Below are 144,179 nucleotides of genomic sequence, written 5' to 3'. Positions count from 1 at the left end.
GTTGCCACTGCAGAGACAGAGCTTCTGGCATGAAATCATCCCATGCATGCTTTGTTCTGCTTAGCTCTTGCAGGATGTGCTTCACTGGCAAGATCAGAGGGGATAAAATCCCAAGTGGGTCATATATAGTGCTTACCATCGAAAGCAGTCCTCTCCTTGTGAGTGGTTTGCTCTCAACCAGAACTCTGAATTTCAGCGTGTCAGACTCCACGCACCACTGAACCCCTAAAGCTCTTTCAATAGGGAGGCAGTCCCTTTCAAGATCAAGCTCCTTGACTTCTTTAGCCCTGTCATCCTCAGGTATAGACGCAAGCACCGCTCTGCTGTTGGAAATCCACTTAGTGAGCTTGAAACCTCCTGCAGCGCACAAAGCCCTGAGGTCCCGAATCAGTGAGATTGCCTGCTCTTCAGTGCTGACAGACTTCAGGCAATCATCCACATAAAAGTTCCTTAGAACAGTGTTCGTTACAACATGGTTGAACCTCGCCTGATTGTCCTCAGCACACCTTTGCAGCGCGTAGCATGCACAGCTTGGTGAAGAAGTTGCACCGAACAAGTGAACTACCTTTCTGTATTCCTTGAGGCCTTTACCAAGATCTCCCTGTGGCCACCACAAGAATCTCAACAGATCAGCATCTTCATCGGGAACCCTGACTTGATGAAACATGCCTTCAATATCAGACATGAAGGCAACTGGTTCCTGCCTGAACCTCATCAAAACACCTATGAGGGAATTGGTTAAGTCTGGCCCCTGCAACAGCTGTGAGTTCAGTGACATGCCTTGATACGTGGATGCACAGTCAAATACCACTCTCAACTTGTGCTTGGTTGGGTGGTAGACCCCATGATGCGGGAGATACCATATTCTGCTACCACTTTTACAAGTTTCTGCCACAGGAACTTCTTCGGCATAGCCCCTTTCCAGTGTCTCTGTCATAAACTTTGTGTACTCTTGATGAAACTCACTGTCTCTTAACAGCCTCCGTTTCAGGCCTTCTGCTCTTTGTACCGCCACAACACGGTTGTTTGGAAATGCAGCCCCCTTGTTCTTTAAAGGAAGGCCAATGGTGTAGTGACCATGAACCTGCTTCACTGACAGTGACACAGACTCCATAAATTGTCTGTCTCTGGCTGACATTTCCATTTTCTCAGATAACTCATGCTCAGGGAAGTCGTACTTCATTTGCTGCTGCGAGAGCTCCTCTAGCTTTGTCACCGATATCCTGTTCACCATCACCGGTGGCCACTCAACAGCTCCTTGAGCAATACCCTCTTCTCTTAGCAGAGGTCCATTAATCGTCCAGCCTAGTGCAGTTTTTACAGCATATGGGCCGTTGCCCTCACTGTTGATAACCTTCCAGGGCTCAAGCGCCTTTGGTACATTCGTGCCTATTAACATACCAATTTTTCCATCAATCTGCTTGAGCTGAACCTCCTTCAAATAAGGCCATCTGTCCACATCACTTTGTTGTGGAATGTTCTCCTTTGTTACTGGAATCTCTGCCTGTGTGAAAACCTGGGGAATCTTCAAAAAGTTGTCCTCATCCAAACCACTGACCTCGAGACCCTTAACGACATGAGTACTGATTGTCGCTTCGTTTCCCATAGTGCGGAGCAGAATGTTGGACTTTTTTCCTGTGACCTGTAAATCCTTCATCAGCTCATCTGTACAAAAGGTTCCAGTGCTTCCTGGGTCTAAGAACGCGTATGATTCAACTGTTGTGTTGCTCCTTGAACATCTGACCTTCACAGGCACAATTGAGAGTGCACAGACTGCTTTGCCAGCCCCGGTACAACCGCATGTTTCACTGCCTGCTGCTGGAGAAAAACTTGCTGCTGGTTCTCTGATACTTTTACTGTCACTATCAGGAGAAGAGTACTGCTCCTTATGCAGAATGGTGGGATGTTTCTGAGAACAAGTCTCACACGTGTGTCTTTGCTGGCAGCCTTTGCTCAGATGCCCCTGTGACAGGCAACCAAAACACAAGCTCTTTGATTTGAGGAAATCAAGCCTTTCTCTGTGAGGCTTTTGCTTGAGGAGTCTGCAGGTACTGAGGTTATGCCCTCCCTTATGACAGAAAAGACACTGTCTTCCACCTGTAGGGCCTATATTTTCCCTTTCCCTCTTTGTCTGCTCTGCACTGTTTAATACAGGTGCTGTATTAGTAGCAAAGATGCTTTCCCTCTCCTTGAATTTCAGAGCATTCTCTCTGCACACCTTTGCTTTGCCCTTGTCTCTAGACAAAGTGGTGTCCTGAATGTTACCAAATAATGGGTGAGAAGCGATCTTTGCCTGCTTCTCTACAAAACTGACCAGATCAGCGAATCTAGCTCTCATTGCTGTACGTTCTTGAATGTCACAGGCGAAACCCCTCCACCTTTCCCTTAATTTAAAAGGAAGCTTGGAGATGACTGTTCTCATATTAGTAGGGCTATCCATCTCCTCAATGTACTCCATGCTGTCTACTGTGTTACAGCAACTAGTGAGGAACATAGCAAACTCCGTCAGTGCATCACCATCCTCTGGCTTGATTACAGGCCATTTTAGAGCTCTTTCAATGTAGGCTGAGGCAATAGTATATTCATCCCCGAAATGCTTGCGCAGAAGCCTCTTAGCTTCAGCGTAGCCCCTGTCAGGATACATGTGCGAACAGCTACGAACAAGAACCTTGGGTCTCCCTTGGGTGAACTGCTCCAGGAAGCGCAACCTATCTCTATTGCTGTCTGTCCTTTCCTCAATCCCATGCTCGAACGCTTTCATAAAAAACCCAAACTCCAGTGGATCCCCACTGAATACTGGAACATCCAAAGGAGGGAGAGTGGATGCTTTCTGTTGTTTTACTAGGAGCTCTGTAATCTCATTTTGTCGCTTCATGACATCCAACAAGTCTTTAACATCAGCCATCCTGCCTTGACTAGTAATAGACTGGCTATTATCCTTCTTATTCAATGGATGAGGAAGCCTGCTACTCCTTTCTGAGCCCTGCATTACCTCCGACTCACATTCTCGACCGACATCTCCATGTTCTGGCTGAACCAAACCAAAACTGGCCCCAATACTTTGGCCCGGAGCTCTTTGGCAGGTAGCCATTTTGTTGACCAAGTCAGCAGAAGTGTTATGGGCTGGCTCCTTCACAGTCAGCACCTCAAGCTTTGCGTTAGCTGCAGCAATAGCTGTTTGCAACTCCCATTCCTCCCTTTTTGCCTTAAGAACAGCTTCTTGTCTGTCAATCTCCATCTTTTGCTTTAATGCCTCAGCACGTGCTACCAGAGCAGCCCTCTCTGCCTCAATCTTTAGCCTGGCAGAATATGTGGTCGAAGACACAACAGAAGAGGTTCGACTGCTTCGATGTGCTTTACTGCGTCTGGACGAAATTGCTGAAGCACTGTCTGCAGGCTCAACTTCAGCATCAACCATTCTTGCTTCATCTGCTTGCATTTCCACTCGTTTTAACCATCTCTCTACTTTCTCCACAAAACTTCTCAAATAGCTAGCCTTTGGCTCATACCACTGTGTCTGATCATGAAGAAGTTCCGACTCAGTCAAGTGATTTTTAACTGCATCGTTGTTTTCACAAAACTCAATATATATTTTTGAGAAGTCAGTGGCTAATTTAACAGCCACTTCCTCAAAATTGCCGTCATCTTCCATAAGCTCCTCAATCTCTTTTATCTTTCTAGTAAGGTAACCCAACTTGGTTTTCCTTGTCACTTTAAGATGCTGAAGCTTTTCCTCTTGTGCTTTAAAAGTTGGCTTGGAAACTCTTTTTTCCTGCTGCTCCATATTAATTGCGCTGGCATAAACCTTTCAATGCAATTAATCCTTTACACAGGCCATGTACCACTTAACCATACAGGAATTTTCACAAACCGTAAAGCAGGCACAGCCTCTTACTTTTCAGATGCGGGGTTTTCTTACTGCCGAAAGGATCCGGAAAACACGGGTAGACTTAAGCGCATCCTCTTTCACGTCCCGTTTTCCCTTGCCGCACCGCGGGCCGATTAACTCTGTGCGCCGGTGACGCGTGCGTAATCCTCTCACTTTCGGAGCAGTTTTCTGACTAATGTAGCGGCAGCCTTCGGTCCTTCTTTGCCGCTTCTGCAGAACGTAAAGTTTCTGACTCGTGCTCTTGTTCAGTCGCTTGGATGCCTTCCGGTAGCAAAAAAAACGAGGCGAAGGAGAAAAGGGGCAAAACATTTATTTTCCAAACAAATCGAAAGGTACAAAACAAATGCCTCTGGTGGGAGCTCCGTTTATATTTCCTTTATGTTACAACCAAAAAATAACATTAAAACGGCGACGGTCAGAACGGCGACGGTCAGAAAACTGTTGCTCCACGTCCTGCTTGCTTACCTAACCTTTTTTACCCACACCCCTCCGCATGCGGGCCAAATACACACCCCTTTACGACATCTACCAACACTTTACAACAACAACAGACTAATAAAGCAGGATTAATTTATGGAGCACAGCATATTACATTATAACATAAAATGATCAAGATTATAATGGAAACTTAAAGATCATGACAAATACTTAAATATGGCATGATGTAACTGAGTGAAATTATTGGCCTGGACTTGGCTCCAACACTAGTGTTAGATTTGTATTGTTGATTGTCATTCATGCTTAGAAATATTTACTCATATATGCTTAGAGTTTATAGTTGATGTCATATTGATAGGGGTCTGATCCTTAATAGTCTGCAAAGACTTTGTGTGCATTCCAGGGTGTTCTGGCATTCACACCCTCCTGGGAGCATGGCAGCGGTCGTACCTTCTCTTATTGTTTCATGGTAGGATAAACACATCTATATCTGTTCTAGTCTAAGTGCCTTTTGTTTAGATGAACTGCTGGACTCCCAGGCCAGCAGATTTAGGCAAGTCTTTTACGGGGTCACACTCCAGATCTATGAAGTTTGTCACGATTTGAGCATGCTGTTTAGGGTCCATGGCCACATGTTCCAGCGCTGTAACCATGAGTGAGCTCATGTCATGAATAAATGTATCATAATAAATATCTACTAATATCATAACAGCAGCAAATATTGAGTATATCAGTACAGACTTCAGTCTTTCATGGGTTCAATGCTGATAAGTGTTTTTAAACAAACTTTATTTTTTGCATTTGTTAACAAGTATTAACAAACTGTATTAACATTTATGGATTAACACATCTGTGCACCGCAGCAATTTCCTAATGTTGTAAACCTCAACATCTGGCAATAAACCCATTCTGATTTCTGATTTCTGATTTCTGTATGTGTGTAAAGCATGCCCCCCCCCCCCCCCCCCCCCCCCACCCACAGCCCCTTAGTGAGACAGAACAAACAAAAACCCTTTTCCCGTAAAGGCAAATCAATGAAGACAAATAGAATAACATGGGGTAATACTGCTGGGTCCAGAGGGTCAGAGATAATGACTCATTCTCAGCAATGTTACAGTTTAAAAACCAGACCAGAAATCCCTCCACACTCAGCAGTGTGACTGTCACTGCAGTTATTTCAGTGGGCTGAAGTTTGATCTGTGTTGTTTACTAAAGTGCAACAAAAGCTGTTTAACATGTTTCATTTTTAATTTGGACAGAAACATTGTGATTTTTGTCTTTTAAGCAAATATAGCAGTCTGTGACATCACTGATGAATCCATCCGTTGTGTTTGAGCCTGTTATCACTACACAAACGTTTGTTTAGTCTTTCCCGAGAAATAAAGTCAAAAACATGGCAGTCAGACATCCCAAGCTGGGTAAAGGGCACTGTTGGTGGCTACGCTTACTGTAACGCCCAGTGATTTTAGAGAATATCAGTAGTTACACACTACAGTGGGATATCCCAGCACTGGTGTTAAGACAAACATGGACACATACAGAATAGAAATAATATTTTGTAACAGCCGAATTAAACTCTGAGCTGATTTAGAAACATCACCTCGGAGCACTGTATGTTACTGTAATATTTTACACTGAATGACAAACTTTACTGTTGTCTATAGTTTAGTGTTCAGTGCTGAAAGCAGGATTGGGATTTTATAAATGTGTAAGTGATTGACTTTGTGGAGATCAGAGTACATGAGTGCGTTTTAAACACGTGGCTGTTACGTGGGTGGGGACGATCAGCCAATATTTAGCCGAAGCTGACACTGAGAACGATCACAACCAGTCATGGACCGTCTCTGGATCCTGAGCTGCACTCTGTGTGTCCTCCTGAGCTGGATACGTGTGGATCAAACGGTGGCTGAACCGTGAGTTTGTCTTCAGCGTGTTTTTGTCTGTGTGAGTTGTTCACTGCAGTAACTGCTGTATGTGTGATGCTGTATGCAGCCAGTACCTGGTGGCCATTCCTGCAGTTATTGAAGCTGGAGCTGAGGCCAAATTCTGTGCAACTCTCCGACAGCCCAGTGGGACTCTGGTCATGACTGTCACTTTGATGTCCCGAGAGAAGAACACAACCTTATTCACGCATACGTCAAATGAGGCCTTTCAAACCTGTGTTCAGTTTGAGGTTGGCAACCAGCACTTTCACACACAAAGTGTGTTTGTTAGTTGTTATCGTAAGCATTATTGGCTTTAATGACTATCTAAATATCCCACTGTCTCAGGCTCCTTTGGTACAAAAGGAGGTGCAACATTTTCAGGTGGAGGTACGAGGAGACACATTTTACTCCAAACAAGTCAGAAAAGTGATGATCCGAGCGTCTGATACCTTCACATTCATCCAAACAGACAAACCCATCTACCTCCCTGGACAAAAAGGTAACAATGTGATGTTACGTTATATAAGACATGTAGTTCATTCAAATTCCATCATCATGAGCCAGCTGCTCCACCATCTCCAATTTGTGTAACAAGTTTTATGGTCCAAAATTTGGACACACATGCAATGATTGATGTGAAAGTTGTGCTTCATTTAGCAAATGCTTTTCAAGATATTTAATACGGTCCATCGACCGAAATATTTGTTCGCACTTTGAAATCTGAGTCCATCTTTGAATATAACTATTTTAAAAATTCACAGTAATGCAAAATAAAACATGCAGAATACTCAGAGTGCATGACTCCCCCCAAAGGGCAAAGTCCATATTATATCACTCAGACATGATTTATTGTTTGTACCATCTGTCCCCGATTAGAGTCAAATTCATTTTATGTGAAAGTTTAATGGTTTTATCCTTAATAGTTTTATTGTTCACAATTAAATTATGTTCAAACATGGAATTTAAAGCACCAAAGTGGAGGGCCACGGGTGCCAAAATGTATGAAACACATAATTAGACAATAAATGAAATGTCTTGTCAATTAAAATATAAATTAGTGATACCAATTCAATTTAAATAAATTATATATATATATATATATATATATATATATATATATATATATATATATATATATATATATATATATATATATATTAGGGGTGCAACAATACCTGTATCGATATTGAACCGTTCGATACAGTGCTTTCGGTTCGGTACGCATATGTATCGAACAATACAAAATTTCAATTTATTTTATCAACTTTTCTTCTGAGGACGCTGTCTGTGTTGAGAGCTCAGTGGATCTGCGCTCGACAGTGCAGCCTAGGTGGAGTAGTCGAACGCGGTAGGTCGTTAACAGAGATTTGCCGTGTTGTGGCTTTAACGTCATTTCAGATTAATGCTGACAGCACTAGTGGGAACACAACGAATATGACTGCACATTTACGCCGACATCATCCTAGTGCAAAGACAAGTGGAAGCAGACAAAAACAACAAGCACGCATGCTACAAACTTTACCCGAGTCATTTAGACATCTTGGCATACAGCTTGATGTCATCCATGTACAGGAGGTGGCTGACAACTGCTCTGTTCCGTAGTCGGTATCCGTAGCCAGTCTTGTTAATGATCTCACTGAGGGGGTTCAGGCCTATGCAGAACAGCAGTGGGGACAGAGCATCTCCTTGGTAGATCCCGCACTTGATGGTGACTTGTGCTTTGGGCTTGGAGTTGGCCTCAAGTGTTGTACGCCATATCCCCATTGAGTTCCTGATGAAGGCTCTTAGGGTCCTGTTGATCTTGTACAATTCTAAGCATTCCAGTATCCAGCTGTGGGGCATTGAGTCATAGGCCTTCTTGTAATCAATCCAGGCAGTGCACAGGTTGGTCAGTCTGGTCTTGCAGTCTCGGCTGACTGTTCTGTCTACCAGTAGCTGGTGTTTTGCGCCTCTGGTATTCTTGCCAATCCCTTTCTGTGTCCCGCTCATGTATTGACCCATGTGCCTGTTCATCTTAGCCGATATGATGCCTGATAGGAGCTTCCATGTAGTACTGAGGCAGGTTATTGGTCGGTAGTTGGAGGGGACCGGTCCCTTCTTGGGGTCCTTGGGGATCAGGACCGTCCGGCCTTCAGTTAGCCATTCCGGGTGTCTCTCGTTAACTAGCAGCTGGTTCATTTGTGCTGCCAGACGCTCGTGGAGTGCAATCAGCTTCTTCAGCCAGTAGGCGTGAACCATGTCGGGCCCTGGTGCTGTCCAACTCTTCATACTGGAGACCCTTTCTTGGATATCTGCCACTGTGATGGTTACTGGACCCTGTTCAGGGAGGTCGCTGTGGTCTGCCCTCAGATCCTCTAGCCACTGAGCATTGCCGTTATGGGTTGCATCCTTCTCCCATATGCTCTTCCAGTATTGCTCCGTCTCCAGCCTTGGTGGTGCTGTTCTCTTATTGTTCCCTTGCCACTGAGAGTACACCTTTGCTGGTTCTGTGGAGAACAGCTGGTTTATTCTCCTGCCTTCTATCTCTCTGGTGTACCTCCTCAAGCGGCTGGCCAAGGCTGTGAGTCTTTGCTTGGCAGTTTCCAAGGCCTCAGGTATGGACAGCTTGCTGTATTTCTTATGCACCTTCTTTGTCACACCTTTCTGCAACTCCGTTAGTTGGCTAACCTCCCTCCGTGCTACTTTGATCTTGCCCTCTAGCCTCCTTCTCCATGGAGGGTACTGCCCCTTGTGGCTGTTCAACTTGTAGCCAAGCATCTCACTGATCGTATTGTAGATCAGCTTGTTAGTGTTGGTAATCATGGTTGTAGGTATCGTCCGTAGTGCTGCATTAACATCATCTAGCAGACCTTCTGGAGGTACTTCACGTAATCTTGGTAACCAAGGTTTCAAGCTTGGCCATGATCCTATTTTTTAGGTCAGTTCCTCTCGCACTCAACGATCCTTCTCCTATCGCACTTGGGGCTATGTACCCAATCTCGGGTGGGGGTGACCTGGCGTCCTGACTCCTCCTTGCCGTAGCATTTGTGTTGAGCTGTGAGAGCAGTCCCTTCTTTCGAATGTTGGAACACTGAGCTACTAGTTGTTTCGCCGTCATTGTGGATGTTGGGTATCGAAGAATCCATAGGTACCTCATTCTATTCGTGTAGCCCATTCCGCCAAGGTTACTTGCGTAGTAGCATTCCAACAACGCCCTGTTTTCGTCTCTTGCCCACCGATGCCTTCTTGTTCCAGTAGCCCACTTGTCATCAGGGTGCCCTGGTTCCTCAACACCTGACGTGGACCTTGTTGATCCGGGCGACGTCCGAGCCGGCATGCCTTCATATTTATCTGTCTCGCTCATGTCTGCAGTAGGCTCGCTTAGGATAGGGGGTCTAGCCTTAGGACCCTTACTGGATACAGACGCCCCAGGCAGGAATCGAACTTGCGATCCTCTGCTCCAAAGGCGTGTAGTCTAAAAAAAAATATATATATATATATATATACACATATATATACACACACACATATATATATATATATATATATATATATATATATATATATATGTATATACATTAATTAAATATCAGTGATTTCATTTAAATAATGTAATAAGTTATTTGAATGATCTCAAAAAGTTTCTTTTCATCTGGATGTTTTCAGTGGGGAAACCCTGAACCAGTGACTTTGTTTTGTTCCAGCCAGGGTGCGATACCAGAGCTCTGCTTTGCACTTCTTCCATGTAGCGAACGGCAGATTGTTCCTTCAGTGGGCTGGTTTCAGTCATTATGCAAATGTACTGTTTATAAGATTGGGGAAACTTGCAGTCAGCTGAGATTGAAGAAGTCACCTGGATCAATTTCTCCACTGAAAACGTCCAGATGAACAGAATCAACTTTTGGAGATTTACTTACCTGGATAATTGAGCGTACACCAACACACATTTAGGTTTTTATTTCTGATTTCCAGTTTCCAGCACATATTTAATGATCTTTTTATATATTCAATTCATTTTTTCTCATTTTGATTATTTACAAGGATAGTTAATTATTTCATTGTCCAATTATTGGTTTTCAATTTAATTAATTATTTTGTGTTCATTAATCAGTTTTATCTGTCACCCATCAAACTCAGGGACACAGACAATTTAATGCTTTGGCCGGGTGTCTGTTTATTTAGTGTGCCCTGCTTAATGCACACAGCCATTCGGACCTGATGGAGCTACACCACAAGAAATATTTTAAAATACTTGCCGTGTCACCAAATATGATTTTATTATTTTTATGTAGTGCAACCTTCAAGCATTTGGTCGGTCTGTCCACATAACCACCAATTCATATCAGTCCCTTATCTGAGATCTGTATTGACTTGCTGTGTAGGGTAAAAATCAGATGTTGTGTTTGTTGATAAGCTGCAGTGACAGATCACGATGCACTGCAGCACAGCAACCATGAAATATTTAATTGAAAATTGAAACTCAAAATACATAATTTAATTAATAATAAAATTGTTTAGATATTTAATTAATTATTTCCATTTTAATTAGTAATGTAATTAAGTGTTTATTTTGTTAATTTTAGCAGTCATGGCCCCAACCCTAATGGACCTTTGTTTTAAAGTATAAGGAGAGAAACAGAGACACAATCTCTTTAAAATTTTTCTCACAGTGAATTTCAGAGTCGTTGCGATGGATAATAAGATGCGACCGGCCAATCAGCTGGTGAGTTTTTGAACAGTGTTATTAATGATGCTGTTTAGAATTGAGATGCAGTGATTTACACAACAATTTCTTAACTCCACCTGTCTTTGGTTCTTTCTTTCAGTATGATGTCATTGAACTTCAGGTAAGAGAATATCTCCAGAAAAGGTTTTTTTACTTCTGCTGTAAATGCATCAACACAATGCTGAACACATGGAGTCAGACTTGATTGTTCCCTGCTCACTGCTTATGTACACACTGCTTCTGCAGTATTACTCCAGGTCACTGACAGTTTCAAAACTGGACAAATTGGGTTGCATATATACAGAGGTGGGTCGAGTATCCAAAAATGTTATTCAAGTAAGAGTAGCATTACTTTAAAATATTATTAAGTAAAAGTGAAAAGTAGTGTTCAAAAAAATACACCAGAGAGATTGCTGCCAGCGCTCGTAGGGTCAGGTGCAGCTGCCATTCCAGCCAGTCTTTAAGCCTGTATAATGATATTGACAACAAAGAGTTGTACTGGTCTTACAGCCAACAGGAAAATGTCCAGAATGCCAGATTACCAGTCAAGCCCTGCTGTCACCACAACTTTGCACTGCCAGTAAAGTTAGAAAGCTAGCTCCCTGTGACTCATAGCTGACAATGGCCTTACCAGCTTATTATTCCTTTCATTGGTATTATAGAAAATGAACAAATAAACAAATGTTCAAAATAATTATTGTGTTTTTACACCTGCCTTTTCATTGGCATTGTTGTCATTTTAGAGGCAAGGGAAACGATATATATATATATATATATATAAAAAAACACCCAGCACGCCCCTGCGGGCGGTTTATCCTTCAAGCTCGGGTCCTCTACCAGAGGCCTGGGAGCTTGAGGGTCCTGCGCAGTATCTTAACTGTTCCCAGGACTGCGCTCTTCTGGACAGAGATCTCCGATGTTATTCCCGGGATCTGCTGGAGCCACTTGCCTAGCTTGGGAGTCACCGCACCTAGTGCTCCGATTACCACGGGGACCACCATTACCTTCACCCTCCACATCCTCTCGAGCTCTTCTCTGAGCCCTTGGTATTTCTCCAGCTTCTCGTGTTCCTTCTTCCTGATATTGCTGTCATTCGGAACCGCTACATCGATCACTACGGCCGTCTTCTTCTGTTTGTCTACCACCACTATGTCCGGTTGGTTAGCCACCACCATTTTGTCCGTCTGTATCTGGAAGTCCCACAGGATCTTAGCTCGGTCATTCTCCACCACCCTTGGGGGCATCTCCCATTTTGACCACGGGACTTCCAGGTTATACTCGGCACAGATGTTCCTGTACACTATGCCGGCCACTTGGTTATGGCGTTCCATGTATGCCTTGCCTGCTAGCATCTTGCACCCTGCTGTTATGTGCTGGATTGTCTCTGGGGCATCTTTACACAGCCTGCACCTGGGGTCTTGCCTGGTGTGATAGACCCCAGCCTCTATGGATCTTGTACTCAGAGCTTGTTCTTGTGCTGCCATGATTAGTGCCTCTGTGCTGTCTTTCAGTCCAGCTTTGTCCAGCCACTGGTAGGATTTCTGGATATCAGCCACCTCCTCTATCTGCCGGTGGTACATACCGTGCAGGGGCCTGTCCTTCCATGATGGTTCCTCGTCTCCCTCCTCTTTCTTGGGTTTCTGCTGCCTGAGGTATTCACTGAGCACTCGGTCAGTTGGGGCCATCTTCCCAATGTATTCGTGGATGTTCGTTGTTTCATCCTGGACTGTGGTGCTGACACTCACCAGTCCCCGGCCCCCTTCCTTCTGCTTAGCGTACAGCCTCAGGGTGCTGGACTTGGGGTGAAACCCTCCATGCATGGTAAGGAGCTTTCTTGTCTTTATGTCAGTGGCTTCGATCTCCTCCTTTGGCCAGCCTATTACCCCAGCAGGGTACCTGATCACGGGCAGGGCGTACGTGTTGATGGCCCGGATCTTGTTCTTACCATTCAGCTGACTCCTCAGGACTTGCCTGACCCTCTGCAGGTACTTGGTGGTTGCAGCCTTTCTAGCGGCCTCTTCATGGTTCCCATTTGCCTGCGGGATCCCCAGGTACTTGTAACTGTCCTTTATGTCTGCAATGTTGCCTTCTGGTAGTTCAATCCCCTCAGTTCTGACTACCTTCCCTCTCTTTGTTACCATCCGACTACACTTCTCCAGTCCGAACGACATTCCAATGTCATTGCTGTATAGCCTGGTAGTGTGGATCAGTGAATCGATGTCTCGTTCACTCTTGGCATACAGCTTGATGTCATCCATGTACAGGAGGTGGCTGACAACTGCTCCATTCCGTAGTCGGTATCTGTAGCCAGTCTTGTTAATGATCTCACTGAGGGGGTTCAGGCCTATGCAGAACAGCAGTGGGGACAGAGCATCTCCTTGGTAGATCCCACACTTGATGGTGACTTGTGCTATGGGCTTGGAGTTGGCCTCTAGTGTTGTACGCCACATCCCCATTGAGTTCCTGATGAAGGCTCTTAGTGTCATGGTCCTGAGTCTGAGGACTCAGTGTTTTGTGTTTCCTTATGCTTTTGTTCATTCCGAGTGTGTATTCTGTTGTGATTTTGCCATTTGTTAGGTTTCTGTTCTTTGCCTGCCTGCTCCCACTTCTCTGTGTTCCCTCTGTCTGTCCATGGTGTTATTGTGTCTGCCCATTATGTCTAAGTTCTCCCCGTGCTCTCTCTTCCCCCTGTGTGCCCTCTATGTATTTATGAGCCCTCGTCCCCTTTCGTGTTTATTCCATGTCTCCCCTGCCTGTTACGTTGGTGTTCTACTCGTGCTCTCTCTCCTCCTGTACTTCCTGTTTCACCTCTCCCGTCAGTGCTCAGTTCACCCCGCCCTGTCTCGTTATGATTATCAGTGTCACCTGTGTTCCCCGTGTGTTCCCACTTCCCTCGTTAACCCTCTGTGTATTTCTGTCTGCGTCTCCCTCTGTTCAGTGTGACGTCGTCCCTCATGTTGTGTGGATCTCCCTGTGTCTCTGCGTATGTTAGTTTACTTTTCCCAGTTTAGTTTTGTATTTCCTATGTTCTGCCACTCCAGCATTAAAGCTGTGATTTTGAGTTCATCCCCGTGTCTGTGAGTTTTGCGTTTGGGTCCTCCTCCTGCCTGCCACACAGCCGAGCCTTGACACTTAGGGTCCCATTGATCTTGTACAATTCTAAGCATTCCAGTATCTAGCTTTGGGGCATTGAGTCATAGGCCTTCTTGTAATCAATCCAGGCAGTGCACAGGTTGGTCAGTCTGGTCTTGCAGTCTCGGCTGACTGTTCTGTCTACCAGTAGCTGGTGTTTTGCGCCTCTGGTATTCTTGCCAATTCCTTTCTGTGTCCCACTCATGTATTGACCCATGTGCCTGTTCATCTTAGCCGATATGATGCCTGACAGGAGCTTCCATGTAGTACTGAGGCAGGTTATTGGTCGGTAGTTGGAGGGGACCGGTCCCTTCTTGGGGTCCTTGGGGATCAGGACCGTCCGACCTTCGGTTAGCCATTCCGGGTGTCTCTCGTTAACTAGCAGCTGGTTCATTTGTGCTGCCAGACGCTCATGGAGTGCAGTCAGCTTCTTCAGCCAGTAGGCGTGAACCATGTCGGGCCCTGGTGCTGTCCAACTCTTCATACTGGAGACCCTTTCTTGGATATCTGCCACTGTGATGGTTACTGGACCCTGTTCAGGGAGGTCGCTGTGGTCTGCCCTCAGATCCACTAGCCACTGAGCATTGCCGTTATGGGTTGCGTCCTTCTCCCATATGCTCTTCCAGTATTGCTCCGTCTCCAGCCTTGGTGGTGCTGTTCTCTTATTGTTCCCTTGCCACTGAGAGTACACCTTTGCTGGTTCTGTGGAGAACAGCTGGTTTATTCTCCTGCCTTCTATCTCTCTAGTGTACCTCCTCAAGCGGGTGGCCAAGGCTGTGAGTCTTTGCTTGGCAGTTTCCAAGGCCTCAGGTATGGACAGTTTGCTGTATTTCTTATGCACCTTCTTTGTCGCACCTTTCTGCAACTCCGTTAGTTGGCTAACCTCCCTCCGTGCTACTTTGATCTTGCCCTCTAGCCTCCTTCTCCATGGAGGGTACTGCCCCTTGTGGCTGTTCAACTTGTAGCCAAGCATCTCACTGATCACTGCTGCCGTATTGTAGATCAGCTTGTTAGTGTTGGTAATCGTGGTTGTAGGTATTGTCCGTAATGCTGCATTAACATCATCCAGCAGACCTTCTGAGTGTACTTCATCTACACTACACTAATCTTGGTAACTGGCTACGGGGGATCCAGGTTTCAAGCTATACCTCGTCAATCTCTAGCTGTGAGAGCAGTCCTTTCTTTCGAATGTTGGAACACTGAGCTACTACTATGTGTAGTAGCTGTCACTGTCACTTGATTTAACAGGATCCTCACAGTAACAGGATTGGACAGTGGCTAAATGAAACATCCAATAGCAGAATACTGCAGCTTTCTTACTCCTTGGACGCTGAGGCCCCTGAGGGACCGTACCAGATCATTGTGTCAATGGGTGAGAGGAAAATATCTCACAACTTCAAAGTGGAGAAATATGGTAAGTCAGTCTTATTTATTCTTAAATTCTTTGTTGTAATGGAGTGCAAATGCTGACATTCATATTTCCCCCAGTTTTACCCAAATTTGATGTGACAGTAAATATATCTGAAGAAGTGAGTATTGGGCAAGAAGACGTTGAAGCTAAAGTGTGTGCAAAGTAAGGAAAAGTTCTTTCAGGACAAATTATGTGTTGTAAAATCTGGAGTTTGGAGAGCAAATGACTCATAATGTTTACTTATTTTTCTTAAAACAGGTACACGTATGGACAGCCTGTACCAGGACGTGTTACAGTCAATGTGTGCAGACCTATTAATTTGTATAGAGGTTTTGGTATATCGTCGCACGATTACGATCTTTTGGCCCTATTGCAGATGGGTGGCTCCTGCCACACAGAGACAAAGCAGGTACAGTTATGGCTTCATTTCTCTTTTATTCCCTGATACTTTGGGTACATTCAGGCCACTGCATTAGCATTACGGCACACGGGTTGCCTGCTGTACTCAGTTAAGCTGGCGCCGTGTGTCCTCTTTACTTTTTTTCACTACAGTTTCATTGTCTCATATGTCACATACTGGGTTATGTGCCTTCATTGAGCCGTGAGCTAAGGCAAGTGGTGTGTTTCATTATGTCTGACACACAAGAGAATACAATTTCAGACTGTTACACTGACACAAGCAGAATGAATAGCTACAGGGTTTACTGAAACATGCAAACACAAATAGAAATACAGCCTGAAGTCTCTCAGGCAAGCTTCCATGAGTTCAAACCCCATTGTTAGATTCAAAGAAGGACATGGGAATAAAGGATGTGCTTTTGCAACAGGCTGCTCAACAATGTGATACAAGTTCAAACTGGTTGTCTGCTAAGTTGTCTGTTATGTGTAGAAACAATAATCCCTTGAGGCAGGTGTCCTTGTTGTGCTTGGATGGTTCATAGGTCAACATAAAGTACCTGATGCAAATAAAGGAATGAAAGAAAAAAAGCTTTCTCTAGAAATGATCAGGTATGGGGACTGAACTGGAAATGAATGTAAAAGCAGCCAAAGTCTAAACAAAAACTGCTCAAGCAGGAAGAAATTAACAAAGTTTGGCTCTTTGGAATCCAACAAACAAAAAAAAGGGTGGTTGGGTGAAGATTTTTTTCACAGTACTGTATAACATATATATGGTAGTACTGAGATTTTGAGGATGTAAATGAGATGCTGCTGGGAAATTTAAACGATACAGTGGTTTTGTGAGGTGATACCATCATACTGCTATACAGGCCCAGCTCGACAGGATGTTTGGGATGTTGTGGAGGATACAGCGTCTGTTTTTTCCAAAAAGAATTTCAGATTTCGATTCATCTGAGCACAGAGCAGTGTTTGTCGTTTTAAATGAGCTTTTGCCCAGAATAGAATGCAGCGTTTCCAGTTCGCATTCACATTTGACTTTTGAACTTTGTGCGCAGATATTGATTTGTGGAAGTGCTCCTGAGGCCATGCAGTGATCTGAGTGGCAGAATGATGACAGTTTTTCATGCATTGCTGCCCAAGGACCTGGAGACTGCATCTGATAGTGGATTTCAGCCTTATCCTTTGCATGTTTTGATGACATTGTGCGCTGCAGATGATGAGATATTCCCCGTCTTGATAATTTTACATTAATGAAATTATTCTGTCATTGTTCTACAATTTGTAGACACAGTCTGTTGCAGATTTGTAAACCTCCGCCCGTCTGTATTTGTGAGAAACTCTGTCTCTCTATGATGATCTTTTTATACACGTTTATCTGAATGATCTGTTGCCAGGTAACATAATCAGTTGCAAAATGTTCCTTCAGCTGTTTATGTTTAGTACAACTGACCCCTCCAGACTTTTGTCCCCCCACCCTGCATTTTTAAACCATATTGCTTTCATCAAATTCTAAATGAGCTCAAGTCTTTCATGACTCCTCTCTAGTTTGAACATTTAATATATTTTATAGATTCGATTGTGAATGAGATTTGATTCTAATTTTGGTTTATTCTTGTATCAGTGATTTTCTTTCTTTATTGTTCTTTCCAGGCAGACAAGACTGGCTGTGCAACTTTTTCCTTCAACATGTCAATTTTTACTAAAATGGACCAAAAGGTGCTTCAAGATGTTCTGGATATCAGGGCCAAAGTGGAAGAAGAGGGAACAGGCAAGTTGTGTTATTCCTTTAAAATGACACATCAATGTATGTTTAACCAAAAAGGCATTCACAGGATTGTAACATGAAAGTTTTTACATTCAGGTGTTTCACTCCCTCAAGAGAAGAGAGTCACTATTTCTTACGTCCTTGGAAAAGTGTCTTTTATTAACGTGCCCAAGGTTTGGGAACGGGGATCTAATGTGGAAGGAAAAGTAAGCCTAACATGTTGTTTTCAGCTCAGTTTGTCGTACAAAGCACATTTAAATTGTTTGTATTTTCCATTGATAGAGCATTGTGTTCTTCAACAGGTCAGAGCAGTGTACCACAATAATACACCAGTTTGTGACGCACCGGTCTACCTGTTCACGGGACGAATGTGGCAAACACGCTCACTACAAAATCTGACAACTGACAGCAACGGTGTGGCCTCATTTTCTTTCAGCACTGATAACTTTGACCAGGATATCCAACTCCATGTGAGCTGACACACTGAAACAATGTGTAATTTAATGCAGCCATGACAGCAGCCTGAAGCCACAATTGGTTTGTGATAGGCTGCAAATGTCCAAATACCTCCCACAGTAGGAAGCTGCAATCCTGAAACAGTTTATGACTCATCTTCCTCCACCTTTGCCTTGCTTATAAAGTCTCGTTGTCCAATGTTATTTGTAGATCAAGTTTTTAAATTTTTGTTTCCTATCCCCAACTAGGCAAGCCTGACACCAACAGTGGGCAACCCAGGATATAGAACTGCATACTATGACAGGGGATTTCACACATTATCCATGTCCCAGCCGTCTTCTCCTGATATTAAAACAATCAGCTCTCTAGAGGTACAGAAGAAGGATAAAGCAGTGTCCTGTGACGCAGAAGAAGACGTATCAGTCAACTACACTATAGTGGGAGAGTCTCCGGGGTCTGTGGATGTCATTTATCTGGTGAGTTATCTCTGGGTTTACTACAAAGTTGAACATGACCAGACTTTTTGTGTGTTTGCTAAAAAACTACTGTTGTAATGCCCATCATGACTGAAGAAGAAACTTTCAGTCCATCATGAGAATCCAGCAGCTTCGATCTATTTCAGCATAAATACTGATCCAGCCCAAACTATATGCTTTAGCAAAAAGGAAAAAGCCTAAACTTAAAACTCGGAGGGCGTCTGTCTCCTGAATCCAAAGTGGAAGCTGGTTCCACAGACTTCAGGTCTGGTCCCTGTGCTTTGTCCCTCATCATTTTCTGTCAGCTTAGTAATTAGCCTCAGTGTTTGGTCCTTTGTTCATGATATCCTTAGTTTTCTCTCTCTGCTAAGTATTTATATTCTTAGGCCTTCGTAGATTTAGTCATTTCTGTTCTCAGTTAATCATGCTTTCCCTGTGTTTCCCCTGCACTTTTCAAGTCTCGTCTTTTAGTGACTCCACGTTTAGTTATTTTCTGTTTTATTTTTCTAATCCTTTGTTTTGTGCATCTTAGGATTCTCAGGATTTGTATGTGTAAAAAGAATTTATGTGTGCATAAAAAAGAATTTGTGTACGTGAGAAACTCTGCACTCAAGTTTCAAGTTACAAGTACAAATTTTGACCCTATTTTTCTTCCTTTCATCTGATTGGCCAATGTCCTGTCATATAGTTAGGGCTGGACCAGGTGACCCTGAATCCTCCCTTAGTTATGCTGCAATAGATGTAGGCTGCCGGGGGATTCCCATGATGCATTGAGTGTTTCCTTTCCAGTCACCTTTCTCACTCACTATGTGTTAACAGACCTCTCTGCATTTAATCATACCTGTTATTAATCTTATTGTAGGGTCTACCTTACAATAGAAAGCACCTTGATGTGACAGTTTTATTGATTTTGTACTGTATAAATAAATTGAATTGAATTATTCCGATTGATTCTCACTGAAGGCATCAAAACATCAAAATGAATGAATACATATTTAATCATTTGGTGAACAATGCTGAGCACTTGTTGGCCTATTTTGTGGTCCATCTCATCCCAAACCATCTCCTTTGAGTTTAAGTCAGGTGACTGTGGAGGCTAGGCCATCACTCTCCTTCTTGGTCAAACAGCACTCACACAGCCTGGAGGTGTGTTTGGGGTCGTTGTCCTGTTGGGAAATAGATGATGCAATGGCATGTGGCTGCAGGATGCTGTGGTAGCCATGCTGGTTCAGTGTGCCTTCAGTTTTGAATAAATCCCCAACAGTGTCACCAGCAAAGCCCCCCCCCCCCCCCCCCACACACACACACACACTATCACACCTCCTCCTCCATGCTTCACAGTGAGAACCATGCATGTAGAAACCATCCATTCACCTTTTCTCTGTCGCACAAAGACACGTCAGGTGGAACCAAAGATCTCAAATTTGGACTCATGAGACCAAAGCACAGATTTCCACTGGTCTAATGTCCGTTTCTTGTGTTTCTTGGCTGAATCGTAGCATAAATGAATCACTCACTCACTCACCCCCTCCCTCCTGGCTCACAGCTTCTTCTTCTGCTTGGTTGGCAACCAATGTTAAGGCGCATTACCGCCCCCTGGCTCACAGCTCAGTGGACATTTAGATGTGAAAATATATATTTAACACGTGAGGAAAATACTAATAAAATAAAATAAAAATAAATAAAATAAATGTTACCTTTAGAAATCTTTTTTTTTGCTCTTTTTTGCTCTATAAAAATGGTTGTTTTTCTTTTTCAATCACTTATCTTACCTGTAGGATTTACTAAAAAATGGAAACAAATTAAGTTTGAGTGAAAATGTAAATTTTTTGCACTCTCTGGTCAACTGACTCAGTGACTCAAATGACTCAAAACACCCGATTCACTTTGGTGAGTGACTCACTAAAACTCGATTCAGCAAAAAGAATCAAATTTACCATCACTACCTGCTACTGGAACTCTGCGTGGCATTTATCTGGACTCTAATCTGAGCTGCTGTTAACTTGTGATTTCTAAGGCTGGTGACTCTGATGAATTTATCCTCAGCAGAGGTGACCCTTGGCCTTCCTTTCCTGGGGCAGTCCGCATGTGAGCCAGTTTCATCGTAGCACTTGATGGTTTTTGTGACTGCACCTGGGGACACATTCAAATATGAATTCTAACAGTTGTGTCAGCTGTTCTGTCAGCCGTGTACCAACCTGACTTTTGCACAAAACAACTGATGGTCCCAACCCCATTAAGAAGGCAGGAGATTCCACCAATTGACACTGATAAGGCTCAGCTGTGAGGTGAAACATGTCAGGCGAGGGTTTGCAGCACTGTTGTGCAGCAAAGTTGTGTACAGGGCTTTGAGTGCTCAGAAAGAGTAGAAAAGCGCTATATAAGAACCAGTCCATTTACCATTACCATTCACTGCCAGTAAAGCAAAGGGCAGCTCTGAGGACTCTAAAACATAAAACATATTTAGAGATATTTATATACTTTTCTTTGCTTCAGTATGCATCTACATTGTAGAAAGTATTAAAATAAAAATTAAAAAAACACTGAATGAGAAGGTGTGTCAAAACTTTTAACTGGTAGTGTATATCCACCAGTGTTGGTCAAGTTACTTGAAAAAAGTAATCAGTAACTAATTACTGATTGCTTCCCCCAAAAAGTAATTAATTACTTAGTTACTTAGTTACTTTTTAAAAACACGATTTACAACCTGAATAGGTGATAAAGTGATAGATCTTTCAGCCCAATTCTACTTTTTCTACATAATCCATCATACAAAATGTAATCAAATGGAAAAGTCTCTCTTTTTAAAACTTGTTTTATTAGTTTTAATCTTTTAACTTCATGCATCAAGCAAAAATTTAATTATATGCAACATTCTCTGACTGGAAGAAATTAGTTTAACATTTAAACCTATTTTCTGCACATTCCAGCACATAAAATAAAATATTTTTTGTGTTTACACTCAGTCTTTCAAATAGATGCAAGTAAAACACAGCAGAAAATAAATAAAGTCAAAGACTCAGCGGTCCTGTTGCTCTATTTTCACCTGTAAAGCAGGACTGCGATAGGCGGAGGTTTACCCTGGTGCAGGTGTGCCGCGGTCAGTTAAAGAATCCGCGAGTTTCTCTGTGAGTTTCCCATTACGTCGTTGCGCACTCAGTGCTTGTTTGGAAGTTTAGGGGTTTTTTTTGCTGTAAAAAGAAGTTTTCTTCCCACGCACAACAGACGCTAATGTTTTTGTCACTTTTTATGGAATCAAACTCAAAGTAAGGTCAGTACTTCCACGCTTTAAACGTTGCACGCTCATACTCTCTCAATCAATATGTGATCCACTGTTGATCTGCACACAGCTGTTGTCACTAACGGCGCACTCGCTTACGTCACTGTCGTGAAACATTCTCGCAAAAAATCACGGTTTTAGTAACGCAGTAACGCAGCGTTCCTACGGGAAAGTAACGGTAATCTAATTACCGATTTTGCAATAGTAATCCCTTACTTTACTTGAAAAAAGTAATCAGATTACGCGTCACTGCCCATCTCTGATGTCCACAGATATCAGTGCTAGTTCATTCTTGTTTTTAAATGATTTCTGTCTTCCAGGTGTTGTCCAAAGGAGCAGTCACCATGCAAGGACAAACACAGGTTGAAGTGCAAGATAGATCGGGTAAAATTCCCATATTTCCACAAATGCCACAGCCAAGCATTGACGTTGGTCTGTTTTGTTGATCTGTGGATGTATGTTTGGACCTGTGTTTCAGTGAATGAGGGCCAGGTGTCCTTTAAAGTCAGAGTGTCTCCTGAGATGGCTCCAGAGTTCCAGGTTGTGGCTTATGCCGTCCTGCCAAGTGAGGATATAATTGCCCACAGTGCTGACTTCTCTACTGACAAATGCTTCAGCAACAAGGTGAGTGTAATTCTAGAGGTGTGCTGTGTGTTTGGTGTCTGCAGTCATGCCATGTCGTTCAAATCAAAGTCAAATTCAGTTGGCTAAATCACCTGAGGATTTCTAGCATCAGTAAATGGACTGGTTGTTGCACAGCTGTTTCTACTCTACCTGGGGACTCAAATTGCTTCTTTATATGACCTCATGACCCGCTCACTCCCATTTATACAAGCACTTTTTCAATGATGATGCAAGTCCTACCTATCTAACACTGACACAGTGTTCATACAGTGTCCAACGTGGGCTACAGCCATCACATGGGACTCATGATTTGTCACTCACCACAGTGAAGCAGCTCATTTAGCCAGCAGTGCGTGGGGAGTTATCACAGTCACTAAACTTCTACGGGTGTTTTGTGTGTGTCAGGTGTCAGTGGAGTTTTCACCGTCTTCAGCCGTCCCAGGTGAAGAGACCAACATGCAGGTGACGGCCCTGCCACGTTCTCTGTGTGGTGTGAGCGCCATCGACAAGAGCGTTCTCATCAAGGAGCCTGGGAAGACTCTGGATGCAGATAAGGTAACTGCTGATATTAACACCAGTGAGGTGGACACATCCCTTATTTCCAGAGCCCGTAGTGTCATGAGTTACCAGCAGCTCATGCCTTCGCTCCGGTACTTGTGTCCTGATAAGTATTCTTTGGGCAGTCGTACATTGAAGTGTTTTAAACAGTCAAATGCTGAGTTTGTCTTAAAGCAAACTGGTATAAAAAATACAAGGTTACAAATGCATGTGTCTGTGATGACAGTCTTTCTAGCGAGTAAGTAAGTACCATGCTTGTTGCTCATGTGGTTGCAGACAGCAATATTTTAATCTTATAAAATTAATTCCTTTTGAGCAAATTAATATTTCAGCATGGAGATAAATCCAGGATCATGACTTTTTTTTTTTTAGCAAATAATTCAACCATGCAAACAAGTGTATGACCTGCCAATCACTGTCTGCTTTACTTGAGAAGAATTTAACTTTGCACCAAAACTGCTCAAATACACGAGTATTTGTTGATGTTAAACATACAGCAAAACCTGGAAAAAGTGATACTTGGTGAGTTTAAGGAGCTACAGAGACAGCTTCAAATGGAGAACACTTACTGTAGCCATATAAGTCACTAAGAACGATGTGGTGTTTATAGTAAAATTGTAGAACTTCTGTAAGATTTGGTAAACAGATACTTCAACTACAACACCTCACATCTGCGAACACTTACTGCTGACTTGATCATTTTTATTTATTTATTTTTTCAGAATTCTTCTTAGATAATGTAGCAATTGATTTGAGCCTAATCTGTACTTGTATTTACACCAGTACTACAGGTAAGAGTTAAAAAACACATGTGGATCAAATGTGACCAGGCAGGCAATAAATGTTTGGAGGTTTTGCTGATCTGCACTTTTCTTTTCAGATATTTGACTTGCTCCCACTCAAGAAATCCTCAGGTATCCCGTATGAGGTTGATGATGCTACAGACTGCCTTAATGTGAGACCAAAAAGATATGTTTTGCCGCACCCCAGTCAAGAGCAAAATGACGCCTATGCAGTTTTCCAGGTAAAATACAAGTATACCTGTGAGTCCGTCAAACTTAATCTAAATACAATAGTTTTTGTTGTTGCACCAGTTTTTGCTGATCTTTGTGTGCTGCTGAAATATGTAGAAAGTCGGACTGAAGATGGCGACAAACTTGCTTTTTCGATTGCCTTCATGCCTCAAGTTCAAAGGAAAAGTCTACCATCAAGGCCCTGGTGTCTACTATGATGGCCCTCCTCATGTCTACTATGGTGAATCATTCACTTGTTTGTGTTGTGTCTGGCTATAAATTTTGCTTTGTATTTACCAAAAAGAAAACAGGAAATTAATTTTTCTTTTTTTATTTAGCTATGGCTCCCCGGTTTAGAGATGGTTCTATTCAACTAAGTAGTCCTGGTCTGGGATCTGCTGGGCAGCTTCCTCCACTAATAGAGACAGCTCGCTCTTTCTTCCCTGAGACATGGATCTGGGATCTGGTGGAAGTTGGGTAAGTATCTGTTGTGAAGAGATCTGGTGCATATTCCATTTTAAAAAGTTTATACGATCACATTTAGAAACCCATGTGAACTTTCTGCTGTGTCTTTGCACACATGAAAAAGATGAAAATAGAATAATTGTGAGTTTTTTCTTGAGCATGTTTTGATGCTTCAGGCTGATGTTTTGTCATATTTAAAGTTTTGTGGGATATATTATTTCACTGTCATCAGCACCGTGGAGCTCTTTTACTTTGTCAATGCAACATATACAAGTCATTCACACTGCAGGATGTAACTATGATATACAAGTAATTTACAGACATAAAAACATGTTTGATTATGTTACAGAATATGTTTGTGTGTATCTGCTGCTTCAGAGACGATGGAAAAAGGGGCGTGTCCCTGACTGTCCCAGACACCATCACCACCTGGGAGACGGAGGCTTTCTGTTTGTCCTCTCAGGGTTTTGGTTTGGCTCCTCGTAAAGAAATGAAAGTCTTCCAACCTTTCTTCCTTGAACTCACCATGCCCTACTCCATCATCCGGGGGGAGCACTTTGAACTGAGGGCGACTGTCTTTAACTACCTGACCAGCTGCATCATGGTAATGAATGATTAAAGTGTTTAGATACATGTCTGTTCATAGCCAAGGAAAGCCATACTGAAAACATGACTTTCTAAGCAAAATTTATATCATAGTTATTAAAATACAATAGAAAATATCTTTTCTTTGGCAATATAACCATGCAGGATGCAGGCCGTTCTTGAAGGGCCCCTGCTCACCAACACCTGCAAGCTCACCTGTAGGTGTGTTCACATTTGAACTCAGGTTTAAATGTAGCCATGTCTGTGTTCCTCGTACAGGTTACTGTCACTCCTGGGCCGTCCTCAGATTACACCCTCACGCCTCTCTCTGGTGATCTGTACACATCCTGTTTGTGTGCCAACGAGCGCAAGACCCTCAGGTGGACCATGATCCCAACAGCCTTAGGTGAGGATCAGGCTTTGGTCCTCCACACTGCCAGGAAACCGCTGTGTGGCAGGATGAGTACGACCCAAGTGCAGCACCCAGAAGCAGGAAGTGAACTCTCAGGAAGTGACTTAAAAAGAATCCACATAAGATGGCTAAATAGAATAAATGAGATTAAAACAATAAAGAGCAATTATAAAAACACTATGTGAGAAATACTGCTGAAATATAAGGTATCATAATGAAATGAGAGAATCTGAGACCCAATAAGCTATATTCATGGAATTTAGAAAGCTGTGTGTGCATTAGACGACAGTGAGTGTGCAGTGTAGAGCTAGGACATGTAGACAGTCAAATGCTGCTGCAAATCCAGAATATAACCCCTGTGTTTGGAAGGCTAAACGTGGGGGTTGTAGGGAGTGGGGCAGAACGTCTATACCTCCAGTCTGAGGGCAGCAGCTGCCTCCATCCTCATGCTTTACTTAATGCAGCTGTCTTAGCCAATTACAAGTCATTTTGAAACCTTCCTTTCAATTCATTATGCATGCTTCCCTTGCACAGTATCATTAGAACAGACTGTTTGCAGTTGCATTGCCATGCAAATGATTTCTTCTTAATCTTAAATGGATCTTATGATTTGCAGTACTTTGGCCTCCAGCAGGACTCAGCAGCAACCCTGACATCATTTTGGACTGTTTTTTTCAGCTCATGTTTTTCATGCCTGATGCAGTAAAATTTCCAGTTGTAATTGATCTTACCTTCGATTTAGAACCAACATTAAATCTAGATTTAGATCTAGTGTGATCACAGTTAACCGCCTCCTTTTGTCCCAACACATTTCCTTCTAGTTTCTACAAAATCTGTAAAATAACCTCGGTAACCTTTATTTTAATGGAGAGACGAAGAAGGTGACCTGTGCTGCTGCTTTTAGGGGCTGTGAATGTGACTGTGTCTGCTGAGGCCGTAGCGTCCCATGTGTCATGCGATAATGAGGTTGTGAGCGTACCAGACAGAGGTCGCATCGACGTGGTCACCAAATCTCTCATAGTGAAGGTCAGTGTCATAAATACGAGACGAGAAAAACATTTTTACTCATAAAATTTAAATTGTTACTCATTTTAAAGATACTTTTCTTCAGGCCGAGGGAACTGAGACGACAAAGACATACAACTGGCTTCTTTGTCCAAAAGGTCGGTATGATTTCCATCAGTTACAAAGTTTAAATAAAGAAATGACCTAAATGCTCAAAGTTAGCAGTGGAGTGCACTGTGTACATAAAATGTGCCAAATTTTCATCTTTTACTTTCACAAAATGTAACGATATGTGCTGAAGATCAGGCCACCTGGTGACTTTGGACAGTAACTGTTGTAGTCGTGACTTCCTGATTGGACGTTTGTTGTGTCTGTACACAGGAAGCCCGCTGACGGAGGAAGCAGAGATACATCTGCCTGAGAATGTGATAGAAGGATCTGCCCGCACTTCTGTATCAGTCCTGGGTAAACCTCATCATTTCATCTCAATTTTGATTCAGCCAAATAAAATATGGCAGGTTAAAGCTTTGTTAAAAAGGCAAATTACGAAAACAACAGAAAATAAAAGAGACGTCATGTTCAAGTAAAAGTAAAAACCATATTCAGCTTTTAAAAGATGATTTCATTTATAGATAGACCCACGTCTTCCTGGCCTTGTGTGAAAAAGAAATGGACCCCAAAAAGGCTGTTTGTGCCATTCTGTGCAGGAAGAACTGCAGTCTAGCTTTAGTCATAAGTGTGTTTGAAACGCTGAGTTTTGGCCCAGTCACACCAGAGGGTTTTCCAGCGCAATCGTTCTGGTCATGCAGAATCATGTCAGTAGGATTTAAGTCCAGATTTTGACTCGACCACTTTCTGGTGTCCTGGATCATTTTCCATCTTAACCCTCTGGGGTCGACGTATGCGCCGACACGTCAAAATCACATGACCAATTTAAGACGACACAGCTACAAGATAGTGAGGGGATTTCTTTCTCTTGTTGGAGAACCGGCTCTTTCGGCTCGGCGCATTAAAAAGAGCCGGCTCTTTCAGCTCCCAACCGACTCTTCAGGTTGTTTTGTTGGTCGAAAGTAACGGACTTCAGACTATATACCAGTTCTTGAATTGTGTCAATGGACCACATAAAACCAGAGCTATGATAAAAAATACACATAAAGTTTTTTTCTGAACAAAACAGCGGCGTTTACAGCAGGAAGAAGGTAAAAACGACGTTTTCTACAGACAGCGCTAGCAACCACTCTCTGCTTGTGCGTGAAAAAAGAAAAATAAAAAACACTCCTTCCCCATTGGTGTTAGAGTTTACCATGTCAGCCAATCAAAAAATGATATGGCAACATGTGACGCTTGGTTATTTAAGGAGAACGGCATTTTTAGTAGTGACGGAAAGCGAGCAAAAGAGAGAGAGAGCGAGTTTTCATATGTCACACATTAGTGACGTTTAGCGTGTTTGGAGGCTGTAGTTAGTGTGTTGTGTAGTTATTGTGTTGTATTGTGTGTCAGTTAGACTGCTGAATGTCACATTTGCTCCAAAAACGCCGTCAAAGGCAGATTCCAGTGTAAACGCTGTTCCCACATGGAAAACTGGACTGATGCTCCTCCTGCTGTCAGACCTGGTTTAGGCCTGTGCTGTTCTCCTCTGTCTTATACTGAACACAAATCATTTGTGTGCCTTCTTATTTGATGCAGAACTGATTGTTCTGTAAATAGATTTAAATGGTTATGTAAAAAACGCCTGAGGCCTGGGCTGCATTTTTAGGTAAATAGTACCATATAACTTTGTTGTTTGCAAAATTTGTGCATAATTTTATTCTTTCTATTTGCATTTCAAGTTATGAAAATGATTCATTAAACATGTTTGTGGGTTTTACAGTAAAAAATTTAACTTTTTCTACTCGGATTTTGACATTTTTGTCTGAATTTAGATCAATTGTGCTAATATAGTATACCAAAATGAAAAAATAACTCAAATTTCAGATATTTAAAGCTGTGCTGAAAGTAACGATACCAAACAAGGCAAGATAAACAGTTTTTAAAAGTGAGCTATAGAGGTAAAATCAAAAGTAGTCAAAAACGGTTTGGTTTTAGATTTAAGGCACAAACTGATAGCTGGACATTCTCCTGGTAGAGAGTTCTTCCCTCCAGGTCGTGGCGAGCTACTGAAACGGCAGAGGCATGATTTAACACTGGGCACCAGCTGCCTTAACCAGACTCCTCCATCGCTAACCGCCTGAACCCAATGCCCCACCCCTCCCCTGCAGCTGAGCCGCAGACAAAGCTACGCCACACAGCCCCAGAGCATCACACTGCTACCACCGCTGTTGGTATGATGTTCTTTCTATGAAATGATGCGTCACTTTTAAGCCAAATGCAACAAAAGTCAAAACTTTTTCTCTTCAGTCCACAAAATATTCTCCCAAATATCTTGTGGAGCATGGAGATGTATTTTTGACAAATGTGAGATAAGCTTTTGTGTTCTTCTTGGTCAGCAGTGGTTTTGTCCATGAATGCTGTTTTTGCCCCGTCTCCTTTGTATTGTTGAATCGTAAACTCTGACCTTTACAGAGGAAGGCAAGGCCTTCAGTTCTGGGTGTTGTTGGGATTCGCTTGACTTTTTCGGTGAGTCGTCGATGTGCTAATGGAGTAATTTCGGCCACATCTTTTCTAGTTTTCTCAGTTGGTGGATAATGGGTTCCAACATGGTGCACTGGCGCTCCAAAGCTGTAGAAATTGTTTTTTAACCCTGTCCAAACTGATAGATCTCAAGACTTCCCGCCTATTTTTGAATTTCTTTTGGTCATGGCAACGATGTGTTTCTTCTGGACGTCTTTTAGCCTGCTTCCCTTTGTCAAACAGATTGTACTTGAGTGATTTCTTGATCCAGCAGGTCTGGCCTTAATCAGGCCTGGGTCTGGTTGGTGAAATGAAACTCAGTCTTCCCAGAAATATTTGGTTAATCACAGTCAATCTTTGATTTTCAGTTTGGATGTTTTTTCGCTCAGCAAATGAAATCATCATTTAAAATTGCATATTGAAGTATTCAGGTTATCTCTGCCCAATAATACAAAGTTGTTTTACGCTAGTTTTGTTAGTTTTAGTGAATCAATGTTTTTGATCAGGTGACATCCTCGCCCGGGCTCTGAAGAACCTGGATGGATTGCTGCAGATGCCGTATGGATGTGGGGAGCAGAACATGGCTCTCCTGGCCCCCAACATCTACATCCTCCACTACCTGAAAGGCACACAGCAGCTCACCGCAGCCATCATGGAAAAAGCTACTAACTTCCTCACCAGTGGCAAGTTTTTATTGTTTCCTCTAAGAAGGAAATCATTTGAATCACTTCAACACACACGGTTCAAGAAACAAGCCGACAGGAGGCAGTTTCTGGTCAAATGTGTCATTTTCCTCATCTGTCAGCAAGAGTCATTGAATTTCCCAAATCTCGATGTACACATGCAGATCCATAAACAAATGGAGTCCAATCATCACCATAGCAACAATGTCTCGATCATGGTGTCCCTGTTGTTACAGGATACCAAAGACAGCTCAACTACAAAAGTGCTGACGGTGCTTACACCACATTTGGAACAGGACCAGGAAACACTTGGTGAGAACATCACTGATCAAACATGTCACAAACCAGAGAGGTTACACTGGTTTTTAAATATCCCACCAAACAGAAGACGTTTCTTGAAGTTTGACTACCCATTAATAACATAAACATGTCTACCTCTAATACTTAAAATAATTCTCCATTTAATCCTTTGACTAAGCCAACATTAACAATACCTTTTGGTTACTACTGTGTAATTTAGTAGGTAGGAAGGAGCATTAGAGCCACATAAAAATGTTATTGATCATTATTAGAATAAAGTCAAATTTTAAAGCTTAAAGTTATTTTACTTTAAGAAAAAGTCTAAATACTATTTCAATAATAAAGTCTTAATACTGTTTTGTGAAAAAAGTCAAATTCAAATCTAAGAAAACAGTTGAAATGATTACAGTTGTTGCTTCAAACGACTGCTATACCCTGTATAAAATGCCTTGAGTAGATGTAGTGAAATAAATCAGTGGTCTTGTGATACAGCATAGATCCTCTTTATTCCACGAGCGTGGAACCATCGGTATCCTTGCATCTGTACATTAGCAGCCATTTCCTTTTATACAAATCTAACCACATGCAGCTTTCTGCACCACTTTCTGCTTTTCAGTGTACTTATACTTACTGCCACGCTGTTTTTATTGCTACAAGTGACATCAGTTCCTTCCTTGTTACTAAAACTGAGTCTGAAGTACGATTTCACTAATTCAGAGGGTAAAGCAGTTTGTCCTGAAATAACTGTGATATCCACATTTCTGCTTTTGTCTCAAAATACATTTTCAAATTTAACCTTGAAATTTCAACTTTATTTTCAAAATGATCAGTATTTCTTTCTCTTAATGTGACCTCACAGCCAAACATTTCCATCATTGTAAGACGTGTAAGTGTTGTTTTCTTTCTGTCAGGCTGACTGCGTTTGTGGTAAGAAGTTTTGCCAAAGCTCAGTCTTTCATCTTTATTGATCCCAGAAAGATCGAAGAGTCTAAGACCTGGCTGCAACATAAACAACAAGAAAATGGCTGTTTTGAAAAGTCTGGGAAACTCTTCAACAACGGAATGAAGGTAACCTGCAGTTCTTCGCTGTTAGACTGTGGAAACAGCCTCCAGTGTGGATTTAACAAATTTTATTAATAATGTCATGCATACATGGAAAACACTGTACTACATACTGTAATAGCTCACACCAGTATATTCTATTATTTTATTCAAGAAATAATTTCCATTCATCTTGTTCCATTCACACCAGCACTGCTTTCTATGTAGCATTCACACATATTTATACTAAATACAAAGTATGCACTAGAGACCAACTTGGGATTAGTATCTTGCCCACAAATATTTGGCATGCAGGCTGGAGCAGCTGGGAATCAAACCACCAACCTTCTGATTAGTAGATGACTACACAAACTGTTTATAAGGCTGGGGAAACCCGAGGTGAAGAAACATCCATCTCACTGGAAATACAATGTCCAGATGAACAAAATCAACTTCCCGTTCATCTCTTTAGCTGGATGTTTGAACATGCATCAAGACATTGATGATACTAAAACCACATGCAGCTGAAAATCATTTTCATGACTTCATATCCCTGAATGTTGGTGCACTGATGATAAAGTGTCTATGATGTCTTCTGTTGACAGGGTGGTGTATCTGATGAAGTGACTCTCAGTGCGTACGTTACTGCTGCCTTCTTGGAAATGAATACATCCCAACATGTGAGTAGACTCAAAGAATATCAAGGTATTCAACAAAAAAAGGAGTAGAGTTTGAGCTGCTGAGCCATGGAGTTAGGTTTAACCAGCAGTCTTGCACCCTGCTGGTATGTGCTGGATTGTCTCATGGGCACCTGGGGTCTTGCACGGTGTGATAGACCCCAGCCTCTATGGATCTTGTACTCAGAGCTTGTTCCTGTGCTGCCATGATTAGTGCTTCCGTGCTGTCTTTCAGTCCAGCTTTTTCCAGCCACTGGTAGGATTTCTGGGTATCATCTACTTCCTCTATCTGCCGGTGGTAACATACTGTGCAGGGCCTGTCCTTCCATGATGGTTCCTCGCCTTCCTCCTCTTTCTTGAGTTTCTGCTGGCTGAGGTATTCACTGAGCACGCTGTCAGTTGGGGCCATCTTCCTCGTACTCGTGGATATTCGTTGTTTCATCTTGGAATGTGGTGCTGACACTCACCAGTCCCTGGCCTCCTTCCTTCCATTTAGCATGCGGGACTTGGGGTGAAACCCTCCATGCATGGTTAGGAACTTTCTTGTATTGATGTCAGTGGCTTCTATCTCTTCCTTTTGCCAGTTTATTATCCCAGCAGGGTACCTGATGATGGGCAGGGCGTAAGTTTTGATAGGCTGGATCCTGTCCTAACATTCAGCTGACTCCTCAGGATTTGCCTGACCCTCTGCAGGTACTTGGTTGTAGCAGCTTTCCCAGCAGCCTCTTTGGGGTTCCTATTTGCCTGTTGGAGTACTTGTAGCTGTCCTCTATGTCTGCAATTTTGCCTTCTGGTAGTTCGATTCCCTCAGTTCTGACTCTTTGTTATCATCCGACTACATTTCTCCAGTCCAAATGACATTCCAATGTCATTGCTTTATATCCTGGTGGTGTGGATCAGTGAATCGATGTCTCGTTCACTCTTTGCATACAGCTTGATGTCATCCACGTACAGGAGATGGCTGACAACTGCTCTATTCTGTCAGTATCCGTAGGGACAGAGCATCTCCTTCATAGATGATGATTGTGCTATGGGCTTGAAGTTGGCCTCTAGTGTTGTATGCCACATCCCCATTGAGTTCGTGATGAAGGCTCTTAAAGTCCTGTTGATCTTGTACAGGTCTAGGCATTCCAGGATCCAGCTGTGGGGCCTGTATTATGTTGTCATAGTCATAGACCCTCTTGTAATCAATCCAGGCAGTCTCGGCTGATTGTTACAAGTAGCTGGTGTTTTGCACCTCTGGTATTCTTGCCAATGAGTGGGGCACAGGAACATGTGTCTGTTCATCTTAGCCACTATGATGCCTGACAGGAGCTTCCATGTGGTACTGAGGCAGGTTATTGGTCAGTAGTTGGATGGGACCGATGGGATCGATCCCTCCAAGACTGTCTGGCCTAGTTGGATGGGACCGATCCCTTCAGGACTGTCCGCCCTACAGTTAGCCATTCTGGGTGTCTCTCGTCACCTAACAGCTGGTTAATTTATGCTGCCAGACGCTCATGGAGTGCAGTCAGCTTCTTCCACCAGTAGACGTGAGCCATACTAGTGTATGGCAAGGTGCTGGCCAAGGCTGTTAGTCGTTGTTTGGCAGTTTCCATGGACAGCTTGCTAAACTTCTTCTTGGGCACCGTCTTTGTCACACCTTTCTGCAGCTCCGATAGTTGGCTAATGTCATGATTCGAGTTTTGAGGAGAAGACAAACGACTGCATGGTCTCAGTAGATGCCAGAATAGTGATCTTTATTACACACTTCTAAGACAGAAGCATGGGAAGACAAGCGTACAGCCACAGATCTCCGCCGGGCGGCGGCTCTCCATATCTTTTATATTATTCATGATGACGTCACACAGACCTTACTGGAAATGATATCAAGTCCCCACAATCCCAAAAGTTCTCCTTATATAGACATCAGATGGTACTTTTAGAGAAAAACAAGTGTGTGATCTGTTGTGCATTTTGTGAAACTGTGAGTCCAACTAGAGGAGATGTCCTGAGACGACCTCCCTTTGTTAATAAGTGTGTATGTGAGGGAACGTGCATGTCTTTCATAAGTCTGTATATATGTGCACGTTAGTGAGGCCTGACTACGTGCAAAACTGAATGTAACAGTCCAGCTCGAGTGGAGTGGTGATGTTGCAACAGTTTAAGCAGAGAGAAAGTAAGCTGGTGGAGAATTACCTTGTAGCCGATTTACTAAGAAACTAAGAAACTGATAAACTGATGCAGACTAATGAAGTAATAATGAACCTACAACAGTGCATGTAAATGATATCAGTGAGATTAAAATAACATCCATTATCCTAACAACTCCTTTGAAACAATGTAAGACATTCAACATAATACAGGTCAATCCAACAGATCTAATGATTTTCACACTCTTCTAAGTCAGAGGTCTAATGCAAACTAAAACTACATACCATATTATAATGCAACTACTTTGATCTCATATATAAGGTAACATATGATAACAAAATAATCTCACACTAACCTCCCTCCTTGATCTTAGCCTCTAGTCTCCTTCTCCTTGTGGCTGTTCAACCTGTAGCCAAGCATCTCTCTGATCACTGCTGCTGTACTGTAGATCAGCTTGTTAGTCTCGATAATCGTGGCTGTATGTATCGCATTTACATCATCTAGCAGATCTTCACATCTTGGTAACCAGCTACGGGGAATCCAGTTTTCAAGTTTTGCCATGATCCTATCTTTCAGGTCACTTCCTCTTGCACTATAGCACTTGGGGCTTGGTACAAATCTCGGGTGGAGGTGATGACATCTCCCCCCCTGACCTGTCGTCCTGGCTCCCCCTTGCCGTAGCATTTGTGTTGCACCTCGTCAATCTCTAGCTGTGAGAGCAATACCCTTCTTTCGAATGTTGGAACACTGAGCTATTAGTGTTTTCGCCGTCAATGTGGATGCTGGGTATCGAAGATTCCATAGGTCCCTCATCCTATTCATGTACATTTGCATACATTACATTTGCATAATGACTGAAACTAGCCCACTGAAGGAACAATGGGCTGGGAGGTCACTTCCTTAATCATAATTATGCAAATTCTCATGACCATTGATCAACAACCACTGACCAAAACCCACTGATCAAAGACCACTGATCAATGGCCATCAGTACCATTCACAGAGAGTTGGGGAATGGCTGCAATCACAGCATTGTAAGATGGTGACAGATGTACCCTTATGCCCCCTCCTCGATTCAGAGATGGTCTTTCCTTTTTCACGTAAATGGCCTCCTTGACCCTACACTCAAACCAGCGTTCCTCCCTGTCCAGGATGTTACATCCTCATCATTGAAAGAGTGTCCACTGGCCTGTAGGTGTGAATAGACTGCAGAGTCCTGGCCTGACGAGGTGGCTCTTCTGTGTTGTGCCATCCTCTTAGCCAGAGGTGGTTTGATTTCCCCGATGTATAGATCCTGGCAATCCTCCTGGAACTTAACAGCGTACACTATGTTACTCTGTTTGCGTTGGGGTGGACCAATTTTTGGCGCAGCGTGTTTTGGGGTTTAAAAGCCACAGAGACACAGTGTTTAGAAAAAAATGTGCCTCAGCTGCTCCGATACTTCTGACACATACGGGATCACTACAGGTTTTCACTTAGGCAGCGGTTGTCCTTCTCTCCTGGATCGGCTGGAGCTTAGGTTTACGGTACACATCAGCTTTTAAATGTCCTCCATTACTGATGGAAATCTCACAGTCTAAGAAGACTAACCTGACACTTTTCATATCCTCCCTGGTGAATTTGATGTGTCGTTCCACTGAGTTAATGTGATCTGTGAATTGTGGAACGTCCTGAGAATTGATTTTCACCCAGGTGTCATCCACATACCTGAACTCTCACCAGCAAGAACTGGTATCACCACCCAACCTGTACAGTGTTTTTTCAATATGTTCTTTATATTGTAAATACTACTAGCAGATTGCTCCAGTCTTTGCTTGATCTGTACTTTCCTCTAATTGCTGTGTTTTCTATTATCACGTTGATGTTTTGAGTGACTGAATCAGGAACTCTGCCTCCTATTCTTCTCACACTGGGTTTAATGAAAGAAGGTTTCTGTTTGTCCATTAAAGTTCTTTGTTTTGATCTTTTAAAGGATCCTGTGATGAACAAGAGCCTGGCTTGTCTCAAGGAGTCTCTCAGTGACCTGAGCAACACCTACACTACAGCTCTGCTGGCCTATGTGTTCACTCTGGCAGGAGACGTGGAGACCCGTGCTCACCTTCTGCAGCACTTAGACACAGTTGCAGTGAGGGAAGGTGAGTCATCCTTTAGCAGGACATCATTCAGGCTTTATTAGCATCACTGTGACTGTTATTGTGTTTGTAGGAGGTTTCCTCTACTGGTCTCAGACAGCAGCAGAAACATCAGCCTCCCTGTCAGTGGAGATCAGTTCTTATGTGCTGCTGGCCAAACTCAGCGCCTCCCCGACTGCTGAGGATCTGGGATATGCCTCTGGTATTATCAGGTGGCTGACTGGGCAGCAGAACTATTACGGAGGCTTCTCCTCCACTCAGGTACGACACCACCCGAACAGTATGAAGCTCATCTTTGAGTACAGTCTTAGACAAAACCAGGGACAAAAGAAATAATACTGAAGCTTTCAGTTTTCTATCAGATATGTAAAACAGATTTGTTTTAGCCAGGCAGAGAAGTTTTATTCTTTAGTTAGAATATGACATTTAAGTTTTGTCTAAAAATTCATTGTTTTTACAGAATAGCAATGTTACCTCAGACTTCTGTACACCAACTACACGTAACAGCCTGTAAATAACAGATCACCTGCGAGTTTATACCTGTAATTTCTATACTTTGATAATTCTCAGTTAAAGATATTTTAACCTGTTTAACGTTTATTTAACCAGGAAGTGAACTTTGGAAAACTTGAGATTAAGGATCTCTTTTGTGAGAGGGTCTCAAAGTGACACAGGCCGTTTTAACTTAATGTCTATTCCACTTAAGCCCATGAAATATGGAGACATATGCTGTGTGTGTTAACCACAATGAATCCATCCTGTAGGACACGGTGGTGGCTCTTCAGGCTCTGGCTCTCTACTCCACTCTGGTGTTCAGTGCTGAAGGTTGGAGCACAGTGACAGTTCAGGCTCCCAGCAGTCAGCTGACGTTTGATGTAAATCAGGGCAACAAACTGCTCTACCAGGAGGAGGCGCTGCAGGACGTGTCAGGAAAATACAGGCTGGAGGTGAAGGGCACTGCATGTGCTTCAGTGCAGGTCAGTGACAGCATCACGTGAGAAGCTCCTGGTTGATGTCAGAGAAAGGGTTTCTTCTTTTTCTTTTTCCTTATACAACTTCAGAGAGCATTAGCATTGTCACATGTAATAAAGCTCATCTTGCACATGTATTGTCATACACAATAAAGACATTAGACCTGGCAGTAATAACTGTAGAGAGTACAATGCTATTTTAAACTAAATTGGAGAACTGAGCAAAAATAAATGAACTTTCTGTCTGTATCAGAATCAGGGAAACTATTAATCCCAGAGGGAAACTGAGTTGTCATAGCAGCAAATATACAACAAACATCAAGCACTCGTATAAAATGAGTGTAGATATAACAGAGATCCTCATATTAAGATGAATATAGACATATAGGTATGACTATAAAAGTATGTGTGCTAATATGTGTCATGGTGTAGAACAGTGACAGCAGGGTGCATTGAGGTGTGATTAGTTCTGTTCCACACGTGACCCAAGTGTGTTTCCCAGATTTCTGCCACCTACAACATCCCAACACCTGCTGATGTCACCACTCTCAGTGTGAGAGTCCATCTAGAGGTCAACACCAGTGAATCTGCTAGACCCAAATTCACTGTGCAAATACAATCACTGTAAGTATGTGACAGGTGAGAGGAGCGCTCTTTACCCGTGTGGAGGAACTGCTGGTAGATGAAAAGCAAGTGTGCACACAGGTCAGTATAATCACACTGTTCAAACACAGGTACAGTGGAAAGGAGGAAACTACAAACATGGTGATCCTGGACATCAAAATGCTCTCTGGATTTTCCCCAGACCCCGAGTCTTTGAAGAGTGTGAGTAATTAGACAGATTCTACCAACGAGTGCATCTCATGTGATAATTGTGAGGATAATAATAAAATGATGTCATCTCCTCACAGCTCAAACGTGGCCTCCTGGTGAGTCGTGTTGAGCAAAAGGAGGATCACGTTCTGGTGTACTTAGAGCAGGTAAGTGAAAGTCACCGTGGGGACACCAGATGATGATCTTTGGTACAAACTGTGTCTGCGATTGTTTCTGTCTCGTCCAGTTATCAAAGGACACACCCATCAACCACAGCTTAGAGATCATCCAGGAGCTCCCAGTGGACAACCTGAAGCCAGCCGTGGTCAAGATCTATGACTACTACCAACCAGGTCCAAGTCTAACTAAGCTTTACTCCAACAGCACACTGACACACTTCAGAGGATCCATCAGACTGAACAGTTCATACAAGCTGATGTTTCCATCAGTGACTCAGAGAAATGACACGTTCATGTTTTTCTACCATGTTTCTGTCAGGTGACCAGGCTGAGACCCAATACATGTTTGTCTCGTGAGCTGCAGGTACGAAGCTGTAACAACACACACCTTTCACACACGTTCATGTTCACAGCATCAATGCAAAGAACTTTGAGCTTTTACTAACTTGTATTCTTCGTCTCACAGTTTGAAGAAGGTGTGGCTGGTCCTGAGGTTTAAACCTGCATTTGAATAAAGATACTTTTCCTGCTCACATGTGTGTAAGCGTGTGTGTTAACAGCTCCAGTATTATTAGTGCTTCTTTAATAACAGGCTTCATTATTAATAATCGGCAGAATGGAAAATATAGTGCTGTGAATGCACCGCTGAGACTGGCCTCATGCCACATTTCTGTCTTTGTGCAAAAACAGACAAAAACAAAAAGGTGCAAGTGGGCAACAAGTGGGCAACAAGTGGGCAACAAGTGGGCAACAAGTGGGCAACAAGTGGGCAAAACATTAAAAGAGCTAAACGTGCTCGTGGGAGACATTGAGTGACAGCTGGCAAGTGACATCCACGGAAATACAGACAGAAACGTGTGTGTGTGTGTGTGTGTGTGCGCGCGTGTGTGTGTGTGTGTGTGTGTGTGTGTCTGTGTGTGTCTGTGTGTGTGTACGTGTGTGTGTGTGTGTGTGCGCGTGTGTGTGTGTGTGTGTACGTGTGTGCGTGTGTGCGTGTACGTGTGTGTGTGTGTGTGTGTGTGTGCGCGGGCGTGTGTGTGCGCGTGTGTGTGTGTGTGTGTGTGTCTGTGTGTGTGTACGTGTGTGTGTGTGTGTGTGCGCGTGTGTGTGTGTGTGTGTACGTGTGTGCGTGTACGTGTGTGTGTGTGTGTGTGTGTGTGCGCGGGCGTGTGTGTGCGCGTGTGTGTGTGTGTGTCTGTGTGTGTGTACGTGTGTGTGTGTGTGTCTGTGTGTGTGTACGTGTGTGTGTGTGTGTGTGTGTGCGCGTGTGTGTGTGTGTGTGTCTGTGTGTGTTTACGTGTGTGTGTGTGTGTGTGTGTGTGTGTGCGTGCGTGTGTGTGTGTGTGCGTGTGTGTGTACGTGTGTGTGTGTGTGTGTGTGTGTGTGTGCCTGTCTGTGTGTGTGCGCGTATGTGTGTGTTTGTGTGTGTAAGCTGGAGGAGGTCTGGGCCTCTTTGCTTAGGCTGCTGCCCCCGCGACCCGGCCTCGGATAAAGCGGATGAAGATGGATGTGTTACATGGAAAAATACAAAGATCAGTTTCAGAGAGCTTGTTGGAACAAATGTGTCATTATTAATAGTCTTGTAACGTGCACACAGTCACTACATGAATCTGTGACTGTTTAGTTCAATTTGAATGTTAAATAATTAAATAATGTGGTGGCAGATTTCTTTTCTCATGTATTAATTAGAGATGGACCGATCCGATATTACGTATCGGTATCGGTCCGATACGATACGATACGTAATAGTTTGCGGAGCTTCGCAACCCGGCATTTCATCTCCGACAAAGTTATCCCCGAGAGAAGTAAAGCAAGTGTGTAAGTCCATCTCTGAATGTTTGTAAAGCATTCCTGTGTTAAGCTTAACAAGCGACTGCCTCTTCTGGCTGCTACTTCAATCATGAAACTGCTTAATGATCAGCTGATCGGCTTTTCTGTCGCAAGTCCGTCTCTCTTGTTTGTTTTTGGCCCACTTTGCAGCAGAAAGAGGAAACCAGCGGCTGAACAACAACAGCAGCACGTTTAAGCTTGATAAGCTGTTGTTAGAATTTATTTAATATTACTTTCTACACCAGGATCTTTTTCTACGTAGCTGACGCTGGTAACTGTGCAGGGGCGGATCTAGCTAAGTTTAGCCAGGGGGGCCGATAGGGCATGAACAGGGAAAAGGGGGCACAAAGACATACTTTTCTTTCTTATTCTCATTTAAAATGTCGAGCTTTTAATAAATAATTATCTGACACCCAAAGTTTTAATTTGATGTAAAATGAATAGAAGTCAATTACTGTATATAGTGACTATTAAGTCTAATATATATACCCTAGTAAGCTATAGTACTTTTTCCTTTGGGAAGGTACCATCTCTGCAGTCTCCAATTTTGTTGAAGAAAGATGTTGAATCTATATAATATTTCTTGAAAAATAATTGATTTCTGTGCATATTTTTTCACACTGCATCAAATTAAGGTTGATTACGTCGATTAAGCATCATGAGGTGGAGCGTGAGGGGTGGTTCCCTACTTTTTATTTATTTATTTTTGTTGTTGCTGGGAGTTGGAACCCTATTAGTCAAGTTGCTTAATATTTACGCTAAGTACTCTTTAAAATACCAGAAAAGGGAGGATGGTGTAGGTTTAAGTCTATTAGATTGATCAGTATTGCTGAATTATGAAATTTTTTTTTTTTGCATACAGGTATAACAGAATAGCTTTAGTGTAGTTGTTGTTTTAAACTTGAGTATGAACTTATACAAAATGCAGCAAGATATTTAAAAAAACAGTTTTATTGATTAAAACACACTATATCGGATTCATATCGGTATCGGCAGATATCCAAATTTATGGATAAATTTATATCGGTATCGGACATAAAAAAGTGGTATCGTGCCATCTCTAGTATTAATCACATATTTAATCACATCTCATTAGTTATAGTAATATCACTTTCTCACTTTACCATAGTGAGAGCACTCCTGTCACTAGTTTACATGCACGTGGAAAGTTACCACAGGGAGGCCGTTGTAATGGGAGACGTTAAACAGATAGTGGGACTCCTGCTTATCAGGGATGTAAATCTTTAGGTGACGGCCAAGCAGAAAACAAGGTCATAATTCTCTGTGTGAGGGAGGAGGTATAGCCCCCTGTGAGAGGGGGGGCTATACCAACATGTGAGAGTCTGTGGATGTTCTTTGTCTGTGTGTCTGTATAGAAGATGTGAGGGCGGTGGCCACAATTCAGAGATGGTCCTGGTGTTTCACTGGGATGCTCTCTCCACATTGCAGTGTGTTTATTAAACCCACTTCAAATCAAGCTCACTGACTGTGTTGCAGGTTATTGTTAAATTTTCCACGACAATTTGGCGTTGTCGGCAGAATTCCTCCGGTGAGTTTCACTGAATCACGGGCACGCAGTGACTGGCCATCCTGAGGTAAAATGGCCTCAGTCTCACCGTTGTTTTCAAAAAGGGGGAACCGCGGTGTGTGCTTCAGCGACTCACACATGCAGGAATTTTTAAAAGAACCAAGAGAGGCACTGAAAAGGATCTGCAACGGTGAGATGTTTTGATTTGGGAGCATTTTCAATCGGACCAACAGGGAAAGCCTCGCTTCCTTACTGCTGCAATTATTGGGTGCAGGTTCCTAGAAACTTAGTTTGGGTATTCTAGTGGGTATTCTTGTTGCAGTGGTAAGTGCAGGATCTTAGAAGCTCAACAAGTTCAGCCTTCTAGTGTATGGTTTTTTAGCAGTTTTGCACCAGCAAAAAAGGCAGAAAGGCCGGACAGCAGACGCGCTTGTTCGTACAATGGCAGCTGGGCCCAGCAAATGGGGGCGTCCCTACAGGTGGTCCGGGTGAAAACCCAATTTTTATTTTTTTATCTTGTTTTATTTTAATTCTTTGGCCATAGAGTTTGGTCTGGTTAAAAAAAAAACAAGTGTGAGAAAGAAAGAGCTGTCGACAGAGAAAAGAGTTGTTGTTTTTTTTGTTGTTGTTTTATTTGTTTTTGGACGGACCGCTGGGAGGGAAACCTCAGGAATTCAATGCCTAATCTCAGGACCGTCATGGGAAAGGACTCTGTCCTTAGTTTACGGTGTTTAGCACTTTTGCACCACAAGGAAAAGGCCGGACGGTGAACACGCTTGTCCGCAAAGCTGAGCTCAGCAGTACGGCCATAGGAGGCATCCCTCTGCCTAGTCCGCGCAAATCCAGGTTTTGATTGCATGATTTATCTATTTTTTCTCTTTCAGAAATATGGGAAAGAATACATGCAGTACGAAGTGTGTAGAAACAGGAATGCAGTAAAGAGAAGTGTGTCTGTGTGTAAGAGGTGCTGTGGGTGGTGTATAACCAAGAGTGATGGACAGAGATGTGTTAAAATGTGGACAGAAGAATAAGAGAGGGAAAGTGTTAATAAGTAGTGATGAAAATGATATTAAATCTGTCTTAGTGTGTTTGTACAGGTGGCTACTGTTGTGGAAATTTATTAACAAAGCCTGCAGACACGATGAGCAGTTAAATGGTGATAGCGGCTTGTCCGTCTCTTTTAGTTGAGCTACCTTAATAAAACTATTTATTTGAACCCTTTTGCCTCCTTGACTCCTTTTTCTGACCCGGACACTTTTTGTTACTTCCCCCTCACCACCTAGACCCCTCAGGGGAACGTAACAAGTGTTGCGGGAATTGCCGTCTTGTGTGTGACTGGGTGCAGTAAGGAGTGCATGTGATGTGTGTGTGAGCATGCGCGTGAAGGAAACGCGGGGAGCGGAAGAAGAAAAAAAAGAGAGAGAGAGTGTGTCATGGTTAAAAAAGTTAGCAAGCATCTCCCCTCGCGTCTCCCGACCACGGTCAGGGGACTGACGGCGAGGAATGGTTAACACAAGGATTTAAACTTATTCTACGCTAGATTCGACACAGCGAACAGCATGAGACCGGACAGTGTGCGCACCGCGGATGACGTCAGTGCGCACACTGTGTCTGAGGAGGATGTGTGGATGTGCTTCAGGAAGGTGAACGCGCGCAAAGCTACTGGTCCGGACGGGATTCCCGGCCGCGTCCTCAAGTCATGCGCGGCTCAGCTGACTGGAGTGTTCACACACATCTTCAACCTTTCCCTCTCTCTGTCTGTAGTCCCAGCCTGCTTCAAAATGGCCACCATCGTCCCTGTACCCAAATCCTCCACCATCTCCTCATTGAACGACTGGCGACCTGTAGCCCTGACCCCCATCTTGAGCAAATGCTTCGAGAAGCAGGTCAGGGACTTCATCTGCTCTGCACTACCCGACTCACTGGACTCTCTACAATTCGCATACCGCCACAACAGGTCCACTGATGATGCCACAGCCCTGACACTACATACCGCCCTCTCGCACCTGGAGAAGAGAGACACGTATGTGAGAATGCTGTTTGTAGATTACAGCTCAGCATTCAATACCATTGTCAGGAAATCTGGTGTATCATTGATGTAGCTGGGATGCTTGTTCGGGGTTAGGTAAGAGGCAAGCTAGGTCTTATAAAGCAATTTCCGGTGTACTACCAAATCATGGCCTGGCCACTGTTGCATTTTCCTTCCTTGTGTCACACATGGGTCCATCTTATCCCAGATAGCAAATATTCACTGAAACAATGTTAAATCAATATCAGGCAATTCCATTGAATCAACATCAAAATCTGATATTGAATTTACATCACTTTTGCACCCTCCGTTAATATTAAAACAATGTCAGAATTTGATATTGAATCATTGTTTATTTCTTAGCAAAAAACAATTTCAAGTACAAAGTCATGGAAAGACAAAAAAAAAAGACCTTTCTGGATCATATTGCACACATATGCAGATGTTTTGAGGCAATTTACTTTGTATACAGCAGCCATAGAGCGAGAGTCAGGGTAAACGGTGGGAAAACCGAATGCAGGGCTAACAAAAGCACCCTTTTAGCTTTATAACGGAAAGACATGAATTTATGACATGAAAATGTTTGTTCAGAGTTGAATGTTTTCCATGAAATTTATACTTTTCTCATTTTGTATAAGCTAGCTTTAGAGATATCATGTATGTTGTAAACCAAATTGACTATGTTGTAGAACTCAAGCTATTAAATTCCAAGACTTGGTGAATCTTAAAACAGCGCAAATAATGTATAAAGTAAGAAATAAATTGCTTCCCAAAGAAATCTGTAAATTGTTCATAGAAAGAGAAGGTGGGTATAACTTAAGAGGGAAATGGAATTTAAAAATACAAAGTGCTAGAACAACTTTAAGAACTATGTCTATCTCAATTGCAGGAGTTAAATTATGGAACGGTCTAACGGAAGAAATAAAAGACAGTAAAAACATAAAACAGTTTAAAGTAAAATATAAAAACCTAATTTTAAATAAGTATAAGAATGAAGAAAACGGGGTTAACCCAGGACAGTAATGTTGCTGGTAATGGTGTTGTGGTTCTTTTTTGTTTTTTTTGTTTTGGTTTGGTTTGTTTGTTTTCCATAACTTGTGTATCTGCAAATATACACATTCTGTATTTTTCATATGAAAGAAACTATACTGTGGTGGGGCTTGCTAATTTCTTGTTTTTGATTTATGTATGTTATGTTTTGTTTTACTTCATATGTTTCATATGTTGTTTGTTTAATTTAAGACAAAAAAAAATTAAATGAATGAGAGGTAAAACATGAGGGTGTACGGACAAATAAGTAAATACTTCAGCCTACTCCTTTTCAAACAAATAATGGAATGATATTTTGTAATGATTGTGAAGGCACATGTTTGAAATGTTTGAAATAAAAATGAACTGAACTGAATTGAACTGAACTCTCTAATAAGCAGAAGATAGTAAGCATGTTTTGTTTTATTGCCCTACCTAGAAAGTTATAACTGATTAAGACCCCCAAACACAGATCAAACACAATCTAATAGAACTAAGATGGCAGAGCGCCCAGAGTCAGCAATTAGAAGGAGGTCATTGAAAACTCTTAGTAGGGCAGTTTCGGTACTGTGACGCGGTTTGAATCCAGACTGGAATTTATCACTTATACCGTTTATCTCTAAATGGGTCTGCAGTTGCTGAAACAATATTTTCTCTAAAATTTTTGACATGAATCGGCCTGTAATTTGCGATTTGTTATAATAATAATACTACTACTACTAATAATAATAATAATACATTCTATTCAAAAATAGCACCTTTCAGAAAACCCAAGAACACTGTACAGCAAATAAAGCAGATATATGTTAAACAAAAACAGAAAAACTGGAAATATACACAACAATAAGAGTAATTTTTTTGAGTAGTTTTGAGGGTGGACTTAAAAAGAAAAGTGACTAAAAGCCCCCCATTGTAATAAGACAAGCGGAAAGAACAGAGAGAGAGAAAGAAAAGATGAAGATCTGAGGCACTGAGATGGGAATTTCATCTGTACTAAATCAGAAAGGTATGGTGGAGAGAGACAGAATGAATAGCCTTAAATGTATAAAGGATTATTTTAAAATAAATGCGAAATTTAACAGGGAACCAGTGAAGCTGCTTCAGGATTGGGGAGATGTGGTGGGTAGAGGAAGTCCTAGTAATAATACGGGCAGCAGAGCTCTGGACACGTTGGAGGTTGTTGATGGATTTTTTTTGTAAGGCCAAATAATAGTGAATTACAGAAAGAAGCCATTTACGTCTACTGTGAGCGACCATCTTTGAACAGAGGCGGTGGTTTACGACACCAACTCTCTGCCATCTATAATCCTGTTTTGAGATCCCTTCCCAGACGCCCTAACGCCCATTTGCATCCTGGGCCATCTGACCTCAGGAAATCACACGATAGGGTGGGGCCAGGTTTCACAATGAGCTCACCCGAAACCCTGGCTGATTAGGACCCACACCCGCTTTCACACCTTGGCTCATGCGATTAGGTAGAGGATCATCAGGGGGTCCTTTTGTCCCTCTTTGGGGGGAAACTCCCACTGGGTTTAAATCTGGGACTCCCCACCAATTGGACCCTTAGAACTGAAGAAGCTTCTCGAATGAGAGGTGAAACGTCTTCAAGCAACTCAAAGAAGTCCAGACGCTTTTCTTTCCAAACTCCTTAGACAACTGAATGGTATATTTACGAAAAATGTGTCAGAGTGGAAGAAGGTAAATGATGAAAAGGAGGGGCCCGAGGACAGATCCCTGGGGCTCCCCAGTCGATAGAGGAGAAGGCTGAGAAGTGAAGGATTTCAATTGAATCAACTGAGTCGGGTCAGACAGGTATGATTTAAACCAGGCTAAGGGAGTATGAGAGAAGCCAATAGAAGCTAATCTGCTAGGAAGAATGGGATGAGAGATGGTGTCAAAGGCTGCACTCAGATCAAGGAGAATAAGGATGGAGAGGAGACCAGAATCAGCTGCCATAAGAAGATTGTTTGTTATCTTTATAAGAGCAGTTTCGGTGCTATGCAGAGGACGGAAACCAGACTGGAACTGTTCGTAAAGGTTATTATCAGTTAGGTGTAGATGGACGTGTGAAACAACCACTTTTCAAGAATTTTTGTGAGAAATGGTCGATTGGAGATAGGACAAAAATTGTTAAAGTTGTTGGGATCTAGACCTGTTTTTTTTTTTTCCAGGATTAGGGTGATGGTGGCAACTTTGAAGGCGGCAGGAACAGTTCCAGCAGTGAGTGAAGAGTGAATAATAGCAGATATGAGGGGAAGGAGAGGGGGTAGACAGGCTTTGACAAGGACTGTGGGAATAGGATCAAGCTGGCAGGTAGAAGACTTTGATTTGTGGATGAGATCAGCAATATCAGTTAAAGACAGAAGTTGAAAAACAGAAGGGAAGTGAGAAGGGGGTGGAATTAAGACGGAGGAGCTACATTGAGCATCACTGAAAATATTCATAGGATTAGAGAGTCGCAGAAGTTAGATGAATAGATATGAGCGGGCAAAGAGTCAGGTGGCCTGTAAAAGGAGTTGAATAATGAGAATAGGGTCTTGGCCTCAGGAAAAGGGGGAGTATCCCCTTTTCCTGAGGCTGCGAACCAGAATGGTGATGGACTCCTGGAGAGCTCCGTGTTTTGGAAGGCAGGGCTCTAGACTAACTTTTTGCCATGCGCGTACCGGTACGCCTAACTTTAAAAAGTTAGGCGTACCGGCACAAAATTTAGGTGCACACAAATTTTATAATAATTTATATAATATAATGTGTTTTTCTGGATACACTGTGCTTTTTCAGCATTCAAAGATTGATGACACCGTGTCAGAGCACTGGCTATGAATTTCAGAAGGATCAGGCCTTAACTTAACAGAAAAGTTAGCTATAGTTCTTTTCCTATTACAGCTACATCCACTTCTGTCGTGCCTAGGCTGCTCACTAGGGCTGGGTATCATCACTGATTTCTATAATCCATTCGACTCCGGTTTTCAAAGTCCCGATTCGATTCAACTTAGCCTCAGACAGTCAGAAATATTATAATTCTGATCATTTATCAGTACTGACTTCATCAGAATTGTGAACATCACAGCAGATGCCTTTGTGTGAAAGTAACTGAGAATAAAACACAGAAAAACATGAAGGAGATTTTCCTGGTCTGGCTTTTTATAGCAGATGACCTTAAAAATATTCTACAATGTTCTGCATATAAAGTTTAAATTTCTTCAGTATTGAACAACAGAAAAAATAGGCTTTCTTGTCCCAGGTCATTTAAGTGAAAAAAGAAAAAGACAGCAGCCACAGCGCTGTAAACAACGGTAGACTGGTGGGTAATAAGTGAATGAATAATACAGAAAACAGAGATTGGAGACGGGAAACTGTTCTTGAAGTACAGAGAGCGAGAGAGAGAGAGAGCTAGCTGTGCATGAAGTGTGATTTTAATAATAGTGTTACTTGAGTTGTTTGTTATGTTTGTTTAAAAATCACTCTATTGCCTAGTGAGTTGTTTCACTAACGGTTTTCAGTTGTGTTAATAAACCTTATGTTTTTCTTCTTATCTAACCCCCTGGTCTCTGGGCTCATTTATGTTACGTCCGCTGTCGCCTAGCAGAGCCGGGTCGTAACACCGGTTGTGTGACATGTTTTTAAAAAGTAACTAAGTAACTAATTACTTTTGAAAATAAGTAATCAGTAAAGTAATTGGTTTACTTTCTTGAAGAAGTAATTAATAACTAAGTACTATTTTCAAGTAACTTGACCAAAACTGCTTATGTGCATCTGCCAGTTGCGGTTCTTAATAAGTTGAATCCCGAGCAGGTGATCTTCAGACAGAACAGCAACAACAACAAAAAAGGAAACACAAAACAAAAGCATTGTAAAAATCTCAATCAGGTTCCACAGAATCCCTTCCAAATTTTTCTGTGGTGCGACTAAAAAAAAATATTTGGTTGCACCTGTGCAACCAACTGTTCGGGTAGCAAAAAAAAAAAAAAATCTGCAGCCTTCTCTGTGGTCAACAACAGACACACATTTTGCCCCTATCGTGGACTAAACCGATCTGATTGGCCGTGGTCCAGTTGAAAGTGCAGGTGGAAGTGGGAGGTGAGTAGCTTGAATAAAGCGATATCGATTCATTAAATCCTGAATCGACTTTTAAATATAACTGTGTTTTGTCAGAGCCGCCAGATTCTCAGATTAAAGCTCACAAAACCACTTCAACAACAACCAAACAGCAGATGAGAGCAGGTACACGGACTCCACACAAAGACGTAAACACAGAACGGACCCGACGCATCAGAATCAGCTTTGTCTTTCTCGGCTTTCTCACCCGACGGCCCGCAGACGGACACGCTGTCGGAGCTTAGGAATCCTGATGCGTCCGGTCCGCTGTGATTACGTCTTTTTGCGCTGATTCTAAGCTGCAGGTTTTGTCTCTCCAACCAAAATTCGCCGAGCCAGCAGCAGAAGAAGCAGCAAACTGCGCTTCACATTTGATCAATGTTGTCATGAATTCCCTCTGACTTTTGCTGTTTTGCTTCCACCACGATAAAAATCACACTTCCTGCACAGCTCTCTGTGTGTACTTCAAGAACAGTTTCCCATCTCAAATCTCTGTTTTCTGCATCATTCATTCGCTTATTACCCACCAGTCTACCGTTGTTTACAGCGCTGTCTTTTTCTTTTTTCACTTAAATGACCTCGGACAAGAAAGCCTAATTTCTGCTGTTCAATACTGAAGAAATGTAAACTTCTTAAAATTATGCTACATTTCAGAATATTGTAGAATATTTTTAAGGTTATCCGCTACAAAAAGCCAGACCAGGAAAATCTCCTTCATGTTTTTCTGTGTTTTATTCTCAGTTACTTTCACACAAAGGCATCTGCTGTGATGTTCACAATTCTGATGAAGTCTCATGTGTATCAGTACTGATAAATGATCAGAATTATAATATTTCTGACTGTCTGAGGCTAAGTTGAATCGAATCGGGATTTTGAAAACCGGAATCGAATGGATCATAGAAATCAGTGATGATACCCAGCCCTAGTGAGCAGCCTAGCCACGACAGAAGTGGATGTAGCTGTGGGTAATAAGAAAAGATGAAAAGAAGGATTGATAACTTTTTCGTTAAGGCCTGATCCGTCTGAAATTCATAGCCAGCTCTGACACGGTGCCATCAGTCTTTGAATGCTGAAAAAGCACAGTGTATACAGGAAACACATTATATGCTGCAATAAATGCACTGCCCAAGTGTCCCCTCTCCCCACTGCCTTTCAGCAGCAGACAGCAGCAAACAGGTCGTCAGAGAAGGCGATGTGATGATTAAGTTCAACATTTTCTACAATATTGACAAAGCACTTTAAGCACAAGTTTGTTAGTTAATAATTTACAAATCAATATTGTCTGTATGGACTTCAATTCCCCCCCCCTAAAAAGTGCAAATGTAAAACTGCGGTGTTAAGCGATGCGGTTGAAAAATTTCGGCGCACCGGTGCAACCCTGGCAAAAAGTTAGTCTAGAGCCCTGATATAGTGGCAGAGAACTGGTGGAGAACAAACAGGTCCTCACTGTCCTGTATGTCCCCCATCACTGATTTCATCCCAGTAGATGTCTTTCTGAAAGTGCAGAGCTGAGTTTAAGGATATAATCTACCCATTGTTGTCATCGTCAAAGTCCTGTACAGCTGCCTGAATGCGACTCCAACAGAGGTTTTACCTGTTCACTGTGACAGCCAGTGGGCTAGCCTTGCTTTCCTGTCGCCTGTCTCTTTCAGGTGTCTAGTTGGTGGAGCTGACCCAGTTTCAGATGCAGCACACCAGTAGGCCAGTCCCCAGTGTGTTATAAAGAAACTCTGACTGAACATCCAGGTCTCCTTCTTCGCTCCTTATGCTTCCCTGGGTGATCGAGAACTTATCCTGATATGGTGCATTCAGCCATGGATGTCGCACCACTTAATCTGTTTTTAGGTTTCTTTACTTTGTTCCATTAAAATATCTTATAGCATATTAAGCCTTTGTGTGGTCTCTCTCTTCCTTGTCACATCCTTTGAGCCAGGTTGTGCAGTTATTTTGGTCTGATAAGCTTTCTAATGTTTCATTAAGAGCTCTGTACTACCTTGTTAGATTGAAGGCAGTGCTGTCTGTGTTATATTTGTCTGGATAAATTGGTGACTTGTAGACACAAGGTCAACTATGGTGTTCCACAGGGTTCAGTGCTAGGACCAATTCTGTTTACATTATACATGCTTCCTTTAGGCCAGGGGTCTCAAACTTGTGGCCTGCAGGTCACCTGCAGTCCATGTCATCCCCACTTGCGGCTCACATATTGACGTGAAGAAACATTTTTCAAATTATTCAAAAAATGATTTAATATGGATGCAATATGAGCAGAGTTTTACAGGCATAGCGCTAAAGAATGTAGCCTCATGGCTAGGGATGGGTATCGTTTAGGTTTTATCCGATACCGGTGCCAAACCGGTACTTTTGAAACGGTGCCGGTGCTCAAACAGTGCTCAAACCGGTGCTTGAAGAATGGAGAACAAAAACTTTGTCCAAAAACCTCTCATGTTCGGCTGGTTTTTTGTAAAAAGATAACAATGTTAGCCTTTTCTGCAGCTATAGGGCATATATGGTATCACTCTTGGCTGGAAGCAGTGCTTAAACAATGGAAAAAAACACAAACTTTGCCCAAAAACCTCTCATGTTCAGCTGGTTTTTTGTAAAAAGATAACAATGTTAGCCTTTTCTGCAGCTATGGGGCATATATGGCATCACTCTTGGCTGGAAGCAGTGCTTAAACAATGGAAAAAACACAAACTTTGTCCAAAAACCTCTCATGTTTAACTGTTTCCCACTTTTTCTTTGGTCATTTTAGCCTTTTTGGCCAGGGTGAAGGGAGTATCTGCCATCAAACAAGAAGACAGCCGCATGTAGCTATGATGATGTTTGCTAGTTCACCTTACATGCATTAATGTAATAACGTGGTTAGCCTACTCAACGTAAATTACACACGAACAACATTAAGCTACTCACGCAGAGAAGAACGGCTGCTGCTGCATCATCATCCTCATCATTCCTGCTACACTGGCAGGGCTAGGGGCCAGGACTCTCCTCTTCGGGTTTTTGGGGGATGTTGCTAACTCCGATAACAGGCTGATAACAGGCAACCCACCCGCAGTAGATGTGCTCGGTGTGAGGTCTCGCAGCAAGCTATCAAATACGGCGCATTTCTCGGCCTTTAAAAATAAACGCTATGCGTCGCCAGGAGTTTCATCGGATTCGAGGTGTTACCTCCTTTGACAGTATCACAGTATCAGCTTAAAGCACTTGTTGCAGGCTGCTGAGTTTGCATATTTTGCTGTGAAGTACAGCCAGACTTTGACCGCTTCGCCTTGGGCATTTTTAATCTGTAGCTCTGCTCTAAAAGAACGTACGTACCTGGACCCGCCTACTATCCTCGAAACGTAAAATGATTGGCTAGAATTCAAAGTGTATCACAGCTCAGGAAAAAAAGCACAGAAATGCTGCTTTTTGGTCTGGTTACTACCGTTTATGACAGAATTATGTGTGTGTGAACGTGAGGTAGGGGGAAAAAGGAGAGTGAAAAGTACAAGGTGCCACCCATGAAAAGCGGAAGAGGGAAGCTTGTAAATACACTGCAGTCATTGAGTCTGTCCATCATAGTCTGGTATGGTGTCTCCCTGCTAAACAGTTGACCTGTCACACTGCTTCACATTGCTAGATATAATTGTACATTATACACTCTGTGGTATTCATTTCTGTAATCCTGTTTTTTATGTATATAGAATTATTATTTTGTTGGTGCCGTTTACATGTTGTTGTGTTTTACACTGTGGTGCTTCAGAGACACCATCAACCGGAACCAAATTCCTTGTATGTGTTTGCACACACACCGATAAACGCGACTCTGAAAGAAACCACTCCAGCCAGCGCAGAGCACCAACACAAGCCCAGATGTAAGTAAGCTATTAAAACTCGACTGTACGCTGCGTTCACTGCCTCCAAAACAGAAAGGTTGGGACAGCCTTTCAACTTTCCAACAGTAGATTTTGACTATACCGCTCTACCACGATAGAGCATGTTGATGGTGTCATCTAGCTGCACCTGTTTTGGTTGAAAGCATTGCAGCGGCTGCAAGCAATATCATATGCAAATTATGTTCATGTTTCGGAACATGAGGAAAGCCAAAAACTGCGCTTCCTCCACTTCTGTACCATTGATTCATTAATGTTAAATTCTCTCACAGCTGCTCTATTCCCATGTTGTTACAGTATATTAATGACTAACCTCGTATTGTGGATGGATTATCTCAGTTGTTCTCCTGACTGAAGTTTGGTCCGTTTACAGCATCCTGCCATGCGATTGCATTTGTCCCTAACCATCGGGAACCCTCATGCTAACTGTTATTGAGTGGAAAAGGGTTAGCGTTCATCCTCAAGCTTCACTGTGTTATGCTAACATAGCTGTGTCGCTAGCGATCAAAAGAACATCATTATATAGTCAAGTCAAAATTTATTTCTACAGCACATTTAAAAGACTAGTGTACATCAAAGTGCTTCACAATAAAACCGCATGCGGCCAGAAAAAGAAACAAATAGTACAATGATACTTAAAATTGCATTTAGTTGGTGTAGTGCAGACCCAATGAAATTCAAAGTGATTCGTTTCAAAAGCTAAGTTAAACAAGTGTGGTTTTAAGCATGATTTGAAGGATTGAATTGATTCCGATGTATGGATTTCGACTGGGAGATTATTCCAGAGTCTAGGAGCGGCAATAGCTAAAGCACGGTCACCTCTGGTTGTTAAATGAGACCTTGGTTGCATTAGGAGCAGTTGGCTGGAGGATCTCAGTGCTCGCCTTGGGTTGTACAGATCAAGGACATCAGTTAGGTAGCTTGGGGCCACGTTAGTTAGAATTTTAAAAGTGAGCAGAAGGATTCTGAAACCAATGCGATATTTGACGGGAAGCCAGTGTAAGTTAGCGAGGACAGGGGTGATGTGCTCATGCCTTCTAGTGCCAGTTAAAGGCCACACGCTTGATCTGGTATTGTCATCCAGTCTGGACGTGTGCATTACGGATGTACGGATGTACGGATGTACAGATGTACGGATCACCAGCTTCTCTGCGGCCTTTACTAACTCTACTTTTTATGATATCTACTGTAATACAGCTATATTGTTTGATGAACTTGCTAACTCCTTTATTTCAACATGCTCCTCGATTTCAGACATTGTGGCTCCATTAATGACTTAACACTGAAGGCCAATTACCAACCATGGCTGAATGAATCTACTCGCGCTCTCTGGCGGGAATGTCGCCGAGCTGAGAGGAGATGGAAAAAAGACAAACTTCAGGTGTCCCTGGACATCCTGCATAACTGCCGATCAAAATATCAGAAGACTGTCCAAACTGCAAAAGCTTCATTTCTGTCAGAAATTATTACTAATATTTAAAATCTTCTAATCCCTGCTCTGCTGCTCAGAGGGATGCTCCCCAGCGCTCTGTGAAAGGTTCTGAAATTACTTTATAGATAAGATCTCAGCACTAAGGGCGCCATATCTGCCGGCAGTCTGAATGCTCTATGGCTTTTCAACAGTTTGAGCCCGTATCCTTTTCAACTTTAAAAGAAATTATTGATCGTTTGAGAAGCTGCAATATGCTGCATGACATTCTTCCTTCCCGCATTATTAAGGAAGCTGACCACTATTGGACCCTGTATCTTACTTTTAATGAACTCTTCCTTGTCATCAGGCTGAGTTCCAACTGCCTTCAAGCACGCAGTTGTGCAACCAGTTATGAAGAAAAGCCACTCTGACCCCAACGCTCTTTCACATTACAGGCCGATTTCTAAACTTCCCTTCATGTCTAAAATTTTAGACATGAAGGGAAGTTTTATATACCAGCTAGCCCAACTTCAGTAACCCTGCAAACGTCACTGCTGTTTAGTTTTCTGTCTTCATTTATGTTGGAAGTGATAACAGAGCTGTGTGTACGCCTTGCAGACGTGTTTCTTCACTGTGACCTCTGACCTCTGACAGGAGCTCAGAGAAACGCTGTCTCACTGCTGTGAACTGGTACTGTGTGAATAAAGCTGAGGTGACTGGTTCCACCCAGAGCACTACCACCCCTCCGTCCTTCCAACAGGCCTTCCACAGAAACTCCATCAGCTCTGTCCAAACACAGCTTGTTCCCCTTCAGAATAATCTAGAACCTTCTATAACACTGGTACCCCCTCAAGGACCAGCTGAAGATCATTTTAACAAGAACGTCTCCTGAGCTCCCTCCTGAAAAATCGCGACCTCACTGTGATCTAACAGCCTGATTCTGGATGTTTTGTCTCCACCCACTATGGTCATGTGACCAGTAGAGTGACTACAACCTCCATCTGAGTCAGTGACATGTTGTACTGTCCCTTTAAGAGTCCTCAGGAGCACACTAACATATCTGCCCGTGTGTGTGTGAGAGAGTGAGTGTGTCTTAATCTGGATTAAGCGGACGAGTTTGATTGGATGGTACTCTGAACACACACACACATTAAAGAATGACCTTCATACAGGACATGGCTGTCAGAGGGCGAGCAAGCATCACTCTCACTCAGAGAGAGAGAGGCTGCCAACATCACTGCTTCAGTATTGGTCGTCATGAGAGCGATCAGAGCTGATCAGGGTTATTGATCAGCTGTGATCAGTTATCAGCCTTCACTGTAACAGAATCAGACAGACGTTCCTCCTGATGTTTGATCACATCGACTATCAGTAACTGAAGTCTGTGACTGTATTGATCTCTGAGTCCACCTGTGACACAGCGAGCTGATTGGACCGTGGAACAGATCACCTGAGGATGGAGCTCTGAGCTCACAGACACACCTGGAAACAGCTGTTTCTGACCTCAAACACACCTCTTCAGGTGCAGCTGACTCAGTCTGAGACAAACCAGATTTAAGCCGAGGTGCTGACCAACAGAGCTTTCATCCAATCAGAAACAGCCTGGGACGATCACCTGGATGCATCCAGGTAAGCAGACGCTCAGGCAGTGTAAGCATGTACAATGAGATTCACAGCACCTCCTCCCCACGTGTGGAGAGACAAAGGAGGCGAGGTGCAGAGTTCTGTGGTGCTATAAACATATGAACGGTCTCATCTTAAACAATGTCAGAAAATAAAGCACTCTGTGTGTGATCTCTGCTGTGAGTGAGCCCAGGAGCAGACAACAGGACGACTGTAGCAACCCACCTGTGACAGGCAGGTACACCTGGACAGGTGGGAGCACCCTGCTGACATCAGGAGCTCAGGTGTGTTAGTGCTGTCCTCAGCAGGTGTTCACAGGTAAGCCCTCTGCTAACAAAGCTCCAATACTCATTGATTATAATCAATACATCAGTTCAGAGCTAAAACATCCTGTCTGCCCCGAGGGTCCCGCCCCACAGTTTGGAAACCACAGCTTTAGTTATCGATTAACCGGCTGCCCTCTGCTCAATCAATGATCAGAGTGTGGCTGATAAATGGACCGTTAGCACGATCGATCCGTGTGATCGATCAGTAATCAATAATCAGCTGTGCGCGTGCACAGATACCGTGAACAGACAAACCGATTCGCGGAGACGCGCACGGATACCGTGGTACTGACCCCAGCTGGCGGCGGTCCGGCCCAGCAGCTCGTGCGTCCTCGGGTTCCAGAAGAATTCCCGCCACTCACTCGAGCCCTTCCAGTTGTCCTCCTTAGAGCCGGACATGATGGAGCTGACGGAGGTGATGGAGGTGATGAAAGACGAGGTGATGATGGAGGCTCTCCAAGTCCCTGATGACAAGGATGCGGCTGACGGAGCGCGCGGACACTCGCTCTCCGGGATAAACCCCTCCCCTTCAGCGCCCGCTGACGTCACCGCCTGGCTCGCCAATCGCGGCGCAAGGAGACCCCGCCCTCTGCGGGATTGACAGACCGTGACATCATAGACCGGAGCGTGAGGGGGAACGTGACCGTGACGTCACTCACGTATACCAGAACCAGCAGCTGATCGACTGAGCAGACGTCATCACGCACGGCCAATTTATTAGAAACACCCGAGAACTGTAATCAGAATATTTAGTAATCCCCGAGGAAATGACAGTAACAGTACAAGTACTACAAATACCACAGGTTAGTATATAATTATACTGATATACTACACAAACTGCGTGTACAAATACTACAGGTTCATAAATACATGCATGTGTTAGTTATGATGATGCTGACTACATATTTGTTTGTAAATCACAGAGCAGCTGATTTCGTCAGAAATAATAAACCCAGATTCATCCAAACTGAAATTGTAGTTTTTCTTTTAAACACTACGACTTTACTGAAGTGTGATGTATTTAATGTAGTTACACTGTGACACTGGCTTTACTCAGTTTGTAGATGTTTGCCGTAGACTGTATTCAGTGTTCAACTTACAGTCAAAAATTATTAAGAAAAAAGAGAGCTTGTTTGGGGACTGAGACAGCGAAAGATGGCACAGTGTGGCGTGAAGAACATGTGGGGACCCGTCTCCCTTTCACCCCAATTGAAGCGTACGCTGCAGATGGAGAGCCAACGGCTAAGGCCAGGAGAAGTATCTCGAGTCGCCTTCATAGCTTCCTGTGTTTCATCACTCTTGACATGCTTCGTAGCATTCAAGAATGGACTATTCAACATGCACAGCAAACGGAGCATGTTCATTGGTTCATGGACCTCCCTGAACTAATGGCATTTATTGCAATTATCATCTTGCGGGGAGTTTACAGGGTTCCATCTGTAAATGACTGCTGGTCAGCAAACCTGGGAAACCCACAGATAATTGGAACTATGGCACGAAACCGCTTCCAAGACATCATGCAACACCTACGCTTTGATGACAAGTCCACCCGCAGTGATCGAGCAAAGACTGATAAGTTCGCTGCAATTTCCAGTGTGTGGGGATCATTTGTCACCAACTGCATCACGTGCTACAACCCTGGTCTACATATCACCGTTGATGAACAGCTTTTCCCATCAAAGACTCGGTGCTGTTTCCTGCAGTATATTGCAAGTAAACCTGACAAGTTTGGGATCAAGTTTTGGGTGGCTTGCGACCTAAAATCCAAGTACATTTGCAATGTCTTCCCATATCTTGGCAAGGACCCCAATCGTCCCACTGGGGAGAGACCTTCTGAAAATGTAGTAATGAGGCTGATGGAACCATTCCTAGACAAGGGCAGAAATGTTACCACGGACAATTTTTTCACATCGCTTTCACTTGCGCAAAAACTTCTTAGACGGAAAACCACCATCCTCGGCACAGTCAACAAGATTCGCAGGGAAATTCCTCAATCCACTAGACAGACAGATCGCAATGAATTCACCACTCAGGTATGTTGCAGGTCTTTTGTGGTTCTATGTTTATGTGTTTCATTGTGTGTAAAAGGGCTATGGAAATAACAATTTATCTTATTTCTTAGGTGTTTTCAACCTCTGCTGCCACGCTGACGGCGTATGCGGCCAAACGGAAGAAGACAGTCTAGGAGCACAGAACCCAGCAGGCTCTGGCGTTGACCGAGGATGGTACAGTTTCAACATGTTTATGTGACAGACGCGTGTTTTGCGTCTGCGGTCGGGAGTGCAAATTACATAATCTCTCTCCCCTCTCTTTTCACAAACTTTAAAGTGGCCGCTATACCTAGCAGACAAGGCTGAGCCTGGAACAGGCAAGAGCACAAGAACCTGGTCACCCACCTGAAAGGTTCTTTTAACAGAAGCCTTATCATAATGGCGTTTCATCTTTCCCTGTGAAGCGGCAAGGTGCTGTTTAGCCAGAGCGTTGGCTTGGTTCAACCGCTCACAGAAGTGCTTTACATAACTGCTTACATTTATTTCGAAAACTCCATGTGGGCTCAAAAACCCCTCTTTCAGAGCTTTGAGGGGTCCCCGTGGCCTATGGCCAAATACCAGTTCAGAAGGACTAAAACCAAGTGACTCCTGCACAGCGTCACGGGCAGCAAATAACACAAATGGAACTCCCTCATCCCAGCTCTTTTCAGACTTTAGGCAGTATTTGCGTAGCATCGTCTTTAAGGTCTGATGCCACCGCTCTAATGCACCTTGCGATTAAGGATGATAAGCAGAGGACACGACATGCTTGACACCTAGAGTGCTAGCCACTTGTTTGAAAAACTTGGATTGAAAGTTTGAACCCTGGTCGGTCTGTATGACCTTTGGCAAGCCAAACACTGAAAAGAATGTTGTCAACGGCTTAACAACAGATTTTGCTGTAACCTTATGTAACGGGACAGCCTCGGGGAAACGGGTAGCTGCACACATGATCGTGAGAAGGTATTGCTTTTGTCGAGATGAAATATTATTTTACATCCATAATCCTTATTATTACTGTTGCATCATTTATGATTTATCATTGTTATCATTTCATTGACACATTTATTGAAACTGGTGAGGTTATATTAAAGTCTGTATTTCAGGTGTTAGCATAAGCACATAATAATCTTTCATTGCAGGTGCAACTGTAATCATGTTATACACATATTGCATAAGTAAAGGGTTGAAGCTCGGTTAAGTTAATTAACCCTCCTGCCATCCTTTAAAAAACTCACACCCATCACCCTAGGGACCATTCTCAGCCACGCCATAAAAAGACCATATATCCATATCTTATTCCACTTTAAATTAGCCAACCTTGTAAAACTACTTCTCCCTGAAATATTCATGTAAAGTTTTAATTATATTTTCGTTGTTTTAACCCTTCAAATCCCAGTGTTATTACATGAGCGCCCTGTGTTATAAGCCCCAAAAACCAAAAAACGAAACTAAATATTTCCACAAAAAACCAGTTGAAGTAATATGTGATTGTCATTATAAGTAGGCCTTTAGATGGACCAAAGATTGGCACCAACATACATTTTGACCTGCCATTATTTTTTTGCATTTTTTTTGCAATTTAAAAATTAAAACTTCAAGGCCCTGAGTCTTCATTGACATCCAAGAAAAGAAGAAAAAATAAAATCATATGATGATAATTTGGGGTTGAAAAATAGCATTTATAATGGAAGTCAATGGGCAGAAAATGGTCCCCAGGGTGATGGGTGTGGGGATTTCTGCTGCTCAGCCATTTTAGGCTGATTTAAGGAATTCACACTGGAATATTAACATTGACAGGTAAAAACTATCCTGTGGCAAGTTTGGTTATATTCCACTGAACACAGTGGAAATGGCAGCCATTTAACACATAGCAGTGGCACAAAAAGGTCCCAAGAAGGCAGGAAGGTTAATGGTTTGAAGCTACGGGCAGCGCGATGTCTGGCCGATCAATGGAGCAAAGTTCAGCTATTGAAAGGTTGCCTACATGTTTACAGTATAATTTACTACATATTGCCTGTGTGCATTCAGCAGGCTGCACTGGAGTTTGCCTGGTAACAGATGATGTAGGGGGGGGGGGGTCGTGCACTTAGATTAACGACACAGACACATAGCCTGTCTGGGTAAACTGACTGCAAGTGTTGTTTAAGTCTGGACAAGTAGAATAACAGGATGCATCTGGAGGAACTGAAAGAGGAACTGTTCTGTTTTAGTGACGCGAGGTACTGGTCATCATAAGTATAAATATTACACCCACCTATTGTAAGGGGGAGATGGAGTCTGATGTTTTGCAGAGCCGATCTTCACCACATATATGTGTTTTAATAAAATAATTTGTGTTGACCCACTATGGACTTTCAGTCGTATGTCTCTTCCTCAAAATTCGAACCGCGACACTTTCCTGATTTTGTTCTAGGTAGTGGACCCACACAGTCTACTATGACATTGACATTGTCCTCTCGCCACTGCTCTACTCCCTCTACACTTCAGACTGTGTGGCCACCCATGGCTCCAACACCATTGTGAAGTTTGCTGACGACATAGTGGTGTTGGGTGCCATCTCCAACAACGATGAGATGGCCTACATGGATGAAGTGAAGAATCTGGCATCGTGGTGCCAGGACAACCACCTCCAGCTGAACGTCAGCAAGACCAAGGAGCTGGTGGTGGACTTCAGAAGGGGTCAGCACAGAGACTACAAGCCCATTATCATCAATGGAGCTCCAGTGGAGAGGGTGCAGTCCTTCAAGTATCTTGGTGTCCACATCTCCTCAGACCTGACATGGGCTGCCCACATTCAGGTCCAGACCAAAAAGGCTAGGCAGCGCCTGTATCACCTACGACAACTGAGGAAGTTCAGGGTCTCTCCAGAGATCCTCAGGATTTTCTATACAGGCGCTGTGGAGAGCATCCTCACACAGAACATGACATCGTGGTTTGGGAACAGCTGTGTGAAGGACCAAAAAGCTCTCCAGAGAGTGATCCGTACAGCAGAACGCTGCTGCAGGATTACTCTCCCCCTGCTTCAGGACACCTACACCAGGAGATGCCGGACTAGAGCAGATACTGAAGGACCCGTCCCATCCTGGCAACAAACTGTTCCAACTTCTGCAATCTGGTAGAAGGTTCTGCATCATCCGGGCAAGGACAGAGAGACTCAAGAGGAGCTTCTATCCCCAAGCCATCCGTGCCCTAAACACACACACCCGCCCTCTCACATCAGAATCAGAATACTTTATTCATCCCGAGGGAAATTAGGGTTACAGCAGGCAGCACCCTAATGGCGCATGCGCACTTACAAAGGAACCTTCTGACCAACTTTACACAAACATCACATTGGGCAGACATGTCAGAAAGGTAGGCTGATAAGAAAAAACAACGAAAATACAGTGTCCTTCGGCCTATCAGGCTAAGTAAACAGTCCTCCAGCCAATCCAGGTGTCCTTGCATGGGATGGAAAGAATAGCCGTAACACAGTCGTTATCAGGGAGTGATTGTTCGGCTCCAGCCTTGGGCCTGCAGCTTGCGCCGTGATGGGGGTCCGCAATCTCAATGTTGATTTTGTAAATTTCCATGCGAGCAGCCCAGGAGAATTTTCAGGCTGCCCTTTAACACTCCGACACTGGTCTCTCAATCTCCCGTTGGAGAGTCGCGAGCCTCCCCATGATGGTATCAAACTTCTGTTCCATGGTGTTATCATTCTTTTGATTCTGAGATCTCACAACTGCAGTGATCTGTTCCGCGATGTGTTCCAACTGTCGCTCAAGGGTCTCATTTTGAGCAGGCCTCTCTCTGATGTATCCCCCCATACGCTCAACGGTGTTGTTTTGAGCCTTCACAGCAGCTGCAAGCGTCTCCAAGGTGTTGACTATATTACGTTCGTTGTGAGAGGTTGCGCCTCGTTCCATTGCGATTCCAGCGGGCGGCCTTGGGGGGGTTTGAACAGCCAGTTCCGCTCTCTTATTTGTCCGATAAACCAGGGCTAAGCCAACTCCGATCAGCACGAACCCTGTTATCACGGTTCCGAATAGATAGATATCTTCAGCGTCCTCGATCGACAGTCCCGCCAGGCACATGATCCTCCAGTTCTGCCACCCGTCCGTCGTGTATCCGGCAGTGAAAGTCCCTGCAGGGCACTCGGGATCTCCCGAACCCAGGCTTCTCGTTGAGAAAAGGGTGTCAATAGCATTCAGAGACCAGTTGACCAAATCCATAATTCTCTTTTAGGTTTTAGAGAACGACAGTGGGAGGCTATTCCAGGGAAAGTAATGCACACAAGACAAGACAAGGACATAGAGGCTAAGCAGGGAAGATAAGGGTGAGGAGGAGAGGAGAAAAGCACTATAATTGACTGAGACAGGACTCTTCCAGACACTAAACCAAGGATTAATGTACATTTCCATTCCTTTAATTTTAAATATGTTTATATTGTCTATCCTGTAAAATAGTCAGATGTCTATTCATATTAATGTACAGAATTCACCTGCTTGCTGCTACTACTGCACATTCACCCAATGTACAGTGGGGCAAAAAGGTATTTAGTCAGCCACCGATTGTGCAAGTTCCCCCACCTAAAATGATGACAGAGGTCAGTAATTTGCACCAGAGGTACACTTCAACTGTGAGAGACAGAATGTGAAAAAAAAATCCATGAATCCACATGGTAGGATTTGTAAAGAATTTATTCGTAAATCAGGGTGGAAAATAAGTATTTGGTCAATAACAAAAATACAACTCAATACTTTGTAACATAACCTTTGTTGGCAATAACAGAGGTCAAACGTTTACTATAGGTCTTTACCAGGTTTGCACACACAGTAGCTGGTATTTTGGCCCATTCCTCCATGCAGATCTTCTCGAGAGCAGTGATGTTTTGGGGCTGTCGCTGAGCAACACGGACTTTCAACTCCCGCCACAGATTTTCTATGGGGTTGAGGTCTGGAGACTGGCTAGGCCACTCCAGGACTTTCAAATGCTTCTTACGGAGCCACTCCTTTGTTGCCCGGGCGGTGTGTTTTGGATCATTGTCATGTTGGAAGACCCAGCCTCGTTTCATCTTCAAAGTTCTCACTGATGGAAGGAGGTTTTGGCTCAAAATCTCACGATACATGGCCCCATTCATTCTGTCCTTAACACGGATCAGTCGTCCTGTCCCCTTGGCAGAAAAACAGCCCCATAGCATGATGTTTCCACCCCCATGCTTCACAGTAGGTATGGTGTTCTTGGGATGCAACTCAGTATTCTTCTTCCTCCAAACACGACGAGTTGAGTTTATACCAAAAAGTTCTACTTTGGTTTCATCTGACCACATGACATTCTCCCAATCCTCTGCTGTATCATCCATGTGCTCTCTGGCAAACTTCAGACGGGCCTGGACATGCACTGGCTTCAGCAGGAACACGTCTGGCACTGCGGGATTTGATTCCCTGCCGTTGTAGTGTGTTACTGATGGTGACCTTTGTTACTTTGGTCCCAGCTCTCTGCAGGTCATTCACCAGGTCCCCCCGTGTGGTTCTGGGATCTTTGCTCACCGTTCTCATGATCATTTTACCCCACGGGATGAGATCTTGCGTGGAGCCCCAGATCGAGGGAGATTATCAGTGGTCTTGTATGTCTTCCATTTTCTGATGATTGCTCCCACAGTTGATTTTTTCACACCAAGCTGCTTGCCTATTGTAGATTCACTCTTCCCAGTCTGGTGCAGGTCTACAATACTTTTCCTGGTGTCCTTCGAAAGCTCTTTGGTCTTGGCCATGGCGGAGTTTGGAGTCTGACTGTTTGAGGCTGTGGACAGGTGTCTTTTATACATCTGATGAGTTCAAACAGGTGCCATTCATACAGGTAACGAGTGGGGGACAGAAAAGCTTCTTACAGAAGACGTTACAGGTCTGTGAGAGCCAGAGATTTTCCATGTTTGAGGTGACCAAATACTTATTTTCCACCCTAATTTACGTATAAATTCTTTACAAATCCTACCATGTGAATTCATGGATTTTTTTTTCACATTCTGTCTCTCACAGTTGAAGTGTACCTCTGGTGCAAATTACTGACCTCTGTCATCATTTTAAGTGGGGGAACTTGCACAATCGGTGGCTGACTAAATACCTTTTTGCCCCACTGTATATATATATATATATATATATATATATATATATATATATATATATATATATATATATATATATATATATATATATATATATATATATAATGTTCTTCCTCTACACCCCCCCCCCCCCCCCAATTTTTTTGCACATGTCGAGGAGCGTGTCAGGCTACATTTCACTGTGTGTTATACTTGTTTAACTATGCATGTGTCAAATAAAGAACCTTGAACCTTGAACCTTGAAAAGGCTGATCCACTACAGGAATGGGACACAACGGAGCTGGGGCTATGACCTGATTAGGTTTACCTGCAATCTGACATACATGGCAACTGTTGCAAAATTTAGAAACATCACGCTTCATACCAGGCCAAAAGAAATGTCTTAATAGTAGCTGGTATGTTTTCGTGATGCCCAAGTGTCCCGACCACTGGCTTTCATGGGCAAGGGCCAGGATTTTCTGTCGGTACACAGAGGGCACGGCAATCTGCTTGACCTTACTCCATTCTGCACCTTCTGCACCTGGTGGAGACCACTGACGCATCAGAACATCCCGTTCTACAAAAAAGGCTTGTTGCTCTTTCTCGACTTGCTCAGCACTTACCGTACGTTAGAAACAGCTCTGTAGTGTTTCATCAGCTAATTGAGCTGCTGATAGCTGGTCTCTAGTCAAGGGCAGCAAAGAGACCTTAGGAAATGGATCAGGCTCCTCAGGTTTCACTGAGTCTGGGGGTGACAGAACATTGTTTCTGTTAGTGGGTACATCATTCTCCTCGGAAAATGAGGACATCAACACAGAATCAGAGAGGGCAATATCAGTATTTTTACGAGCTTGTGCTCGAGTAATTGCACAGGCTGGATACAGCCCAGGGTGCATAGAAACATCAGAGGTTTTCTGATTCAGGGGGTTGTCTAAAACCTCCAGACGAGGGAGCACTACCCCTCCTGCAATATCATTGCCCAACAACATGGCCACGCCCTCTATTGGCAAGGCCGGGCAAACAGCAACAGGGAAAAATCCTGTAGCAATGGTTGATTTGATAAAAACTCTGTGAACTGGTCTGGGAGCGTAACCCATCTCTATCCCCCGTAGAACAGAATTAAAACCACATTCACTTTCAGCAGAAAACGGTAAGACACTTGCGAGGATGACAGTTTTGAGAACCTCCGGTGTCCCTTAAAATACGCACAGGTTTTAACTCAGATGGATTGTCAGTTAGCGATACTGAGCCATCAAAAATGAATGGTTCGAAACAGGGGTCTGGCACCCTACCACCACAACCGTGGACCTCATGACGGGCCTCAGCTCTTACAAAACCCACCCCTTTGGGTTGCTGAGCATTTGATGTTTTGCGTTTTAAGGCTAAACAGTCAGCAATGACATGTCCAGTTTTATGACAGTAAAACATTCACGGTTTTCCCTGGACCCAGACACTTTAGCTGTGTGGGGCTGTTGCACAGGGCTAACCCGTGGCTTCTCACTGCCAGTAAACGAGGCTTTATGAGTGAGCACAAACTCATCAGCAAGAACAGCAGCAGATGCGAGTGACGTCACTTTCTGTTCATTTAAATATAGCACAATACGCTCAGGGACACATTTCTTAAAATCCTTTAACAAAACTAATTCGCGCAGAGCGTCATAGTTACTCGCTTTCGAAGCAACACACCACTTATCAAAGAGAACCCCCTTTTCCCTTGCAAACTCCACATAAGTTTGGGCTGGCAACTTCTTTTGCTGGCGAAACCTCTGCCTATAGGCCTCGGGGACTAGCTCGTACGCCTGCAAAACAGCCGTTTTAATGCACGAGTAATCTAAAAGTCCCTTAAAGAAAGCGCCGCCACCACCTCTTGGGCTTTGCCGGACAGTTTGCACATTAGCAAAAGAGGCCAAATCTCACTAGGCCACTGCAACGTGCCAGCGATACGTTCAAATGCTGCAAAGTATGTATCAACCTCAGTTTCTCTAAACGTGGGCACTAAAGAAATGCACTTATTGATTTTAAAAGCAGAAGTGGACGAGGAGGCGGGACCGGAATTGTCAGCAGAGACAGATGAGGCTTGAGACTGAGACTCCAGCTCAAGCTTTCGGAGCCTAACGGCTTTGTCTGCCTCTATCTCCAGCCATCTTATTTCGAGCTGAACCCGCCTGTTCTGGGCCTTCTCCTCAGCCTCCAATTGGAGACGTGCCAGCCGCACCTTCAGCCGAGCTCCTTCTCTGCCTTCTGAACTCCCAGAAGAGAGTGGGTCATAGCGAGGAAGCGTGCGCGGCGTTTTTCCCCGCTCATCCCCCTCACCATCCCCACCAGAACCATTTTGGCCCTCTTCCACTACGGCAGCTTGGCTTGGCACACCAGAGACCACAGGCAAAACAGGCGCTTGAAGCACACCAGCTCCCACCAACTTGTCCACCACTAAAGCTTTTATATCACACTTACGGAGGGTTTTTGAAACCTGCAGCTGAAAGTGATCCACAATTTGCAGCAAATCAGTTTTGCGACGGCTATTGATAATCTCAAGAGATGGGGCAGCTATAAAGTGCTGTAAACAAAACGCAGCCGACATTTTATTTTATTTTTTTAATTTAACCCCCCTCCCAGGAACAAAGACCCCCCTATGAGGGATCCCGGACGAGCCCCCACTTATGTTACGACCCGGCTCTGCTAGGCGACAGCGGACATAACATAAATGAGCTCAGAGACCAGGGGGTTAGATAAGAAGAAAAACATAAGGTTTATTAACACAACTGAAAACCGTTAGTGAAACAACTCACTAGGCAAGTCCTTCAATGAATGAAGAATCCTCAGCCTTTTATACTCTCAGGTAATTGCAGGCAGCTGTGTCATTGGTCTGTCGTACTCAAGGCTCCTGCAGCAGCCAATGGTGTGAGTGGTCTGACACGCTCTGATCTGCATGAAGTTGGGGCGGGCATAGGTCCGGGCCAGCCAATCCCCCGTGAGTCCTGGAGCACTTTGATTTCCATAGAGGAAGGCGGGGCCACCTGGAGGCCAGAGGCCGTAACAACCAGAATATGTAATAAAGCAATAGACCTTTCAGCACAATTCTATTTTTTTCTGTGTAATATAAATATAAAATGTAATCAAATGAAAAAGTTTTTTTTAAACTTGTTTTATTAGTTTTAGTCTTTTAACTTTATGCGTCAAGCAAAAATAAAATTATATGCAACAGTCTGACTGGTAGAAATGTGTTTAACATTTAAACCTATTTTCTGCATATTCCAGCATATCAAATGAAATAATTTTTTGTGTTTACACTCACTATTGTGAGTAAAAACACAGTAAAAAATAAATAAAGTCAAAGATTCAGCAACTCTTAAATTTATTGTCACCTGTGTAGCAGGAGTGGGGCTGGTGGAGGTTTGCCTGGTGCCACAGCGGTCATGTCAGTGGGGGGATCCGGGGGTTTCTCTGTGAATTTAATTTTTCGCTGTAGAAAGAAGTTTTCTTCCCATGCAGAGTGTACAGCAGATGCTAATGTTTTTGTCACTTTTTACAGAATCAAACTCAAAGTAATGTCAGCATTTCCAAGATTTAAACGCTGCGTGGTCGGACTCTCTCCGGCACTCCATGTTATCCATTGTTGATCTACACAAGTCTGTCCCCACCGACGTCGCACACTCGTACGTCATTGTCACAAGACACTCTTACAAATTAAATCACAGTTAACGCAGTGTGCTTACGGAAAAGTAACAGTAATCTAATTACTTTTTAATAATCCCTTACAATACTAATTACTGGAAAAAAGTAATCGGATTACTTGTAACATGTTACTGCCCATCTCTGCACATAAGTATGTCATTGTTTTAGTCCAGAGTTACTCATACATGCCTAAGAAATGCTCCAGCTCCTCAAATAAGTGAGGTAATACAGTTGCAGGTGGATGCCAGTAAGGTGGGTGCTAGAGCTGCTCTTCTGCCTAGCAACACCCTTCGTGTTTTAATTAACCAATGTGCTCGAAATAAAATTGGTATTTACTGTTTTGAAATTGATTTCATGAAAGTATTTAACTTCATTTGGCATAACGGACTTTACTGCAGAATTCCTTAGTGTAGTCAAATTTATAAGAGAAAATTGTTGAGCTGTTAAAATGGGAGACAATCCAACAGAATGTTCCACCCAGATTTATGAAGTTTGTCACGATTTAAGACATTTAAATATTGACATAAATGAACATGTGGTCCTTGACCACAGGTATCAGCACATTAACCATGAGTGAGCTCATATCATAAATACATGTATCATAATAAATATCTAATAATATCTAATAATATCCTAACAGCAGCAGATATTCAGTATATCAGTAGAATTCAGTCCCTCATAGGTTCAGTGCTCTTAACTGTTTTTTCTGTTATTTTCTGGATTTGTTAATAAGGATGAACACATGTGTGTTTAAACATGCCCCACTGCAGCACATTAGTAAGACGGAACAAACAAAAACCCTTTTCCCGTAAAGGCAAATCAAAGAAGACAAATAGAATGACATGGGGTAATACTGCTGGGTCCAGAATATGACTCATTCGCAGCAGTTTTACATCTCAGTTTAAAAATGAGAAAACATATCCATCCACACTCAGCAGTGTGACTGTCACTGCTGTTATTTCAGTGGGCTGAAGTTTGATCTGTGGTGTTTACCAAAGTGCAAGAAAAGCTGTTAAACATGTTTCATTTTGAATCCTTACAGAAATATTGTTATATTTGTCTTTTAAGCAAATGTAGCAGTCTGTGACATCACTGATGAATCCATCCGTTGTGTTTGAGCCTGTTATCACTACACAAACGTTTGTTTAGTCTTTCCCGAAAAATAAGGTCAAAAACATGGCAGTCAGACATCCCACGCTGGGTAAAGGGCGCTGTTGGTGGCTACACTTACTGTAACGCCCAGTGATTTTAGAGAATATCAGTAGTTACACACTACAGTGGGATATCCCACCACTGACGGTAAGAAAATGCACATTATTAAGTAAAACAGGCACATTCGAAACAGAAATAACTTCTTGTAACAGCCGAATTAAACTCTGAGCTGATTTAGAAACATCACCTCGGAGCACTGTATGTTACTGTAATGTTTTACACTGAATGACAAACTTTACTGTTGTCTATAGTTTAGTGTTCAGTGCTGAAAGCAGGATTGGGATTTTGTAAATGTGTAAGTGATTGACTTTGTGGAGATCAGAGTACATGAGTGCGTTTCAAACACGTGGCTGTTATGTGGGTGGGGACGATCAGCCGATATTTAGCCGAAGCTGACACTGAGGATTATCACAACCAGTCATGGACCGTCTCTGGATCCTGAGCTGCACTCTGTGTGTCCTCCTGAGCTGGATGCATGTGGATCAAGCGGTGGCTGAACCGTGAGTTTGTCTTCAGCGTGTTTTTGTCTGTGTGAGTTGTTCACTGCAGTAACTGCTGTATGTGTGATGCTGTATGCAGCCAGTACCTGGTGGCCATTCCTGCTGTTATTGAAGCTGGAGCTGAGGCCAAATTCTGTGCAACTCTCCGACAGCCCAGTGGGACTCTGGTCATGACTGTCACTTTGATGTCCCGAGAGAAGAACACAACCTTATTCACGCATACGTCAAATGAGGCCTTTCAAACCTGTGTTCAGTTTGAGGTTGGCAACCAGCACTTTCACACACAAAGTGTGTGTTAGTTGTTATCGTAAGCATTATAGGCTTTAATGACTATCTAAATATCCCACTGTCTCAGGCTCCTTTGGTACAAAAGGAGGTGCAAAATTTTCAGGTGGAGGTACGAGGAGACACATTTTACTCCAAACAAGTCAGAAAAGTGATGATCCGAGCGTCTGATCCCGTCACATTCATCCAAACAGACAAACCCATCTACCTCCCTGGACAAAAAGGTAACAATGTGCTGTTATGTTATATAAGACATGTAGTTCATTCAAATTCCAACATCATGAGCAAGCTGCTCCACCATCTCCAATTTGTGTAACAAGTTTTATTGTCCAAAATTTGGACACACATACAGTGATTGATGTGAAATGTTTGCTTCAAATAGCAAAATTTTTTCAAGATATCAATACGGTCGATCGACCGAGATGTTTGTTCGCGCTTTGAAATCTGACTCCATCTTTGAACATAACTACCGTATTTTCCGGATTACAAGGCACACTTAAAATCCTTTCTTTTTCTCAAAAATCAATAGTGTGCCTTATGTATGAATTCTGGTTGTGTTTACTGACCACAAACAGATTTTATGTGGTACACAGTGCTCAAAAATGTGTGAAAAAATGTTTTAGTACGCCTTTGGTAAGGTACGAAGCCGCACCGCTTGATGGATTGTCGGAGCATTACAGCTAGAAGAGTCAGAAGCCTCGCGGACTCGGTCTAATCTGGATCCTAAACGCCGTCTGCTTCAGGTCCTAAAGTCAAACGAACACTGCAGCATCACTGAGAGTTAAAAACTGTCTAAATTCTTTCATCTGTAATAAAATGATCAGCCTTGCTGCTTTACCAGGTGTAACAATTAAGTTTAACATCCAGGCATCCATGCAAACAGAATTTATTAAATGTAACAGAGTTAGAAGTTAGCAGGAAGTTAGCTCGCTGGTTTTGCTAGCTACCTAAGCATGATATAGCATGTTGTGACTGAGAGATTTCTGGATAAAAATAAAATGTAAAGCTCTGCTATCACTTCCAACATTACTGAAGTTGGACTACCTGGTATACAATGTTGTGCTACGTGATCGCTAGCGACACAGCTATGTTAGCGTAACATAAACACAGTGAAGCTGGAGGATGAACGCTAACTTTTTTCCACTCAATAAAAGTTTCCGATGGTTTTTGACAAATGCAATCGCATGGAAAAATGCATTAAATGGACCAAACTTCAGTCAGGAGAACAACTGAGATAATCCATCCACAATACCAGGTTAGTCATTATTATAAGATAAGATCACGTTTATTAGTCCCACACGTCGGAAATTGGTTTTGTTACAGCAGAAAGTGGACAGTGCAAAGTTACATAACAAAAATTATAAGGCGCTTAAAGCAGTGTGCTTAATTTCTCCACACTATAGGCCTATTCATGAGAGAGAAATGCACTGAAAATTACCCTCTAGGGAAGGGCGTAGATTTCGTTTTGGCATTGGTGGGGACGAATGATTCAGATTTTTTTTCCTTTTTGTCTTTGCTTCTTGATAAAAAAGGAGAAATGTACTTGCCTACATACACTCTAAGAACTAAAACTGATAATTACTTAAATATTTTGGTGCAACACTTTTACACTCAAAAATAATGAGTAAATGCAACAACAATCACATCTCTTAAATACAGCTTATTAATTGAGTAAATCCAACTAAAATGGAATAAGTTGTTATGAACAATTAAAGATGTTACAGTAACATACAAAATTGAGTAAATACAATTGAAAATGTAAGTTAAAACAACAGTAACCAAAAGTTCAAACTACATAAAATTTTAATTAGGAAATGCTGAAATGCTTGGCACATTTAACCTAGACCATTACAATTATTTGTTTTTAAATAATGGTTCAATTTACTTAATATTTTTAAGTTAACTTAAGCAAAAACGTTAATTACAATTAAGTGTTTATTTTATTTATACACACACACACACACACACACACACACACACACAGAGGAAAAAAGAACCACGTCAATTCAACATTGTTCACAATGATTTATTTTAAACAGCTTTTTTGTGAATCACACATTTAGCAGATTCCTTCTCTGAACACAGTGAGCTGAAATCTGTTCTACATTCAGTGGATAAAACTTGGATAAAATTTCAGTCACAACAGCCTTATATAATAAAATTGCATCCAAATTGGCATGCTTGATAAAACTCTGTAAAACTGGCATATTGATGCTAACAACAAGAAAAATGTACCTGCCATACAAAGAATAAAAGTGGCTCAAGTGAACGCAGTGCTTTACCTTTTCAGAAAAGGTCAAATGACAAAAATAAAATTAAGATCCCAAAAAAATATAAATCCTGAAAAAAAAAAAAAAACATTTGCACTGTGACATAGTTTTTGAACATCTTATTTTGATTCCAAAAAATTGGGAAGATTATAACTAAAGAGTGACCAAAAAACATCCATAATGATACTCTCCCATTTACATCTTAATGTGAATCTGGAAAGTTAATACAAAAACACAGTTTATGGTACAAACATTATTCATGAACAGGAATGTCAAAACAATGTCATGTCGCAACTGAACCTTTTGGTGAGCATTACATGTCACTTAACAAGTCTAACACTTTAAGAACAGCCCTGTGAAATTTTGTCTACAATGAACAGAGGTCATTTTTCAGTCTTTGAACCTTGACAGAAAGGTTTCCTGGATCCAGCTCCATGAACACTTTTCGAAATGCTTCAAATGTGCATTTGAAATTCTTGGGGTATTTCAGATCCAGAGCATAGCACAGTCCCAAAAGATAGCAACAGGCTTTGCTCAGATTCCCAAGTTTGCCCAGAACAGTAACGCCTTCAATAACAATACCCACATCAGTAGGTTCGCCTGACCTGTCTTGATTCTGCAGCAGGTAAATCTTCATCACCTCCTCAGCCAAAGCCTCTTCAACGAAGACAGCATCAGCACCGTCCTTTAAAAAGAGAAACAACTGTTTTAAGCTCACATATTTCCAAACATTGAAACAAAAAGTTTCATTTGTATGACATCACCGGTACTCATAATATGTGGACACTGCTCCAAAATCTTTGAGCAAATGCTATTCTTTTGTATGCTTTGAAGTGTTTGCTTTTTTTCTTTAGAACAGTATCTTAAAACTTTTCTATGATCTCACAAGCTAAAATAAACTACTAATATTCCTAAAACAGATTTATTGCACCAACCTCAAAGGTTTTGATTAAGGCACTTGGATCCTCTCCCAGATGGTCAATGAAACATCTGATGATGACTTCTCGATGGAATTTCCACTCTGTAAAACAGGAAGTCTCAACTGAGGCAAAATTTGCACATTTAAAACATGACTTACCATTTCTAGCTTAAACATAACTATTTTTTTTCTGTTGTTGACCTGTTTTCACACCCACCATCAAGGTAAGAACACCTATGGAGCTAAAATATTGAACAGAAACCTAAGAAAAGCCGTTTTTAGTGGAAGGGCCTCTTCAATGCTGTGTTGGAACATTTTTGTGGTTAGAAAATGCAATCTTCCTTACCTGAAGCAGAAGGTTTAACTGTGCCCTGTGGCGTTGTCCAGCAGCACCTTTCTTGGCTTGAAACAAGGACAGGAGTTTGGATGAATACAAGTCCAACGATGACATGAACTTTGGTTCAAGGTTCAGGGTCGTGATCCTATGAAACGCTGCACTGACCTGGATGGGAGAGGACAAAAAATCTGAAGGCCAAAATTCTGATTCAATCAAAAAAAAAAAAAAAATCTACCATTTTTTGCAACCTGGACTTTATTTTCTAAAATGCAAAAGATTAATTTACGCATCCAGACATAAATCCATATAAGTGGATTTGTTCAGTATGCAGACTAAACCCTTAACATAAAGTATTATCTTCCACTAAGCTTCTAAATTTTATGTTATGAAGTGCTTGCACTATTTCCCTGTGAGATTGTATAATCTTAGAGGGAAGAGGCGGAGCCAGGTTGCCCTCTGAACCATCGTCTGCCTGGCAGCGATGCGAGAGGAACACACCTCTGAAGTGGCGCACATATTCAGAATCGCGTCAGCGGCTTTACAGAGAAAGCCTTTCAGCTCCTCTGGCAGCTCTGCTTCCTCCACCTTCCTGGAGATGACAAATGCTAGCAAGGCAGTGTTGTTAGTCACTGCAGCTGACTGAACAGTGCATTGATGTTGCTTGATCAGTGAACCTTGCGATCAGCTGGTCAAGTTTGGCGGGATGGGCCGGTCGCTGTCCAACGACCTTGGTCATTTTGGTGCCGAAAACTGAAGCGAGGCTTGGCTCCAGAGGGGGAACAGGCGGAAAACTCCGGTCTGTGAAGCCCTCTGTGAAGCCCTAGGTAGAGACCGGTGCTCTAATCTTCGCTGGCTCTGCTGCTGCCTCAGAGAGGTTGGTCATCATCCCTGGGAATTGAGGCCAGATGGGATCTGGGCAACGAGAGTGAGCGGAGCCATACCTTCCCGCCAGATCATCAGATGGGGGTGGAGCCGGCTGAGGGACGGGAAGTCCCTTCTCACCAGCTGCCTCCTGGATGATGCCAGGCAGATCCAGGAGCAGCGCACCAACAACTGGGAGCGGCGTCCTTGCCGACATGTGAAGGCCAGTGGTGGATGAGCGTCGGCTCATCCACCCTTCTGTCACCAGGCTGCCCAGCTGGGAGGCAGTGGAGCTGCCACCACTGCTGTTTTCCTCACGGTGGGTGGAATCATCCAATTCCGGCCCACCATCGAAGAACTCGATGGCTTCTTCCAGCGAGTACCTCTCTTAGCGGGAACGCCTCCTCAGCATCAGCCTTGAAAAAGGCTGACCTCCGCTGCTTTTCCTCTGGCGGGAGGATCTAACAGGGGCGGCAATAGGATTAAGGTGTGAGGGCGAGGTCCGCATGGTGAGGACCGAGGCAGCCCACGCAGACGGCATGTCGGTCATACGACATGATGTAGCCGGTCTGGCAGGATGGACACAGACGGATCGTCTCGCTGGACATCTTCTGGCTGGCTGAAGAAAAACGGTAGAGCCGATTTCCTGGTCTCACCGTAACTTATACTAGACCAGGGTGAGGCCCACACAGCAGGTGGGCGTGGACTAAAATACTTCAGTGCTGCGCGCACAAGGGGAATACCCACTTAAAGGGCTGCGCCTATACTCATGGTGACACTGGATGACAGACCATGAACTCATCAATATATTTACTGAACTGAAAAATTCTCAAAATTTAGATTTGGCAAATAACCCACCACAAAACCAGTATAAATATTTAGGTGGTATCACCATCCACTACTCAGCTTGTATAAAACAATATCATATTCATCACATCAACAAATTTAACACATCAAGTCCTCTGAGTAAAATTACCTGCTTTACTTTGTAGTTGATGCAGATTTTTTTCCTGGTGGTGAAGATGGTGCTGAAAAAATACAAATCAAAACTTTATCATTACAAAACATGTCACTGAGTAATCTGCCATAACATCAATCTCTTATAAGAAAGTTTAGCTTGGATTGAAATAAACATTTATTTATGTAAATTGGGAGTAACTAGGCAAGGCAAGTTTATTTGTATAGCACAATTCAACAACAAGGTGATTCAAAGTGCTTTACAGAGACATTAGAAACAAAAACAAATAAAAAGCATGATTTAAAATTGATTAAAGCAAGCAAACAAACAAACAAAACAGTATATAAAATCAGAACGGTAGATAAAATCAGTAGTTAGTGTAAGTTTTGAAATTTAAGCTTAAAAGTGTGGATTTGGTGCTTTATTCAAATGCAGATGAGAATAGGCGAGTCTTCAACCTGGATTTAAATAAACTGAGTGTTTCTGGAACTATACTAACTAACTATATACTAACTATACTGGAAATGATGGCACTTTTGGCTTGACCAAAAGGACCAAAGCTTTTTTTTTTTTCATTATTTTCTGGGATCTGAAAGGAAGTAGGGCCCCCAGTCTAAATTTACTTAAGGCCCCATAGTACTTTGGACCGGCCCTGGATGAGGTAATCTGCTGACCCGGGCGGTCCTCTCAGCGTTCTCTCAAAAACTGGCCCTGTTCGGGACAAAGCTGAAAGCAGCGTCTTATATGCTCTGAAAGACCCCACATAGAACAAGAAAGCTAAGCAGCATGGTTGCTGCTATGAACTGTTCCGCGGGCAGGTCTTCTTAGTTACCAAAGCCATTGATGACGTCTGTTCATCTCCTCCTGAACAACCTGACAGAGTGAGTCAGGCCGCGTGACTACCGCAGCTCCCGCACCGCGACTCAACAGGGCCATTTTCTAGAAATGTCTGAGCACACCTGCTTTCACGTGGTTCCTAAAATGCCCCCGATTAAACGGTGAGGTCGCTGGTACCGGGACATTCCGGTCAAATTACCCGGAACGCAGATAGCGACTCAGAACGTAAAAGGATAAAAGGGCGCGATTTCCCGCCGCCTTGACTGGAAGACGGGTTGAAAACTTAAATTAACGTGCACAAACACGCCACCAAGTGAGCCACCATGACAAACGCTTTCTTCAGAACATGTTATAAAAGAACGGTGTGGATAAAGACAGCTAATGTAAGAATTGGTCACTTACCTGAAAACGTTACCAAGTCTGCAGTGGATGTGTGTCTGTCTCGTTCAACGTGCAGAAAATCTCCCATGAGGCCATGCTCCTCGCGCGCGGTACATGCCAAAGGTCATTAGTCTTACTCAAAGTTTTAAGTTAGTATTGGGGGACAAAATTATATTGATTTTGAACCATTAATAATTAAAGTTAAAGACAATGATAAGTATGAATACCAGTGTCTCAGTTATTATGAGTACTTTCTATGAGATATATTGAGTAGATTTAAATAATGAACCCTGTGTTTCAAATACAGAATTTTTTCTTTTAAATAAACTTGAACAAAAGAGCTCAGTTCAACTCAAAAACTGGTGTTGAAAATTTAAGCATTCTTTTCAGTATTTTCAACTCAAGATAACACTTTTGTGATTTTCAAAGATTTAATTTAAGTTAAGTCATTAAGTCATTTAATTTAAGTCATCTAACTTAGAATTATAATGATATTTACTAAGCCCCTGAATAATTTTTTAGGGTCTATGCTATTCTACATGCTTTTAAATCATTAAAAATTACAATTGAATTACAAAAGTATTTTAGACTTTAGTTTACTTCAGCCTTATTCAATATAAATCAGGTATCATACAAAAAGTTAAAAATAACTTCAAATTCAGCAGGGCTGGACTGGGACAAAATATCGGCATTTTGACTAGATTTTCAATTTTTTTGTAGTTTATTGCACTTTTTTGCAATTTATGTAATTACTATGCACTTAATGCAGACATATTATTAATAATTTGGGCTATAATGGTTGTATTGATGTATAGCAACTTGAAATGCTCCCAAAAATGGCTCTACAACATGTAAAAATATAATATAAGCTCTGGTGTGCTTGGTTCTATGGTAGGTCTTAAAGGGTTAATGCGGCCTATATTCCAGTACGCCTTATGTATAAAAACAGACCCGTTTCAGACACGTTCATCGTCAGTGCGCCTTATGGTCCGAAAAATATGGTATTTTAAAAAACAACAAAAGGAAAAAAAATCCCACAAGTTTCATATTTGAGCTCACACTAATGACGAACTTCACATTGCAAAAGACAGCTACTGACAACGAATGGTATGCAGTTATTTCACAGTGATGAGAAATAAAACATGCAGAATACTCAGAGTGCACAACTTCCCCCAAAGGGCAAAGGCCATATTATATTTTCCATTTTGAGACCTGCTGCTGTGATGGAGAATTAGACAGTAATTCAAATTCAAATTCAAATTCAAATTTTATTTGTCACGTACACAGTCATACACAGTACGATATGTAGTGAAATGCTTGGACAACTGCTCGTGACCTAAAGAAAACAAAAAAGGAAAAGGCTATGAATACGATAGGAAATAAATATGAAAAATTAAAAAGGGTAAATTTAACTAGGAAGGAATAAAATATAAATTAAGGTTAAAAATGAAATAACTGTACAACACAAATTAGAATGAAGGGTAAATTTAACTGGGAAGAATAAGATAAAGATAAATATATAAATTAAAGTTGAAAATAAAATAACTGTACAACACACTGGGAAAGAATAAGATAAAATATATAAATTAAATTGAAAATAAAATAACTGTATAACAAAATACACAATACACAATATAGAACTATATAAGAATGTATGAACAAAATACACAAGAAGTATAAATAAATATGTACACAATAACAGCAGCGTGATTTAAGTGATGAAGTGAAAACAATGTCCAGAAAGTCCAGTGTGTGTGTAAGAACTGTATGTGTGGGTCAGTACTGTGTGGTGGTGTGATTGAGAGACCGTATCGCCTGCGGGAAGAAGCTCCTCCTCAGTCTCTCTGTGTTGGTCTTCAGGGAGCGGAATCGCTTTCCTGACCTCAGCAGAGAGAACAGTCTGTTGTTGGGATGGCTGAGGTCCTTCACGATCTTCCTGGCCTTGGTCCAGCACCGCCTGCTGTAGATTGAGTGCAGGTCAGGGAGCTCGGAGCGGATGGTGCGCTCAGCTGACCGCACAACCCTCTGTAGAGCTCGTCTGTCCTGCATGGTGCTGTTCCCGAACCAGGTTAAGATGTTTCCCGCCAGGATGCTCTCTATGGTGCACGAGTAAAAGTTCCTGAGCACCTTGGAGGGCAGTTGGAAGTCTCTCAAGCGTCTGAGGTGGTAGAGACGCTGTCGGGCCTTTTCACCACGGTGTTGATGTGACAGGACCATGACAGGTCCTGCGTGATGTGAACTCCGAGGTATTTGAAGCTGTCCACTCTCTCCACTGGGCACTCGTTGATGACGGGGGTCTGGTAGTTCCTCTCCTGCTTAGTGCTGAAGTCCACTATCAGCTCCTTTGTCTTACTGACGTTTAGAAGGAGGTTGTTCCTCTGGCACCAGTTCTCCAGATTCCTAATCTCCTTCAGGTAGGCCGTCTCGTTGTTATCAGAGATCAGGCCCACCACGACGGTGTCGTCAGCAAACTTGATGATGGTGGTGGAGCTGGTAGTGGCCACACAGTCATATGTGTACAAAGAGTACAGCAGGGGGCTCAGAACACACCCCTGGGGGGCTCCAGTGCTGAGAGTGGTGGAGGCTGAGACATGTCCGCCCATCCTTACTGCCTGTGGTCTGCCAGTTAGGAAGTTGGAGATCCACTGACACATAGATGAGCTGAGTCCCAGATGCTCTAGCTTGGTGGTGAGTGTGGAGGGAATTATGGTGTTAAATGCAGAGCTGTAGTCTATGAAGAGCATTTTAACATAATTCCCCCTTCTAGTGTCCAAGTGAGTGAGTGATGTGTGGAGGAGATGAGAGATGGCATCGTCTGTGGAACGATTTGGACGGTAAGCGAACTGTAGTGGGTCCAGTGTGTCTGGTAGTGAAGAAATGATGAAGTCTCTGACCAGGCGTTCAAAGCACTTCATCACTACTGAGGTGAGGGCTACAGGGCGATAGTCATTGAGAGAAGCAGGGTGGGGTTTCTTCGGGACAGGAACAATGATGGACTCTTTGAAGCATGTGGGGATCACCGACTGAGATAAAGAGATGTTGAATATCTCAGTGAACACAGGAGCTAGCTGGTATGCGCAGTCTCTTAGGATACGACCAGGGATGCCGTCTGGTCCTGCTGCTTTCCTGGTGTTCACTCTCTTGAAGGCTCTCCTTACTTCATGCTCGGAGATGACGAGCACGTTTCCGGTGCGTTTTCAGCTTAACTTTGTAATCGGGGACAGATAGCACAAAATGAATCATGTCTGAGTAATGCCTCTTAGTTTATTTCAGAGTCAAATTCTTTTTATGTGAAAGTTTAACGGTTTTAATTTTTAAAACTTCACAATAAAATAAATATGTTTAAACATGGCTTTGGAATTCAAAGTACAAAAAAATCGTGAGGGAAGAATATGGAGGGCCTCGGGTGCCCAAATGTATTAAATACATAAATAAATAATAAATTAAATGTGTCATTAACTAAAATATAAATTAGCAATATCAGTTCAATTTCAATAAATTCTATACATATGTCTCATACATGTCAGTCCATTATCTGAGATCTGTCTAGGCTTGCTGTGCAGGGTAACCAATCAGATCCATGTTTGATAAGTTGCAGTGACTTTGTTTTAAAGTACAAAGAGAGAAACAGAGGTAACCTCTCAATTCTTCTCAAAGTGAATTTCAGAGTCGTTGCGATGGATAATAAAATGCGACCTGCCAATCAGCTGGTGAGTTTTTGAACAGTATTATTAATAATGCTGTTTGCAATTTGGATGCAGTGATTTACACAACAGTTTCTTAACTCCACCTGTCTTTCTTCCTTTTTCTTTCAGTATGATGTCATTGAACTTCAGGTAAGAGGGCGCCTCTAGAAAAGGCTTTTCCTTCTCTTGCAAATGCATCAACACAACACTGAACACATGCAGTCAGACAGACTTGAAGGTTCCCTGCTCACTGCTTGCATACACACTGCTTCTGCAGTATTACTCCAAGTTACTGACAGTGCAAGCTTTAAAAACTGGACAAAGTGGGTTGCATGTATGTAATACACACCGTGCAGGGGTCTGTTCTGTCACTTGATGCCCCACATGTGAAAATAAAATGACAGTGATTAAATCAAATTAATAATTTTGATTTAATTACTCCACAAACACAGCCACAGCTTCCCTGTCATTACAGCTTAGGTTTCTTTATATCACTTAGTTTTTAAACATTTATAAACAAGTGCTTCACATCTAGAAGAGGACAAAGCTGGCTACAGATGAAGACAGGACATCTTTATGTCCCCCTAAATTTATATTGTCCCGTTTTAGCTCTAATGTTGTTGAAAAGGAAAATAAAGAATCTAGTTGGTACTGTACTTACACCTGTGTAGTAGCTGTCACTGTCACTTGATTTAACAGGATCCTCACAGTAACAGGATTGGACAGTGGCTAAATGAAACATCCAATAGCAGAATACTGCAGCTTTCTTACTCCTTGGACGCTGAGGCCCCTGAGGGACCGTACCAGATCATTGTGTCAGTGGGTGAGAAGAAAATATCTCACAACTTCAAAGTGGAGAAATATGGTAAGTCAGTCTTATTTATTCTTAAATTCTTTGTTGTAATGGAGTGCAAATGCTGACATTCATATTTCCCCCAGTTTTACCCAAATTTGATGTGACAGTAAATATATCTGAAGAAGTGAGTATTGGGCAGGAAGACATTGAAGCTAAAGTGTGTGCAAAGTAAGGAAAAGTTCTTTCAGGACAAATTATGTGTTGTAAATTCTGGAGTTTGGAGAGCAAATGACTCATAATGTTTACTTATTTTTCTTAAACAGGTACACGTATGGACAGCCTGTACCAGGACGTGTTACAGTCAATGTGTGCAGACCTATTAATTTGTATAGAGGTTTTGGTATATTGGTGCACAGTGAGGATGATTTGGCCCTATTGCAGATAAGTGCGCCCTGCCACACAGAGACAAAGCAGGTACAGTTATGGCTTCATTTCTCTTTTTTCCCTGATACTTTGGGTACATTCAGGCCCCTGCATTAGCATTACAGCAAACGGGTTGCCTGCTCTACCCAGCTGAACTGGCGCCGTGTGTCCTCTTTACTTTATTTCCCTACAGTTCATCGTCTCATACTTTCATCCACGGATTTGAATTGTTAGTGATATCTCATCTTTCTTGGACGGACGTGTCAGCTCCAAAGGAGTGAAGTGGTTATTGTTGTGCCTAAAAGGCTGCATAGGTTGTGTTGGTGTTTCTAATATCTGCTAGATGATTAGCTTTACTGGTAGGGCTAAAGCAAGTGGTGTGTCTCATCATGTCTGTCACACAAAAGAATACAACTTCTGTGGGAAATCTAAGAACTTCAAAAATACTCTGATCTGACTGGGACACCTAAACAAACTGAACAAATATACACATATCCAAAGATTCAGCTCCTGTTAAAAGTTTGAACAATTTACTGAGTTACTGCTCAGTGTTGGGAAGGTTAAAGTGTATTCCACTACAGATTACAGAATACATGCCTCAAAATGTATTTTATTCCGTTACGTTACTCAATGAGAGTAACATATTCTGAATACTTTGGATTACTTAATACATTATCATTCTTTTTACTACTACATGAATGAACTATTTCTGTGTATTTTATTACTATTACTGAAGGCTACTCTCCACACCAACACCAACTGGATGTTTAAATCTTAATATAAATGAGTAACAGTAGGTGGACATTAGGTAAGGCTACACTTTTTGCAGTGATCTCGTATAGAAAACTATTCCGCGCGTATATAAAACAGGTCCGCGGCTCCGATAGCTTTACTTTGTTGTCTGGGTCAACTTTTTGAGAGACAGAGAGAGGCGTTGAAAGGCTGCTCCAACGGAGCTTATTGTTTCGGAGGAAAACACGAACACAGTGTAGTCGAGTCTCAATACAGTGGCTTTCAAAAGTATTCGGCCCCCTTGAACTTTCCCACATTTTGTCACATTACAGCCACAAACATGAAACAATTTGATTGGAATTCCACGTGAAAGACCAACACAAAGTGGTGGACATGTGAGAAGTGGAACAAAAATCATACATGATTACAAACATTTGTTACAAATAAATAACTGGAAAGTGGGGGACATAGCTACAGTGGTTTACTGAAACATGCAAACACAAATGGAAATGCAACCTGAACTCTCTCAGGCAAGCTTCCATGAGTTCAAGCCCCGCTGTTGTTGGCGTTTGTTTTAGATTCAAAGAAGGAAATGGGAGTAAAAGATTTGATTTGATTTGATTTGATATACCTTTATTAGTCCCACAAGGGGAAATTTCATAAGGCTGCCGACCTATTGCACGCAATGGCGGCGCCATCTTACCTTCCGACCATACATACATGACACAAAACATCACATGGGGAAGACAGGTCAGAGAGGTATAACAATGGAAAATGCACCACATGAGGAAAGATAAGGAGAAAAAAATAACTCCCCTGGATGGATCGACAATGGGATAAAAGTTCAAACTGGTTCTTTGCTAAGTTGTCTGTTATGTGTAGAAACAATAATCCCTTGAGGCAGGTGTCCTTGTTGTGCTTGGATGGTTCATAGGTCAACATAAAGTGCCTGATCGAACTGAACTGGAAATGAATGTAAAAGCTGCCAAAGTCTCAACACAAACTGCTCAAGCCCATTTTAAAAATTCCCAAGAAAGTTTATTTATTTGGAGGCCAACAAACAAACACACAAAAAGGTAGTGGGTGAAGATTTTTTTCACAGTACTGTATAACATATATATGGTAGTACTGAGATTTTGAGGATGTAAATGAGATGCTGCTGGGAAATTTAAATGATACAGTGGTTTTGTGAGGTGATGCCATCATACTGCTATACAGTCCCAGCTCGACAGGATGTTTGGGATGTTGTGGAGGATACGGCGTCTGTGTTTTCCAAAAAGAATTTCAGATTTCGAATCATCTGAGCACAGAGCATTGTTCGTCGTTTTAAATGAGCTTTTGCCCAGAAAAGAATGCAGCGTTTCCAGTTCGCATTCGCATTTGACTTCTTCTGCACAATGGAGCTTTAACCTGCGTTTGTGGGTGGCATGGTGAACTTTGTGTGCAGATATTGATTTGTGGAAGTGTTCCTGAGGCCATGCAGTGATCTGAGTGGCAGAATGATGACAGTTTTTCATGCATTGCTGCCCGAGGACCTGGAGACTGCAGCCATCTGATAGTGGATTTTAGCCTTATCCTTTGCATGTTTTGATGACATTATGCGCTGCAGATGATGAAATATTCCCCGTCTTGATAATTTTACATTAATGAAATTATTCTGTCATTGTTCTACAATTTGTAGACACAGTCCATTGCAGATTTGTAAACCTCCGCCCATCTGTATTTGTGAGAATCAGAATCAGAATCAGAAAGGGTTTTATTGCCAAATGTTGAGCAGGTTTACAACATTAGGAAATTGCTGCGGTGCTTCAGTGCAAACATACTGTCATAAATTACGCTTAAATAGACATGAAAATAAAATTAAGAATAAGAATTAAAAGTGCTAAGTAGACAGATATATACATGATATATACATGAGTGCAGGTGGTGATCAGTGCCAAACATGGAATGATGCAGTGAACACAGTGTAGGGTCATGTGTTAGTGGTGGGGACAGTCATACGGTTATTGTTCATGAGTCCGACAGCAGAGGGGAAGAAACTGTTCTTATGGCGAGAGGTTCTGGTGCGAATGGACCGGAGCCTCCTGCCTGAGGGGAGCAGGTCAAACAGACTGTGTCCAGGGTGAGAAGGGTCAGCTGAGATCCGAGCTGCACGCCCCAGTGTCCTGGAGGTGTACAGGTCCTGCAGAGATGGGAGTCTGCAGCCAATCACCTTCTCAGCAGAGCGCACAACACGCTGCAGTCTCTGTTTGTCCCTGATAGTGGCTCCAGCGTACCACACGGTGATGGAGGAGGTGAGGATGGACTCGATGATTGCAGTGTAGAATTGCATCATCGTCCGTGTTGGCAGGTTGAATTTCTTCAGCTGCCTCAGGAAGTACATCCTCTGCTGGGCTTTCTTGATGACGGAGGTGATGGTGGGCTCCCACTTCAGGTCCTGGGTGATGGTGGTACCCAGGAAGCGGAATGAGTCCACAGAGGTGATGGGGGTGTCAGTCAGGATGATGGGGGGGAGTGGAGCTGTGTGCTTCCTGAAGTCCACAATAATCTCCACTGTCTTCTGGGCATTCAGCACCAGGTTGTTGTGGCTGCACCAGGACACCAGACGTTCAACCTCCCTCCTGTAGGCAGACTCATCCCCGTCCGAGATGAGCCCAATAACGGTGGTGTCATCTGCAAACTTGATTAGCTTGACAGACTGGTGGGTGGAGGTGCAGCAGTTGGTGTACAGGGAGAAGAGCAGAGGAGAAAGAACACAGCCCTGAGGGGAGCCGGTGCTGATGGTCCGGGAGTCCGAGACATTCTTTCCCAGCTTCACATGCTGCTTCCTGTCCGTCAGGAAGTCAGTGATCCACCGGCAGATGGGATCAGGCACATTCATCTGGGAAAGCTTGCCTCGGAGATGGTCTGGAAGGATGGTGTTGAAGGCAGAGCTGAAGTCCACAAACAGGATCCTGGCGTAGGTTCCTGGGGAGTCCAGATGCTGCAGGATGAAGTGTAGGGCCATGTTGATGGCGTCATCTACAGACCTGTTGGCTCTGTATGCAAACTGCAGGGGGTCCAGGAGGGGGGCCGTGAAGGTCTTGAGATAGGAGAGAACCAGGCGCTCAAATGACTTCATGACCACAGATGTCAGAGCCACGGGTCTGTAGTCATTTAGTCCAGTGATCCTAGGTTTCTTGGGGACAGGGATTATGGTAGAGGACTTGAAGCTGGCAGGCACATGGCCTGCAGTGAGGAGTTGAAAATGCCAGAAAACACTGGGGCCAGCTCGTTTGCACAGTGTCTGAGGGTGGCAGGAGACACACCGTCTGGGCCGGGAGCTTTTCGAGCATTCAGACTCCTAAACTGCTTCCTCACATCTGCTTCATGAATATGAAGAGTTGTGGTCGGAGGAGGTGGTGTGAAATCCTCTTTTGTGTGGGGTGAGGAGGGGGGTGTTGCAGGTGAACAGTTTGAAGGTGGTGATGGCTCTATGGAGGGGGGAGAGGTGGGGGGATGAGTGTCCAAAGTGTCTCTATTGTTGGGGCCGTTGGAGGTGTGAAGGCTGCCTGATGGCTCGTCAAAACGACAGTAGAAGTCGTTAAGGGTGTTGGCTAAGAGCAAGTCGTCAGTGGAGTGGGGGGTTTTAGGCTTGTAGTTGGTGATATTCCTAAAACCTTTCCACACAGAGGCCGAGTCATTCTCTGAGATCTGCTGCTGCATCTTCTCAGAGTGCTGATGTTTAGCAATGTCCACTTCTTTAGTGAACCTGTACTTGGCCTCTCTGTAGCAGTCCCTGTCTCCGCTTCTGAACGCCTTTCTCTTTTCCAGCCACAGCTTTTTGAGTTTAGGAGTAAACCGGGGTTTGTCATTGTTATAACTCACCCTGGTGCGTGATGGCACAATGCTGTCCTCACAGAAGTGGATATAGGAGGTGACAGTGTCCGTAAACTCGTCCAAGCTGTTAGAAGCAGCCTTCATTGTGTCCCAGTCTGTATACTCCAAACACGTGCGAAGCTCCTCCACAGCCTCGTTGCTCCACAGTTTTTTCGTCCTCACGACAGGTTTGGAGAGCTTCAGCCTCTCTCTGTATGCGGGGATCAGGTGGATCATGGCGTGGTAAGAAAGTCCGAGTGAAGCGCGGGGCACCGCGCGATAGACCCCGCTGATCGTGCTGTAACAGTGGTCTAATGTCCTCTCCTCTCTGGTCGGGCATTTAATATAGAAACTCTGAGAAACTCTGAGAAAATGAGAAACTCTGTCTCTCTATGATGATCTTTTAATAAGATAAGATAAGATAAGATAACCTTTATTAGTCCCACACGTGGGAAATTTGTTTTGTCACAGCAGGAAGTGGACAGTGCAAAAGTTATGAGGCAAAAATTAGAATACAATAAGAATAAATACAGTACACAACTGTACAGAATAGAATAAAATAAAATACTATATACAGTAGAATAAAATAAAAATAAATATACAATAAGATAAAAATAGAATACAAATACAAATACTATATACAACTGAGTAAAAATACAACGATGACAGAAAGGATTATTGCACTTAGCATTATTGCATATGTATGGATGTGTGTGCTTGATCAGTTAAAGTCTTTATTATGGAGTCTGACAGCAGTGGGGAGGAAAGACCTGTGAAATCTCTCCGTCCCACACCGTGGGTGCCGCAGTCTCCCACTGAAGGAGCTGCTCAGTGCTGTCACAGTCTGCTGCATGGGGTGGGAGACGTTGTCCAACAGGGATGACAGCTTAGCCGCCGTTCTCCTGTCACTCACCACCTCCACTGGGTCCAGAGGGCATCCTAGAACAGAGCTGGCCCTTCGGATCACCCTGTTCAGTCTCTTCCTGTCCCCAGCAGAGATGCTGCCGCCCCAGCAGACCACACCATAAAAGATAGCAGAAGCCACAACAGAGTCATAGAAGGTCTTCAGGAGTGGGCCCTCCACTCCAAACGACCTGAGTCTCCGCAGCAGGTACAGCCTGCTCTGCCCTTTCCTGTAGAGGGCGTCTGAGTTATGAGTCCAGTCCAGTCTATTGTTCAGATGAACACCAAGGTACCTGTAGCTGTCCACAGCCTCAATGTCCATACCTTGGATCTTCAGTGGTTGCAGTGGAGAATGCTTGTGCCTGCGGAAGTCTACCACCAGTTCCTTGGTTTTACTGGCGTTGATCTGGAGGTAGTTCAGCTGGCACCAGTCCACAAAGTCTTGGGTCAGACCTCTGTACTCCTTGTCGTCCCCATCAGTGATGAGGCCGACTATTGCAGAGTCATCAGAGAACTTCTGCAGGAAGCACTGGGTGGAATTGTGGGAGAAGTCTGCAGTGTAGATGGTGAAGAGGAACGGAGCCAGAACCGTTCCCTGTGGGGCCCCCGTACTGCAGACGACCCTGTCCGACACACAGCCCTGAGTTCTCACATACTGTGGTCGGTCGGTGAGGTAGTCCAAAATCCAGGTAGTGAGGTGATGGTCCACTCCAGAGTTCACCAGCTTGTCCTTTAGAACCAAGGGAAGAATGGTGTTGAAGGCACTGGAGAAATCAAAGAACATGATTCTCACAGTGCTTCCAGCGGTCTCCAGGTGAGCGAGGGAACGATGTAGGAGGTGAATGACGGCATCATCCGCTCCAATGCCAGGCTGGTAGGCAAACTGAAGTGGGTCCAGTGATGAGCTTATTAGGCGCCGAAGCTGAGCCAGGACCAACCGCTCCAGGGTCTTCATCAGGTGGGATGTCAGAGCCACCGGCCTGTAGCTGTTGAGGTCCTTGGGGCGTGAAGTCTTTGGCACTGGTACAACACAGGAGGTTTTCCAGAGCTGTGGGACTCTTCCCAACCTCAGGCTCAGGTTGAAGAGGTGCTCCATCACCCCACACAGTTGGTCCGCGCAGGACCTGATGACCCTCGAGCTGATGCCATCTGGGCCCGCTGCCTTCTTGCCATTAATCCTCCTCAGTTCCCTCCTAACCTGGGTGGTTGAGAGAGACAGGCTGGAGCCTTGTGTTGAGTGTGTATTGGATGCTGCAGTTGGGGGTGGGGGGGAGTGAGCAGGGTGAATAGAGGAGGTGTGAAGTGTCTGAGGTGGAACAGCAGCAGTGGGGGTGGGTGAGCCTGCAGCCGATGTTGTAGACTGCCTCATGGCTGAATCAAATCTGTTGAAGAAATGATTCAGTTCATTTGCCCACGTCACATCCCTCCCAGGCAGAGAGTTCTGCTGTTTGTGGCCCGAGATGGTTCTGAGGCCTCTCCAGACTTCACCAACGTTGTTTTGTTGAAGCTGGTTCTCCATCTTCTGCCTGTAGCTCTCCTTCCCATTCCTTATCAGTCCCCTCAGCTCTCTCTGCACCCTTTTCAACTCCTCTTTGTCTCTGGATTTGAAGGCCCTCCTCTTCTGCTTGAGGACGGTTTTAATTTCTGGGGTAATCCAAGGTTTGTTGTTGGAGAAACACCGTACAGTCCTGGTAGGTACGGTGTTATCCACACAGAAGTTTATATAGTCAGTAATGCATGTAGTAAGGCTGTCGATGTCCTCACCGTGGTCATCACAAATCACCTCCCACACAGTCGACTCAAAACAATCCTTAAGAGCCTCCTCGCTCTCCTCTGACTCTGTACTCTGTATCTCTGCACTGTGCGGGTGGCTGGTGGCTCCCTGCGCACTAAGGGCTCATACACAGGGACAAGGTGCACCAGGTTGTGATCAGATCTGCCCAGGGGAGGGAGAGGTGATGAACTGTATGCCTCTTCTGCATTGGCATACAGTAAGTCCAGTGTTTTATTGACTCTGGTTGGGCAGGTCACATACTGGGTGAAGGTGGGCAGTGTGGAGTCCAGTGAGGCATGATTGAAGTCCCCTGATATTATGAGAAGGGCTCTCGGTGATTGTGTTTGCAGTCTGCTGACCACAGAGTGGAGAGAGTCACAGGCTGCATCCGCGTTGGCCGAGGGGGGGACATACGCTGTTATCGCGATAACTCACGGGGCAGGTAGTACGGACGCATGCTAACGGCTAACAGCTCAATGTCTCTGCTGCAGAGTTGCTCTTTTACAGTGATGTGCCCAGGGTTACACCATCTGTCGTTCACAAAAACTGCCAGTCCCCCTCCTTTCCTCTTACCGCTGTCTCTGGTCCTGTCCGCTCGCAGCAGCTGGAATCCCGGTAGTGTCACGCTTGTGTCCGGAGTTAGCGATGTTAGCCACGACTCCGTTAGCATCATGATGCTACATTGCCGGTACTCCCTCTGTGACCAGGTTAGCGACGTGAGCTCATCCATCTTATTGGGCAAAGATCTTACGTTTCCAATAATTACAGAAGGAAGAGATGGTCGATAACGTCTCCTCCTCGGGCGACGGCGCTCCTTCCCAGCACGACACCCCCGTCTTTTCCTCCTCAGCTCGCTGGGAATATCGGGTCTGTCCGCCGGCAGTACCGCTGCAGGACGCAGCGCTAACAGCTGATCCTTACTGTAAACAAAGGATCTCTGCTCTGGGACCCCAGACACGGGTGAAAAAAGTAGAAATAAACTGAGAAAAACGACCAGGACTAGTACAAAACGGTAGAACATGGTTGCAGAGTCTAATTACTAATACGTTAGTTATAAAAAAAAATTACGAGAAAAAAGATAAGAAAGAAAGAAACTCAGAATGAGCAGAGCTGCTGTAACAGGCTGCCGCACACGGGGGGCGCCGGAAGTAGTATACACATTTATCTGAATGATCTGTTGCCAGGTAACATAATCAGTTGCAAAATGTTCCTTCAGCTGTTTATGTTTAGTACAACTGACCCCTCCAGACTTTTGTCCCCCCACCCTGCATACTATATTGCTTGCATCAAATTCTAAATGACTCATCATAGTTTGAACTAGAGATGGACCGATCCGATATTACGTATCGGTATCGGTCCGATACTGACCTAAATTACTGGATCGGATATCAGTGAGAAATAAAAAATGTAATCCAGAGGGCATCCTAAATATCAAAAAAGCACCTCACAAAACTTGCGACACGGCGTAACTCGGCTCATAACCGAAGCACGTTGGAGCAGTGTGCTCACGTGATAGAGCGGCTGTGTGTATTTGTAGCCTCACCAGCATTTTATCTCCGGGGAAGTTTTCCCAGAGAGAAGTAAACCAAGTGTGTAAGTTCATCTCTGAATGTTTGTAAAGCATTCCCGCGTTAAGCTTAACAACCGATATATGGAGCGACTCTCTCTCTCTCTCTCTCTCTCTCTCTCTCTCTCTCTCCTGCTGCTACTTCAATCATGAAACTGATCAATGATCAGCTGATCGGCTTTTCTGTCGCGAGTCCGTCTCTCTTGTTTGTTTTTGGCCCACTTTGCACCAGAAAGAGGAAACCAGCGGCTGAACAACAGCAGCACATTTAAGCTTGATCAGCTGTTGTTAGAATTTATTTAATATTACTTTCTACACCAGGATCTTTTTCTACGTAGCTGACGGCTGTAACTGTGCAGGGGCGGATCTAGCAAAGTTTAGCCAGGGGGGCCGATAGGGCATTAACAGGGAAAAGGGGGCACAAAGACATATTTTTCTTTCTTATTCTCATTTAAAATGTCTAGCTTTTAATAAATAATTATCTGACACCCAAAGTTTTAATTTGATGTAAAATGTATAGAAGTCCATTACTGTATATAGTAACTGTTAAGTCTAATATACCCTAGTAAGCTGTAGTACTTTTTCCTTTGGGAAGGTACCATCTGTGCAGTCTGCAGTTCTGTTGAAGAAAGATGTTGAATCTATTTAATTATTCTTGAAAAATAATTGATTTCTGTGCATTTTCTTTCACACTGCATCAAATTAAGGTTGATTACGTCGATTAAGCATCATGAGGTGTTATTTTAAAGTACTCTTTAAAATACCAGAATAGGGAGGATGTTGTTGAGGATCAGTTTTGCTGAACTATGAAATATTTTGGGTGCAGTGTATTTTTTACATACAGGTATAACAGAATAGCTTTAGTGTTGTTGTTTATTTAAACTTGAGTATGAACTTATACAAAATGCAGCAACACATTAAAAAAAGTTTTATTGATTAAAAACACTATATCGGATTCATATCGGTATCGGCAGATATCCATATTTATGATATCGGTATCGGACATAAAAAAGTGGTATCGTGCTATCTCTAGTTTGAACATTTAATATATTTTATAGATTAGACTGTGAATGAGATTTGATTCTAATTTTGGTTTATTCTTGTATCAGTGATTTTCTTTCTTTATTGTTCTTTCCAGGCAGACAAGACTGGCTGTGCAACTGTTTCCTTCAACATGTCAATTTTTACTAAAATAGACCAAAAGGTGCTTGAAGATGTTCTGGATATCAGGGCCAAAGTTGAAGAAGAGGGAACAGGTAAGGTTTTTTATTTCTTTATAATGACACATTAATGTGTATTTAACCAAAAAGGCATTCACAGGATTGTAACATGAACGTTTTTACATTCAGGTGTTTCACTCCCTCAAGAGAAGAGAGTCACGATTTCTTACGTCCTTGGAAAAGTGTCTTTTATTAACGTGCCCAAGGTTTGGGAACGGGGATCTAATGTGGAAGGAAAAGTAAGCCTAACATGTTGTTTTCAGCTCAGTTTGTCGTACAAAGCACATTTAAATTGTTTGTATTTTCCATTGATAGAGCATTGTGTTCTTCAACAGGTCAGAGCAGTGTACCACAATAATACACCAGTTTGTGACGCACCGGTCTACCTGTTCACGGGAGAAATGTGGCAAGCACGCTCACTACAAAATCTGACAACTGACAGCAACGGTGTGGCCTCATTTTCTTTCAGCACTGATAACTTTGACCAGGATATCCAACTCCATGTGAGCTGACACACGGAAACAATGTGTAATTTAATGCAGCCATGACAGCAGCATGAAGCCACAATTGGTTTCTGATAGGCTGCAAATGTCCAAATACCTCCCACAGTAGGAAGCTGCAATCCTGAAACAGTTTATGACTCATCTTCCTCCACCTTTGCCTTGCTTATAAAGCCTCGTTGTCCAATGTTATTTGTAGATCAAGTTTTTAAATTTTTGTTTCCTATCCCCAACTAGGCAAGCCTGACACCAACAGTGGGCTACCCAGGATATAGAACTGCATACTATGACAGGGGATTTCACACATTATCCATGTCCCAGCCGTCTTCTCCCGATATTAAAACAATCAGCTCTCTAGAGGTACAGAAGAAGGATAAACCAGCTCCCTGTGATGCAGAAGAAGACGTATCAGTCAACTACACTATAGTGGGAGAGTCTCCGGGGTCTGTGGATGTCATTTATCTGGTGAGTTATCTCTGGGTTTACTACAAAGTTGAACATGACCAGACTTTTTGTGTGTTTGCTAAAAAAGTACTGTTGTAATGCCCATCATGATTGAAGAAGAAACTTTCAGTCCATCATGAGAATCCAGCAGCTTCAATCTATTTCAGCATAAATACTGATCGAGCCCAAACTATATGCTTTAGCAAAAAGGAAAACTAGGGAGGGCGCCTGTCTCCTGAATCCAAAGTGGAAGCTGGTTCCACAGACTTCAGGTCTGGTCCCTGTGCTTTGTCCCTCATCATTTTCTGTCAGCTTAGTAATTAGCCTCAGTGTTTAGTCCTTTGGTCATGATATCCTTAGTTTTCTCTCTCTGTTAAGTATTTAAATTCTTAGGCCTTCTTAGTTTTAGTCATCTGGGTTCTGCTCTCAGTTAAAGTTGTTTGTATTTTAGCCCTCATTATAGTTATTGTGCTTTTCCTGTGTCCCCTGCACTTTTGACTGATTGACTGATGACCTTTATTGATCCAGAAGGAAATTGGGTTAAAGGCTGCCAGCACTGCAGCGCCATCTTACCCTTCCAGCCATACATACATTGCACAAACATCACATGGGGACAACAGGTCAGAAGAGGTAGAACAGTGGAAATACCCAATACACGAGGAAAGACGAGGAGAAAAAAGACCCACCCAGACTGAGCCCTTAAAGGGAGATCGGTTTGAGAACAGAAAAAACACCTCAGCACACGAATCTTCAAATCTCACAACAAAAAAGACATCAGAGGCATCATTAAGAAGAAAAGTCTTGATCCTAATGTTCTTTCTAACTTCAGGCCAGTTTCTAAACTCGCTTTTATGTCCGCAATTTTGGCAAAAGTTGTTCTCAAGCAACGTCCGACCTTTTTAGATGTTTGTGGCATTTGTGAAGCATTCCAGTCTGGTTTTAAATCTTGTCCTGAGACTGCACTTTTACGAGTTTTTAATGATCTTCTTATAACTGTAGACTCAGGTTGTTCTGTTGTTTTAGTCCTTTTAGATCTGACTGCTGCCTTTGACACAGTTGATCACAACATTCTCTTATGGAGACTCAAGCACGTTGTTGGTCTTAAAGGCTCAGTTTTATCATGGTTTAAATCATACCTGTCAGAGAACTCTTGGGTTATGCCCCTCTTCCTCTGCCCCTGTGTGTTGTGGTGTGCCACAGGGCTCTGTTTGGGGTCCAGCTCTGTTCTCCTCATACATGCTGCCTTTTTTATTTTCAGTTCATTTCAGTTCATTTTTATTTCAAACATTTCAAACATGTGCCTTCACAACCATTACAAAATATCATTCCACTATTTGTTTGAAAAGGAGTAGGCAGAAGTATTTACTTATTTGTCCCTACCCCCTCAAGTTTTACCTCTCATTCATTTAATTTTTTTAAAATTATTATTATTTTTATTCCTATATTTAGGAAATACAACATTCCCTTTCATTGTTATGCTGATGACATCCAAATTTGCTTCCCTTGAATCTGGATGTCTCTTAACCTTTTAATTCAAACACATTGATGTCCACAGATATCAGTGCTAGTTCATTCTTGTTTTTAAATGATTTCTGTCTTCCAGGTGTTGTCCAGAGGAGCTGTCACCATGCAAGGACAAAAACAGGTTGAAGTGCGAGACAGATCAGGTAATATTCCCATATTTCCACAAATGCCACAGCCAAGCATTGACGTTGGTCTGTTTTGTTGATCTGTGGATGCATGTTTGGACCTGTGTTTCAGTGAATGAGGGCCAGGTGTCCTTTAAAGTCAGAGTGTCTCCTGAGATGGCTCCAGAGTTCCAGGTTGTGGCTTATGCCGTCCTGCCAAGTGAGGATGTAATTGCCCACAGTGCTGACTTCTCTACTGACAAATGCTTCAGCAACAAGGTGAGTGTAATTCTAGAGGTGTGCTGTGTGTTTGGCGTCTGCAGTCATGCCATGTCGTTCAAATCAAAGTCATCTCCAGGTGGCTAAATCACCTGAGGATTTCTAGCATATACTGGTTGTTGTGGACTGGTTGTTGCACAGCTGTTTCTACTCTACCTGAGGACTCAAATTGCTTCTTTATATGACCTCATGACCCGCTCACTCCCATTTATACAAGCACTTTTTCAATGATGATGCAAGTCCTACCTATCTAACACTGACACAGTGTTCATACAGTGTCCAACGTGGGCTACAGCCATCACATGGGACTCATGATTTGTCACTCACCACAGTGAAGCAGCTCATTTAGCCAGCAGTGAGTGGGGAGTTTTCACAGTCACTAAACTTCTACGGGTGTTTTGTGTGTGTCAGGTGTCAGTGGAGTTTTCACCGTCTTCAGCCGTCCCAGGTGAAGAGACCAACATGCAGGTGACGGCCCTGCCACGTTCTCTGTGTGGTGTGAGCGCCATCGACAAGAGCGTTCTCATCAAGGAGCCTGGGAAGACTCTGGATGCAGATAAGGTAACTGCTGATATTAACACCAGTGAGGTGGACACATCCCTTATTTCCAGAGCCCGTAGTGTCGTGAGTTACCAGCAGCTCACGTCTGGGCAGTCGTACATTGAACTGTTTTAAACAGTCAAATGCTGAGTTTGTCTAAAAACAAACTGGTATAAAAAAATACAAGGTTACAAATGCATGTGTCTGTGATGATAGTCAGGTAAATGCATCACCTGCCAGTCAGTGTCTACAGGGAGTGCAGAATTATTAGGCAAATGAGTATTTTGTCCACATCATCCTCTTCATGCATGTTGTCTTACTCCAAGCTGTATAGGCTCGAAAGCCTACTACCACTTAAGCATATTAGGTGATGTGCATCTCTTTAATGAGAAGGGGTGTGGTCTAATGACATCAACACCCTATATCAGGTGTGCATAATTATTAGGCAACGTCCTTTCCTGTGGCAAAATGGGTCAAAAGAATTCAATTCAATTCAATTCAATTCAATTCAATTTTATTTATATAGCGCCAAATCACAACAAAAGTCGCCTCAAGGCGCTTCATAGATACAGAGAAAAACCCAACAATCATATGACCCCCTATGAGCAGCACTTTGGCGACAGTGGGAAGGAAAAACTCCCTTTTAACAGGAAGAAACCTCCGGCAGAACCAGGCTCAGGGAGGGGCGGGGCCATCTGCTGCGACCATTTGGGGTGAGAGAAGGAAGACAGGATAAAGACATGCTGTGGAAGAGAGACAGAGGTTAATAACAGATATGATTCAATGCAGAGAGGTCTATTAATACATAGTGAGTGAGAAAGGTGACTGGAAAGGAAAAACTCAATGCATCATGGGAATCCCCCGGCAGCCTACATCTATTGCAGCATAAAGATAGTGTCTGTCTCCTGAATCCAAACTGGAAGCTGGTTCCACAGAAGAGGGGCCTGAAAACTGAAGGCTCTGCCTCCCATTCTACTTTTTAATACTCTAGGAACAACAAGTACTGTATTTTCACGACCATAAGACGCACTGTACTAAAAGGCGCAGTCTTAGTTATGTGTGCCATTACTGTATTTAACACACACATAAGGCGCACTGGATCATAGGGCGCATACAAGTACCGTATGCGTATTTAAAAATAAAGCGGGAGCAAACCTGAGTTCGGTACCTTACTTACATTTCTATTACCGGTAATCGTCATCATCAACAACACACAAGCATACAAGTATGCATATTTAAAAATAAAGCAGGAGCAAAACAAAGTTTGGTACTCACATTTTTATCATCAATCAAACCCATCGAAGTCCTCATCCTCTGTGTCTGAATTGAACAGCTGCGCTAAATCTCCATCAAACATTCCAGGTTCACTCCCAGGCCGCTCGCAGCCTTACTTTGAACGGGCGGTTCACACCGATGTCCAGCGGTTGGAGTTCCTTTGTCAGGCCTCCCGGAATGACAGCAAGCTCACAGTTCATTTGTTTCACTAGTTTTTTCACATCGGCTGTGAGGTGGGCACGCATAGAGTCACAGATTAAGAGCGATGGTGATGCGTGGAAAAAACCACCTGGTCTCCTTACATACACCTCCCTCAGCCACTCTTTCATCATTTCCTCATCCATCCAGCCCTTTTCATTTGCCTTAATGATGATTTCTGCTGGAAAATTCTCTTTAGGCAAAGTATTTCGCTTAAAAATCACCATAGGCGGCAGTTTCTGTCCATTAGCATGGCAGCCAAGCACAACAGTAAAAGAAGACTTTTCATACCCCGTTGTGCGTATCGCTACCGTGCTGGTCCCCTTCTTCTCCACAGTGTGACTCACCGGGATGTCAAAAGTGAGCGGGACCTCGTCCATGTCAGTGATGTGGCTGGGCTGGATGTGTTTGCTGCAGTAGGAGCGGAAGATGGCCAGCTTTTCCTTATAATCCGCTGGAAGTTGCTGCGCTACCGTAGTCCTGGTCCGGATGGAAAAATGGCACCGTTTCATAAAACGAAAGCACCAAGACGGACCTCCTTGGAAATGTTCAATGTTCATCTCTTCAGCTAGTGAAACTGCTTTTAGCCGAATGGTGACTGTCGAAACGCTTCTCCCGCTCGTTCTTTGCTCGATGATCCACCGCTCGAGTCTTTCCTCCAACTCGGGCCACCTCGCCTTATGTCCGCGGAAACTCAGCTGCGTTTTCTTGACCTGCCGGAGCTTGTTTTCTAGCTTCCTCCATTTGCGAACCATCGATTCGTTAATCTTAAATTCTCTCCCCGCTGCTTGATTTCCATGTTCTTCCGCATAGCTGATGGCCTTCAGTTTAAACTGTGCTTCATAAGCGTGTCTCTTTGCCATTTTCAGGGTTGTTAAAACAACGATGTTCCACATAATGCACATACCTGTCCTTTTATACAGGTATGTGCGATTGTCCGGTATATACGATCAATGCCCACACTTCACCCTTTAGCGTTCTCATGGTGTTCTCTACTACGTCCTCCTTACAACACACAGGGCGCACTGCGCTATAGGGCGCGCCGTACTTTTTGAAGAAAATCTAAGACTTTTAAGTGTGCCTTATGGTCGTGAAAATACGGTAGGCCTGCAGAGCGAGAGCGAAGTGCTCTAATAGGGTGATATGGTACTACAAGGTCATTAAGATAAGATGGGGCCTGATTATTTAAGACCTTGTATGTGAGGAGCAGGATTTTGAATTCAATTCTGGACTTAACAGGAAGCCAATGAAGGGAAGCCAAAACAGGAGAAATCTGCTCTCTCTTTCTAGTCCCTGTCAGGACTCTTGCTGCAGCATTTTGGATTAGCTGAAGGCTTTTCAGCAAGTTTTTTGGACATCCTGATAATAATGAATTACAGTCGTCCAGCCTGGAAGTAATAAATGCATGAACTAGTTTTTCAGTGTCACTCTGAGACAGGATATTTCTAATTTTAGAGATGTTGCGCAAATGGAAGAACGCAGTCTTACATATTTGTTTAATATGTGCGTTGAAGGACATGTCCTGGTCAAAAATGACTCCAAGGTTCCTCACAGTGTTACTGGAGGCCAAGGTAATGCCATCCAGAGTAAGAATCTGGTTAGATACCATATTTCTAAGATTTTCAGGGCCGAGTACAATAACCTCAGTTTGATCTGAATTAAGAAGCAGAAAGTTAGCGGCCATCCTAGTCTTTATGTCTTTAAGACATTCCTGCAGTTTAACTCATTGGTGTGTGTTATCTGGCTTCATGGACAGATAGAGCTGGGTGTCATCTGCATAGCAGTGTAAATGTATGCTATGTCTTCTAATGATGCTGCCTAAGGGAACCATGTATAATGTACACAGTCGAGCAGGGCGATATGGCCAAAAATATTTATCACGACATATATTTGAAAATTTGCGATAACGATATAACTGACGATATAATTGATGCGAGACAAAATACAACTCCACAACATTACTAGCGCAAAAAGACAACCTTCCATTTATTTTCACTTAAACAAGAAGCTGGTTTTTATGTACATTAAAGCTTTATAAAAATGTAACAGTGCAAATGCAAATTCCTTGCTGAAAGTTTAACCAAAAGGCATTTCCAGTAGAAATGGGCTGACATATCCTGAGCATAACCATGTATAGCATATGTATAATATCCACTGAAGTTAAAAAGAGGTGCTTTGCAACATTAAACTGCAGTGTACAGTACGTAGTTTTCGGTGCACGGGATTATAACGCACATTAAGCGAAACAAAGCAGCCAGATAAATCAAACTTTATTAAACTCATTCTTCTTGCTTCCTCCACTTCTGTACCATTGATTCATTAATGTTGAATTCTCTGGCAGCTGCTCTATTCTATTCCCATGTTGTTGCAGTAAATGGTAAATGGCCTGTATTTATATACCGCTTTACTAGTCCCTAAGGACCCCAAAGCGCTTTACATATCCAGTCATCCACCCATTCACGCACACATTCACACACTGGTGGCAAGCTACATTGTAGCCACAGCCATCCTGGGGCGCACTGACAGAGGCGAGGCTGCCGGACACTGGCGCCACCGGGCCCTCTGACCACCACCAGTAGGCAACGGGTGAAGTGTCTTGCCCAAGGACACAACAACCGACTGTCCAAGCCGGGGCTCGAACCGGCAACCTTCCGATTACAAGGCGAACTCCCAACTCTTGAGCCACGATTGCCCCGATCATATATTAATGACTAACCTCGTATTGTGGATGGATTATCTCAGTTGTTCTCCTGACTGAAGTTTGGTCCGTTTACAGCATCCTGCCATGCGATTGCATTTGTCTCTAACCATGAAGAACCTTCACGTTAACTTTTATAAGTGGAAAAGTGTTAGTGTTCGTCCTCCAGCTTCAGTGTTTATGTTATGCTAACATAGCTGTGTCGCTAGCGATCACGTAGCACATCATTATATACCAGCTAGCCCAACTTCAGTAACCCTACAAACGTCACTGCTGATTAGTTTCCTGTTTTCATTTATGTTGGAAGTGATAGCAGAGCTGTACGTTTTAATTTTTTCAGAAATCTCTCAGTCAGAACATGCTATGTCATGCTTAGGTAACTAGCTAAACTAGCAAGCTAACTTCCGCTAGCTTCCTGCTAACTTCTAACTCCGTTAAATGTAATAAATTTTGTTTTCATGGATGCCTGGAAGTTAAACTTCATAGTTACACCTGGTAAAGCAGCAACGCTGTTCGTTTTATTAAAGATGAAAGAATTTAGACAGTTTTTAACTCTCAGTGATGCTGCAGTGTTTGTTTGACCAGAAGCATACAGAGTTTAGGACCCAGATTACTCCAAGACTTAAGAGCATCTTAGTCCGACAAATACGACAATAACGACGGCCGCTTGCATTTTCTGCAAAAAAATGTGCTTTGTCGTGTATCTGACGGACAAACACCAAACCAGTTCCACATCACTGAAGTTGCACCATTTTTACAAACCAATTCCGGTTCATCTGTTTCACTCAACAATCGGCCATGTGCGTATGAAAACAAAGGCACTGTGCATGCGCGTTTTACTCATATTCTATCACGATATTTCATTTTCCTATCATTGCCTAACATTATACCGGTATTACCGTGAACGGTATAATATGGCCCAGCCCTAGTACACAGAATTGGTCCTAGCACTGAACCCTGTGGAACTCCATAATTAACCTCAGTGTGTGAAGAGGACTCTCCATTTACATGCACAAATTGGAGTCTATTAGATAGCTATGATACAAACCACTGCAGTGCAGTACCTGTAATACCTACAGCATGTTCTAATTGCTCTAATAGGATATTATGGTCAACAGTATCGAATGCTGCACTAAGGTCTAGCAGGACAAGCACAGAGATGAGTCCACTGTCAGAGGCCATAAGAAGATCATTTGTAACCTTCACTAAAGCTGTTTCTGTGCTATGCTGAGCTCTGAAACCTGACTGAAACTGTTTCCTGAGGGTTTTCAGGAAACAGTGTTAAATGTTCAGGTTCTATGCCATATGTTAAAACAAGATCTAGAGTGTGATTAAAGTGGTGGGTGGGTTCTTTTACATTTTGAGAGAAACCAATTGAGTCTAATAACAGATTAAACGCCATGTTGAGGCTGTCATTTTAGCATCTACATGGATGTTAAAATCACCCACCATAATTATTTTATCTGAGCTCAGAACTAAATTAGATATAAAGTCTGAGAAATCAGACAGAAACTCTGTGTAAGGCCCAGGTGGGCGATAGATGATAACAAGTAAGACTGGTTTCTGAGTTTCACAGCTGGGGTGGACAATGTTAAGCATCAGGCTTTCAAATGAATTAAAAGTCTGTCTTGGTCTTTCATTAATTAATAGGCTGGTGTGAAAAATTGCTGCCACACCTCCCCCTCGGCCTGTGCTTCGAGATTTCTGGTAGTTAGAATGACTCAGGGGTGTTGATTCATTTAAACTAACATAATCATCCTGCTGCAACCAGGTTTCTGTAAGGCAGAGTAAATAAATTTGTTGATCAATTATTAAGTCATTTAATACCACCTTATACCTTTCAAATGTACTTAGACTAGAACCTCTGTCTAAGGAGCTTTTAACCTTTATTTGTATTGCTGCAGCTACCAGTGTCTTCCAGTTGGGTGATTCTCAGCTTCTTTCTTCGACCTCCGGGGTTCGACCACTCTTTAGTCATTGCACAGTTCTGGGGATTATTCTGCCCCGATTTCAAACAAAGATCTGTGTGTTTTGGGTTCACCACCGTGTCCCCCTTTTTACCAAGAGTCTCTCGAACCTCATTGGTCTGGTGTTCCTGGTTTTCGCCAACCCCTTCATGGTTATTGCTGTGTTTATGGGATCCATCTTCTCCAGGAGCCCAAACGCCATGACACTTGACCTCAGTTCCTGTCTCGGCAGTCCCTACATCTGTCTCTGCTGTAAAGGATCCGCATCTCCGTGTCCCCGTCTGGTGTCTGTTCCTTTCTCTGCAAGAGACATAAAACCAAAACACCTCTCTCCCTAGCCTTGATAATCTAATGTTGTTATCCATTGTTGTTCTAATGATTCAAATTTGGTTTAAAATATTATGTTCAGGACTCTCTGACCCAGGGACTTATTCTAATCATAATCTATGTGTGTGTAAAAGAAATCAAAAATTAATGAACCATTTCTAAGTCTAACACATTATATGCTTAAGTTTTACCATAGCTAAATTATTAAACACACAAATAAAGTCATAAGATGTTCATAAAACCATTGTTTGATGTTCGGACTCAATTCCCCCCTTTTTTGACACACTCCCATGTGTCAATTCATTGGAGCTAGAAAATTAAGAACTCTGTTCTGTCTCTATGTTTTGGAAAATTTTATGCTTGTTGTCAAAATTTGAAGAATTTTTATCATAAGTAAAAGTTATGGCGTTATCATCCCCCTCAGGGCTTAGCTTTCCCACTTTTAGTAATATTCCTCCCACAAATATTCGCAATTACCCTCCTTTGGTGTGAAAACTGTTGGTGTGGTCAAGTGGGTACTATAGAAACAAAAGCTCAGGACAGAACAGTTATCAGTCATGTACTTCATACAAATTTTGCATATGTTTTATTTCATATTGATCCTCTGAGTGTAATGGTACATTTTAATTTGAATTTATCCAAACTAAACACAATATTTTCTTTATTTACTTTGCTCTTGTTCTTTTTCAGTACCACATCCTATCAAATGTTCCTGTCGGTTATATTCTACTTTTAATAACTTACTATTTCAAGCGAGAACCTAAATCACGTGGACCAATGTTTGTTATTGCATATCTCTATTTCGAATATGGCAAGTCATTCATAGATATTGTTAAGGTTTTGGCGATTTTCCTCTATAAAATTTAATTGACTTTTTTACAGTGGCCTAAGTTAATAGTAACATATTCCAGTCATGAGTGACATCAAAAGTTTTCTCCACTGTAGCATTTGGCATTCCCAATAATATAACATGATACCTTAATCAAAACACAGCTAATATAGCACAGTTTTCTTAATGCAAACATCAGTAACTCAGAATCAGCAACCAAAGTGTTAAGTCTGCAGTTCATACTTATGTGAAGCTAGAGTCTCCTCCTCCAGTCTCTCTTATCCTCCTGCTCCTGCAAAAGCAAAACAAAACAAAACAAAACGAAGCATCCACCCTTCTCTTGTCGGCTGGGTGAATTGTTTGTCGGCATTTACTAATCCTCAAGTTGGTGCAGTCTTTGTCTCAGTCTCAAGTCAGTTAGTTTTAGTCGTCAGTCCATCACAGTCCAGTCACATGCATTCATCCACACACATTCATACCAGATTTTGCTGATAATGGAGTCTCACGCGCAACCTATTCGAGCATCCATCCCCAGCAAGATGACGTCATCATTTTAAAAGGAAAACAATTCTTTGTTCTTTTATTCTGGATTGACTCGCTGCAATCCTTTTAGACTCAGGACTTCTCATGTGATCAGTGTCCCATATAAGTGAATTTCTCTCAAGCCAATTACAATCATGGAGAAACACACTTTGCAACTGTTTTTGTAAGAATATTTCATAGCGCTTTAAATTTCAATCTTTCAGGCCTGGTTTAAAGAGCTGATTGTTAAATCATGGACTCACAAAATATCAACATATCACCACCGGTGGATCACACCTCTCAGATTTTCTTATCTCAGTGCATTGTAACAAAAACGAAAACAGACATAACCAACAAAATACTACTAAAATAACACAAACTAGGGCCCGTTGCAGACATGTCCAAGCATAAAACTATCCCTCTCTCGCTTACGAGAAAGAACACAAGCCAAAGCTCACTGATAAAATCAAGCTAGCGCTAAGCAAAACCAAAAAATCAACCAGAAATTCACAGGAACTTTTGCTTCCTGCCGGGACAATATTGTGTGGGAATAGGAACCTCAGGTGCCGTAACACCTTTTGTTCCTCCTTGAATTAAAACTCAATCACAGAAAATGCCGTACTCCGACCTAAACCTAACACTATTAATTCATCATCCTCACTCTGTGCCACTGTTCCTCATCAGGGCTGTGTGAAGCACAGCAAAGAATTCAGTCAAGGCCTTGAGCCATAAACAGACATCACGCACAGACATTGTTTTCATAACCAAACCGTTTTAGACCTTATTCCTAAAATCTACATAAATGCCCTCTGGGTGACATATAACACATTCTACGTAATCAATGGTAATCAATGGCTCCTCATAAAATTATGTATTGGGATGTTTGTGTGCAGCATTTTGCATATCAGCATAAGCAAAGCATTCTTCATTGCATCAGCGTGTATGTGTGTGTGCGTGTGTATATGTGTGTGTGCGTGTGGATCACTCTTCATTGCACAAGCGTGTGCATGTGTATGTGTGTGCATCACTTCTCAGTGAATCAGCATTCCCGTGTGTGTGTGTGTGTGCGTGTGTGTGTGTGTGTGTGTGTGTGTGTGTGTGTGTTCATCACTTCCCTGTTCTGCTGTTCTGGGTAAACCACGGCCTGAAGCATGCCCTGGGGTCCTGCCCTCCTCCTTTTCAGTCTGTTTGCGACCATTGCTGCTGCTGCTGCTCAAAATTCAGTCCGTCCTGGTTCTGACCCCAATCGGGGCAGTCCTTTCTCCAGTGTCGATGCTCACCGCAGGTGAAACCTGCATCTTCTTCTGTGTTTTTTGTCCATTCTGAGGTGCCTTCTGACCTCAGTTACTCCTCCTGTCTCGGTCACGCCCTTTTCGCCGCCCGATCATCACATTACTCTGCTTGTGTGTGTTTTTTGTTTCACCTTTTTGTTGTGATGCTCCGGACGCCTTCCCAACCTCCACAAGTCTGTTGGCCCCAATTTTATGTGTTAAAGCTTCTCTTAATTTCTCCTCTAATTCTCTGCTAGCTGCTGTCTTTTCCACAGCTGCTGATTCGTGCTGAGTGTGGTTTCCATTACTATAATTTGCTTCGGCCGCTGTGCTTGTGGGGGCAGTTGGTCCAGGTCCGCAGCTTCCTGTATTAACACACTAAGAGATTTATTTAATTTCATTTTCATCACTGTTAAACAGATGAGCAGGCAACCCGCCTACCTCGACAGCGTAAACTGCACGCCAGTCTCCCAACACATTCCTCTCTCTACTCCTCCATAATTCTCCACTACACACCTCTTACTATCTCTCCTTTTTATTTTTATTTTTAAATGCTTACACCACAGAGTAATACACCCAATTATGCCCGTCTATCTCTATGTGGCTCCAAATTCCCTCTTTATTTAATTTCACACTCGTCAGGGGACAGGCACACAACAATTTCAACCACTGAGACGAGGAATTCAACCTTTTTATATTTCACCTATGATAGAACTCAACCTTAGATGTGAAAGCATTCTCTTGTTCTAGTCCAGATTAAATGTGAACCCGTGGTTACACGGTGGTTACCCAGGGTTATTTCTGTAGCTATACGGGAGTCCTCAGTTCCCAAGTTGCCACCTTAGCATCCAGACGCCGCTGGGCCTGGCCACGCGTCCACGACCAGGAGGGGCGCCACACCATGAACAAAATTAGTTTCCACAGGTACACTAGGCGTCAACCTTTGATCTTAAAGCATTCTCTTCGCACTAATGTCCTCCTATTCAGACACATCAACCGTCACTGTCACTGTGTTCCACGCTTCACACACAGACAACATACCCAGAGCGCGCCTTACACACACCCAGAGCGCCTTACACACACACACACACACAGCACTTTTCCTCAGCGGGAGTTTTACACAGAAACCTCTGAGCTCAACTGTTAGAATTCTTTAAAGCACACTGCACCATAGACCAAAATACCCCTTTCTCTGCGCTTATGGCCGCCACAACGGGGCAAAATCGCATCGTAAAGGTGATGCATACGTCCCCTGAAGTTATTACTGATACCATAGGCCAGGTTCTGCTTTATCTTTATTTCATGGCAAGTAAAATTTTACTTATTATTTTATGACCGCAGCCCTCGAGGCTCAACTGATACCATAAACCACCGTCAAACCTCTATTCAATGTACTGAAACCAGCACCAATCACTGCTGTACTCACGGCCGCACCACCGGAACACGGCCGTATCATAAACCAAACCTACGGACGTGTTTCGCTTTTACACGTTGCCAGCGTTCAACTGCACCGTGAGTCAGCATCTGCTTTTCCTCAATTCTATACTAATTTCATGGCCGCATGAACAAGGACTTAACCGACACCATAAACCACTTCAAAACCTCTATTCAATGTACTGGACTGATGGCCGCGTCTCCAAGAGATTCTAATGCATTATTGCTACAGAAGCCAGTCTTCGACAAAATTAAATGTGGAAGGTAAAGTGGGCTGCAACTAGCTCAACGTAGTGTCTTATTAGTATCTCGGTAGAAGCAGTTTACTGCAACTAGCTCAACGTAGTGTATTATTAGTTTCTCGGTAGAAGCAGTTTATCTTACACACTGGAATTCAGCCTCAACTTATGTTGTTAGTATCTTGCACCAAAAACCAGACACCGACAAATTTAATGTGAAAATACGTGTAACTCAGTGAACAGATTAATTTGGAAAGCCCAATATGCACATTTGGTATTTATAATACAACAGGCTGTGCTTACCTTTTTATTTTTGGACCGGTCCTCTGTTCACCTTGCCTCACGATCTCACCAAAGGCCAAATCTGCACATCCTCAGCACACCAAAGATCCGGGTCACACGGCACCAAGTTGTTGAAATCTCCCAATTCTTTTAATCTTTGGGCTGAAGGAAGGACAATACTCGGTGTATAAATGCTCAATCAACAATCATTTATTTCCATACAATTCAACACAAAGAGCATTTAGAACCATCATGATGGGGAGACATGCATGAAGAGGGTCACAGCAGTCTCAAAATGGTGACGTGTTACTCAGCTTCTTATAGCCGCTAATGGCCCCCACCTAGTCGTAAAAGCCCAAACATTCACATGCTTTCTCTCTTACGGTGCCTAAGTTATAACCTCGGCTCCCTGTCTTCCTACAAAGGTGGGGGTATGGAATGTAGTTTATCTCTTCTGCCCTAGACGCAGAGTCTCCTGAACAATCTTTCTTTTTATGATTCAACTGTAAAGCATGTCAAGAAAACAGTGTAACACATTCACAGCAGATCAAAGATACAGAGTGATGCACACTTATCTAATGAACTAATCTGTGAATATGTTCTGTTAACTCAAAAGTATAATGAGAACTAGACTACATACACAGCACACCATCTAAACTAAAGGATAATATACGTCCTACAGCTGTTATCATAATTCAACTACTTTGATTACATATATAAGGTAACATATGATAACAGAATAATATCACAGTACTAACAGAGACTTGGAGGAGAGAGACCTAATATTTAATAATCCACATTTCACTGTTTTACTCTTAGGTTCAGATGTGGATACTGTATTGTTCTTTCTTTGTGATTGTTTATGTTTAAGTTGTTTGTTGCTGGTTTTTAGTTTGTTTTTTGTCTTTTTGGAAGCTGACACAGTCTCTATGGAGATGGGTTTTTGGGGGGGTAGCAGGAGGAGAGAAGCTGCAGAGAGGCGTGTAAGACTGCAACTCTGCTTCCTGGTCCCAACTCTGGATAGTCATATTTTGGGGGGTTTAATAAATTTGTCCATATTTCTAGAAATGAGAGCTGCTCCATCCAAAGTGGGATGGATGCCGTCTCTCCTAACAAGACCAGGTTTCCTCCAGAAGGTTTGCCAATTATCTATGAAGCCCACATCGTTTGTGGGACACCACTCAGACAGCCAGCAATTTAAGGAGAACATGCGGCTAAACATGTCACTCCTGGTCTGATTGGGGAGGGGACCAAAGAAAACTACAGAGTCCGACAAGTTGCACACTGATTCAATATTGATTTTAGTGACCTCCGATTGGCGTAACCGGGTGTCATTACTGCCGACGTGAATTATGATCTTACTGAATTTACGTTTACCCTTAGCCAGCAGTTTTAAATTTCCTTCAATGTCGCCTGCTCTGGCCCCTGGAAGACAATTGACTATGGTTGCCGGTGTCTCTAGCTTCACATGTCTGAGAACAGAATCACCAATTACCAGAGTTTAACCCCCGGCGGGTGTGTCGCCGAGTGGGGAAAAACGGTTAGACACATGAACGGGTTGGTGGTGTACCTGGGGCTTCTGTTTAGGACTATGCTTCCTCCTCACCGTCACCCAGCCACCCTCTTTCCCCAGCTGCTTGGGGTCTGCCGGGGAACAGCTAGCGGGGCCTACGCTATCTTCGGCTGCACCAGCTACAGGGGCCTGGCTAGCGATGGGTGAATGAAGGGTGCGAAGCCGAGTCTCCAATTCAGTAATCCTGGCCTCCAGAGCTGCAAATATGCTACATTTGTTACAGATATCATTACTGCTAAAGGAGGCCGAGGAGTAACTAAACATCTGACACAATGAGCAAGAAAGTGCAGGAGGGACAGGTGAAGTAGCCATGGTGCTAACCAGTCGGCTACGAGCTAAGCTAAGCTAGCAAAACAGTACAGAGACAGTGAGTGAATACTTTGGCTATAAATTAGGTAGTGAGTACACAGAAAGTGTGCTTCGGATGAAGCACGTGAAGATTATACTATGAAAAAGAATGTATTTAAAAGTTGTTAATTAAATTGCTAAGCAAATAAGCTACTCAGAAACACCACTGTGTTCGAGCAGGAACAGGAAGTGATACTCTACCGCAGAGCGAGCGGACACCAAGTGACAGTGCCACCAAGAGTTGATTAGATGTCAAGAAGGACTTGACAGGCTCAGAAAAGTCAAAAATAGTGAGATATCTTGCAGAGGGATGCAGCAGTCTCAAAATTGCAAAGCTTCTGAAGCGTGATCATCGAACAATCAAGCGTTTCATTCAAAATAGTCAACAGGGTCGCAAGAAGCGTGTGGAAAAACCAAGGCGCAAAATAACTGCCCATGAACTGAGAAAAGTCAAGCGTGCAGCTGCCAAGATGCCACTTGCCACCAGTTTGGCCATATTTCAGAGCTGCAACATCACTGCAGTGCCCAAAAGCACAAGGTGTGCAATACTCAGAGACATGGCCAAGGTAAGAAAGGCTGAAAGACGACCACCACTGAACAAGACACACAAGCTGAAACGTCAAGACTGGGCCAAGAAATATCTCAAGACTGATTTTTCTAAGGTTTTATGGACTGATGAAATGAGAGTGAGTCTTGATGGGCCAGATGGATGGGCCCGTGGCTGGATTGGTAAAGGGCAGAGAGCTCCAGTCCCACTCAGACGCCAGCAAGGTGGAGGTGGAGTACTGGTTTGGGCTGGTATCATCAAAGATGAGCTTGTGGGGCCTTTTCGGGTTGAGGATGCAGTCAAGCTCAACTCCCAGTCCTACTGCCAGTTTCTGGAAGACACCTTCTTCAAGCAGTGGTACAGGAAGAAGTCTGTATCCTTCAAGAAAAACACGATTTTCATGCAGGACAATGCTCCATCACACGCGTCCAAGTACTCCACAGCGTGGCTGGCAAGAAAGGGTATAAAAGAAGAAAAACTAATGACATGGCCTCCTCGTTGACCTGATCTGAACCCCATTGAGAACCTGTGGTCCATCATCAAATGTGAGATTTACAAGGAGGGAAAACAGTACACCTCTCTGAACAGTGTCTGGGAGGCTGTGGTTGCTGCTGCACGCAATGTTGATGGTGAACAGATCAAAACACTGACAGAATCCATGGATGGCAGGCTTTTGAGTGTCCTTGCAAAGAAAGGTGGCTATATTGGTCGCTGATTTGTTTTTGTTTTGTTTTTGAATGTCAGAAATGTATATTTGTGAATGTGGAGATGTTATATTGGTTTCACTGGTAAAAATAAATAATTGAAATGGGTATATATTTGTTTTTTGTTAAGTTGCCTAATAATTCTGCACAGTAATAGTCACCTGCATACACAGATATCCCCCTAAAATAGCTAAAACTAAAAACAAACTAAAAACTACTTCCAAAAACATTCAGCTTTGATATTAATGAGTTTTTTGGGTTCATTGAGAACATGGTTGTTGTTCAATAATAAAATTATTCCTCAAAAATACAACTTGCCTAATAATTCTGCACTCCCTGTACTTTATTGAGAAGACTTTAACTTTACATGAAAACTGCTCAAATACACAAGTATTTGTTAATGTTATACATACAGCAAAACCTGGAAAAAGTGAGACTTGGTGAGTTAAAGGAGCTACAGAGACAGCTTCAAATGGAGAACACTTACCATATAAGTCACTAAGAACGAACAGTTTATAGAGAAATTGTACAACTTCTGTAAGATCCCTCAACTACAACACCTCATATCTGTGGAGGCTTACTGCTGACTTCATCATTTTTATTTATTTATTTTTTAAGAACCCTTCTTAGATAATCTAGCAGTTCATTTGAACCTAATTGGTTCTAATATTTACACCAGTACTTCATTTAAGAGTTTACAATTATGTGGACCAAATGTGACCATGATCATGATAGATCAGTCAAAACTTCATAGGACTAAAAATGTTTGGAGGTTTTGCTGAACTGCACTTTTCTTTTCAGATATTTGACTTGCTCCCACTCAAGAAATCCTCAGGTATCCCGTATGAGGTTGATGATGCTACAGAATGCCTTAATGTGACACCAAAAAGATATGTTTTGCCGTACCCCAGTCAAGAGCAAAATGACGCCTATGCAGTTTTCCAGGTAAAATACAAGTATACCTGTGAGTCCGTCAAACATAACGTAAATACAATAGTTTTTGTTGTTGCACCAGTTTTTGCTGATCTTTGTGTGCTGCTGAAATATCTAGAAAGTCGGACTGAAGATGGCGACAAACTTGCTTTTTCGATTGCCTTCATGCCTCAAGTTAAAAGGAAAAGTATACCATGATGGCTCAACTGAAATCTATTCCATGTACTACTATGGTGAATCATTTTCTTGTTTGCGTTGTGTTTTTGATACAAATTTTCTTTGTATTCAACAAAAAGAAAACCGGTAATTATTTTCCTTTTTTTTCTTTAGATATGGTTCCTGATCGTAGTGATTCTTCTGGTCGTGGTCTGGGATCTGCTGGGCCAATAGTGACAGCTCGCTCTTTCTTCCCTGAGACGTGGATCTGGGATCTGGTGGAAGTTGGGTAAGTATCTGTTGTGAAGAGATCTGGTGCATTTTACATTTTAAAAAGTTTATACGATCACATTTAGAAACCCATGTGAACTTTCTGCTGTGTCTTTGCACACATGAAAAACATGAAAATAGAATAATTGTGAGTTTTTTCTTGAGCATGTTTTGATGCTTCAGGCTGATGTTTTGTCATATTTAAAGTTTTGTGGGATATATTATTTCACTGTCATCAGCAACATGGAGCTCTTTTGCTTTGTCAATGCAACATATACAAGTAATTCACACTGCAGGATGTAACTACACTGTTATACAAGTAATTTACAGACATAAAAACATGTTTGATTATGTTACAGAATATGTTTGTGTGTATCTGCTGCTTCAGAGACGATGGAAAAAGGGGGGTGTCCCTGACTGTCCCAGACACCATCACCACCTGGGAGACGGAGGCTTTCTGTTTGTCCTCTCAGGGTTTTGGTTTGGCTCCTCGTAAAGAAATGAAAGTCTTCCAACCTTTCTTCCTTGAACTCACCATGCCCTACTCCATCATCCGGGGGGAGCACTTTGAACTGAGGGCGACTGTCTTTAACTACCTGACCAGCTGCATCATGGTAATGAATGATTAAAGTGTTTAGATACATGTCTGTTCATAGCCAAGGAAAGCCATACTGAAAACATGACTTTCTAAGCAAAATTTATATCATAGTTATTAAAATACAATAGAAAATATCTTTTCTTTGGCAATATAACCATGCAGGATGCAGGCCGTTCTTGAAGGGCCCCTGCTCACCAACACCTGCAAGCTCACCTGCAAGCACAGACACCAGGATTGCCCAATCACATGTCTTTACACTACCAGCCCTCCTCTAGCTTTCTTTGTGCGCTCATGCACCTTGTAGAACAGAGTTTAGTGTGGAGGCTGTAAGAAAACAGATGGAGGGAAACAATTAGGAAGGGAGTGATTAAAGTATCCAAGTAAAATGAAGGTCTACTTTGATCATGAGTTCATAACATCAAACTTGTGCATTTGTTTAGATGCTTAGAAATGTGTTCACATTTGAACTCAGCTTTAAATGTAGCCATGTCTGTGTTCCTCGTACAGGTTACTGTCACTCCTGGGCCGTCCTCAGATTACACCCTCACGCCTCTCTCTGGTGATCTGTACACATCCTGTTTGTGTGCCAACGAGCGCAAGACCCTCAGGTGGACCATGATCCCAACAGCCTTAGGTGAGGATCAGGCTTTGGTCCTCCACACTGCCAGGAAACCGCTGTGTGGCAGGCTGAGTACGACCCAAGTGCAGCACCCAGAAGCAGGAAGTGAACTCTCAGGAAGTGACTTAAAAAGAATCCACATAAGATGGCTAAATAGAATAAATGAGATTAAAACAATAAAGAGCAATTACAAAAACACTATGTGAGAAATACTGCTGAAATATAAGTTATCATAATGAAATGAGAGAATCTGAGCCCCAATAAGCTATATTCATGGAATTTAGAAAGCTGTGTGTGCATTAGACGACAGTGAGTGTGCAGTGTAGAGCTAGGACATGTAGACAGTCAAATGCAGCTGCAAATCCAGGTAAACCAAGAATATAACCCCTGTGTTTGGAAGGCTAAACGTGGGGGTTGTAGGGAGTGGGGCAGAACGTCTATACCTCCAGTCTGAGGGCAGCAGCTGCCTCCATCCTCATGCTTTACTTAATGCAGCTGTCTTAGCCAATTACAAGTCATTTTGAAACCTTTCTTTCAATTCATTATGCATGCTTCCCTTGGTCAGTATCATTAGAACAGACTGTTTGCAGTTGCATTACCATGCAAATGATTTCTTCTTAATCTTAAATGGATCTTATGATTTGCAGTACTTTGGCCTCCAGCAGGATTCAGCAGCAACCCTGACATCATTTTGGACTGTTTTTTTTTTCAGCTCATGTTTTTCATGCCTGATGCAGTAAAATTTCCAATTGTAATTGATCTTACCTTCGATTTAGAACCAACATTAAATCTAGCTTTAGATCTAGATGTAGATCTAGTGTGATCACAGTTAACCGCCTCCTTTTGTCCCAACACATTTCCATCTGGTTTCTACAAAATCTGTAAAACAACCTCGGTAACCTTTATTTTAATGGAGAGACGAAGAAGGTGACCTGTGCTGCTGCTTTTAGGGGCTGTGAATGTGACTGTGTCTGCTGAGGCCGTAGCGTCCCATGTGTCATGCGATAATGAGGTTGTGAGCGTACCAGACAGAGGTCGCATCGACGTGGTCACCAAATCTCTCATAGTGAAGGTCAGTGTCATAAATACGAGACGAGAAAAACATTTTTACTCATAAAATTTAAATTGTTACTCATTTTAAAGATACTTTTCTTCAGGCTGAGGGAAGTGAGACGACAAAGACGTACAACTGGCTTCTTTGTCCAAAAGGTCGGTATGATTTCCATCAGTCACAAAGTTTAAATAAAGAAATGACCTAAATGCTCAAAGTTAGCAGTGGAGTGCACTGTGTACATAAAATGTGCCAAATTTTCATCTTTTACTTTCACAAAATGTAACGATATGTGCTGAAGATCAGGCCACCTGGTGACTTTGAACAGTAACTCTGTTGTAGTTGTGACTTCCTGATTGGACGTTTGTTGTGTCTGTACACAGGAAGCCCGCTGACGGAGGAAGCAGAGATACATCTGCCTGAGAATGTAATAGAAGGATCTGCCCGCACTTCTGTATCAGTCCTGGGTAAACCTCATCATTTCATCTCAATTTTGATTCAGCCAAATAAAAATATGGCAGGTCAAAGCTTTGTTAAAAAGGCAAATTACTAAAACAACAGAAAATAAAAGAGACGTCACGTTCAAGTAAAAGTAAAAACCGTATTCAGCTTTTAAAAGATGATTTCATTTATAGATAGACCCACGTCTTCCTGGCCTTGTGTGAAAAAGAAATGGACCCCAAAAAGGCTGTTTGTGCCATTCTGTGCAGGAAGAACTGCAGTCTAGCTTTAGTCATAAGTGTGTTTGAAACGCTGAGTTTTGGCCCAGTCACACCAGAGAGTTTTCCAGCGCAATCGTTCTGGTCATGCAGAATCATGTCAGTAGGATTTAAGTCCAGATTTTGACTCGGCCACTTTCTGGTGTCCTGGATCATTTTCCATCTTAACCCTCTGCGGTCGACGTATGCGCCGACACGTCAAAATCACATGACCAATTTAAGACGACACAGCCACAAGATAGTGATGGGATTTCTTTCTCTTGTTGGAGAACCGGCTCTTTCGGCTCGGCTCATTAAAAAGAGCCGGCTCTTTCAGCTCCCAACCGGCTCTTCAGGTTGTTTTGTTGGTCGAAAGTAACGGACTTCAGACTATATACCAGTTCTTGAATTGTGTTGATGGGCCACGTAAAACCAGAGTTATGATAAAAAATACACATAATGTTTTTTTCTGAACAAAACAGCGGCGTTTACAGCAGGAAGAACGGTAAAAACGGCGTTTTCTACAGACAGCGCTAGCAACCACTCTCCGCTTGCGCGTGAAAAAATAAAAATAAAAAACACCCCTTCCCTATTGGTGTTAGAGTTTACCATGTCAGCCAATCAAAAAATGATATGGCAACATGTGACGCTTGGTTATTTAGGGAGAACGGCATTTTTAGTAGTGACGGAAAGCGAGCAAAAGAGAGAGAGAGCGAGTTTTCATATGTCACACATTAGTGACATTTAGCGTGTTTGGAGGCTGTAGTTAGTGTGTTGTGTAGTTATTGTGTTGTATTGTGTGTCAGTTATACTGCTGAATGTCACATTTGCTCCAAAAACGCCGTCAAAGGCAGAGTCCAGTGTAAACGCTGTTCCCACATGGAAAACTGGACATATGCTCCTCCTGCTGTCAGACCTGGTTTAGGCCTGTGCTGTTCTCCTCTGTCTTATACTGAACACAAATCATTTGTGTGCCTTCTTATTTGATGCAGTACACCTGATTGTTCTGTAAATAGATTTAAATGGTTATGTAAAAAACGCCTGAGGCCTGGGCTGCATTTTTAGGTAAATAGTACCATATAACTTTGTTGTGTGCAAAATTTGTGCATAATTTTATTCTATCTATTTGCATTTCTTTTTTTTTTTCTTTTTTTTTAAGTGACATCAGAAACAGCAGCATGTGACATCACGTGATGGCGGAGCTTCAGTTCATCCTTTGTCATTTTTTTTTTTTTTAATAGGACAGGGGGAAAGAATGAAAGAAAGAGGGGGAGAGAAAGAAAGAAAACCAAAGGGGAGAAGAGACGGTGAGAAGGGGGGGAAGAGAGAAAAAAAAACAAACAACAAAAAAAAAAAACTCCTGGGTCACCTGTATGGAGAAAAAAAAACAAAAACAAACAGAGGAGACAGCAAACAACAAAGAGCAACATAATAATAGAAAAAAAAAAGCACCATCACAATAAACTAGCTAGCAGTAGATATCAATAGTTACTAAATAATAGACGATATTGTTCAGCACGCAAGATAGACAGCGCACAGTGTGCTTTGAGGCAGCAGCCAAGAAAGCTGTAGTCCGCGTCTGTGAATACCCATGTGTACACCTGTGTGCATACCTGTGTGGATCAGCATGCTTGTATTCCAAAGGTTTCTCCATGTAATGATCTGCTAGGGAGTGTGGGGAGCCACAGCCCTGTCCTTTATGGTATCAAGCGGGTATGGAGGAGATCAAAACTCCAGACATCCAGAGGCCCCCAGAACACAAGAGACCAAGGAAGACCCACAGAGGGGCAGCTGCGCCACTGTCCCAGTAAGAGCTAAGGAGAGTCCCAGATGAGGGCTCATTCAGCAGCCGCGGAGCAGAAGCCAGGGGGAGTTGCAGTGATGCGCCCGTGAGCTCCGCCGGCAGCCAGCTGTGCCTGAGTGACCGAGCCCCAGGCCGAGAGGCCGGGGGCACCCCACCTCCGAAATGGCCCGAGCGAGCCCCAATAAGCGGCCGCCAAGGAGTGAGCTGGTGTGTACCCGGACGCCCACCCCCAGATACAAAGAACCACCAACGCACCGACACCTGAGGGAGTCCGCCACCGGCAGGGGAAGTGGTGGTGGGTGGAGATAGGCCTCCAAACCTTGGAAGGCCCGAGATGTCCCCAGAGAGGTGGCGTCTGATACCCAACCTGACATATAGACACAGACATACAGGCACAAACAGACACAAACATCCATTCCCACCCTCATGCTCTCATATGCACTTACTCCACACTCAACCAACGTGGAGACAAATATAAAGAGATGCTGTACACACTCCCCAAGCGTACTCTACAAACCGGGTCTAGGTACCCCTGCCCCTGGAGGGGGGAACTGCACCCAGACCCAGGTGGTGTTACCCTTTTCCCTGCGGTGGGGAGAGGCAGACCGCCCCGACTCCGCAGCAGCAGGGAGGCCCCACACTCCAGACCGCAGCCGGACGGCCAACTCCTCCTCCTAGCCCCCCTGCTCCAGCAGGCCGCAGAGAACGGGGGTGAGAGAAGACTCCAAACCTCCCTCCACCCGCTCATTGTAGTGTTGATGCATGTGTGTTCTAAGGTGCAATTAAAACCCAGGAGGGCATGGAGCTACCTGCCAGAGAGCAGCAGGTAAGCGCATAGTCCCTCCTGTTAGCCCTCAATGTCTACGTGTATTTAAAATTGAGAGGTGGGCAACGATGCCAGGGGTGAGGTGTACACCCTGATGGTAACTTGGACTCCGTGTATTGTGCCCACCCCCAAGATCCTATATGTATGTGTAATGAGAGTGTGAGTAATGTGAATGTCTAAGTTGTGGGATAAAATTGAGGCAGAGGCAACCAGAAGGGGACGGGGGGGGGGGGGGGGGGGGGTAGCCTCCTCTGCATCCTGGTGACATACCCCTACTCCAAGGCCCTGCATGTGTGGGTGGTTGTGGTGGAGCGGGAGGAGGGAGGCAGCTGGAGATGGGGAGGGAAGGAAGGGAGGGGCAGTGACCCCTCCCTGGGGCCAGCTCCCCCGCTGACCCCAGTAGGCACTCCCACACTCCGCGACCCGCCAGGGAAAAGGGGGCCCAGGCCCATCCAGACCGGGGCCCAGCGCAGCGCAGCGCGCCCCACAAACCAGGACCCAAGGCCTCGAGGCCCAGCCAGGGCCCCGGCCCAGAGATGGAGCGCCCCCAGATACTCACGCCCATCCCGGACCCACCCAGGGGCAGACAGGCTACTGTTAGGTTTGTAGCTTGAACCCATCCGCTGGAACGTTGAAGACAATATAATTACACTGCTAAGCAAGACACAAATAGGCAAAGTTCTTCATGTTACTCGTGCACGGGAGAGAACCAGACAGAGCGCCGTTCCTTCGCTTGACCCCAGTAGCTCTCGTCCGTTCTCCCATACACTGTCCTTTTATTGAGGTTACATGAATATGCATAGGTTCATTAACATACGACGTCTACATACAAACAAAGAGTACCTTGCCTGTGTGTGTGTGTGTGTGTGTGTGTGTGTGTGTGTGTGTGTGTGTGTGTGTGTGTGTGTGTGGACTGCTGATCAAAGGGTCAAACATTCTTGGTCAGGAAGAGGGTAGCCTCCCCCTCACCCTAGATGGTTCATCCTAGATAACACGGTGAGGAAGTCCTGCAGTTCATCTAAACAAAGAGCACTTAGACTAGAACAGACGCAACTACGTTAATCCTACCATAAAATAATAAGACACGGTATGACCTCTCATGCTCCCAAAGTGCTGTCTAATACACACAAAGTTTGCAGACTATCAAGGATCAAAACCTCTACCAATCTACAACTAATTACAAAACTCTAAGCATATATAAGTAAATATTTCTAAGCATAAATGACAATCAACAATACAAATCTAACATTTCCCCCCTTTTTGACCTTTATGCCTGAAAAGTTCCCAGGTATGAATACGTCATGTCTGACAGTTTCAATGCAAACCTTTTTATACTCAGCATATGTCAAATCACCCTAAATTACTGAAAGGTACACAGTTTAATAAATGTATTAGCAGTTACCCCATTCATTGAGCTCATCTCATGGCAAACTGCATCTTACGAGCAACCAAAGAAATTGTTAATTTAATAGTGAAACTAAAAAAGTAACATTTTGAAAAACATCTCAACTTGGTGGTGCTTCCTCCGGGTGTGCACATCACATGTCTTTCTGCAGAGTGGTTTAAGCTCTGCAGGGCGTCATGAATGTCTCTTCCAGTTGTTTCCATCACTGTCCATAGGACCAGAGTCCAAATGTATGTAGAATAGACATTCAAACATACTAGTTGGTTTTGTGGTTCGTCAACATGGGTCTCAGCTATTTCCAAGCTGCATACCTCTCAGCACTCTAGTTTTATGGCCTCTTACCAGCCCCCATCACCTGACTTCAGACCTTCGTCTTGTGAGGGGGATATTTATGACTCCTTAATTGTCCACGCTCTGCAGAAAAAGCTCTCTGTGGAAAGGGTGCTGGGTTCCGTCATCTTACTGCTGTTATGATCCCAGCAGCCTTCAGAGTGTCATCGTATGCACAGTATAGTGGCACAGCATTAGGTGATGTTCATAGGAAACTGCTGTCATCACCACCATAGCTTCTGGTTCCTGTGCTTTCACAGAATCATGATGTCATCCTCGAACTCCTTCTGTGCTGTCGGTGGAGCTTGGCACGCTCCCCTCATCCCACGAGTTTTCATGTTCCAACGCTGCTGAAGGTTTAAGGCAGAGCACGTCGTACACCTTAGTTGTCTTCCTCAGCGTCAATATTGAATCTTTCATTTTATTTAAAATCTTGCTGTGGGAAGTCTCCTCTTGATTCCCTGGAAGCTTAGTAGCACAGCTCTCTGTGTGATGTCTGCTGTGCTGAAGATGATCTCTGATCCTCCTGAAGCCTCTCTCCCATCTTGTGGACGATCCTCTCCTCTACTTTGCAGGCAGTTTCATGGTCCTTGCTGTGGCTCCAAGGTCTGATTTCATGATGGGCCCCAATCAGCTTGATCTTTGACCTCAACCACTGCCTGGTCCTGTCAGCTATGCGCTTCTCACTGGGCCTCTGAAGATTTCTCAGGAGATTACTGCTGCACCTGTATTTCCTTGCTAGGAAGACAAACTATTTGGAGAGTATGTCAACAATCATCAAACCACATTCTTTAGTTCAGTGAACTTCACTTATAGGCCATCAAAGCCTCATCTGAACATGGGTGCACCACTTGCATAGGTTTAATATTTGTAAATAAAACGGCTAATCACACAAATCACTGCAACAATAATAAAAAACATTGTTTAATGTTAATCCTTGGACCCCTCCTCTTGACGCATGGACACACCCATGCGTCAACTCACCAAACCTGGATTCCAGTCTTAAAGAAAAAGATTAGCTAGATCATATCCCAGGCAACATCAGGGCATCTCCTCCCCTGGAGCAGCACCACCCTGGACCCATAATCCTGCAATGAAAATGTTAGTGTGCTTTGCATATTAAGTTTGCTTAACACCTGGCTCTCCCAGGAGCCTGCATACACACCATCATGGCCTGGAAAACAAAATCTGCAAGTAAAATCAAACTTCATACCTGTAAACAATTGTATCATAAGGACAAGAAGCATTCAACATCAGCAAGACAAGTGTCATGTGCAGGTTTTCTCAAATCAGTAAACTACAATTATTTTCATAAGTCGCCTCAGACATGGATCATCCCATGTACTCAGGCAACATTAATGTAATCGGTGACTGCTCTTAAGCAAAGTCACTCCACTTATATATTACTATGGGCTCAAAAGTGGCCAGCTAATGAGCCCATATCAAACTATCCCAGAAACACTGTATCTCTTATTTGTTCTTCTCATGTCACTTGTCCGTTTCAGCTGAATCTTCCACAGCATTCTCAAAGAAACTAACATTAGCAATACACATTGACTGTAGTCAGACAGAGGTCAGACACAGGTCAACAGGTTCCAGAGGTGCCATAAAAACACCATAAAGTCAACCCTAGCTGTGGAAAGAAGTAACACCAGTTCTCAACACAGGAAATTTCACACAGGTTATTCACATTATCAAAGTAACCTTCACATTTTCCCATCAACACAATGCAACAGCATCACCACTCATAACCTGTAAACACAGTTTTCCTCACACATAAACCCAGAAATCCTGTAGTAGGAAAAAACATCAACCAGTTGTCCTGGTATAAATCGCATCATCAATTCACATGAAGAACTGGCATGCTGTAAGAAAAGAAAATGCAAATATTAGCGCTTGCGCAGGCGTATGCATACTTTGTCACAGATATCTCTGTGAGCAACTCAAGCCTATGAATAACACACCTGATAAATGCACAGACACAGAAAATGGCATTTAAAAGGTTAAATCATCACGCAACCTCGAGTGTTGCTGTCATCTTTCTGCTCCTGTAAAAGGAAACACATGGGTTCATCTGCACCTTTGTCAGGTGGGGGTTAGCTTCACACAATCATGTTCAGTCAGTCAGTCAGATATTTTAAAATTCTTACTCATTCACTCAGTGGTTCCTTCTTTTGCTAATTGTGGAAATTATCATCGCATTCGTTTCCACGCTCAGCAAAACGACGTTATTTCAAAAAGAAAAATAATTTAGACTGGATTTCCTCGTTGAATCCTTTTTGGGGGGGACTCTCATTTCCTAATTGTCCCAAATAAGTGGCTTTCTCCTGAACCCATTTTAAATGTGGAGAAACTCACTTGCAACAATTTTCTTGACGACGTGTAACGCTTTTAATTCCCGACTTGCAGATCTGCTCAAAGAAAAGAAATTCACAAGCAAAAATCAGTGCTTGTTCAAAAATGAAAAATAAAAAATAACAGAGATTATCAAACCAAACTCTCAGTGCACTGTGAAAGTATCAAAATAAAAAGGCCTTGTTAAGTCATGACACAAGCTCCTCATCTCAGGAGGGTAAATCATACCATTAGCATGGTTTATCATACCATCATACTAATCGGCAGGCTCAACTTCACAACAAAAGAAAAATCATCAGCTAGATTCACTCCAAATCAACCATCAGCTGCACAACACACAACATAACCCTAATGTCATATTAGCTATGAGTTTAATCACCCGGTCTGTGCTCTTCACTCATTTAAGCCACAGATCTATTTTATTCAATTTTTCCTTTTTCCCTTCATCATAAAACATGTGACATGCTGTCATGCACTTCACAAAACAGTCTGTTCTGACGTATTCAGAGTTGTGTATCTAAATACAGGATTCACTCGCACATCAAAGCAGGAAACTCAGTGTTTTAGAGTCTCTACTCAACACACAACAAACTCCAACACATCTCATTCACTCGTGCTAGAATTCAATCACCTTTCATTAATCTAAAACCGATCAACTAATTTGCATATCAGCTATTAACCCACTAAGTTGACAGGACGACAGAAAAGCATGTTCAAAATAGTATCACAAAAGACAATTTCCCTCATACAGTAAATTACTTATGCTGCCTCAATCAAGCAGGAAGCTTCTCCCAATTTACCATTTTAACACTAAATTTATTGTCTGATCACTGATTTATCAAACCAGGATTTTTTTTTTTTTTTTTTTTTCCCACAAAAGTTAAATTGTTGTCCTGCAACTTGTAGAGTCAATTTTTTTCTTTAGGATAAATTCAGTATTTGATAACAAGTGTCTGCTAAATTGACACTATTGTAACACTGATGAAAGATAACAAGCTAATTTTCATTGCATGGGTTTGTGTTATTAGGCAGGTCTAATGCATGTCTGTGGAGCTGCATCTCCAGCAGAGCATGTTCTTAAAGCTGCCTTTCCTACACATTTCTCTGCTATTATTTAATCATTTCTTAACTAATGTGCTATGAGTCTTCATGAGTCATTTTGTGTTTGGAATTGTTAGTAGGGTTAATGCATGTTCTGCTTGTGTGTGTGTGATTTTGTATATGTTTCTATTTTCGCAATGTTTCAGACTCCGTCTCAATTTTCCAACTTAAGCAGTCAGTTTTCTTTTCCCCAGGTTTGCTAACCCAAATTTTGATTTCCCACATTAAATAATTCCTATGTGTTCTCACCTAGTCTTCTCACTCTGTTGTCCTCTCCCACTTCAACAGTCCAACAGCCGGCAGTTCTCCTTCAGCTTTGTCCTGTGTCCCACTGTCTCTTCTTGCCATTTTACTCCACATCGTAGCCTCCGGCAGCCAGAGCCTTCTTGAGAGCGGCCACAGACAGGCCGTTGCGCTCCTTGGAAGCGGCCACGGCTTTCACAATCAGCTCGCCCACGCTGAGGCCGACCTTCTTGGGCTTGGAAGTCATCGTCTTCTTCTTCTTGGCCTGAACCTCGGCGCAGGGCGCAGGGCGTGTTTATGATGGAGCCTTTCCCACCACAGCGCTGGCACGTTGAACGCATCATGAAGGGTCCATTTCTTTCATGTCGCTAGCCGCATGTGGCTTGCCCGAGTCACTCAGTCCTTTTTGAGCATTTCAACATGCTGCCGCCGCAGACCCTGGCCTCAGATCCAGCAAGTTTAGCGCGCTGATCTCCAAAAAAGTCCCGAAGGCCAGAAAGACGTCAAATAAGTGTCTCGTGCTGAGAACTCAAACAAAAACTCCTCTTCACGCTGCCATCTTGCTCGCCCCTCCGTGAAATTCAACCAATCAGACAGGAAGATGGGTTTGCTTTCTTCTTCTGCTGCTGTTTATCCACATTGCTGCTGCTTTGCTGGGACTTTTTGTGCTCAGGACTTGCTGCTGTCTCTTTATCATGGAGCTGCATTCCTTATCTTCAGGGAGGAGTGAGCTCGCTTGTGAGGTTGAGAAACACATGGCACTGTAAATAAGTCAGCCAGAAACTTGGCCTGCATGTTTCCAATGATGTTAAACTATAACTTTCTTCCGACTGCTGCATGTGGAAAATTGATACAGGTCTGCTTTTCACCTGAAAGTGACAAACTAAGACATGTTCATTATTATCATCACTGCTTAATCAACACACATCTCTCTCTGTGTGTGTTTTTGTGAACAGTCTTTTCTTAAAAGCAGAAAATGAAATTGTAGTTGTTTTTGGCTGATCAACACAAAACCTTTTTCCTATGATTTTTCTTTTTCACTCTTTTTTTTTTTTCCTGCAAAATCACCGCTCTCACTCACAATCAAAGGCAATTACTTTTACACAGCGCACAAAAACACTGTGATGTCAGACACATTCACACTCACTTTTTCATCTGCATAAATAAACCATATGGCTGGAGATATGTGCCATGGTGATCCATAAGCATGATCACCAGTTTATTTAATTATTTTTAATCCAACAAAACAAATAAACAAAAACATGATGCTGATGCTACACACACACACACGAGTCAAGGTGCAGAAAAACTGCTCATGGAAACGCTGCACACTCTCTGTTTCCCCCTCTTTGAGTAGTTCTCAGACAGCTCTTGATCTGATAATGTGTAGCTTGCTCATCAGCTCAAAAAACAAAAACAAAACTGCAACGCAACATCACACAGTAGTTGCTCTGCCCACAGTGGCAAAGTCTTACACTTACATATTCAACACAGCTTCTCCATCATGTATTTTTAGATGTTTCATACAGGGTTGAGCATATTAGTTGTTTTCACAGGTGTGCTGTATATCTCAACAATGGTTCATAATAAGACGACAGTCTTCCACACAGGTCAAGTGCCTCTATGCACTTCATGAGTTTAAATTTTTACCTATATCACTTCACCTCACATGTCATTGTACTGAATTTAAGCAACCACAAGTTTAATGTAGGTTACTTTTAACAACTATCCACCTCAATGGTTTGGCACACAGGCTGTTAACATTTTGTGTCAGGAAGGGGTGGGGGGAAAGCCACCCACCAGAGCACAGCTGCTGATGTGGGCTGGCCTTTTCCACACACTCTTCAAGGCTGGTGTGTTTTCTGAAAACTTCTAACATTTGAATCTCTTCCATTTATAAGCCTGCGATTAACCGCACGGCTCAGGTCCGCGTGAAACCCGCGCGACCGCATTCGCGTGCACCCACGCAGCTGTGGAGCCTTCGCTCTCTCTCTTTTATACATAAATACTTTGTGCTGCCAGGAGCAAAGTCCAGCACAAACGTCTTTCTCCCTCTAACTCACTCTTGGTTGCTTAGAAACCCATGATAACAACAACAGTCGGTGTTACAGACCACGTGTTCTGCTCCGCACACACTCACACAACAACAACAACAAAAACGACGACGACGACAACAATGACAACAACACAAAATAGGCCTACTCCGGACTCACACCGGACCGCTCGGGACCCTGACCCAGTTGTGGGACGCTCACCCACTCGCGCGACAAAACCCAATGAAGGGACGCTCGGGACACACACCCAGGGCGATTTCAAAACCGGACACTCACCGGACGCTTGGGACCCTTGGGCGATTTAACCAAAACTTCTTTTTCGGGACACTAACCCAGTTATCGCTCCACAAAGCAGCGAACTTCTCAACGCCTCACAAAATGGCGGAGACTGCACAACGACACGGTTATAGAGTCGGCCTCTTTAAACTTACTTGGCGTTGCTTAGCGTGTAATATCAGCCTGAATCCCGCCGATCGCCATTCATCGAGGAGAAAGACAGACAGCGAATCCACAGGAACTTCCTGGCTGACGTCAGTCTTTCAGCGTGCCTCCCCCCCCTCGGTGAATGCGATCCCAGGGATCCGGCATCGAAGGACCAATTAATGTTAGGTTTGTAGCTTGAACCCATCCGCTGGAACGTTGAAGACAATATAATTACACTGCTAAGCAAGACACAAATAGGCAAAGTTCTTCATGTTACTCGTGCACGGGAGAGAACCAGACAGAGCGCCGTTCCTTCGCTTGACCCCAGTAGCTCTCGTCCGTTCTCCCATACACTGTCCTTTTATTGAGGTTACATGAATATGCATAGGTTCATTAACATACGACGTCTACATACAAACAAAGAGTACCTTGCCTGTGTGTGTGTGTGTGTGTGTGTGTGTGTGTGTGTGTGTGTGTGTGTGTGTGTGTGTGTGTGTGTGTGTGTGTGGACTGCTGATCAAAGGGTCAAACATTCTTGGTCAGGAAGAGGGTAGCCTCCCCCTCACCCTAGATGGTTCATCCTAGATAACACGGTGAGGAAGTCCTGCAGTTCATCTAAACAAAGAGCACTTAGACTAGAACAGACGCAACTACGTTAATCCTACCATAAAATAATAAGACACGGTATGACCTCTCATGCTCCCAAAGTGCTGTCTAATACACACAAAGTTTGCAGACTATCAAGGATCAAAACCTCTACCAATCTACAACTAATTACAAAACTCTAAGCATATATAAGTAAATATTTCTAAGCATAAATGACAATCAACAATACAAATCTAACAGCTACCAGGTCAGTAACCCACGTCCATCATCACAGACCCTCCCCTAGCCCCGCTGCACGCAGCCATGAGGAAATGGTCAGAAAAGAGCCCCCAACCGGACATGACCGCTACCCCGGGTTGAGCCCCCCAAGGAAGATGCCTCCGGGGAACCCCCCGACGCCCTAAGCCTGTCCCTGCCCCCACACCAATCACAACATTGAAGGCGGGACCAAACTATGACCCCCCACCCCCACTAGGTGATGGAGCCGATCAAAGGAGCCCAGAGCAATTGATCTGATGTGGTGGCAGAGGCTGTATCAAGACTAATGTAATCTAATAGATAATTTCTATATTGGTTAGAATTAAGATTATTTTTATTTTTCCAGTTCATGAGGACTGTTTTCTTGGCTATGCATAGGGCAGTGAAAACCATATGGGCTATATTGTTTTCTGAAGTGACATTATCTAAGCTGCCCAACAAACACACTAAGGGGGAAGTTGGAATGTTACATTTCAGACACTTTGATAAGTCTTCACATATCTCGTGCCAAAACTTCTGCACTGGTGGACAGAACCAAAGAGCGTGAATGTAATTGTCTGGTGTATTGTTTTGACAGTGTGAGCAGTTGTTGGAAGATGTAAAGCCCATCTTGAACATCCGATGACCTGTATAGTGCACTCTATGTAGTATTTTGTATTGTATTAATTGCAGACTGGGATTTTTAATCAATTTAAAAGTTTTTAAGCATACCTGAGACCAGAAGTTTTGGTCTAAACTGACTGATAAATCTGCTTCCCACTTTGCAATAGGAAGGGATATTGATTCATCTAATTTAGAGAATGTTCTATATATTTTAGATAATAATTTGGGGGATTTAAGAGTAAGGAAATGTGCCGCACTTGGTGGTGTTTGTAATTCAACTTGACTGAGGTTAAATTTCTTTTTTATAATGGATTTAATTTGTTGATATTCTAAAAAAATTTTCTTGTTGATCCCATATTGTGCAACTAGTCTGTCAAATGGGATCAATTCTGTTCCCTCCAATATATGTTCTAAGTATTTAATTCCTTTACAACTCCATTCTGGGAAGTTAATCATATTATTGTTTTGTAATATGTCAGGGTTATTCCAGATAGGAGTACGTTTGCATGGGATTAGTGAAGACTCCGTTATTTTTAGAAACTCCCACCATGCTGTCAGAGAGGAGCTGATGTTGATACTTTTAAAGCATTCATGTCTTTTGATGTTTGAGCTAATAAATGGTAGGTCTGAAATCTCTAGATCCTTGCATAGTGCCTGTTCAACATCTAGCCAGGGCTCATCTAGGAAGGTATGTTTTGACCATTCTGAGATGAACTGAAGCCTGTTGGCTAAGTATTGGTGAAAATTAGGCAGATCTAATCCTCCTCTATCCCTGGTTCTTTGTAGCGTTTTTAAGCTGATACGCGGGGGTTTATCTTTCCAAAGGAATTTGGAAATATATGAATCCAGAGATCTGAACCAATCTTGTGATGGTTTGTTAGGGATCATCAAAAATAAGTAATTTATTTTTGGCAAGATCATCATTTTTATAGTGGCGACCCTTCCCATGAGTGATATGGGTAAAGATTTCCATCTAGTCAGATCGCCTTCTACTTTCTTTAGAAGTGGGATGTGATTTAATTTAGTTAAGTCTGAAAGCTTAGGAGAAACATTAATACCTAAATATTTAATATTTCCTGATTGCAGTGGGGCAGAGGAAGAATTATGGAAGGAGCAGTTAATGGGGAGAACTGTAGATTTTGGCCAGTTAATTGAATAATCTGAAACTCTTGAAAACCAGTTTATTAGAGTAATTACCTCAGAGAGGTTGGTTTGTGTGTTTTGCAGAAAAAGCAACACATCATCCGCATAGAGACTGATTTTATGTTCTATGTTCTTACATTTTATGCCCTTAATTGTTGTAGCCTGTCTAAATGCTGCTGCTAGAGGTTCGATAAAAATTGCAAAAAGTGAAGGGGAGAGTGGGCATCCCTGCCTGGTGCCCCTCAGGAGACAGAAGCTGGAGGATGTCTGGTCATTTGTTCTGATACGAGCTGTTGGGGAATTGTATAATATTCTTATCCAGTTTATAAAAGAGTTTCCGAAACCAAATTTGTGTGAAGTTGCGAATAAAAATTTCCAGTTAACTCTGTCAAATGCTTTTTCTGCATCTAGAGATAATATTATGGTTTCAATGTTTTTATTGTATGAGTAGTCTATTAAATTAAGTAATCTACGAGTGTTTGTTGAGGAGTGCCGACCTTTTATGAAACCAGTTTGGTCAGGATGAATTAAGAGGGGGGTCATTTTCTCTAATCTCTTTGAGAGAGCTTTGCAGATTATTTTAAGGTCTACATTTAAAAGAGAAATTGGACGATAGCTTGAGGGAAATAAAGGGTCTTTGCCTGGTTTTAGCAGGAGACTAATGTTGGCAGAGTTCATATTTGGTGGTAGTCTGCCATTTTCCTCGATTTCCTGCAACATGCCGTGGAATACTGGTGCCAGAATTGTCCAGAATTCTTTGTAGAATTCTGCAGGGAAGCCGTCTGGACCTGGAGCCTTATTATTGGGCATACTTATCAGGGCTTCCTGGAATTCACTTGGTGTCAGTGGCGAATCCAGTTCCATTGCTTGACTGTCTAGTAATTTTGGGAGATTTACGTTGTCAAGAAACCGATCAATTTCTTTTTTAGATGGGTTTATTTGTGGTAAGTATAAAGTTTCATAGAAATCCCTAAAAATGTTTATTCTTCCAGGGTCATATATTGTGTTCCCCGATAAATCTTTAGCAGCAAATATAGTTGTTTTTTCTTTATTTATTTTTAACTGGTTAGCTAGATATCGACCTGATTTGTTACTGTGTTCAAAATTCTGCAAGCGAAGTCTTTGTATAAGGAATTGTGTTTTTTTATTAATAGTTTCATTTAATTCTAGTTTTGTTTTGCATATTTTGTTCAATGTTTCCTGATCTTGGTGGGACGCGTAGGCTTCTTCTAGTGATTTGATGGTTTTTTCTAATTCCTGAATGTTTTTGTTTTCTTCTTTCTTTTTGTGTGATGAGAAAGAAATTATTTTACCTCTCATCACAGCTTTTCCTGCTTCCCATAGAACAGAAGCAGATATTCCGGGAGTGTCATTAAAGTCTAAGTATGAAGTCCATTCCTTTTTAAAATATTTAATAAAGTCTTCATCTTTAAGCAGTGATGTATTAAATCTCCAGTTTTTACTTGGCGTAGTATTATTCTTGTGCATTAGTTTTAAAGATACAGGAGCATGATCACTGACAGCTATAGGATGAATCTCAGTGTCTGAAATGTCACTCAGCAGTGAGCTGCTGACCAAAAAATAATCCAGACGAGAGTAAGAGTGATGAACATGCGAGAAAAAAGTATATTCCTTACTGTTGGGGTGAAGGGAGCGCCATGCATCGCAAAGACCAAAGTCGTTCATATACTGTTTGATTATATTTGTGGATTGCCAATTGCGCTGAGTTCCTGTTGTGTTGAGCCTATCCATTTCTTCATTTAGTCCAAGGTTGAGGTCACCGCCAAGAATGAGTATTTGCATTTCAAGTTATGAAAATGATTCGTCAAACATGTTTGTGGGTTTTACAGTAAAAAATTTAACTTTTTTCTACTCGGATTTTGACATTTTTGTCTGAATTTAGATCAACTGTGCTAATATAGTATACCAAAATGAAAAAATAACTCAAGTTTCAGATATTTAAAGCTGTGCTGAAAGTAACGATACCAAACAAGGCAAGATAAACAGTTTTTAAAGGTGAGATATAGAGGTAAAATCAGAAGTAGTCAAAAACGGCCAATTATACCCTGACCCCAGAAGGTTAAATGCCCAAGTTTTAGATTTAAGGCACAAACTGATAACTGGACATTCTCCTGGTAGAGAGTTCTTCCCTCCAGGTCATGGCGAGCTACTGAAACCGCAAAGGCATGATTTAACACTGGGCACCAGCTGCCTTAACCAGACTCCTCCGTCACTAACCACCTGAACCCAATGCCCCACCCCTCCCCTGCAGCTGAGCTGCAGACAAACCTACGCCACACAGCCCCAGAGCATCAAATTCAAATTCAAATTCAAATTCAAATTTTATTTGTCAGACACACACAACCATACACAGTATGACATTGGGGGGTGAAATGCTTGTAGCTGTACAATGCCCGACCATTAAATGACAGAAGAAAAGTTTTACAATATTTACAATTTACAGTTTACTACAGAATTTACAAATTAACTTAGGAATTTACAGTAAAGAATGTGCAAATAGCAGAAGAGATTATAAAGGTTATAAAGATTATAAATTACAGGAATTATAGGATTATAGGAAATGTGTGGTGGTGCGTGTGGTGATTTGATGTGTGTGAGAGTCCAGTCTTATAGTGACGTGTGTGGGAGAGTCCAGTCCTACACCTGGTTCAGGGCCCGAATAGCCTGGGGGAAGAAGCTCCTCCTCATTCTCTCTGTTTTGGCCTTAAGGGAGCGGAAGCGCTTCCCAGACCTCAACAGTGAGAAGAGTCCATTGTTGGGATGGGAGAGGTCCATCATAATCTTCCTAGCTTTGGACTTGCACCGCTTGGTGTAGATGGACAGCAGGTCAGGGAGCTCTGATTGAATGATGCGTTTGGCTGAGCGCACCACTCTTTGCAGATCTCGTTTGTCCTGCTTGGTGCTGTTCCCAAACCAGGTGCAGATGTTTGCCGTCAGGATGCTCTCGATGGTGCAGGAGTAGAAGTTCTTGAGCACCTTCAGTGGCAGATGGAAGTCTCTAAGTCTTCTGAGGAAGAAGAGATGCTGACGAGCTTTCTTAACCAGGGAGTTGATGTGGCAGGACCATGACAGGTCCTGAGTGATGTGGACACCCAGGTATCGGAAACTGTCCGATACCTGGCGTGCCACTGATGATGAGGGGTTTGTAATTCCTCGCCTGCTTTGTAGTGAAGTCCACGATCAGCTCCTTAGTCTTGCTGATGTTTAGGAGGAGGTTATTCTCCTGGCACCAGGTCTCCAGGTTCCTAATCTCCTCCAGGTAGGCCGTCTCGATGTTGTCGGAGATCAGGCCCACAACAGCAGTGTCGTCAGCAAACTTGACAATGGAGGTGGTGTCTGATGTGGCTACACAGTCATAAGTGTACAGTGAGTACAGCAGGGGGCTTAAAACACAGCCCTGAGGCACTCCAGTGCTGAGTGAGATGGAGGGGAAGACTTGTCTTCCCACCCTCACTGTTGGGGAGGGTGGGAAGACCCTCCCCAACAGTGATCACACAGTTGGTATGATGTTCTTTCTATGAAATGATGCGTCACTTTTAAGCCAAATGCAACAAAACTCAAAACGTTTTCTCTTCAGTCCATAAAATATTCTCCCAAATATCTTGTGGAGCATGGAGATGTTTTTTGGCAAATGTGAGATAAGCTTTTGTGTTCTTCTTGGTCAGCAGTGGTTTTGTCCATGAATGCTGTTTTTGCCCCGTCTCCTTTGTATTGTTGAATCGTAAACTCTGACCTTTACAGAGGAAGGCAAGGCCTTCAGTTCTGGGTGTTGTTGGGATTCGCTTGACTTTTTCGGTGAGTCGTCGATGTGCTAATGGAGTAATTTCGGCCACATCTTTTCTAGTTTTCTCAGTTTGTGGATAATGGGTTCCAACATGGTGCACTGGCGCTCCAAAGCTGTAGAAATTGTTTTTAATCCTGTCCAAACTGATAGATCTCAAGACTTCTCGCCTATTTTTGAATTTCTTTTGGTCATGGCAACGACGTGTTTCTTCTGGACGTCTTTTAGCCTGCTTCCCTTTGTCAAACAGATTGTACTTGAGTGATTTCTTGATCCAGAAGGTCTGGCCTTAATCAGGCCTGGGTCTGGTTGGTGAAATGAAACTCAGTCTTCCCAGAAATATTTGGTTAATCACAGTCAATCTACGATTTTCAGTTTGGATGTTTTTTCGCTCACTAAATGAAATCATCATTTAAAATTGCATATTGAAGTATTCAGGTTATCTCTGCCCAATAATACAAAGTTGTTTTACGCTAGTTTTGTTAGTTTTAGTGAATCAGTGTTTTTGATCAGGTGACATCCTCGGCCGGGCTCTGAAGAACCTGGATGGATTGCTGCAGATGCCGTATGGATGTGGGGAGCAGAACATGGCTCTCCTGGCCCCCAACATCTACATCCTCCACTACCTGAAAGGCACACAGCAGCTCACCGCAGCCATCATGGAAAAAGCTACTAACTTCCTCACCAGTGGCAAGTTTTTATTGTTTCCTCTAAGAAGGAAATCATTTGAATCACTTCAACACACACGGTTCAAGAAACAAGCCGACAGGAGGCAGAACATTAGTCACAGCTTTTGGTCAAATGCGTAATTTTCCTCATCTGTCAGCAAGAGTCATTGAATTTCCTAAATCTCGATGTACACATGCAGATCCATAAACAAATGGAGTCCAATCATCACCATAGCAACAATGTCTCGATCATGGTGTCCCTGTTGTTACAGGATACCAAAGACAGCTCAACTACAAAAGTGCTGACGGTGCTTACACCACATTTGGAACAGGACCAGGAAACACTTGGTGAGAACATCACTGATCAAACATGTCACAAACCAGAGAGGTTACACTGGTTTTTAAATATCCCACCAAACAGAAGACGTTTCTTGAAGTTTGACTACCCATTAATAACATAAACATGTCTACCTCTAATACTTAAAATAATTCTCCATTTAATCCTTTGACTAAGCCAACATTAACAATACCTTTTGGTTAATACTGTGTAATTTAGTAGGTAGGAAGGAGCATTAGAGCCACATAAAAATGTTATTGATCATTATTAGAATAAAGTCAAATTTTAAAGCTTAAAGTTATTTTACTTTAAGAAAAAGTCTAAATACTATTTCAATAATAAAGTCTTAATACTGTTTTGTGAAAAAAGTCAAATTCAAATCTAAGAAAACAGTTGAAATGATTACAGTTGTTGCTTCAAACGATTGCTATACCCTGTATAAAATGCCTTGAGTAGATGTAGTGAAATAAATCAGTGGTCTTGTGATACAGCATAGATCCTCTTTATTCCACGAGCGTGGAACCATCGGTATCCTTGCATCTGTACATTAGCAGCCATTTCCTTTTATACAAATTTAACCACATGCAGCTTTCTGCACCACTTTCTGCTTTTCGGTGTACTTATACTTACTGCCATGCTGTTTTTATTGCTACAAGTGACATCAGTTCCTTCCTTGTTACTAAAACTGAGTCTGAAGTACGATTTCACTAATTCAGAGGGGAAAGCAACCGTGGCAGTTTGTCCTGAAATAACTGTGATATCCACATTTCTGCTTTTGTCTCAAAATACATTTTCAAATTTAACCTTGAAATTTCAACTTTATTTTTAAAATGATCAGTATTTCTTTCTCTTAATGTGACCTCACAGCCAAACATTTCCATCATTGTAAGACGTGTAAGTGTTGTTTTCTTTTTGTCAGGCTGACTGCGTTTGTGGTAAGAAGTTTTGCCAAAGCTCAGTCTTTCATCTTTATTGATCCCAGAAAGATCGAAGAGTCTAAGACCTGGCTGCAACATAAACAACAAGAAAATGGCTGTTTTCAAAAGTCTGGGAAACTCTTCCATAACGGAATGAAGGTAACCTGCAGTTCTTCGCTGTTAGACTGTGGAAACAGCCTCCAGTCTGGATTTAACAAATTTTATTAATAATGTCATGCATACATGGAAAACACTGTACTACATACTGTAATAGCTCACATCAGTATATTCTATTATTTTATTTAAGAAATAATTTCCATTCATCTTGTTCCATTCACACCAGCACTGCTTTCTATGTAGCATTCACACATATTTATACTAAATACAAAGTATGCACTAGAGACCAACTTGGGATTAGTATATTGCCCACAAATATTTGGCATGCAGGCTGGAGCAGCTGGGAATCAAACCACCAACCTTCTGATTAGTAGATGACTACACAAACTGTTTATAAGGTTGGGGAAACCCGAGGTGAAGAAACATCCATCTCACTGGAAATACAATGTCCAGATGAACAAAATCAACTTCCTGTTCATCTCTTTAGCTGGATGTTTGAACATGCATGAAGACATTGATGATACTAAAACCACATGCAGCTGAAAATCATTTTCATGACTTCATATCCCTGAATGTTGGTGCACTGATGATAAAGTGTCTATGATGTCTTCTGTTGACAGGGTGGTGTATCTGATGAAGTGACTCTCAGTGCGTACGTTACTGCTGCCTTCTTGGAAATGAATACATCCCAACATGTGAGTAGAGTCAAAGAATATCAAGGTATTCAACAAAAAAAGGAGTAGAGTTTGTGCTGCTCAGCCATGGAGTTAGGTTTAACCAGCAGTCTAGCACCCTGCTGGTATGTGCTGGATTGTCTCAGCATCTTTACACAGCCTGCACCTGGGGTCTTGCCTGGTGTGATAGACCCCAGCCTCTATGGATCTTGTACTCAGAGCTTGTTGCTGTGCTGCTATGATTAGTACCTCTGTGCTGTCTTTCAGTCCAGCTTTTTTCAGCCACTGGTAGGATTTCTGGGTATCATCTACTTCCTCTATCTGCGGGTGGTAACATACTGTGCAGGGGCCTGTCCTTCCATGATGGTTCCTCGCCTTCCTCCTCTTTCTTGGGTTTCTGCTGCCTGAGGTATTCACTGAGCACTCCGTCAGTTGGGGCCATCTTCCCAATGTATTCGTGGATATTCGTTGTTTCATCTTGGAATGTGGTGCTGACACTCACCAGTCCCTGGCCTCCTTCCTGCCATTTAGCATGCGGGACTTGGGGTGAAACCCTCCATGCATGGTTAGGAACTTTCTTGTCTTGATGTCAGTGTCTATCTCCTCCTTTTGCCAGCTTATTATTCCAGCAGGGTACCTGATGACGGGCAGGGCGTAGGTTTTGATAGGCCGGATCCTGTTCTAACATTCAGCGGACTCCTCAGGATTTGCCTGACCCTCTGCAGGTACTTGGTGGTAGCAGCTTTCCCAGCAGCCTCTTTGTGGTTTCCATTTTCCTGTTGGATCTCCAAGTAGTTGTAGCTGTCCTCTATGTCTGCAATGTTGCCTTAGTTAGATTCCCTAAGTTCCGCCTACGTTTCCTCTCTTTGTTGTCATCCGACTACATTTCTCCAGTCCGAACGATATTCCAATGCCGTTGCTGTATATCCTGGTGGTGTGGATCAGTGAATCGATGTCTCGTTCACTCTTGGCATACAGCTTGATGTCATCCACATATCCACGTATCCACGTATGATGTCATACAGGAGATGGCTGACAGCTGCTTCATCCCGTAGTCAGTATCCGTAGGGACAGAGCATCTCCTTGATAGATGATGATTGTGCTATGGGCTTGAAGTTGGCCTCTAGTGTTGTATGCCACATTCCCATTGAGTTCTTGATGAAGGTTCTTAAAGTCCTGTTGATCTTGTACAGGTCTAGGCATTCCAAGATACAGCTGTGGGGCATTAAGTCATAGACCCTCTTGTAATCAATCCAGGCAGTCTCGGCTGATTGTTACAAGTAGCTGGTGTTTTGCACCTCTGGTATTCTTGCCAATGAGTGGGGCACAGGAACATGTGTCTGTTCATCTTAGCCACTATGATGCCTGACAGGAGCTTCCATGTGGTACTGAGGCAGGTTATTGGTCAGTAGTTGGATTGGACCGATGGGACCGATCCCTTCAGGACTGTCCGCCCTACAGTTAGCCATTCTGGGTGTCTCTCGTCAACTAACAGCTGGTTCATTTGTGCTGCCAGACACTCATGGAGTGCAGTCAGCTTCTTCCACCAGTAGACGTGAGCCATACTAGTGTATGGCAAGGTGCTGGCCAAGGCTGTTAGTCGTTGTTTGGCAGTTTCCATGGACAGCTTGCTATACTTCTTCTTGGGCACCGTCTTTGTCACACCTGTCTGCAGCTCCGATAGTTGGCTAACCTCCCTCCTTGATCTTAGCCTCTAGTCTCCTTCTTGTGGCTGTTCAACCTGTTGCCAAGCATCTTTCTGATCACTGCTGCTGTACTGTAGATCAGCTTGTTAGTTTCGATAATCGTGGCTGTATGTATCGCATTTACATCATCTAGCAGATCTTCACATCTTGGTAACCAGCTACGGGGATTCCAGTTTTCAAGTTTTGCCATGATCCTATCTTTCAGGTCACTTCCTCTTGCACTATAGCACTTGGGGCTTGGTACAAATCTCGGGTGGCGGTGATGACATCTCCCCCCCCTGGCCTGGCGTCCTGGCTCCCCCTTGCCGTAGCATTTGTGTTGCACTTCGACAATCTCTAGCTGTGAGAGCAATACCCTTCTTTCGAATGTTGGAACACTGAGCTATTAGTTGTTTCGCTGTCAGTGTGGGTGCTGGGAATTCCATAGGTCCCTCATCCTATTCATGTAACCCCTTCTGCCAGGGTTACTTGTATAGTAGCATTCCAACAACGCCTTATTTTCATCTCTTGCCCACCAATGCCTTCTTGTTCCAGTAGTTGATCCGGGCGACGTCTGAGCTGGTATGCATATATAAATACATACACAAAAGTGTATAAACCAACAATATAATATACAATCTAATATATATATTACATATACCCCAAAAAGTTGATTCTGTTCATCTGGATGTTTTCAGTGGGAGAAACGTTTCGTCACTCATCCAGGTGACGTCTTCAGTCTCAGCTGACTGCAGGTTTCAATCTTATAAACAGTACATTTGCATAATGACTGAAACCAGCCCACTGAAGGAACCAGTGGCTGGGAGGTCAGTTCCTTAATCATAATTATGCAAATTCTCATGACCATTGATCAACAACCACTGACCAAAACCCACTGATCAAAGACCACTGATCAATGGCCATCAGTACCATTCACAGAGAGTTGGGGAATAGCTGCAATCACAGCATTGTAAGATAGCAAAAGATGTACCCTTAGGCCCCTCCTCGATTCAGAGATGGTCTTTCCTTTTTCACGTAAATGGCCTCCTTGACCCTACACTCAAACCAGCATCATTGAAAGAGTGTCCACTGGCCTACAGGTGTGAATAGACTGCAGAGTCCTGGCCTGACGAGGTTGCTCCTCTGTGTTGTGCTATCCTCTTAGCCAGAGGTGGTTTGATTTCCCCGATGTATAGATCCTGGCAATCCTCCTGGAACTTAACACCGTACACTATGTTACTCTGTTTGTGTCGGGGTGGAGCAGTTTTTGGCGCAGCGTGTTTTGTGGTTTAAAAGCCACAGAGACACAGTGTTTAGAAAAAAATGTGCCTCAGCTGTTCTGATACTCCTGACACATACGGGATCACTACAGGTTTTCACTTAGGCAGCAGTTGTCCTTCTCTCCTGGATCGGCTGGAGCTTAGGTTTACGGTACACATCAGCTTTTAAATGTCCTCCATTACTGATGGAAATCTCACAGTCTAAGAAGACTAACCTGACACTTTTCATATCCTCCCTGGTGAATTTGATGTGTCGTTCCACCGAGTTAATGTGATCTGTGAATTGTGGAACGTCCTGAGAATTGATTTTCACCCAGGTGTCATCCACATACCTGAACTCTCACCAGCAAGGACTGGTATCACCACCCAACCTGTACAGTGTTTTTTCAATATGTTCTTTATATTGTAAATACTACTAGCAGATTGCTCCACTCTTTGCTTGATCTGTACTTTCCTCTAATTGCTGTGTTTTCTATTATCACGCTGATGTTTTGAGTGACTGAATCAGGAACTCTGCCTCCTATTCTTCTCACACTGGGTTTAATGAAAGAAGGTTTCTGTTTGTCCATTAAAGTTCTTTGTTGTGATCTTTTAAAGGATCCTGTGATGATCCAGAGCCTGGCTTGTCTCAAGGAGTCTCTCAGTGACCTGAGCAACACCTACACTACAGCTCTGCTGGCCTATGTGTTCACTCTGGCAGGAGACGTGGAGACCCGAGCTCACCTTCTGCAGCACTTAGACACAGTTGCAGTGAGGGAAGGTGAGTTATCCTTTAGCAGGACATCATTCAGGCTTCATTAGCATCACTGTGACTGTTATTGTGTTTGTAGGAGGTTTCCTCTACTGGTCTCAGACAGCAGCAGAAACATCAGCCTCCCTGTCAGTGGAGATCAGTTCTTATGTGCTGTTGGCCAAACTCAGCGCCTCCCCGACTGCTGAGGATCTGGGATATGCCTCTGGTATTATCAGGTGGCTGACTGGGCAGCAGAACTATTACGGAGGCTTCTCCTCCACTCAGGTACGACACCACCCGAACAGTATGAAGCTCATCTTTGAGTACAGTCTTAGACAAAACCAGGGACAGAAGAAATAATACTGAAGCTTTCAGTTTTCTATCAGATATGTAAAACAGATTTGTTTTAGCCAGGCAGAGAAGTTTTTATTCTTTAGTTAGAACATGACAAGTTTTGTCTAAAAATTCATTGTTTTTACAGAATAGCAATGTTACCTCAGACTTCTGTACACCAACTACACGTAACAGCCTGTAAATAACAGATCACCTGCGAGTTTATACCTGTAATTTCTATACTTTGATAATTCTCAGTTAAAGATATTTTAACCTGTTTAACGTTTATTTAACCAGGAAGTGAACTTTGGAAAACTTGAGATTAAGGATCTCTTTTGTGAGAGGGTCTCAAAGTGACACAGGCTGTTTTAACTTAATGTCTATTCCACTTAAGCCCATGAAATATGGAGACACATGCTGTGTGTGTTAACCACAATGAATCCATCCTGTAGGACACGGTGGTGGCTCTTCAGGCTCTGGCTCTCTACTCCACTCTGGTGTTCAGTGCTGAAGGTTGGAGCACAGTGACAGTTCAGGCTCCCAGCAGTCAGCTGACGTTTGATGTAAATCAGGGCAACAAACTGCTCTACCAGGAGGAGGCGCTGCAGGACGTGTCAGGAAAATACAGCCTGGAGGTGAAGGGCACTGCATGTGCTTCAGTGCAGGTCAGTGACAGCATCACGTGAGAAGCTCCTGGTTGATGTCAGAGAAAGGGTTTCTTCTTTTTCTTTTTCCTTATACAACTTCAGAGAGCATTAGCATTGTCACATGTAATAAAGCTCATCTTGCACATGTATTTTCATACACAATAAAGACATTAGACCTGGCAGTAATAACTGTAGAGAGTACAATGCTATTTTAAACTAAATTGGAGAACTGAGCAAAAATAAATGAACTTTCTGTCTGTATCAGAATCAGGGAAACTATTAATCCCAGAGGGAAACTGAGTTGTCATAGCAGCAAATATACAACAAACATCAAGCACTCGTATAAATGAGTGTAGATATAACAGAGATCCTCATATTAAGATGAATATAGACATATAGGTATGACTATAAAAGTATGTGTGCTAATATGTGTCATGGTGTAGAACAGTGACAGCAGGGTGCATTGAGGTGTGATTAGTTCTGTTCCACACGTGACCCAAGTGTGTTTCCCAGATTTCTGCCACCTACAACATCCCAACACCTGCTGATGTCACCACTCTCAGTGTGAAAGTCCATCTAGAGGTCAACACCAGTGAATCTGCTAGACCCAAATTCACTGTGCAAATACAATCACTGTAAGTATGTGACAGGTGAGAGGAGCGCTCTTTACCCGTGTGGAGGAACTGCTGGTAGATGAAAAGCAAGTGTGCACACAGGTCAGTATAATCACACTGTTCAAACACAGGTACAGTGGAAAGGAGGAAACTACAAACATGGTGATCCTGGACATCAAAATTCTCTCTGGATTTTCCCCAGACCCCGAGTCTTTGAAGAGTGTGAGTAATTAGACAGATTCTACCAACGAGTGCATCTCATGTGATAATTGTGAGGATAATAATAAAATGATGTCATCTCCTCACAGCTCAAACGTGGCCTCCTGGTGAGTCGTGTTGAGCAAAAGGAGGATCACGTTCTGGTGTACTTAGAGGAGGTAAGTGAAAGTCACCGTGGGGACACCAGATGATGATCTTTGGTACAAACTGTGTCTGCGATTGTTTCTGTCTCGTCCAGTTATCAAAGGACACACCCATCAACCACAGCTTAGAGATCATCCAGGAGCTCCCAGTGGACAACCTGAAGCCAGCCGTGGTCAAGATCTATGACTACTACCAACCAGGTCCAAGTCTAACTAAGCTTTACTCCAACAGCACACTGACACACTTCAGAGGATCCATCAGACTGAACAGTTCATACAAGCTGATGTTTCCATCAGTGACTCAGAGAAATGACACGTTCATGTTTTTCTACCATGTTTCTGTCAGGTGACCAGGCTGAGACCCAATACATGTTTGTCTCGTGAGCTGCAGGTACGAAGCTGTAACAACACACACCTTTCACACACGTTCATGTTCACAGCATCAATGCAAAGAACTTTGAGCTTTTACTAACTTGTATTCTTCGTCTCACAGTTTGAAGAAGGTGTGGCTGGTCCTGAGGTTTAAACCTGCATTTGAATAAAGATACTTTTCCTGCTCACATGTGTGTAAGCGTGTGTGTTAACAGCTCCAGTATTATTAGTGCTTCTTTAATAACAGGCTTCATTATTAATAATCGGCAGAATGGAAAATATAGTGCTGTGAATGCACCGCTGAGACTGGCCTCATGCTGCATTTCTGTCTTTGTGCAAAAACAGACAAAAACAAAAAGGTGCAAGTGGGCAACAAGTGGGCAACAAGTGGGCAACAAGTGGGCAACAAGTGGGCAAAACATTAAAAAAGCTAAACGTGCTCGTGGGAGACATTCAGTGACAGCTGGCAAGTGACGTCCACGGAAATACAGACAGAAACGTGTGTGTGTGTGTGCGTGTGCGTGTGTGTGTGTGTGTGTGCGTGCGTGTGCGTATGTGTGTGTGTGCGTGCGTGTGCGTATGTGTGCGTGTGTGTGTGTGTGTGCGTGTGCGTGCGTGCGTGTGCGTGTGCGTGTGTGTGTGTGTGTGTGTCTGTGCGTATGTGTGCGTGTGTGTGCGTGTGTCTGTGTGCGTGTGTGTGCGTGTGCGTGTGCGTGTGTGTGTGCGTGTGTGTGTGTGTGTCTGTGTGTGTGTGTGCGTGTGTGTGTGTGTGCGTGTGTGTGTGTCTGTGTGTGTGTGTGAGAGCCTTTAACATACAGAGTGTGTCTGTGGAATCCAACAAAGCTCTTTCACTTGTGTACTTCATGTAGGTGTGTTTGTGACAGTGGAACAACATCACAGCTGTTTCCTCCCCAAAGACACCTTTAACAGTGTACAGGATACAAAAGCCAACCATAAATGCTAACTGTACATGAAACTAAAAGTACACAATGATGTTATTCAAATAACATCTAATGGTACAAGTACATTTATACTCAGCACTACAAGTAAATGGCTGCTCCTAACAGGCTGTGCTAACAAATTAGTCTGTTTGTAAAACATTTTTATCATTTTACAGTTTTATTAAACTGTGGGCATTAGGGCTGTTCAATATAACGATATATATCTGATGACGATATAAAAACATCTATCGTTTCATTTCACGCTATCGTTTGTTTCGTGGTGTCGCAAAATAAACAGTTTACGGCAATATTTGTTCATGGTTTTGATGTCACTGTAGTTATTAATTTCTAGAAGTTCTCTCTTTCGCTTATATTTAATGTAACCACACTACCGACGGACAAGCGCCTGTTTTTATGCGTTGTGGTTAGCAACAACGACGGTAACACCATCGCCAGTCCGCTTGTTTATGTTCCACATAAACCTTTCACAATAAAGCTCAAGATCCTTTTGAGACTTTTCAAAATAAACTGAATCACGTGAAAGAGCAGATTACTTACGCATGAGAAGTAAAAAAGAGCCGCCAGGTGCTGAAAAATAAACCTTAGACTCAAAAGTTAGAACAGGCTTTTCAGCGCAGCACGCCGTGTAATAAATACTCACAAAGAAAACGGCGGCCGTTACAACTTATGTCTAAAATGTATCGTTTCAGCATCGGTTAAAACACTCGACTCCAGGTACATGACGCGCAGCTGGAAACACTTCACGCAAGTCGAGCTGCCCGAGATTCACAGAATTTACAGAAAATGTTACATTTTTGTGATTTATATCGTTACCGGACGATAGAATTCTTATATCGGGATATGAGATTTTGGTCATATCGCACAGCCCTAGTGTACATGTTTCATACTCCACTGTGTTACATGGAAAAATACAAAGATCCGTTTCATAGAGGCTGTTGGAACAAATGTATCATTATTAATTGTAACGTTGTGCACACAGTCACTACATGAATCTGTGACTGTTTAGTTCAGTTTGAACGTTTGCCATTAAGTAACTATAAGCCTTTTTCATACAGCTGACAATTCTATGACATTAACAGCTCGTCCTGTTTATGACAAAGCTCTCACATCATCTATAACTGACTGAGACAGGACTCTCTTCCAGACACTCTAAACCCAGGCACAATGTACATTCCAAATTCCTTTAATTTTAAATATGTTTATATTGTCTATCCTGTAAAATAGTCAGATGTCTATTCATATTAATGTACAGAATTCACCTGCTTGCTGCTACTACTGCACATTCACCAAGTGTATATACTCTATATATATATATATTTTTTTTTTTTTTGCACATGTCGAGGAGCGTGTCAGGCTACATTTCACTGTGTGTTATACTTGTATAACTATGCATGTGACAAATAAAGAACCTTGAATCTCCAGCTGCTGTTTCATTCACTAAGCTGCTGTTGTTCTTTCAGCTCTAAGAGCTGCTGCCTCCTCCATGTCCTCGTCTCCTCATGAGGACCATTTATCATTCATACAGTGGATTGCAAAAGTATTCGGCCCCCTTGAACTTTCCCACATTTTGTCACATTACAGTCACAAACATGAATCAATTTTATTGGAATTCCACATGAAAGACCAACACAAAGTGGTGCACACGTGAGAAGTGGAACAAAAATCATGTATCCCAAATTACCAAATAATCATTATTATATATATTATATATATTATATAATTACATGGCGGTGTGACTATCTTCACATTGCAGCTAGGGGTCTGAACAAACTTTAATCAGCTGACAGCAATGTGGCAAGTGACTTACCTCCGGCCATGCTGAAAGGAGCTGTGACCGGGGCACACATGCACACGCCTACACCACACGCAGCGCACACTAGTGATGTGTCGGTTGCGAACGAAACGGCTCTTAGAGCCGGCTCTTTGAAGTGAACGACACCAGTGTAGGTTTTTTTTTCTTTCTCGAGCCGTGTGCTTTGCGCTGGGCAGAGGGGGGAGGGGCGGTAGTTACACTCCCAGTAGCACAGGAACAGAGCCAGAGGGAGAGAGAGAGAAAGAGAGACAACAACGTCACATTAGAAAGGTATAGTAATCATCCACAACTATTTTCAGTTGCAGATGATAAAGGATTCAGAAAGTTTATTCATGCAGAGAATGTGCATCTTCTTTTTGTTTTCATAGTTTAATTTATATTTAATTGTGTTGTGGTTTGCAGTGTTTTGTGTTGTTTCACTTTAAATTTGTTTAAAAGGAAAAAGCTGAAAATTTAAATAGTTAAAAGTTGAAATTTAAATAGTTGGTTTTTGTATTATATGATTTATTTATTACATTTTATGTGGAGTGAATAAATAAAAGTATATTTACAGTACCCTAGAGACAAAAAACACGTACAAACTCCAAAACACATAAAAACTCCAAAACACTTAAAAACTCAGAAGCACATAAAAACTCAAAACACGTACAAAAGACAACAGAAGTGCTCCAGGATGCTAGGGGGCAGTGTTGAGCTTTTGTTACCTAGTGGCTACACAAGCAAGGAAGTACCAACGACCGGTTTTGGTGTGTGGTAGTAACAGGTAAATGAACATTTTCTTTGAATTATTTGAATACATATGAGTGCTTGTGTATAAATACACAAACAATACACACATGCTTTCAATTGTGTAATTTAAGTGATCGAGGTAGCTCTGTTTTGGAAGTTCAGTTAACGTTAGAAATGTGTTTTGGAGTTTGTACGTGCTTTGTCTCTAGGGGCCACCGCATATATTTATATATAAAGGTATATAAATAAAACCACTTTTTTTACATTAGTTATTCCTTCTGTGCATAATTTTATATTATATATTATATATTGTTGTTAATAATAAATTAATTAAAGGAACAAAACAGCCTGTTGGGAGCCGAAAGATCCGGCTCTGTAAAAAAAAGATGGGGTCAGGAAGTCACTGATTGTCCATTTAGTAACCCTGATGTGTTTAGGGCAGGCTTGTACACATACACGCGATGTCACGATCCAGGTCTTTTGACCCAGCATTTTGAGTTTTAGTTTATGTTTAAGCCCTTCAGGTTTTCTAAGTTCATTTTTTATCATGCCTAGGTTGTTCTAGTTCTTCGTTATTAGATTCCCCTTGTGTCTTCCGCCCATGTCAAGTCTCCCTTCCCCTTCATGTGTTTCATGTCTGCGTCTTATGTTTCCTGTTTTATGTTGAAGAGGTCTGGTGTTCCTGTGTTCATCGTGTTTAGTTTTACTCTTCCACTGCTTTGTCTCTAGGGGCCACCACATATGTAAACATATAAATAAATCCACTTTGTTTTTTTACATTAGTAATTTCTTTTGTGCATGATTTTATGTTGTTGTTGATAATAAATTAATTAAAGCAACAAAACATTTTTTGATTGGCTGACATGGTAAACTCTAACACCAATGGGGAAGGAGGGTTTTTTCTTTTTCATTTTTTCACGCGCAAGCGGAGAGTGGTTGCTAGCGCTGTCTGTAGAAAACGCAGTTTTTACCGTTCTTCCTGCTGTAAACGCCGCTGTTTTGTTCAGAAAAAAACATTATGTGTATTTTTTATCATAACTCTGGTTTTACGTGGCCCATCGACACAATTCAAGAACTGGTATATAGTCTGAAGTCCGTTACTTTCGACCAACAAAACAACCTGAAGAGCCGGTTGGGAGCTGAAAGAGCCGGCTCTTTATAATGAGCCGAGCCGAAAGAGCCAGTTCTCCAAAAAGAGGCAGAAATCCCATCACTATCTTGTGGCTGTGTCGTCTTAAATTGGTCATGTGATTTTGACGTGTCGGCGCATCCGTCGACCGCAGAGGGTTAAGATGGAAAATGATCCACGTTATAGTTTCCTGGTTTAATTTGTATGGTTCTGCTCTCCAGCAATAAAGCTGTGAATTTTGAGTTCATTCCTGCCTCTGTGAGTTTGCGATTGGGTCCTCATCCAGCCTGCACACAGCCGAATCATGACACGAGAGACACAAGAGTTCTTCTTTACTGATGTTTACTGTGCTTCTCTTAACGTACACAGGTACACTATGGAACTGGTAAATACAGGTGTACAAGGAAATTATATTTCAGCATTAAAACATATTGCAATATAAAATTCACAAAATATAAACAAACATACCACTTTGGCCTGCAAGTAGACAAACCGGTGTTTTTAGAACTTAGGACTTGTTATTTCTTCTTTGACATTCCCACGGCCAGACCGTCACTATGAGCAGCTTCTCTGACCTTACTTCCCAAAACAGGAAGTGACCTCTGCCCTTACCTTACACTTACAAAATTAACCGGTTATTTTCCATGTGTCAAATTAACTGTATACCAATCCGGTATGCAAATAGGAAAATGTTAACATACTCAACATAAAAATAAAACATTCAAAATAAAATGCGTTAATTACATTATCATTACAAGAGCTCCACCTAGTGGTCAAATACTAACATTTCACCAA

General features: G+C 42.8%; 3 protein-coding genes across 3 annotated transcripts; 2 read left to right on the top strand and 1 right to left on the bottom strand.

Annotated features, from left to right (window-relative positions):
• Positions 1 to 6,084: 6,084 nt before the first annotated feature.
• LOC146577980 (alpha-2-macroglobulin-like) lies at positions 6,085 to 38,610 on the top strand. The gene is made up of 36 exons (XM_085256120.1): positions 6,085 to 6,240; positions 6,320 to 6,500; positions 6,598 to 6,751; positions 10,902 to 10,954; positions 11,058 to 11,078; positions 15,338 to 15,503; positions 15,578 to 15,662; positions 15,759 to 15,909; positions 17,550 to 17,667; positions 17,761 to 17,870; positions 17,967 to 18,134; positions 18,369 to 18,596; positions 22,197 to 22,260; positions 22,355 to 22,500; positions 22,906 to 23,055; positions 23,939 to 24,082; positions 24,189 to 24,312; positions 24,410 to 24,548; positions 24,915 to 25,140; positions 25,401 to 25,527; positions 26,438 to 26,559; positions 26,645 to 26,696; positions 26,920 to 27,003; positions 29,655 to 29,831; positions 30,068 to 30,143; positions 31,043 to 31,199; positions 31,778 to 31,852; positions 35,955 to 36,117; positions 36,188 to 36,375; positions 36,879 to 37,091; positions 37,588 to 37,709; positions 37,820 to 37,910; positions 37,997 to 38,065; positions 38,146 to 38,251; positions 38,397 to 38,441; positions 38,544 to 38,610. The coding sequence occupies exons 1-35, from the start codon at positions 6,161 to 6,163 to the stop codon at positions 38,432 to 38,434; spliced, it is 4,368 nt and encodes a 1,455-aa protein (XP_085112246.1). The 5' UTR covers positions 6,085 to 6,160; the 3' UTR covers positions 38,435 to 38,441; positions 38,544 to 38,610.
• Positions 38,611 to 69,224: 30,614 nt separating this feature from the next.
• On the top strand, positions 69,225 to 138,939 carry LOC146577978 (alpha-2-macroglobulin-like). The gene is made up of 36 exons (XM_085256123.1): positions 69,225 to 69,322; positions 69,402 to 69,582; positions 69,678 to 69,831; positions 79,828 to 79,880; positions 79,986 to 80,006; positions 80,556 to 80,721; positions 80,796 to 80,880; positions 80,976 to 81,126; positions 91,048 to 91,165; positions 91,259 to 91,368; positions 91,465 to 91,632; positions 91,867 to 92,094; positions 93,677 to 93,740; positions 93,835 to 93,980; positions 94,392 to 94,541; positions 109,536 to 109,679; positions 109,786 to 109,900; positions 109,998 to 110,112; positions 110,482 to 110,707; positions 111,199 to 111,325; positions 112,261 to 112,382; positions 112,468 to 112,519; positions 112,745 to 112,828; positions 130,526 to 130,702; positions 130,953 to 131,028; positions 131,937 to 132,093; positions 132,672 to 132,746; positions 136,288 to 136,450; positions 136,521 to 136,708; positions 137,209 to 137,421; positions 137,917 to 138,038; positions 138,149 to 138,239; positions 138,326 to 138,394; positions 138,475 to 138,580; positions 138,726 to 138,770; positions 138,873 to 138,939. Exons 1-35 carry the CDS (start codon positions 69,243 to 69,245, stop codon positions 138,761 to 138,763), a joined length of 4,335 nt encoding a protein of 1,444 aa, XP_085112249.1. The 5' UTR covers positions 69,225 to 69,242; the 3' UTR covers positions 138,764 to 138,770; positions 138,873 to 138,939.
• LOC146577979 (uncharacterized) lies at positions 72,164 to 76,229 on the bottom strand. The gene is made up of 5 exons (XM_085256125.1): positions 76,192 to 76,229; positions 74,971 to 75,022; positions 73,143 to 73,298; positions 72,813 to 72,914; positions 72,164 to 72,562 (listed from the first exon to the last, which is right to left on the bottom strand). The coding sequence occupies exons 3-5, from the start codon at positions 73,245 to 73,247 to the stop codon at positions 72,245 to 72,247; spliced, it is 525 nt and encodes a 174-aa protein (XP_085112251.1). The 5' UTR covers positions 73,248 to 73,298; positions 74,971 to 75,022; positions 76,192 to 76,229; the 3' UTR covers positions 72,164 to 72,244.
• Positions 138,940 to 144,179: the final 5,240 nt, after the last annotated feature.

Source organism: Mchenga conophoros, linkage group LG3 (genome assembly GCF_057382185.1).
Source record: "Mchenga conophoros isolate Kocher_MC1m ecotype Shallow Benthic linkage group LG3, M_conophoros_male_GT1.1, whole genome shotgun sequence".
Lineage (NCBI taxonomy): Eukaryota > Metazoa > Chordata > Actinopteri > Cichliformes > Cichlidae > Mchenga > Mchenga conophoros.
The sequence above is the reverse complement of the archived record's forward strand: the minus strand, read 5'-3'. Positions and strand labels throughout refer to the sequence as shown.

Coding starts and splice junctions, on each gene's coding strand:
- LOC146577978 (XM_085256123.1), top strand. CDS start 69,243: ATGGACCGTCTCTGGATCCTGAGCTGCACTCTGTGTGTCCTCCTGAGC. Junction 112,829..130,525: donor CACTTCTGTATCAGTCCTGG/GTAAACCTCATC, acceptor GTTTTTGATCAG/GTGACATCCTCGGCCGGGCT. Junction 138,039..138,148: donor ACTGTGCAAATACAATCACT/GTAAGTATGTGA, acceptor GTTCAAACACAG/GTACAGTGGAAAGGAGGAAA.
- LOC146577980 (XM_085256120.1), top strand. CDS start 6,161: ATGGACCGTCTCTGGATCCTGAGCTGCACTCTGTGTGTCCTCCTGAGC. Junction 31,853..35,954: donor AAATGAATACATCCCAACAT/GTGAGTAGACTC, acceptor GATCTTTTAAAG/GATCCTGTGATGAACAAGAG. Junction 36,376..36,878: donor GAGGCTTCTCCTCCACTCAG/GTACGACACCAC, acceptor TCCATCCTGTAG/GACACGGTGGTGGCTCTTCA.
- LOC146577979 (XM_085256125.1), bottom strand. CDS start 73,247: ATGTCATCGTTGGACTTGTATTCATCCAAACTCCTGTCCTTGTTTCAA. Junction 72,915..73,142: donor AGTTAAACCTTCTGCTTCAG/GTAAGGAAGATT, acceptor GCCTCAGTTGAG/ACTTCCTGTTTTACAGAGTG. Junction 72,563..72,812: donor CCTTAATCAAAACCTTTGAG/GTTGGTGCAATA, acceptor CTCTTTTTAAAG/GACGGTGCTGATGCTGTCTT.